The 129,432-nt window shown below is 31.8% G+C and overlaps 8 protein-coding genes and 1 non-coding gene across 16 annotated transcripts; 6 read left to right on the top strand and 3 right to left on the bottom strand.

Annotated features, from left to right (window-relative positions):
- The first annotated feature begins 14,807 nt into the window (after positions 1-14,807).
- Positions 14,808-15,263, top strand: LOC126682051 (protein VACUOLELESS GAMETOPHYTES-like). The gene has a single exon (XM_050377628.1). It carries the CDS (start codon positions 14,808-14,810, stop codon positions 15,261-15,263), a length of 456 nt encoding a protein of 151 aa, XP_050233585.1.
- A 13,781-nt stretch (positions 15,264-29,044) lies between these two features.
- Positions 29,045-35,957, bottom strand: LOC126682206 (uncharacterized). Its single transcript, XM_050377841.1, has 4 exons — positions 35,751-35,957; positions 35,607-35,684; positions 31,513-34,285; positions 29,045-31,038 (listed from the first exon to the last, which is right to left on the bottom strand). Exons 1-4 carry the CDS (start codon positions 35,955-35,957, stop codon positions 29,045-29,047), a joined length of 5,052 nt encoding a protein of 1,683 aa, XP_050233798.1.
- Positions 33,618-33,724, top strand: LOC126666437 (small nucleolar RNA R71). The gene has a single exon (XR_007637937.1). It is a non-coding gene; the product is annotated as a small nucleolar RNA R71 (small nucleolar RNA).
- Positions 35,958-37,539: 1,582 nt separating the features above from the next.
- On the bottom strand, positions 37,540-40,859 carry LOC126665154 (probable 2-oxoglutarate/Fe(II)-dependent dioxygenase). Its single transcript, XM_050357867.1, has 4 exons — positions 40,550-40,859; positions 39,183-39,439; positions 38,151-38,475; positions 37,540-37,904 (listed from the first exon to the last, which is right to left on the bottom strand). Exons 1-4 carry the CDS (start codon positions 40,814-40,816, stop codon positions 37,653-37,655), a joined length of 1,101 nt encoding a protein of 366 aa, XP_050213824.1. The 5' UTR covers positions 40,817-40,859; the 3' UTR covers positions 37,540-37,652.
- Positions 40,860-43,910: 3,051 nt separating this feature from the next.
- LOC126687246 (uncharacterized) lies at positions 43,911-58,652 on the top strand. Of its 3 annotated transcripts, none has more exons than XM_050381750.2 (10): positions 43,911-44,120; positions 44,345-47,199; positions 49,397-49,873; positions 49,956-50,684; positions 52,636-53,460; positions 53,565-54,188; positions 54,302-54,985; positions 55,063-55,794; positions 56,658-57,479; positions 57,641-58,652. In XM_050381750.2, exons 2-10 carry the CDS (start codon positions 44,470-44,472, stop codon positions 57,650-57,652), a joined length of 7,635 nt encoding a protein of 2,544 aa, XP_050237707.1. In that variant the 5' UTR covers positions 43,911-44,120; positions 44,345-44,469; the 3' UTR covers positions 57,653-58,652. The 3 variants fall into 3 exon arrangements, with proteins under 3 accessions (XP_050237707.1, XP_050237689.1, XP_050237713.1); XM_050381732.2 differs by having other exon boundaries at positions 57,890-58,652; XM_050381756.2 differs by having other exon boundaries at positions 58,075-58,652.
- Positions 58,653-64,482: 5,830 nt separating this feature from the next.
- On the top strand, positions 64,483-67,170 carry LOC126687284 (probable disease resistance protein At1g62630). 2 transcript variants are annotated; one of them, XM_050381802.2, is made up of 3 exons: positions 64,483-64,872; positions 64,997-65,116; positions 65,737-67,170. In XM_050381802.2, the coding sequence occupies exon 3, from the start codon at positions 65,797-65,799 to the stop codon at positions 66,829-66,831; it is 1,035 nt and encodes a 344-aa protein (XP_050237759.1). In that variant the 5' UTR covers positions 64,483-64,872; positions 64,997-65,116; positions 65,737-65,796; the 3' UTR covers positions 66,832-67,170. The 2 variants fall into 2 exon arrangements, with proteins under 2 accessions (XP_050237759.1, XP_050237749.1); XM_050381792.2 differs by having other exon boundaries at positions 65,764-67,170.
- A 9-nt stretch (positions 67,171-67,179) lies between these two features.
- On the top strand, positions 67,180-81,236 carry LOC126687270 (uncharacterized). The gene is made up of 9 exons (XM_050381768.2): positions 67,180-68,565; positions 70,603-71,067; positions 71,151-71,873; positions 73,965-74,780; positions 74,885-75,508; positions 75,655-76,335; positions 76,409-77,128; positions 79,106-79,927; positions 80,461-81,236. Exons 1-9 carry the CDS (start codon positions 67,189-67,191, stop codon positions 80,485-80,487), a joined length of 6,255 nt encoding a protein of 2,084 aa, XP_050237725.1. The 5' UTR covers positions 67,180-67,188; the 3' UTR covers positions 80,488-81,236.
- Positions 81,237-84,190: 2,954 nt separating this feature from the next.
- Positions 84,191-85,461, bottom strand: LOC126682300 (uncharacterized). Its single transcript, XM_050377963.1, has 2 exons — positions 84,309-85,461; positions 84,191-84,210 (listed from the first exon to the last, which is right to left on the bottom strand). The coding sequence occupies exons 1-2, from the start codon at positions 85,459-85,461 to the stop codon at positions 84,191-84,193; spliced, it is 1,173 nt and encodes a 390-aa protein (XP_050233920.1).
- A 7,836-nt stretch (positions 85,462-93,297) lies between these two features.
- LOC126687219 (uncharacterized) lies at positions 93,298-103,952 on the top strand. Of its 5 annotated transcripts, none has more exons than XR_007644077.1 (10): positions 93,298-96,241; positions 96,564-97,025; positions 97,112-97,852; positions 98,673-99,440; positions 99,545-100,213; positions 100,346-101,029; positions 101,103-101,831; positions 101,964-102,782; positions 103,282-103,369; positions 103,831-103,952. XR_007644077.1 is itself a non-coding variant. In XM_050381695.1 (9 exons), the coding sequence occupies exons 1-9, from the start codon at positions 93,476-93,478 to the stop codon at positions 103,303-103,305; spliced, it is 7,662 nt and encodes a 2,553-aa protein (XP_050237652.1). In that variant the 5' UTR covers positions 93,298-93,475; the 3' UTR covers positions 103,306-103,655. The 5 variants fall into 5 exon arrangements, 1 of the variants encoding a protein (XP_050237652.1); XR_007644076.1 differs by having other exon boundaries at positions 103,282-103,355; XR_007644079.1 differs by having other exon boundaries at positions 103,282-103,355; positions 103,880-103,952.
- The last annotated feature ends 25,480 nt before the right edge of the window (positions 103,953-129,432 follow it).

The raw sequence follows: 129,432 nt of genomic DNA on the forward strand, positions 1-129,432 counted from the left end.
TATTTTCAAGAGTCCAATCAACAACAATCTTATTTTCAAGAGTTCATTCACTATTTTTAAGGTTATTAAATCATCCAAATTCCAATAGATAAATGATATCGGATAATAAGACTTTTTTTGTTTTATAGATTGAATTTAATAAAATAATGTAAAAATACTTATATAAATTTATTTTATTAAGAATGTAGTACAATAAATTTAAATTAATTTTAAAACGAATTTTTACTTTTTCATTTTTGAATTTCTTGTTTTTATTTTTTTGACCCTTTAAGTTTTTTTTTTTTTATGCCTTTCAAATTATCTAAATTTTTCTTTTATCACCTCCAAAAATAAATCTTGGCTTCGTCCTGCACGGACCCCACTCTATCATATGGGCATCCACTTCTGTATTAAAGAAAGACTTATAGTCATAGGTTAGGTAATGTATTTTAATTAATTTCTTTTATTACTATAGGTTATAAAATGGTTATATACATTAGCAAATACATTTATTCTTCTGTGTCTATGAACATATATATCAGTAAGCAATCAGAAGATGAGTTTGTCCATTTTCTCTTACAAGCACCTACGAGGTTCAGACCACAAGCTAGACATTAAGTTCAGCTCCCCAGTTCCTGGGATCCGCTGCCACGTTTGTCATCAACTAATTATTAGCTGGTATTACAGCTGCCGAGTCAGTGGCTGTGGATTTGTAGCGCACCACCAGTGCGCTCCCCAGTGGCCTCAATTTGCCGGCCACCCCCAGCACCCACTTTGCCGGTTGCAGTTGGTGGAGCCACCGAGCGACACTCATTGTTTTGCTTGTCGGAGCATCTGTTCCACTTGGAGGTATAGGTGCATTCGCTGCCAGGTTGATGTTCACCGTCCTTGTATTTTAGGATCAAATGGTCAGCCACGTCCACCTCCTCCTCAGTTTACGAATAATATTCTACCCAGAATATACCAGTAATTCCGTGATTCAAACCAGTTTAGTTGCAAATGAATTCTCAATATTTTCACTACAAAGAACTAGCAGTGAGTACTTTTGTTGCTAAAGTACTAGAATTTTGTTGTACCATACAACAGTAAAATTAATAATATATGATATATTCTTGCTAATAAAACCAAACTGGTTGTGGGTTCGATTTCTCCCACAAGCGTTCTCCTTCCCCAATTATCAAAAAAAAACATTGTTTTAAGTTGCATGTATTCTTTCCCGTCTTGTTTTTGAGAAATTTTTTTAGTGCCTAATATATATTACATTAAAATATCAAGAAACTATTTATTATTATTTTTTAAAATTTATCTTCATCAATAAATAACTTAGCAAATAATATGGACAATTTAATAAAAATATATATAAATTAAGACATGTTTTTTTTAATTAATATAAAATAGTTGAATACGGTAAATACTATAGACTGAAAAAAAATCACTAACAAAAATTTAAATAAATACAAAAATATAACAATGGTGACAATAAATTCACTACTAAAAAACAGCCATTTAGCGACGGATTTTTCCGTCGCTAAATGGCTAAATTCCGTCGCTAAACGAGTTTAGCGACGGAATAGCGACGGACAACGTCCGTCGCTAAATATCTGGTCGCCAATTTTGCAGCGACCGAATAAAATTTTTTTTGCGACGGATTTAAAAAAATTTGCGACGGATTTTGCGACGGATTTAAATCCGTCGCAAATTTTTAAAAATAAAAAAAAATTATTTTTTAATTAAAATCGTAAAATGAAATATTATTTAAACGGTCAACCACCGTCACACACCCACCGGCTATACAACACACACCCGCACTAACCCGCAAATATCGCAAATTTTTCAACTTCCCAGTAGGTCACCCATCCTTCACATTACTCCCATTCACTCCTCTTTAACTTTGAAGTTCCCCCGCGCGCGACTCCAACTTATCCAGCTCAGATTCTTGTTTTATATCTATGTATATTATATTTAACTATTACACTTTATTCCCACATTCTAATATAATAATTTTGTTATAAATAATTATTTTTAAATAAATAATTATTTTATTAATAAATAATTAATTATTTTTAAATAAATATTTTTAATAAATAAATAATTATTTTTAAATAAATAATTATTTTATTAATAAATAATTTTTTAATAAATTGTTTTATAATTAAATTGTTTTTATTAATAAATATTTGTTTTAATTATAATTTTTTAATAAAAATAATACTTTTAGCGACGGATTTAGTAATCCGTCGCTCAATGTATTACTTTTAGCGACGGATTACAAAATCCGTCGCTAAAAGTGGAAAACAAATTGGCGGGATGAATCCCGCCACTTTTAGCGACGGAATTTCCGTCGCTAAAAGTGGCGGGATTCATCCCGCCAATTTTCTTTAGGATTTAGCGACGGATTCTAAATCCGTCGCTAAATCCGTCGCAAAAATTGATTTTAGCGACGGATTTCAAATCCGTCGCTAAAATCCGTCGCAAATCGATTGTTTTCTAGTAGTGATTGTTGCTAAACTTAAAGCAACACTACAAATAAAATCGATGTTGAAAATATAGGGGCATTTTGCATTTTTTTTATGCGAAAATTACTAATCACTGATGGTGATTGATCTACACGTACACTTTAAAAAAACAGTCTTTTAGCAACATATATGTCTATCGCTAAACGATTAAATTCCGTCGCTAAACTAGTTTTTCGACGGTAAAAGGTTAAAATACGTCGTTAAATTAAGATTTTTCTGTTGGTATTAATTTGCTGTTTTCTACCATTGATTAAATAAAAAATAAATTAATATATGGGCATAGTGAATACAATTTTTTTATGTCGAAAGAAATTTGCTTTAATTCAATTGAGTACAGATTTTTAAGAGACTATGCAAGCAAAAAAAAAGAGAAAATTAAAAAAAATACTCTATTTTTTAAAATAATATGATTTCATAACTCAATAAGAAAAAGATAGAGAAAATACCTCACCCTTTTAATATATTTATTTTTTTCCTCTAAAACATGTTTATATTATAATTATACATATTTTTTATCATTATTTTACTCTAAGTGACACCTGTTATTTTTTTTTCTTTCTCTCTTTCTTCTCTCTTTCTCTCTTTCTTCTCTTTTTTTTCTTCTTTCCTAGTTATTTTTTCTTTGCCATTTTTTTCTTCTTCTTTTTTTTTCTATTTTTATTCTTTTCTTCTTCGTTGTTCCTTTGCCGCTCCGCCGTCGTTCCGCCATCGTTTCGCCGTCCTTTCATATTTAATTTTAGCAATTTTTTTCTTAATTTGTGGTGATAAATACGATTTATTTTAACTTTCATATCTAAATAAATTACTCTTGAATTTTTTCAATTTTAGATCTACAAATCTGCATAAGAAACGATGTTATGATGAAAAAAAATAAGTTTCTGCACAGAAAACGATTTTTTACAAAAAAAAAACAGCATCTGGTTATCATATAATTATCACTGTATTATCATATCATTATCATAAAACTGAAGAGGAAAATAATTTTTTTATAAAAAAAATGGCTGATTATCATATGAGTATCATTATATTATCATGTCCTTATCATAATATTACCATGTCATTATCATATAACATTGCAGTACGATAACCAGATGATAATGAAGTATGATAAGTTTATGATAATTGGATGATAACGTGCGTGAAAATATAATTATAAAAAGATTAATGATACCAATGATAACCAGATGATAATTAATAATACAATTATGATAATAGTATGATAATATGATACCTATATGAAAAAACGTACATAAAAATTATGATAAAAAGATGATAATGTGAAGATAATAGTATGATAAGGTTCTTATTGATAATAAAAAGATAATAGTATGATAATATGATACCTGCATGAAACAAATTACATAAAAGTTATGATAACGAGATGATAATAATCTGCTATATACGATATTCATAATGACATGATAATAAGATGACACTGCAATATGATATATTGATAATTATATGATAAGGTGAAATTGTGATAAGCATATGATAATGTAATACTGTGATAATCATATGATAATATGATACTATGATTTTGGCTAAATTATCCAGCAATATCATCACATTATCATATAATAATCTGCTACATACGATAATGATAATGACATGATAATAAGATGTCAATGCAGTGTGATACACTGATAATTACATGTCAAGGTGAAGCTGTGATAATCATGTGATAAGATGATACAATGATAAGCATATGTGTAATACCCCGTAAGTTCAGGTGCCGTTTAGTACAACGTGTCCGGTAGAGAAGGACCGGAGTTACAGAAATAAAGATATTGGATATTAAAGAAAAGGATAATATGGAGTAAGACGTATATGTTTGAGGATTAGAATAAGAAAATAAGGAAAAATATCAAGAAAAGTCACAAACTTTAGATCAGGGACTAAAGTGGTAATTTAACCAGTTAAGTCCGAAATTGGAATTATTTCGCCAAGGTCCGCGAAATGTTTTATAGTATTGGTGGTAAAAGTTTCAGGTCAATCGGAGACCTTTTAAAATTTGGACGCGGATTCATTTTGGGCTAAATTGTCAATTTTGAAGAATTCAAGGATCAAAGTACAAATTAGCCAATTTAGCCTCGAGAATAGTAATTGGAAAATTATCGACGAGAATAATTATATTTGGAGTAGTATTGTTTATTTGGATATAAATAATACGTAGATAATCGAGTTAAAAGGATAATTTAACCGTTTGGTTAAATTAGAAAGTTTAAAAGAGAAATGGTTTAAGTTAAAGAGATGAAGGATCAAAATGGACAATTAGCCAAGATATATATGATAACTTTCCTTAAGAGTAAGGAAAGGAAGTGATGATCAGAGGAAGCGAAAGTTACAGAAGCTTTCGACGATCGATTACGATCCGTCGCCGTTTCGCCGTTTCTCGTCCAAATCGCGCGTTCTTTATATCGATTTGTTCGGAATTGGAAGCTCTATCAATCATAAGCTTCATTTCAAGGTAAGATTTTGGATTTGAGTGTTAAAATCGGAGGTTACGGGCTGTTTCGACGAAAAATGCTATGTTTGAATCGAAACGCTAAAAACACGTCGTTTTCCACCATTTTCGTATAGATTCTTGATAAGTTTTGAGCCTAGATGATTTAGGTATGCATTGGTATGAATTTTGGGGTATTTGGAGCTTCGGAAATGGTCCAGAAGCATCAAAAAACGCTGCCCCCAAAGTGCGCACGACGTGCTGCACTTCAGCACGTCGTGCTGGTGCGCGACGTGCACCAGAAGGGTGCACGACGTGCACCACAAGGGTGCACGACGTGCACCACAAGGGTGCACGACGTGCACCAGTGAAGGGCACGTCGTGCCCTTCATGAAAAATGAAGGGCACGAGGTGCCAAGCTAGCACGACGTGCCCTACTTCGATCGTGACCTCCGGGGGACTTCCGGGAGCGAAAATTGGCCTCTGATGGCATGATATGGGCGTAGAACTCTGACAAATGTCTTAAAATGAATATTAATAAGACATTATAGCAATGAACATTAACATGATGAGTAATAGAGATATGAATAGAGATCTATAGAGAAAGATACGTTTAGAACACGACGATTATATTTCGTGCTTTTGTCGTGTTAGGTACCTAGTGCAGTTTTTAAGAACAAGATTCTCTAAGTATATATTTTAACGATAGAATCCTGTGATAGATGTGACGGACTATCGATCTACGAGTATGACGAACCAAGAAGCTCGACGAGGATTGACGGACCAGTCTCCTGGAGCTTACGTTTGGATATAAGGAATAGCGATCGTTGTGAGTTAAACTTTACTTTGAGTATTATTACGCAATAGATAGTTTTTATATTATAAATATAATATTAAACTACATCGCATGCTATAGTATTTTATCGATAGAAATGAATTTGTGCATCGTATTATCGAATATATATAGATTGTGAAAACTAGTATATGATCCGGGGGAAACGAGCTACCTATTGGGTGTCAATAGGCTGTGTGATCACCAGCGTCCGGGTAAGTCATAGATAGAGATTTCATGGGTCGTATATCATACTTGTTTGTGCATGCGATACAGAGCCTATCTGGTTGAACTATCCCGGGGCCTGTATCTGCGAGTCGGCTGGTTGAACTATCCCGGACTCATATCGATCGATCGTTAGATGTTGTGATAATGTTCATTATGCATACTAAGGTATTAGGGTTTCGATCGGATCAAATGCTTGAAGTATAATATGTTTGTATATATGTGTTTGTTTTAAATGCGATGTTATTTTCTATAATACCCTAGTAATGTGTTTTCTCACTCAGTATTTCCCCAAATACTGACCCCTCACATTGATGTTTTCAGGTGTTTAGAGTCGGATCAGACAGACCGTCTTTGGTGTGCTGAGTACGAGTCCCCTTGGTGCTGCAGTAGTATACGTATGACGAGTCTTAGCATAGAATAGTCAGGTCTTATAGGTTGTGTACATATTTAATGTTTGTTTGATGTGACGTCTTTTGGTTGTCAGTTTTGTATTGATCGATAGACGGGCTAGTACGTACAAGTTACGGAAGTGAGATGCCCACTATGGTTGTATCGATGATGTGATATATATGATGTACGTTATGATTGTAAACGTGTCTTCTTATTACATGTTTATAGGATAGTTGTGTTTGCGTTTCCGCGAAAAAGTTAGAGTGGTTTTAGGCTTGCTACGGGTTTCGGAGCTACCACTCCCATTCCCTAGCGCCGGTCTCGGCTCAATAATTTGGGTCGTGACAAAGTTGGTATCAGAGCAGTTGGTCCAGTTACCTCTGCTAATATATGATTTGAGTGCAGTTAGTCCATGATACCACTGCGAGTCTGTGATTGATGTTTGTTTGTTCCTAGGTATTAGGTCATTAGACTAAGCTAGGAACTACTGCAGCTATAGAATTGAGCCATGTCTGATCCAAGTCGTTTGTATTATTTGTTTTAAGATCGAGCTGATTGATTGTGAATTTTTGATTGATTGAGAATTCTTGTTTGTTTCATTATGATAAGTATGATCGATGGATTGTGAAACCTTTGTTTGTTTCTTTGCGAAATACGTATACGATGTATAGATGGTATCGAAATCGAATTATCGAAATGTCGAGATGTGCAAGAGGAAGGAGTATGAAGTTACAGAAGTGGAAGAACCTACCGTGTACAGAGTTTAAATGTCTAGAGAACTTACAAAACTCGAAGTTTAAAACTTTTTGAAAGTTGTTTGTTTAAACAATTTGGAAAACATAATTGTGCCTAGACCCGCGACAGTCATCGATAAGTGCCACGACATTGATAGAAGTGCATCACTACATATATCTGTACATACATCGATAGGACATGCATCATATGCATTATGTTCGGACGAAAAGGTGAGATGTGGCAACTCTTTGGGGATGAGAGACGTCATCACCCTAGTGCACAATTTTGTTAAAATGAAAATGAAATTTGATTTAAAGTTCAAGATGAATCGTTTTATCGAAAGAGTTTTGAAAGAGTTTTGTTTTCATGTAAGTATACCTAGACCAGAACTCTGTAACGGAAGTGAAGTGCTCGCGAGCAAGCTGCGATCAAGACCAAGAGGCGAATGAATACGTATAGTTGCGAAAACATAGACGTTATGCTTCTAGGATATGAACTTAGTTTCAAGTTAACGAGCTAGTATATAGTTAAGATCGTGAATACGTTGGACAGTGATATGTACCCGATTAGTGATGTGTTAGAAAGTAAGTATCTCTTTGACGGGATGTCAAGGATCTTAAACAAGGATATAAGAGAAGAAGTGGATATGAAGGATGAAGTTTGTATAAGAGAAGTGAATGATAGATGTACGTGAATAGCGGAATGAAAATGATTGGACGGTGAACTAGGACGTTCATATTGTATGATAGGAGTATGAAAAGAGGATAGTTGAGTATAGGAATCGATTTATAGTTTATACTTTGAAGATAGAAGATTGCCCTTATGATAAGATGAGGTGGATATTGTGTGATATTAGAAAGACGTCGGATTTAATAAGGATATCGACGATGGATGTACAAGGATAGGAGCGACGAGTCAAGAAAGCGTGTGATGGAATACAAAGTATATAGTATTGAATGTTAAACAAGGAACAAATGAAAAGGGTCAAGGGTTTAAGATAAGTAAAAAGGTTGTATGAAAATTCGAGGACGAATTTTTATAAGGGGGGAAGAATGTAATACCCCGTAAGTTCAGGTGCCGTTTAGTACAACGTGTCCGGTAGAGAAGGACCGGAGTTACAGAAATAAAGATATTGGATATTAAAGAAAAGGATAATATGGAGTAAGACGTATATGTTTGAGGATTAGAATAAGAAAATAAGGAAAAATATCAAGAAAAGTCACAAACTTTAGATCAGGGACTAAAGTGGTAATTTAACCAGTTAAGTCCGAAATTGGAATTATTTCGCCAAGGTCCGCGAAATGTTTTATAGTATTGGTGGTAAAAGTTTCAGGTCAATCGGAGACCTTTTAAAATTTGGACGCGGATTCATTTTGGGCTAAATTGTCAATTTTGAAGAATTCAAGGATCAAAGTACAAATTAGCCAATTTAGCCTCGAGAATAGTAATTGGAAAATTATCGACGAGAATAATTATATTTGGAGTAGTATTGTTTATTTGGATATAAATAATACGTAGATAATCGAGTTAAAAGGATAATTTAACCGTTTGGTTAAATTAGAAAGTTTAAAAGAGAAATGGTTTAAGTTAAAGAGATGAAGGATCAAAATGGACAATTAGCCAAGATATATATGATAACTTTCCTTAAGAGTAAGGAAAGGAAGTGATGATCAGAGGAAGCGAAAGTTACAGAAGCTTTCGACGATCGATTACGATCCGTCGCCGTTTCGCCGTTTCTCGTCCAAATCGCGCGTTCTTTATATCGATTTGTTCGGAATTGGAAGCTCTATCAATCATAAGCTTCATTTCAAGGTAAGATTTTGGATTTGAGTGTTAAAATCGGAGGTTACGGGCTGTTTCGACGAAAAATGCTATGTTTGAATCGAAACGCTAAAAACACGTCGTTTTCCACCATTTTCGTATAGATTCTTGATAAGTTTTGAGCCTAGATGATTTAGGTATGCATTGGTATGAATTTTGGGGTATTTGGAGCTTCGGAAATGGTCCAGAAGCATCAAAAAACGCTGCCCCCAAAGTGCGCACGACGTGCTGCACTTCAGCACGTCGTGCTGGTGCGCGACGTGCACCAGAAGGGTGCACGACGTGCACCACAAGGGTGCACGACGTGCACCAGTGAAGGGCACGTCGTGCCCTTCATGAAAAATGAAGGGCACGAGGTGCCAAGCTAGCACGACGTGCCCTACTTCGATCGTGACCTCCGGGGGACTTCCGGGAGCGAAAATTGGCCTCTGATGGCATGATATGGGCGTAGAACTCTGACAAATGTCTTAAAATGAATATTAATAAGACATTATAGCAATGAACATTAACATGATGAGTAATAGAGATATGAATAGAGATCTATAGAGAAAGATACGTTTAGAACACGACGATTATATTTCGTGCTTTTGTCGTGTTAGGTACCTAGTGCAGTTTTTAAGAACAAGATTCTCTAAGTATATATTTTAACGATAGAATCCTGTGATAGATGTGACGGACTATCGATCTACGAGTATGACGAACCAAGAAGCTCGACGAGGATTGACGGACCAGTCTCCTGGAGCTTACGTTTGGATATAAGGAATAGCGATCGTTGTGAGTTAAACTTTACTTTGAGTATTATTACGCAATAGATAGTTTTTATATTATAAATATAATATTAAACTACATCGCATGCTATAGTATTTTATCGATAGAAATGAATTTGTGCATCGTATTATCGAATATATATAGATTGTGAAAACTAGTATATGATCCGGGGGAAACGAGCTACCTATTGGGTGTCAATAGGCTGTGTGATCACCAGCGTCCGGGTAAGTCATAGATAGAGATTTCATGGGTCGTATATCATACTTGTTTGTGCATGCGATACAGAGCCTATCTGGTTGAACTATCCCGGGGCCTGTATCTGCGAGTCGGCTGGTTGAACTATCCCGGACTCATATCGATCGATCGTTAGATGTTGTGATAATGTTCATTATGCATACTAAGGTATTAGGGTTTCGATCGGATCAAATGCTTGAAGTATAATATGTTTGTATATATGTGTTTGTTTTAAATGCGATGTTATTTTCTATAATACCCTAGTAATGTGTTTTCTCACTCAGTATTTCCCCAAATACTGACCCCTCACATTGATGTTTTCAGGTGTTTAGAGTCGGATCAGACAGACCGTCTTTGGTGTGCTGAGTACGAGTCCCCTTGGTGCTGCAGTAGTATACGTATGACGAGTCTTAGCATAGAATAGTCAGGTCTTATAGGTTGTGTACATATTTAATGTTTGTTTGATGTGACGTCTTTTGGTTGTCAGTTTTGTATTGATCGATAGACGGGCTAGTACGTACAAGTTACGGAAGTGAGATGCCCACTATGGTTGTATCGATGATGTGATATATATGATGTACGTTATGATTGTAAACGTGTCTTCTTATTACATGTTTATAGGATAGTTGTGTTTGCGTTTCCGCGAAAAAGTTAGAGTGGTTTTAGGCTTGCTACGGGTTTCGGAGCTACCACTCCCATTCCCTAGCGCCGGTCTCGGCTCAATAATTTGGGTCGTGACAATATGATAAGGTGATAATCTGATTTTGTTTTATATTATTCAGTAGTATCATCACATTATCATCTGTTATATACGATACTGGTAATGACATGATAATAAGATGACAATACGATATGATAAACTGATAATTACATGTTAAGGTGAAGCTGTGATAATTATATGATAAAGTGATAATCATATGATAATGTGATAATATGATTTTTTATTTAGTTCATATAATTTTTGAATATGCTATTAATATAATAAAATATTTAAATAGTAGTATATATTTTTAAATTAAAAAATATTTAATAATACTAAAATAATGAAAAAAAATATGTAATTTATTGGTAATGTGTAATCTACACTTTTGTTAATTTAATTAATAAAGAAAAAAGAAGAAATAAAAAATCTGAAGAACAAAAATGAATAAATAAAAGGAAGTTCAAATCTGGGATAATTTGTAGAATGCGTCAGAGAGAGAGAGAGAGAGAGCATGTACATTGTGTGTTAGGTGTCAGAGTAAAATTCATAAATATTCAAATAAGGAGAGTAAAATCATAAATATGTTAAAAGAGTGATGTATTTATACTGACTTTTCTTTGTTGAGGTATAAAGTCCTATTATTTTTATATTTTAAAAAAATTTATAAATCTCTCAAAAAAAAAAAATTGAAAGTCTATGACCTTTTGGATGGGCAAACTAAATGAATTGAAAAGGCTTAATATATAGTTTGACCTTTTTACTCATCTAACATTTAAACTTAACATTTCATTTATCGATCCTCTGAATTTGTTAAATAATCTAATTAATTTGACCTCTGAACTTGATGAATATATAAACATTGAACCCCTCCGTACATAATTTCTTGCAGAATGTGTCAAGGTGAACAAACTATGTATTCAGTCAATTGAAAAAAAGAAGAAAACAACATAATTTTTATTATCAACTCTTGAGGTTTGGAATTGTTTTTATATCTTGTGATTTTTAATATATTTTTATTTATTAAATAATTTTATTATCATCTCATTAATTGAAGAAATATCAATGTAAAAAGTACATCCATTTCTTTCTCTTTTCCTAACTCCTAAGGAGTAAGTGATGTGATCTTGTATTAGAAAAACAAAGACTTGCAATCATGGGTTAGGTACGTAGAGGCAGTATTAAATAAAAGTTTTATATTCCGCCATCTTTATTTGACGAAGAATAAAAATATTAACTAGTTCTTTTTATGAATGAATTAACTAGTTATAAAACATTTTAACATTTAAGGATTATAAATTAACTTTTTGGGTTTAAATTTTTGGTTATAGCTTTAGGCTGGTGGTGAGGAGCGGTAGGGGGGCAATTGGGGAGCCGGTGGCCGGCGGACAACATCGTTTTTACGCCGGTGCCTGTCGATGGGGTGGTGCTCGGAGGTGAAATGATATCGGATAATTATTATATATCTACAATTTTAATTCTTTAATAGATATATAATTTTTTAAAAAAATTAAACAACTTAACACAATTACTACTTAATGAAATTAATTTGTCAAATTTAAATAATTATATTCAAATTTTAATTTAATTAAAGTCTTAAAATTTCTCGTTCTAACTGGAGTAATCGAATAAAAAAATCAATGTTAGATCAGAGACGTTTTAGACATAGTTATTCTAATTTTCAAATTAACAAAACGGCTAATAATCACCCATGGCACCTCAACTTTAGGGGTACGGGCGCTAAACCCCCTGATGTTTAAAAACGGGCGCTAAACCCCCTAAACTTTGTGTCGGCGCTCACTAAACCCCTTTTGGACGAAATATGACCAAAATACCCCTGGCGCCGTTTTTCCTGGTCAACTGATTTTTTTTCAAAAAAAAAAATAAATAAATAGTGGCGCCACGTCAGCTGCCACGTCACCAAACTACCCTAAAAAATTAAAACACCTAAAATACCCCTAAAACACCCAACCCAATCAAATCAAACCCAATGACATCCAACCAAATCACTTTCACCCGAACCGCCACCACCGCCGCCGCCGGGAAATTTTCCGGTCATCTTCTCCGATTCGAAGATGACCGGAAAATTTCCGGTCATCACCACCTTGACCATATTTCGGTGCCTGATCTTCTCGATGGTTTGAATCTCTCTGACCATGCTTCGACTTCCATCTCTATGCCCTGCAAATTCAAGCTTCTTCACTGCAAACACATTGTCTGGGCCCAATACAAGAAGCAAGCAGAGACCTAAAGAGGATCCCAGGGCAATCATTGTGATTTCCACCCTACTAAGAGCTTTACCGCTGTTGGATTTATTGTCACATTTTCTAAAATAACTGATTCCGGTGCAATTTAAATCACCTGACACTGAACAATTGACACAAAGGCCAGGATTTCCCAAGAATGACGACGGGGATTTATTTAGCATTTCCATCAGTTTTTTTGGATATTGGACCAGTAAAGAGGTTGTGAGAAATATTAACTTCCGACAGTGACTGTATTTCATCAAGAACTTCTAAACTTCCTGTTAAATTGTTGCTAGAGATATCTAGACTAATCAGGTTGGTTAGACCTATAAGCTCCAGAGGAATGTGACCGAGCAGTCCGTTATCTCTGAGACTCAAACCATATCGCAGATTCCTCAGTTCTCCAATGGAAGAGGGTATCTCTCCCACCATCTTGTTTCCTCAGTTGAGGAACAGATCCAGATCTGTTCCTCTGAGGAACAGGTCCGGCGATCTGTTCCTCAGAGGAACAGATAAAGATGACCGGAAAATTTCCGGTCATCTTCAAAATGGAGAAGATGACCGGAAAATTTTCCGGCGGTGGTCGGGTGACGGGTCGGTTGGTGGGGTGGTGGTTGGGTCGGTTTTTGGGTTGATAGATTGGTTTATATTAAATTGGGTTGATTTGATTTTTTTTTAAAATTAAATTAGGGGTATTTTGGGTTTTTCAAATTTTTAAGATATATTTCTGACGTGTCAGATGATATGACAGTGTCAGAATTTTTTTTTTAAAATGTCAGTTGACTGAAAAAACGGCGCCAGGGGTATTTTGGTCATATTTCGTCCAAAAGGGGTTTAGTGAGCGCCGACACAAAGTTTAGGGGGTTTAGCGCCCGTTTTTAAACATCAGGGGGTTTAGCGCCCGTACCCCTAAAGTTGAGGGGCCATGGGTGATTATTAGCCTAACAAAACCAATTGATCAATTTTTTTAGAAAAATATACCTATTAATTATAGATGTATAAGAATACTTTTGCCTTGTTGGACAATCATTGAGAAATAGTTTTAGTCAATAAAACAAGGCCTAATTACTTAAAAAAACCCCACCTTGTAATATTTTTTCGTTTATACCATGACCTAGGAAAAAGTTCATTTGTACCATTTTTTCGATTTTTCGTTTTCAACTCTACCCTAAAGTACTAAATTGAACTGTTTTTATTTAGAAAAAAGCTTAAAATAGTCCTTCATTTTTTAACTTATTTGTGTTTTTTCAAATAGAAAAAAGATAATATAACCCTTCTATTTAATTATTTTTAATGTTTTCATCCTTTAATTAATTAAATTGTCTAAAAATAAAATTTTGGGGTACAATTGAAAACGAAAAATCAAAAAAAGGGTACAAATGAACTTTTTCCTAGATCAGGGTATAAACGAAAAAATATTTCAAGGTGGGAGTTTTTTAAGTAATTAGGCCATAAAACAATGTAAAAAGACTTATAGTCATAGGTTAGGTACTATAGGTTATAAAATCATTTTGGGTAATTGATTTTGGAGGTCACTGTACTTTTCAAAAATTGCAAAATGGTGACCGAACTTCAAAACGTAACATTTTAGTTACTATACTATTTGGTTATGTTAAGATAGAAGAATTTTTGGTCACCGAAGAAAAATATTTCGAGTCGATTTTTTGTTGATTGTGTGTATATAAAAAATATAAGGTATTATTTGTCGTAAATAATCAAAATTTGATTACTACATATGTATAATTTGACCTTAAAACACTTAAAAACCTCCCAAAATCACATATTTAAAAGTTTGGTAACCATTTTGTTACGTTTTGAAGTTCGGTCACCATTTTGCAATTCTTGAAAAGTACAGTTACCCCTAGAATCAATTACCCGATTATATATTAGCAAATACATTCATTCTTCTATGTCTATGAACATATATGATACTATATCAGTAAGCAATCAGAAGATGAGTTCATCCATTTTCTCTTACAAGCATCTACGAGGTCCAGACCACGAGCTAGACCTTAAGTTGAGAGCCCCAGTTCCTGGGACCAGCTGCCACGTATGTCATCAGCAAATTACTAGCGGGTATTACACCTGCCGAGACAGTGGCTGTGGATTTGTAGCGCACCGCCAGTGCGCTCCCTGCTGGCCTAGATATGCCGGCCACCCCCAGCATCCACTTTGCTGGTTGAAGTTGGTGCAGCCACCGGACGACACCCATTGTTTGGCATGTCGGAGCGTCTGTTCCACGTGGAGGTATAGGTGCATGCGCTGCCAGGTTGATGTACACCGTCCTTGTATTTTAAAATCAGATGGTGAGCCACGTCGGCCTCCTCTTCCTCAGCCTGCTAATGATATTCTACCTAGAATATACCAGTAATTCCATGATGCCTTCAAATCAGTTTCATGTTTGCTTTTTTGCCGGTTGTTAAGTTTGTATGATCTTTATAGAAGTACGTAATCACAAATAAATTGGGATTTTTGAAATTTTAGTTCTTACTCTTTCGTTTAAGGTATATAATTTTATCACTGCTTTAAAACTAGACTTCTATCATGCTATCCATAGATTAGCCAATCATATTATAACACTTTGAAATGATGATAATATTATAATATCATCATTAAATATATATAAATATATTTATTATATATTAATTACGATTTTATTATTTTAATAAAAAGTTATAATATAATTAGGTTAATTCACATACGATGTGCTGGATTCAGTCTATTTAAGGATCTCTTGCCAAAATAACTCTGCACCGATATATAAAAAAAAATACTCTCGACGTTTAGAGGGTATGATGCATTAAACCCTATCAAATTTTTTAGGTTAATGGGCTGGAAAAAAACCCTGACCTTTGTTTTAGTTTTTAATTCCACCCCGGCGTAGCAATTTTTTCAATTATATTCTATTTTGTATTTTTAGTTTTTAATTGCACCCTGATGCATTAAATTGAACTCTTTTTATTTGGTTAGTATTCAAAATAGATCCTTCATTTTTATTAAAAAACCTAAAAGTCCTTTAATGTTATAAATTATACTAAAAAACCATCTGCTCCTCCTCCGGAAACTAAATAAAAAATAAAAAAAATTAATTTATTTTCATTTTTAGGATTTATTTGAATTTTATTTAAGTTTAAGGATTTGTTTGAATTTAGCCAAATGGAAAAAAGTATGAACTAATCCTTAAATGTATTTGTTTTATATATTTTAGTTTTTATAATAAAAAATTCGTTTAATATTTTTAATTCAGGGTGCAATTGAAAACTAAAAATACAAAATAGGGTATAACTGAAAAAATTGCTACGTTGGGGTGTAATTGAAAATTTTAAAAAAAATCGGGGTTTTTTTCCTGTCTATTAGCCAAATTTTTAGAATTTTTTTTACAAATACCGAAAAAAATAAAAATATTTACAAATATACATGTATTTTTTTTAACAGAAATATAAAAATAACTACAGCAATACAATTTTTTAAAAAATATTTACAAAAATACAACTTTTTTGTATACACATATAATCAGTATATTATCTATATATAATCCGTATATAATACGAATTATATACGAATATTTACGTTTTTCTTAAAGAAAATTCAGATCTATCAGATCTGAAAATTCAATCTGTATATTATCTGTATATAATCCGTATATAATACGAATTATATACGTTTTTTTAAATCAGATCTAAAATTAAATATTCCAGATCTGAAAAACGAAGGAGATGAGGATGAAAACGAATTGAAAATTCAAATCACGAATCATTTACAATAAATCCTAAATTTATACATACAAAAACACAAAAAATTATAGATCTAGACATATAAATCATAGATCTACACATACAAATCATAGATCTACTCATACAAATCATAGACCTACACGTGAGGGAGGATGGCGGCTAGTGCGAGCAGCGAGGAAGCGAGGGAGGGCGGCGGCGGCGATTGCGAGCTTTCAAAATGTATATTTTTTGTAATTATAAATTACGCATTGTCTATATAGTTCTTTAGAGCTAATGTTATATAAATTTACGAACTATACGTGTTTTTTTTCAATTTATTCATTAATTTTAAAACATATCAAACGTATACAAAAAAATTCAATATTTTCTAAATTGATACATGAAGTTATAATATGTTGAATTGAATGTTAAAAATGATTTTCACCTTAAGAACTTAAATCAAGAAATGAGTATCACGCCAAATTATTAATATATTATTATTGATAACTAGCATAGGTGGTGGACCCCGACAGCCAGAAAACTGAGGCTACCGGAGGGCGTATTGCGGGTGAGTTGCGAATCCAAGAGTTTGGCTTGACAATTGTAAAAATACATGCTGCTAATTGTACGACAAACATGACAGGTGATACTAGAAATTAGGGATCACAAAATTATCTAATGATAGACCTGACAATTTTAGACACGACACAATTAAATAATACGACACGATATAAATTTAAACGGATTTGAATTTGGTGTATATGAGTTTGGGTCATAAAGGTGCAATCCGTTTATGACACGATTAATTTCGTGTATAAATAGATTATACACGTCTTTAACTAATTTTAATTAAATATTATTTATTTTGTATAATTTAAATGCTATTAAATTCTTAATTTTAATTAAATTTTTATATTGTATACAATTAAAATAGTATTTGTCTCAAAATATAATAATAATTCTTTTAGTATTATATTAAATAAATTAAAAAAAGTAGTTAAATAATTAAACGGGTTTAAACGTCACTTGATCCATTAACACGTTTAGATAAACGTATTTATACATGTCGTGTCGTGTAACCCATATAATATCCGTGTCGTGTTTAGATTTTATATATCAAACCTGATTAATAATCGTGTCGTGTTTGTGTTTAAGCTAATTGTATTAGTGTGTAAACATGTTTGACCCATATTTATGATCTGCAAACACGAATTGCCAGGTCTATCTACTGGTTCGGGTCTTGTTTATGAACAGAGGCGAAACTAAAAATATCTTACACTTATAAAGGTGGACAATGATATAATTAATTTTTTTATAGATATATTTAATTTATATTAACTGTTAGATATATGTTATATCAAATCAGCACTTTTAATTTAACTGTACTAAAATTTAAAATGTAAATTTTAAAAATGCATTTGAAAGATCTAGCCATTCGAACTAGGTTTCGCTGGTATATAATTAATCTTAATTATTACTGATATAATTAATAAAGAAAAACAAACGGTGGGCAATTACCACCTATTTGCCTAAGGTGGTTTTGTTTACGCATTTTGTAACCTAACCCATGATTGAAAGTCTTTATTTAATGTTTATTAAGTATTGTTAATATCTTTATTGTCGTCAAATAAAGAAGGCGGAATATTGAACTTTTATTTAATACTGCCTCTACGTACCTGCGTTTTGTCTTTCTGCAGATGTACCATATCGATCATAGAAATTGCCCCTTAAGTGAGGAAAAGAGAAAGAAAATGGATAAAATATTTACTATTTGATATTTCTTCAATTAATTAATGAGCTGATAAAGTTATGCTGATGTTTTTTTTTCAATCATTTTCGCTCAACCCATCCAAAAACTTAATACTTTCAATCTTTTTAACTTATTTTATCTCTCTTAAAAATTTGTTATTAAATTGAATTAATAACAGTCTCTTTTGATTAAAAAAATACTTTATTCAATAAGCTCTTATCCTATTTGTTTTCTATTTAATAGATTTGTTTATGTGAAGAAATTATGAGTGTGTAGTTTGAATCACTAATGAGTACGTCATTTCATAAGTAAATGATAGCGAATTGCAGAACAGTCATTCACAAGCGTTTTTTTAACCACTAATAGATCACCTAAGTATAATCTAATTTCTAAAAATTTAAAACTAGAATGAATATATTAACTAAGACTACTGTAATATCTTTCTCATCAGACGACGATATATTCACATTATTCTTCATTGAAAATTTTTCTTGGTGGTTTTGGTCTTCTATTTTATTAAAGTATAATGTTATTGGGTGGCTTCCTTTTCCTAGAAAGTTTCTTAGTTCATGGAAATTTTATCGTCAAGTCAAAAGTTATGCAAGCTTATCTGGGTTTTGGCCATTTGAGAATTGTGTAAAGTAAGGAATAGACGGATTTTTCAGCATGTGGATTTTCATACTATGGTTTGTGTGTGCTTTTGCAGATCGGTGGATTATTACAAAGCTCAGATCCAAATTTCTTTTTATATGGAAATGACGTTTAACGTTCTATTAATTTTATTCTTTTTGTAAAAAATCTTGCTTGGATGTTCCGTTTGTAACTTTTTTGTGATCATTTATCCAAAAAGGAAGAAGGATTTTTATGGCTCGGAAGAAAATAGTTTCGTGTCGCATTTTGGTTGATTGTGTGTGTACATAAAAGGAAAAAAAAGACAAAAATTATCTATTTAGAATTTAGAATTTTTGCTAAGCATATTATGATATTTAAATCTTACCAGCTATTTGGTCCATTTCTTTTTAATTTTTGTCAAATATATCTATGACTCGTTTTTGGTTGATATGTCACAATATTGTTCGTCGACATGTACAAAATTTATCATACACGGTGTACACAATCTTTGCACCATGTCTGCTTCAAATGAATGGTGGATACATTTGACAAATATATAAAAGATGACATGGATCAGACTTATAAATTTAAAGATCATAATATCTTTGGCAAAACATTAAAATTGTGGTAGATAAATTAATTTTTCTACATAAAATTTAAGGTTTTATTTCTCATAAATACTTAAAAAATAATCATCGCATATGCATAATTTGACCGAAAATCACTTAAAAACCTAACAGTATTGATAACGGGACCAGTAATACAAAGGCGGCAAAATAGCCTTACCTACACCGGACCTCACCAGGTCAAGCGAATATGGGAACCCGACACCAAAAGTTTACTATGACCGAATCATAACATGATCATCTTGGAGCAAGACACCAGAGTCAAAGTCAAATCAGAGCTCGACACACTGTTCCCCAACCGAGCTGAACTTTTCTCGTAACAAACTCTAACAGAATCTGACATATAGATGGTTCTATGCGTTGCATATCTTACTCGATAAGCGAGACGTAACAAGAATGTGCCACATCAGCTAACTGATTCTGTGGGGACCAAAGAAGAGCAATGTAAAACAAACAGAACAAATTCTTAAATTATAGAAGTAGATTTATATCTGAAGAATGAACCAAATATTGTTTTTATTTCAGCTTGTGAATTACAGCAAATTACTCAAGTATTTAAACTCAAGTGATAACAAACTTATCCTAAGATAAAGGAATAAAATATCTCGCCAACCTTGCATAAAAGACTCCAACTATGACACCTCATTATTGACCAAGTCTATTCCAAGAAATAAGGAACAGATAATGACTTTAAAACAGTAAATAAATGACAGTAAAATAGCTTAGTAAGCTGCACTAATTTGTAACACTCCCCCTTAGTGCACACTCTCGGTTGATAACTCCAAGTGCAACTCTGAAATTTTCAAACTTGGGCTTTGCTAAAGCTTTTGTGAAGATATCTGCTACTTGGTCATTTGTAGATATTGCCTGCAACTCTAGTTCATGTTCCAGTACCTTCTCACGAATATAGTGATGACGAACTTCAATATGCTTTGTACTAGCATGAAATATTGGATTTGATGCAAGCTTAACCGCACTTTCATTATCGCATTTGATATTAACAGCATAATCAATTTTGCACAACATGTCTTCTAATAACCTCTTCAACCACATACATTCTTGTGCAGCCATAGTTGCTGCCACATATTCAGCTTCTGTGCCTGATAAAGAAACTATAGATTGCTTCTTGCTACACCACAAAATGGCTGCTGAACTAGTGGTAAAACAATAGCCTGAAGTTGAGTGTCTGTCATTTGCATCTCCTGCCCAATCTGCATCAGTAAAGCCAGTTAATAAGAATTCTTCAGCCTTCTTATACATAAGGCCATAATCAAGAGAGCCTTTTACATATTTCAGAATTCTTTTTGCTGTATCCAAGTGAGAGCTTCTTGGACATTGCATAAATTGAGAAACTATTCCAACTGAATAAGAAATCTCAGGTCTTGTGATAGTTAAATAGATTAAACTACCCACAAGTTGTCTGAACTTTCTAGCATCCTTTAATAGTTCTCCTTCATCTTTCATCAACTTGAGATGTGGCTCCATTGGAGTGGATTTTTCTTTTGACTCCCCCATGCCAAAACGCTGCAACAACTCTTTTGCATAACCCTTTTGAGAGACAAAATACCCTTGGTCAAACTTTTCAACCTCCAACCCAAGAAAACAGCCAACCTCCCCCAAGTTCTTCATGTCAAAACGAACAGATAAATCATTCTTTAACATGGAAATTTCAGCTTCATTGTTTCCAGTTATTATCATGTCATCCACATACAACAAGACTAACAAATGCATATCTAATTCTAATTTAATGAACAAACTAGAATCAGCGTCAGAAAGTTTGAAACCACAAAAGATAAAGTATTGAGCAACTTTACCATACCAAGCACGTGGTGCTTGTTTGAGACCATACAACGCCTTCTTCAAAAGACATACGTAGTGGGGGTATTGCTTGGAAACAAATCCTCTTGGCTGCTCCATGAACACTTCTCGATACAATTCTCCATAAAGAAATGCGTTCTTTACATCCAATTTCCACAACTTCCAACTTTTAAAGGCTGCAAGAGAAACTACAGCTCTAACAGTTACCATTTTTGCAACGGGGCTGAAAGTTTCTTCATAGTCCAGCCCGTAACTTTGGGAGAAACCTCGTGCAACCAATCGAGCTTTGAACCTATCGATACTTCCATCCGATTTCTTCTTCAACTTGTAAATCCATTTACATGAAATGGGTTTACAATTTTCTGATTTTTGCACCAACTCCCATGTCTGATTCTTGTTCAATGCTTTAATCTCTTCTTGCATGGCTGCTTCCCAATCTGGATGATCTTTGGCTTCTTCATAAAATTTTGGTTCCTCATTCAATGCTCTAGTGAAGAAACATGAGGTTATAGTGCAATGATTTAGCTGTACCTCATAGTTTTTAAGATAATCAGCTTGCTTCCTTTCCCTTGAAGATCTTCTGGTTATCTGTTCAGCATCTCTCAAACTTGACACATCATTTGTAATTTGAGGTTCATCATTTCTTTGGGTGGCATTATCAGTAGTGGACTGATCAAAAGTATCTTGATCATCATGACCATCATCACTTTGAAGGGTTGGATTTTGAGTTGAATACAACGTTGACACTTCATCAAAAACTACATCTCTGGATGTGATAAACTTCTTTGTATTTGGATCCATACATCTCCATCCTTTTCTGCATGAATCATAGCCAACAAAAATACACTTCTTTGCTTTGGGGTCAAGTTTGGTTCGATTAGTTTTAGGAACATGAACATAACAAATAGAACCAATTAAAAACTCGAAAATAATTGACATTTGGCTTTAAATTATGCAAAAATTCAAAAGGAGCCTTTTCTTTACCCGGCCATGGAGGTAGACGATTTATCACATGACATGCACACTGAATTGTTTCAGCCCAAAGCTCACGAGGAAGATTCTTATCATGTAACCAAGAAAGGCTTGTTGAAGCAAGATGCGCTAACTTCCTCTCTGCCACCCCATTTTGCTGAGGGGTTTTAGGACATGTCATTTGTCGTTGAATGCCACCTTTCTCACAGTATTGGAAGAAATTATCCGACATGAATTCGCCTCCATTGTCGCTTCTCAAACATTTTACTTTTTGGCCAAACTCAGTGTTCACCATATTATTGAATTCAGCAAACTTGGAGAGTGCTTCACTTTTCTCTTTGAAAAAATACACCCAAGTGTATCTTGAAAAATCATCCACCAACACCATGACATATTGATTTCCGCTGTAGCTTGCTGTTTTTGTTGGTCCCATCAGATCTGTATGCACTAATGCAAAAGGAGTTGATCTTCGGTTTGACGAGCTTTTGAAGGGAAGACGATGTGATTTCCCATATTGGCAGCCTTGACAAATCACATTCTCATGAATATTCTTCATTGGTGGTAAACCATCTAACAACTTCTGTGACGCGATTTGCTGCAGTATTTGATAACCCAAATGCCCCAATCGAGCATGCCATATAGCTGCACTGTCAGTCTGACTAGCTTTCTTTACATATGCCTCTCCAACTGATAGGACAAATAACGAGCCTCTTTTATCACCAGTAAGAACAACGTCACCTTCAATATTTCCCACGTTGTCAAGTACCTTCACATCATTTGGACCAAACAAAACATATTTTCCAGAATTAGTAATTTGAGAAACTGAAACTAAATTTTTCTTCAAACCTGGAACATGATAAACATCTTTCAGTTTGATGTTTGCTTGGTCAGCACCAATCTCCACAACACCTTCTTTCGCTACTGGATAAGCCGAATTGTCAGCTGTGACAATTACACGTTCTCCATTATGTTGTCGCAGCTCCGAAAATAATGAATCATTTCCAGTTACATGGTGTGAGCAACCGGAATCAATAATCCATTCCTGCTTGTAATCGACATGGTTGACTTGAGGATGGTCCGGAAATGATTTTGAAGCAGCAGCGTCTCTTCCTCCAATCTCGTCAACAGTAAAACATTGCTCCCAGTTGAGTTCATCATCTTCTTCATCTGCACAAACAACATTTGCTTTGAAAATTTTAGCGCGACAATACCTTTTGATATGCCCAGTTCTCCCGCATCGGTAGCACTTGAAAGATTTGCTATTTTGTGGACTGTCACTACTAGCCTTTTTCTTGCTAGTATTGTCCTCTGCATCATTCCCATTTGGCTTTCCTTTTGAGAACAGAACAGAATCATGATCAGAAAAATCCTTGGCCATTTGTTTAGCCAAAGCCTCTTGATTAGAGAGAAGATTCTCTAATTCTTCGACTGATGGTTGAATGGCCCACCCTTGAATAGAAAGCGTACTCCATCTTTAAACCACGAATGAGAAACCTCCTTACACGAGCTTCACTGATCTTCTCATTCATATCCAATTCAGAAATTTCAGCACAAATATTTTTCACACGCAAGAAATATTCTGAAATTGACATACCTCCTTGCGTTGTCATTGCTAGTTCATTTTCCAAGAATTGCAACCTTGCTGTATTCTTCTTGAAAAATATCCTCTTAAAAGTTTCCCAGACTTGCTTTGGAGAGTTGATATCACGAACGTGATCGATGAACTCCTTGCTAATTGATGTCCTCAAAGCGAACAGAGCCTTCCCGCATTTGATCTTCCATTTCCTCCGTAGCTCATAATTATGATACACAAAATCGCAAGTGTACGATATCGATAAATCAAGGAATATAATGATAAGTAAAAGTCGAACCCACGAGGAATTGAATCTAGTACCAAAATAGTTAACTAATTATTATTTGAACTAACGAATTTGATTGATTTGATTTTTAATTAATTAAACTAAAACTGAAAATAAAATAAGGAAATACGATGATAAAAAGCAAACCTAGAATATTGTTTTCATATGGGCAATCCTTCAAATCTTTGTTCTAATCTCTATCAATCCTAGCTTTAATTATTCTTTGCAATGGCGGATAGATCTAACTTCGTTAACCCCCTATTTCGTAGACGATGCTAACCTATTGTTTATAACCCGATTACCCCGAATCGTCCTTACTGTCACGGCTTAGAGGATAATAGAAAATAACCCGACAATCATAAACAAAGCATTAAGAAAAGTTATCCACACATGCCACGCAACGCAAACATAGTGGACGGACTCATGTTTTATAACTACGTTCTTATTATCTTTTCCAACCAACTTGCTTTAATGACGTTTACTCACAAATCGATTTTTAATCATGTAATTGGTGATCAAGTAATTACAAGCATTAATCTCAATAATAAGAATTGCAAGAATAAAGAAAGATAGAATATTAAATTTCAGATTTGAATTAAACCCATAATACTCACAATATCCTAGATTTAATAAATTTAGCTAGACATAATTGAAGAATTCAATAACTCAAAAGTAATGAACATAATTAAATAATATGAAAGAAAATACTTGAATTAAAAACCTGAAATTATTCGGAACACAAATCTTCGAATCAAAGCTTCGAAGAATTAAGTCTTGAAAATAAACTAAGGACTAAAACGAAATTAATCTAAGATAAATTGTTTGTATAATAGAAAATAATAAAAAACTAGATAGAATACATGATCTTGAGATGTCTTTATATAGTGGAAGAGTCCTTGATGTGTTGCAAGAGTTGTAGTTGAAATCGGATCCAAATCCGCGTTGAAAAAGGATTTTCACGTTTTTAGGTTCGTAGGTAATCCGGGCCAGTTCCTCAATAGTGCCTGGTTCCTAGGAACTCGGCACTTTTGAGGAATTGGCCACAAATGATTCGCAGAAAGTAATCCGGGCCAGTTCCTCAATAGTGCCTGGTTCCTAGGAACTAGACACTTTTGAGGAATTAGGCACTTTTTCCAGCTTTTTTCCAATTTGCTCCAAATTGCTACGCTTCACTCCATACGCATAAATCTACAAAATAAACACCTTTCCAAGCATAATATCCTCAAAAATATGCAATAATACTATATCAAATACTTGGAAAAACCCTATATAAAATATGCGTATCAAACTCCCCCACACTTAGTTTTTTACTTGTCCTCAAGTAAAGTAGCACATTAATTAAATCAAACTTCACAATCCTAGCATAATAAACTTCCCCGAACAAAATTGACATTAAGCGATCAATAACAAGTTGAAATATATCATGAAATCGAATGACCTTAACTTTGATTAATAAAGTGTATTAACTCAAGCTAAACATTTATTCACAAAAATCAATATTACCCATAACTTAATATCAAACACAAAACTCAAATCTATCATTACCAATTAGTACCTAAGAGTTAAAAAGCATCATAAGAACTTTAAATTTCCAACCACACTCAAACTTTAAAACAAACCTTTTTCCTCACAAGATTTCTCTCAATACGCTCATGTATTTGGGGTATGAATTCACTCCTTGCTATCATGATATAAATTGAACCATAGGCTTGCAATTCAAACAAAATTCTACCACTTGAAAATAAATGACAACATGAATCAATGGGTCTTTAATTTTGGTTGTAATGGGGCTAAGGTTCAAGGTAGGATTTAAGGCTTAAATGAGGTTAAATGAGTTAAAAGTTCAAACAATATTTCTTTATCAATCTCAAGACAATACAATCACTAATTTTTCTCATGAAGCCCAAAACAAGAATTCAATTGCTAATTTTTTTTCAAACCAAATTTTTTTCTTTTTCTTTGCTCTATATATTTTTTTTTCTTTTTAGAAGTTTTTTTTTTCTTTTCAATTTCTCTTTGGTTCTTTTCTCTTTTCGCTCATCTTTGAATTTCTTGTCAACTATGTTTAGTGAAACATATGTCTTTTTCTTTCAATTCTCTTGCTCAAAATTTTAACTCATTGGGTTATCAAAAGAGGAAAATAAAAGAAGGATAAAAGGTGTAAACATGTGTATAATAACAAGAAAAGGCTAGGCTCAAATTTGGTTAATCCTAATGGGAAATTGGTAGTTTTTTTAAGTGGGATGGAAAGGGTTTTCTAAATGCACAAATCACACTCATGTCATCACCTATCTCATATGGCCTCAAATTGATTTAGAATTGCAAGTTCTAGCAAATAAATATCAAGTAGCACACTCAAGAAAAAATATTGGTACTTTAGGCTCAAAAATCTCACATTCTTAAGTTTAGTTTGTAAAAAGCATCATGTGATTAGTTTTTCAAAAATTCTCACAAAACTCAAATAAAACCTAAGCAAAATTAATTTTGATAAGAGTTGAAATTTTGGCTATCTTTAAATCACAAGTAATATAGAATTTTGTGTTTAAATGTTATGCTCAAAAGTTAATAAAAATTATTAAAATAAAACCAAGCTCATGATTTCAATCAAATACTTTCAACAAACTTAATGATATCATAATTTCAACTTGACACGGGGATATCTAAACATGCTTCTCAAGTTCCATTTGATCAATTAATGAACTATCATACTTTTTGACAATCAAAAACTAAGTTCAAAAACTAAAGTTTTCTCAAAATTCTATATTCTACTAAAAACAGAAAATAACTAAACAACACAAATCACCCCCTAAATAAAAATTTTCATTGTCCTCAATGATAGCCACAACCAAATCAAACAATAGAAAAAATATATTGAGAAGTGAAAGAAACACATACCTCACGCCTCCGGAGAATGGGGTGGTGAGTCAATCATAACATTTAGTGCGCGAAAACAAGCCGCCCACTTCCGATTCGCCCTCCTTTGCTCTCTCCTCATTTCATTCACCGATGTATCAACTTGTCGCAAGGTGTTATCCATAGCGGTAAGCCTCGTATCCATAAGTTGGTTAGATGCTTCCAAATCACCAACATGCCTAAGAATCTCCTCCGTTCCCGCACGCCTTTCACGCCTTGGAACCCTACCTATCTCAACATGTTCTTCCGAAATGTTACTAGGCTCACCGTCATCACCTTCTACTTCCTCTTCACTATCATCTTCTTGTCCGCCTCTCGATAACTTCACCGCTTTTCGCTCAACATAAGGCTTGAAATTCCCATTAGCATCTAGTAACTCCGCTCTCCTAAGAAAAAGAGGACTAATATATTCTTCATCATACTTTGTCATTCCGTTTACCCAAGCCTCATCGTTCAACAACCCTAGGGCTTGGGCAATAGCGGTGACAAAGTGACCGTTGCCAATACGGTACTTTCCATGATTCGCAATATTCACAAAAGTATGAAAAATATAATAAGCAAAATTAACTTTAGGAGCGGCTTTTTATGCTAAAGGGGCTATAGCAAGAAGTTCTTCTTTTGAAACCTTGTTTGATTCGCGTTTTCCATAAATTGTGTGGCAAAGGAATTTATGGACTAAGAGAATCGAATGGTTTTTAATAAGTGCATTAGAACCTCTTTGTCCTTTCGGAACGGGTACATCCGAAAGCGAATTCCATACATTAGCGCTATCAAAACCCTTAGGATAATCAACTATCCCCTTTTTAGGCACAAAAAAATTAGAATGCATAAAAGTATAATCAATCTCATAATTTACTCCACGCATTCTAAACGAAAGATTTTTGCCATTTTTAGCCGAAAAACAAACCGAAGTAAAAAATTCTAGAGAGAGCTCTCTATAAACTTTAAACTTAGTCTTACTAAACTCTAGCAATTCTAATTTATTCAGACAAGAGTTCAATTCATTAGCTAAACCTAATCTATCAAGCAAAACATCATCAAAGTACTTAGGCATAGTGAAAATTCTATCTCTAAGGCTTTTAAAGCGCTTACCTTCTTCTTCGGAGAAGATGGGGAAAGAAGCTCCCAAACCCGGTCCAAAGTCATCCACTTCTTCCCCTTCAATGAAATTAGAAGTGTTAGCCTTTCCTTTTCCCTTTCCTTTGGCGGTGCTTTTAACTTTTGGCATGGTTAATAACCTAGAATTGAAGATAGAATGAAGAAATTTGAAGATGGAAAGTGTTAATTTGATGCTTAGAATGTTTAATTCTAGAGAGAGAAAGCTAGGGTTTTCAATTTTAGAAAGAGAAAAAGAGTTTGGAGAAGAAGAAGAGGGGTGGGTAAGTTTTAAAGAAAAGAAAAAAAAAGAAAAAAAAAATTCAAAAAAATCGTACAGCTATGGGGGGAAAAAAAAATGCCTGCCGAGTTGGGCAATAATGCCGCTCGGCAGGGGTGGGAACTCGCCAGGACGAGTTCCCAGATGGGACTGCCGGGCGAGTTCCATGGAACTGCCGGGCGGCAGTTCCTAGGAACTCGTCTGGCTTCTCGTCAGAACTGTTCCTGGGCGAGTTCCCAGGAACTGCCGAACGGCAGTTCCTTGGAACTCGCCAAGGAACAGCTCTGCCTGGGGAACTGCCGAGTTCCCCTAAACTGCCGAACGGCAGTTTTGGGGAACTCGGCAGTTCCTCATGAGCTGCTAATTAAAAAAAAAATTAAAAAAATAAATTTTTTTTTTTGAATAAAATAAAATAACAATCTAGGTAACAAAATAAGAAGAAAATAAGAAGAATACGTGAGTTGCCTCTCACAAAGCGCTCTTTTATAGTCAATAGCTTGACTTTACCTCCCATTTAATCGAAAAGAGCAACGGTTTCGGTGTTATCAACACCTTCATCATGATACACTTTAAGTCTTTGACCATTCACCTTGAATTTGTGATCCGTACCTTCGATTTCTATTGCACCATGTGGAAAGACTTGAGTAATGGTGAATGGACCTGACCAACGTGATGATAACTTACCCGGAAATAGTCTAAGGCGAGACTTAAAAAGAAGCACTTTTTGTCCAACCTTGAATTCACGAGATTGAATATGCTTGTCGTGCCACCTTTTAGTACGTTCCTTGTATATCCGGGCGTTTTCATAAGCATGAAGGCGAATCTCTTCCATCTCACTCAATTGTAAAAGTCTCTTTTTCCCTACGGCCCCCGCTTCAAAATTTAGCAATTTCATCGCCCAATACGCTTTGTGCTCAAGTTCCACCGGAAGGTGACATGCTTTACCAAACACCCCTCGATATGGTGACATACCAAGAGGTGTTTTAAAAGCCGTTCTATAAGCCCAAAGAGCATCATCGAGCTTAGATGCCCAATCTTTCCGTGAAGAGTTGACCGTTGCTTCCAAGATCCGCTTGATTTCTCGATTAGAGACTTCCACTTGTCCACTAGTTTGCGGGTGATAAGGTATACCTACACGATGAGAAACACCATACTTGGAAAGAAGAGTGGTCATATAGCGATTACAAAAATGGGATCCGCCATCACTAATAATTGTGCGAGGGACACCAAAACGAGTAAAAATATTTTTCTTTAAAAAATTTAGCACATGTTTTGACTCGTTTGATGGTAAAGCAATGGCCTCCACCCATTTAGAAACATAATCCACCGCCACAAGAATGTACATGTTTCCATATGATGATGGAAAAGGTCCCATAAAATCAATTCCCCAAACGTCGAACAATTCGACTTCCAAAATGTTGTTTAGTGGCATCTCATTCCTCTTGGATATGTTTCCCATTCGTTGACATCTATCACATGACATCACATACTTATGGGTATCTTTAAACAACGAGGGCCAATAAAAGCCACTTTGAAGTACTTTAGCCGCCGTTCGAGACGGACCAAAGTGACCTCCACATTCTAAAGCATGACAATGATTTAAAATACTTTTTACCTCCTCCCTAGGCACACATCTCCTAATGATTTGGTCGGAACAATACTTGTACAAGTATGGTTCATCCCAATAGTAATGCTTGACATCATGCATAAATTTTTTCTTTTGTTGATAAGTCAAGTCATTAGGAAGAACTTTGCATGCTAGAAAATTTGCAAAATCAGAAAACCAAGGTACCTCACTTGTAGAATGTTGGATGGCGAATAGTTGTTCATCGGGGAATGATTCGTTGATTGGAGGTTCATTGTTTGGATCATCCTCACGCTCAAGTCTAGATAGGTGATCCGCTACAAGATTTTCCGCTCCGCTCTTGTCTTTAATCTCAAGATCGAATTCCTGCAATAAAAGAATCCAACGAATTAGTCGAGGTTTAGCTTCCTTCTTAGTAAGAAGATACCGGATTGCCGCATGATCGGTGAAAACAATTGTCTTTGATCCCATCAAATATGACCGAAATTTGTCAAAAGCAAAGACAATAGCTAATAATTCCTTCTCCGTTGTGGCGTAATTCATTTGAGCATCATTGAGAGTGCGACTTCCATAAGCGATAACATGCAATCGCTTATCCCTTCTTTGGCCTAAAACAGCCCCGACCGCGTAATCGCTAGCATCACACATCAACTCGAATGGAAGATTCCAATCCGGGGCGATGATTATAGGTGCTGAAATTAACTCCTTCTTAATTCGATTAAAGGCACCTAAACATTCTTTGTCAAATTCAAAAGTCACATCTTTATTCAAGAGATGGCAAAGAGGTTTAGTAATCTTGGAAAAATCTTTTATGAATCTTCTATAAAAACCCGCATGTCCAAGAAAACTACGGATGCCTTTTACCGAAATAGGAGGGGGTAAACTTTCAATCACCTCAATCTTTGCCTTGTCCACTTCAATTCCTTTTTCAGAAATTTTATGCCCAAGAACAATTCCTTCTTTCACCATGAAGTGACACTTCTCCCAATTTAAAACAAGGTTCGTTTCCTCACATCGCTGCAATACTTGAGAGAGGTTAGCTAAACAATGATCAAAAGAAGAACCAAAAACAGAAAAATCATCCATAAACACTTCTATAAATTTTTCAATCATATCGGAAAAAATGGACATCATACACCTTTGAAAGGTCGCCTGTGCATTACATAATCCAAAAGGCATTCTCCTATAAGCAAAAGTGCCATATGGACAAACAAAAGTGGTTTTCTCTTGATCTTGAGGTGAAATAGGAATTTGCATATAGCCCGAATATCCATCTAAGAAGCAATAATAGGCGTGCCCCGCGAGTCGTTCTAACATTTGATCAATGAAGGGTAAAGGAAAGTGGTCTTTTCGGGTGGCTTTATTTAACTTACGATAGTCAATACAAACACGCCAACCCGTGACTTTCCTAGTGGGAATCAACTCATGTTTGTCATTCTCAATGACGGTTGTGCCACCCTTTTTAGGTACGACTTGCACGGGGCTCACCCACTTGCTATCCGAGATAGGATAAATAATTCCTGCATCTAAAAGTTTAATAATCTCACTTTTAACCACTTCTTTCATATTAGGATTTAACCTACGTGAGTGCTCAATAGTGGGTGAGTGAGAGTCTTCCATGAGAATTTTATGCATGCAAAGAGAAGGACTAATTCCTTTAATGTCGGATATGCTCCAACCTATGGACTTAATGTGAGTTCTCAAAACATGCAAAAGACTAGTTTCTTCCACTTCGCTTAAAGATGAAGAAATAATGACCGGCAAAGTGGAGTTATCTCCTAGGAAGACATACTTTAAGTGCATGGGCAATTGTTTAAGCTCAAGCTTAGGTGGACATGCAATAGATGGTAAGGCCGGTTGTGATTCCCTATGAAGTATTTCATAAATGTGCTCTTCATTACCATGTTTTTCACAAGGACTCACCTCATGATCATCAAAAATCACATCATGCAAAGGTTCATGTTCTATATCAACATATTCATCTACACAATGGTCAATAATGTCTACACGCAAGCAATCCTCATATTCCATGGGATATTTCAAAGAAGAATACATTTCAAAAATTACCTCTTCTTGACCTACTCTCAAGGTCAACTTACCTCCTTCCACATCTATGATGGCTTTGCTAGTTGCAAGGAAAGGTCTACCCAAGAGGAGTGGAACTTCTTTATCTTCCTCCATGTCAAGGATAATAAAATCAATAGGAAATATGAATTTATCGACTTTGATTAGGATATCTTCAAGTACTCCACTTGGGTAAGTAATTGACTTGTCCGCCAATTGTAGAGAAACGGTAGTGTTCCTCATCTCCTTCACCATACCTAATTTCCTGCAAATAGACAAAGGCATTAAATTAATGCCTGCACCAAGATCACAAAGTACCTTACCAAATTCCGTTTCGCCAATGATGCATGGAATAGTGAAGCTTCCCGGATCTTTCGCCTTTTGAGGAAGCTTGTTTTGAATGAGTGCGCTACATTCTTCGGTTTGCGTGACCGTTCCCACATCATCAAATTTTTGCTTATTTGAGATGATTTCTTTCAAGTATTTAGCATACTTAGGCATTTGGGAAATTGCCTCGGTAAGCGAAATGTTGATGTGAATCTTGCGGAACATGTCAAGAAATTTGGAGAAATTCTTGTCATCTTCTACTTTCTTCACCCTTTGAGGATAAGGAAGTTTAGGAACATATGGCTTCAAAATTACTTCCTCTCCCTTTTCTTCCGACTTGCCGATCTTGTCGCTTTCCTTCTCTATTACCACCTCATTAGGAACTTTTGGTCCCTCTAGTATGGTTCCGCTCCTCAAAGTAATTTCCTTAGCTTGTTCCTTTGGATTGACCTCGGTGTTGCTAGGCAAAGACCCATTGGTGCGAGTAGACATGGAAAGTGCTAGTTGACCAATTTGATTCTCCAATGATTTGATGGAAGCTTGTTGGTTTTGGAGAAGCGAATCGGTCTTTTGCATGTGTTGCATTAACATGTCTTCCAAACTTGGTCTCCTTGGTTCTTGAGGTTGAGTTTGAAATCCGGGTGGAGGCCTCACCACATTTTGAGTGTTGCTCCATGAAAAATTTGGGTGATTTTTCCACCCCGGATTGTAGGTATTAGAGTAGGGATTATTTTGGCCTCTTCCTTGATTAGCCACATAATTGGCTTGCTCCATCCCTTGTACCACGTGAGCATTGTTCATGCTACAATCTTCCATGACGTGATTTCCACCACAAAGGCAACATGTAATTTGCGGAATCGCCAATTTGTCGATTTTCTTGGTTAGAGCTTCCACCTTGGCATCTAAAGCTGAAATAGCTTCGACTTCATGGACTCCAACCGGTTTGCGAATTGAGGACCGCTCATAATTGTTGGCCGCCATGGTTTCAATCAAGGCATTGCATTCCTTGGGCTCCTTTGCTCTAAAACTCCCCCCGGACGCCGCATCAAGCATCATCCTTGTTGCTCCGTTTAGCCCGTTGAAGAAAGTTTCTACCACTAGCCAATCCGGAACTCCATGATGAGGGCACTTCCTTAGGTACTCGTTGAACCGTTCCCAAGCTTCATAGAGGCTCTCCAAGTCTTGTTGAGCAAATGTGGTAATAGCCATGCGAAGCTTCGCCGTTTTTGAAGGAGGATAAAACTTCTCCAAAAACTTTTTAGCTAGATCTTCCCACTTAGTGATGGTACCTCGAGGCAAATTTTGTAACCAATTCTTGGCCTTATCCTTCAAAGAGAATGGAAATAAAATGAGATAAATTGCCTCATCTGGTACCCCATTCATTTTGAAGGTGTTGCATAATTCCAAGAAGCTCATAATATGCTCATAAGGATCATCACTAGGCAACCCATTGAATGAGAGGTTGTGAGTGATCATTTGAATGAACGCCGGCTTGATCTCGAAGTTATTTGCGGCGACATGAGGTCTAGCAATGCCCGTTGTGGCGTCATCAAGAGATGGTAACATGTGATGTTTGAGAGATCTATCTTCCTCCATTGTTCCGAGTTCGAATGTGTCAAAATTCAACTCAAAACTTTCTTGTTCAATAGTAAACTCAATACGCCGAAGTGCCCTTTGTGCGGAGATTCGCTCTTTCCGTTGCTTATTTAGTTTCTTGCAAGTTTTCTCAATCTCGGGATTAAAAGGCAATAATTCCTTATCCTTTGAACTTCGCATAAACTAAAGAGCAACAATAGACCTACACACCAAAAACACAAAAACGCCAAAGCGTGAAAACTGAATATAAAAACAGAAAATAAAAGGTGTCCAAAGCAATAATTAATTAAGTTGTATTGATATAAATATCAATTCCCCGGCAACGGCGCCAAAAACTTGATACACAAAATCGCAAGTGTACGATATCGATAAATCAAGGAATATAATGATAAGTAAAAGTCGAACCCACGAGGAATTGAATCTAGTAACAAAATAGTTAACTAATTATTATTTGAACTAACGAATTTGATTGATTTGATTTTTAATTAATTAAACTAAAACTGAAAATAAAATAAGGAAATACGATGATAAAAAGCAAACCTAGAATATTGTTTTCATATGGGCAATCCTTCAAATCTTTATTCTAATCTCTATCAATCCTAGCTTTAATTATTCTTTGCAATGGCGGATAGATCTAACTTCGTTAACCCCCTATTTCGTAGACGATGCTAACCTATTGTTTATAACCCGATTACCCCGAATCGTCCTTACTGTCACGGCTTAGAGGATAATAGAAAATAACCCGACAATCATAAACAAAGCATTAAGAAAAGTTATCCACACATGCCACGCAACGCAAACATAGTGGACGGACTCATGTTTTATAACTACGTTCTTATTATCTTTTCCAACCAACTTGCTTTAATGACGTTTACTCACAAATCGATTTTTAATCATGTAATTGGTGATCAAGTAATTACAAGCATTAATCCCAATAATAAAAATTGCAAGAATAAAGAAAGATAGAATATTAAATTTTAGATTTGAATTAAACCCATACTACTCACAATATCCTAGATTTAATAAATTTATCTAGACATAATTGAAGAATTCAATAACTCAAAAGTAATGAACATAATTAAATAATATGAAAGAAAATACTTGAATTAAAAACCTGAAATTATTCGGAACACAAATCTTCGAATCAAAGCTTCGAAGAATTAAGTCTTGAAAATAAACTAATAACTAAAACGAAATTAATCTAAGATAAATTGTTTGTAAAATAGAAAATAATAAAAAAACTAGATAGAATACATGATCTTGAGATGTCTTTATATAGTGGAAGAGTCCTTGATGCGTTGCAAGAGTTGTAGTTGAAATCGGATCCAAATCCGCGTTGAAAAAGGATTTTCACGTTTTTAGGTTCGTAGGTAATCCGGGCCAGTTCCTCAATAGTGCCTGGTTCCTAGGAACTCGGCACTTTTGAGGAATTGGCCATAAATGATTCGCAGAAAGTAATCCGGGCCAGTTCCTCAATAGTGCCTGGTTCCTAGGAACTAGACACTTTTGAGGAACTAGGCACTTTTTCCAGCTTTTTTCCAATTTGCTCCAAATTGCTACGCTTCACTCCATACGCATAAATCTACAAAATAAACACCTTTCCAAGCATAATATCCTCAAAAATATGCAATAATACTATATCAAATACTTGGAAAAACCCTATATAAAATATGCGTATCAAATTATCAGGAGTATCAACTGGAATCTCAGCATCGGAACCAGCAACTAGTTCCCACAAGTCTTGCCCTTGAAGATAAGCCTCCATACACATTCTCCAGTACTTGTAGTTTGTTCCCACAAGTTTCTCCACACCATTATGTGTGCTAGCGTTACTTCCTCCGTTAACAAACTCCATAGAGTATAACACGAATTTTCTGTTAAAAAATTAATAAGAACCTAAGTCAAGCTCTGATACCATAAAACAAACAGAACAAATTCTTAAAGTATAGAAGTAGATTTATATCTGAAGAATGAATCAAATATTGTTTTTATTTCAGCTTGTCAATACAGCAAATTACTCAAGTATTTAAATTCAAGTGATAACAAACTTATCCTAAGATAAAGGAATAAAATATCTCGCCAACCTTGCATAAAAGACTCCAACTATGACACCTCATTATTGACCAAGTCTATTCCAAGAAATAAGGAACAGATAATGACTTTAAAACAGTAAATAAATGACAGTAAAATAGCTTAGTAAGTTGCACTAATTTGTAACACAATGATCCACTGGAGAATACGTGTACTAGATAAAACCATATAAATTACCTTATGGACAAACCCTAAAAAGTACTTCTTTTTTGCTCTACACTTTTTCTTTTCTCTCTTTTTCTTCTTTTTCTTCCCCACAAAATACTGACTAGATCGTCGGCGCAAATTGCCGGTGTCCCGCACCGGTATTTCGTTTGACCTTCTGTGCTCATTTTCTTATCTACTCAGGTATCTCTGATCGGACCAAGCGGCAGTGATTTATCAAGTATTATTATAAATATGAAAGTTTAGTGATTATTTTATTATGGTTTAAACTTTAATGTTTGATCATCAGTTTGCTATTTTTGAAAACCGTGTCTCCAAAATAAATTACTTGTTCCATGACCTTCTACATTTGCACAAAGACAAATATGCAGGTACGGAGAAACCAGTATTAATTTGAAGAAAAATATGATAAACAAAAGCAATAATTAGTCAATAAAACATTAAACAAAGACTGATAATGGTGGGTTAGGTTACAGATTGCTTCCCTATAAAAAGTCTAAATAATTTCCCGTTTCAAATTCGCAAATAAAATCAATCATCAATATTCAGTAAGCAATCAGAAGATGAGTTCTGGCATCTTCTCTTACAGGCATGTACGGGGAGCAGACCACAAACTAGATCTTACGTCGCGATCCATAATTCCTAGGTTCAGCTGCGACTGCGATGTGTGTGGTCAGCCAATAACTGGTGGTTCTAAGTATTACAGATGCGGAGCGAGTCAGTGTAAATTCGCAGCTCACCAGCACTGCGCCCCTCAGTGGCCTCAGTTTTCCGGCCACCGCCGACACCCTCATTGCAAGCTGGAGTTGGTGCTGCCGTCGAGCAACACCAATTGTTTTGCATGTGGCGACGTCTGTATTACTTGGAGGTATAGGTGCATTCGCTGCCACGTCGATCTTCACCGTCCTTGTATTTTAGGACAAGATGGTCGGCCACGTCCCCCTCCTGACGTTGTTGTAGGTTCATTAAATCAGTAAATAGTGGGTTCTTGAATAAGACGTGCTCTCTCTCAATTTTAGACAGAAAAAAGAATTAATAAGAGAATGGAGTTTTGATCAGAAAATTTGTTGGGCGGGAAAAGATGATCTCCGATCTTTGACTGAAAATCATCGTCTTTCCGCCCGCTTGTTTATATATTTAGTGATTTTTATAAATAAATTGCTTTGTCGTGGAGAGATATGTGTGAATTTAGTGTGTTATGCAGTTGAAATTTTTATAATTAAATTGCTTTGCCAGTTTCATGATCAAACAAATAACAGAACTTTCCTCAAAAGTTAAGCTGCCTTCTATTACACTATACATCTGCAACTCTCATGGAATCAAGAAATGACTTGCCATTCAATTTTCGACCAAAATATTCCTCGTAGTACTTCTTCGTCGTAACCTGGCGAAAGATTGGCGGATTATGAGCACTGATGAGAGTGGATGCAGGGCCTAAAATAGAGTCTAGATTGGAACTGTAAAACACTGCAACCGAGAGCCTCTCTTTTGTTGAATTCACCGTCACCCTATGCTCAATGCTTTTGTAAACACCATTGCTCACTATCTGCACAGAAAATATGAAATATGAGGCACCACAAATTATATTTTAAAATTGATAAATATAACTAATATTTGAATTTTCTGCCTTAATGTCAATAAAACAATGTATAGGCTAGGTTACATGGAAATGGAATCAAAATATTGCGGGTGACTTTCCTTCTAAGTATATGAAAAGGAAACATGTAAAAACGTAACAATATATAATAGAAATATAGACAGAAATATTTTGGAAATAGGAAAAATTGAGTACCTCCAAGATGTCACCAACGTTGACAACAAAAGCATTTGGAAGTGGTTTGATAAGAGCCCATTTCCCATCTTTTCTTATTTGTAGCCCATCAGTTTGATCGAGTTGAAGCAGAATAGTTAAAGCATCAGCATCAGAATGGGGCGTAAATCCGATAGCTTTTTCCGGTTCCGGGCATGGAGGATAGTAGTTCATTCTCATCGCCTGAAAACCATCATGGAAGAGCTCCTGCATTTCCTCACTATCCATCTTTAATGCTTTTGCCAAGCAACCTAAAAGTTCCATGCTTACTCTTTTTGTTTCAGTGCTGTAAGCTTTCAGAATCTCCCTGCAACAAATACATAAAAACAAAGAAAAAATTACAGGGCTTCACATATGACATGATTAACACTTCGTCTTTTCTATTTGACAACCAAATTATATAGTCTTTTATTTTTGTTTTAGTCAACTATTTAGTTCCTTTTTAGTGTTAGTCAACTGAGTTAAATGATTTAACTAAAATAATTGAAATTTAAATCTAGTTTTTTAACTTATTTTTGGTACAAATATAAATAAAAATTACTTATTAAATTCGATGACATAATAAAACCAATTTATTTAATTTTTACTTCTCTTATTTTTTTAATTTTTTTATTTCATTTAGTTTTTAAAATTAAAAAAAAATTCTTCAAAAAATTGAAACATTGATAAATATAAAAATAAATTAAAGTCATTCATTCACTAAATCTCACAATAATATATATAATTTTTATTTAGACATTAAATTATTAGTTTAAAGATTGAATTCAAATTTATAGAAGATTAAACCATTTAATTTTCAAACATAAAGAATAAACATATCTAATATATATACACAAATAAAAAATGCATTTAAGACTTTGAATGATCCGTATAAAAAATACCGGCACCCCTCATGAGGTCAGGTGAAATTATTCTCCAAAATTGTATAAATTGTTAATTTTTAAATATTATTCGATTACTAATATTAGAGCCCGTTTGCTTAAAAAAAACAAGAGCAAATTAAAAGAGAAGAACCTGAGATTTGGAGGGAGCTTATCATAAAAAGAATTGTTTGTGATATAGAGAGGGAGGGTGAAAATGGCAAACATGTCCGACCAATCAAGTTTCTGATCCTCTGATAATACAAATGCCTGACCAAAACCTTCTGATGGATTATTTGATTCTGGTTGCTGCCACAATTTCTTCTTCTCCTCATAAGGAAGTTTGAATAATTTTTCAGTTTCTAACTTTACTCCATCTACCAATTTATTGCTCACTCCATGATTCACTACCTGCTTCCATCCAAATCTAATTAACTCAAAAATGAATAATATCACCACCTAATAGAATATTATTAACTTAAATTATTAAAAAAAACATCTTAAATATAAGGTTTAATCACTCAAACCCCCTATCTTTAAATTTTTTGTCAATTACATCTTGACGTAGGAATTTTTTCAATTTTATCTTAGTTTAGGTTTTTATATTTCAATTGTACTCCAAATTAAATTGATCGTTTTTCACTTAGAAAAAGTTGAAAATAATCTTTCATTTTTTATATTATTAATAACATTAGGATCTATTTAAAATATAAACTAAAAATGAAGGATTATTTTAAACTATTTTTTAAGTGAAAAGATGTCAATTTAATATTTTGGGATACAATTAAAACACAAAAAGGCAAATTAGAATAAAACTGAAAAAAATTCCTATATCAGAGTGCAATTGTAAAAGGACTAAAGGTGGAGAGATTTTGAGTGATTAGACCTAAATATAAAAAATATATTTTTTTTAAATTTTATTTCAATAAACTCTCTAATTTATAGTTTTTATTTTTATTTTATCAATAATTATTAAAAAGATTATTTATCAGTTCATTTCTATTTTCTCTAATATTTTTATCAGTTCATTTCTATTTTCTCTTATTAAACTATTACTTTGATCCCAAAAAAACTTTTCAAATTACATACTCCCTCCGTTCACAAAAGATAGGTTTGTTTCATTTACACACATATTAAGAAATTTAGTTTATTTAGTTAGAATAATACTAACTTCCTATAATATCCTTATTAAATAGTTAATGCGTTTCTCTTTTGTATGTATTTTTATTGATTAATAATTTAAAATTACTCATAAAGTATATATAATTTTTTTTTTCATATTGAAACTATCAAAAAGCATTAATTATTGTTGTTATCAAAGCCATTTATCACTTAAATTAGTTGACTAAAGCTAATCCAATTAAGAGTATTTTAGACATTTATCTAGTTAACTACTTTCTATAAATGAAAATAAGCCTATAAATTGAGACGAGACGCCTAAAATAAAAGCAAGTCTATCTTTTGTGGACGGAGGGAGTATAATCTTTATCTTTTTTACCCTGTATAAAATTTCCAGAATACCTGGAAGAAACCCCAGTCTTTGCAAGCAGCGTGCAACTTCTCCAACTCCGAGTCGTCCATGAAATCTCCAGAATCCATTAATCTTTGGAGGTCAATCACAGGAACCGATAAAAGAGACGACTCATCATCGTCAACCACAGGATTCTCCTGATCATCAAATCTTTCGTAGCGAGGTGGGATCTTGACGAGGCATTCTTTAGCCAGTTCTTGAACACTGCCTACTATCATCGACTTTCTTATCTTAAGTGTTTCTCTTGATGACTCCATTATTACCACTAAAATAGTTTCTGCTCTGATCCATATGAATATTACATACTCTTTTATATAGGGATATGCACAGTGGCGAAATCAGGATTTCGTTTCGGACCTAATTAACCTCTGGTTTAGTGACGGAGCCAGAATTGTTGTAAATATAATATGGCACAATTATTGCATAGTATAAACACTCAAGTTTATTTGACAGAACTTCTTCTGATATCGAATCTAATCAAAACGAATTTGTTACCTCAGTTTAGTTATTCGATTTTGTTCGACTTTTTTGGGCACTTCTATAAATTCTATCAACTTTTATGCATGTCTTTGTTGTAGGATGAGTTCTGGAAAGAAACAATATAAAAGAACCATATGGCCGTCCTTTTAATATGACAAAACTCTAAGCTTCGAATTTCTGGCACACACAAATACTTACAAAAATTAATATAGATGCTACACTATCTTCATATGTATAAAGAGCAAAATCACTCACTTCACAAATTTAAATTTTCAAATAATAGAATTAATATAACATTTAGAAATACTTATCTATTCTTCTAAAAAATGTCAATCTTAAATTTTTTTCTTTTTTCTTTTTATTTATTTTTATTACATTACAATAAAAATATCATTTATATTCTTGTCCAATGTATAACAAAATTATGAATACGCCACTATCGTTAAATCATTTTAATTAAGGGAAATTTACATATTTATCTAACAAATAATATATATATATATATATATATATATATATATATATATATATATATATATATATATATATATATATATATTTCAACATGAAAAAATTAAAAAAAAATATCTCATGTTTTTTCCAATTTTTTTTTTACCCTCCGAGTCTAAAAGTTAATGATCTTACTCTATTATCATAACATCATCATAACCTTATCATAATATTATTATAATCTTATTTTGTAAAATTATTTTACGTATTTTATCATAATATTATCATATATCATTATCATTTTTAATCATGATTTTATCATATCATTATCATAACCTTATCATAATCTTATCATTGTTTTTGCATAATTTATACAAAATTAGATAGTATTTTCATAAACAGTATTATAATATTATCATAAATTTATTATAACATTATTATATATGCAAAGTTATTTTAAGTACTTTATTATAATTTAATCATAACCTTTTATATATTAATCTTTATTATAATATTATCATAATTGTATCATAATATTATCATAATTGTGTAATGCAAAATTACTTTACGTACTTTATCATAACCTTTATCATAACCATATTATAAAATTATCATAATTGTATTATAATATTATCATAACCGTATAATGCAAACATATTTTACGTACTTTATCATAATATTTATCATAACTATATCATAAATATTACCATAATTGTATAATATAAAATAATTTTTACATATTTTATCATTAACGTTATTATGATAGAGTTATGATAATCAAAGCACCGCTTTTCTACAAAAAAATTATTTTTTTGCATATTTTTTGACTTAATAATTGAAATAATTGTCTGTAATTAATTTCAAACTGAAATAAACATCAACCATCAATATTAAAAACTGATTTACTAATCCTTCTTCAAAATCACGATTTACAAGAAATACTTTAGAGAGAGAAAGAGAGAAACAAAATATACAAATAAATTCTAGAGCAATTTTTTAATCTGAAACTAAAATAAATTGTTATAATCACCACGAGCTAAGAAAAAACTAAAATTGAATTTAGTGGAGCAGCGGAATAGAACGGCGACAATTCGAAAAAGGAGTGATGGAGAGTAAGAGAAAAAAAATGAAGAGAGTGGGAGGGAGGGAAGGAGGGAGAGTATACATACTCCCTCCGTCCCGTTTAAGAAGTCCCATATTCTATTTTGGGATGTCCCATTTAAAAAGTCCCATTATTATTTTTAGAATACTTTTCCATTAAATACCCCATTTTACCCTTATTTTAGTTATCTTAAAAGAGTTTTATGGAAAATTCCACTATCATTAATAGGGGCAACACATGAAAAAACATGAAAAGATAAGAATAATTAATATTTTCTTAATCTGTGTGTAAAGTCAAATGGGACTTCTAAAGTGGGACGGAGGGAGTAGTATTTGTATATATATATATATATATATATATATATATATATATATATATATATATATATATATATATATATATATATATATATATATATATTATAATAAAATTGGATTTTAGAATATAAATTTTAAAATTTTCTATGCATTATGATTGTTTATCTTTTGGTTATTTTTTGTTTATCTTTTTTGTTTTGATTTTTTTTTTCAGTGCATCAACATGTTTAATATAGTTGTTATATTTTTAGATTTGTTATCCATAACTTTTTTTATACAATATAACACTTTGCTTTTTAAAATAAATAAGAGAAACACGCATATTCTTCCAAATTTCATATTTGAAATATGATTTTCTACAATAACCATGACAAACTTCATGTCTTCTGCCAAGACACTATTGTTGATTCAATCGAGCAATCGTTCAACATAGATATTGATACAAGTCGTAATAAGTTAGATTATGTCAAAATACAAATGATAATAATTTTGATAAATCTTTCATACATGGTTGTAGCTATAACAATTGTTTATACTCCTATTTATACTATGTTTTTCTTTGGATAAAGTATATTAGGTTTATATAATATTTAATTTATATTTGTTTAAATTTATTCTTTCCTTGGACTATTTAAAATATAATAAATATATCGATTTGATATAATGTAATTAACTTTATTTTCATTTTAGATAATTTATATTGTCATTTTTTTTTCATTTTTTTTAATTTTTCTTATAAGATTTATATATAATATAATTATAAATTTAACATTAGACTAAGCTATGATTAGATATTTTAAATTTTGCAATCTATTTAATATACAATTTTCCTTTTTTATTAATTTAACAATTCAATTCAATATAATTTAAATTTATTTTAAAAGTTAACATAATCTGGACTCCATATAACTGTGTGAGGTCAAACTTGTAACTTTTCTATATAATAGGAGTACATCATGGAACAGAAAAAGTAGCCATTTAATCCATTTGGGAGCAAACTAGATAAACATATAGTGTAACTTAAAAAATGTTAAACTTTTATCATTTGTCAACTTTTAATCTTCCGATCATCTTTACAAATTGTATTGTGTAAATTTTAGTTAAATTTTGATTGAATACTGTTGGAGTTTTAACATTCTCGTCGATTCCATTGACGGCGGTGAAAGCCTTGTCAATAGCCAGTCGGAGGAGAGTAAGAAAGCTGCTATTAAGGTACTGATACTGATTTTGAAAGGTTCAGTACTCAAATAATCTCTTGAATTTGGATTTCAAGTCATTTGTTGTTGTCGTTGTCTCTAATTCTTCAAATAATCACTTGAATTTGGATTTAGGTTTAATTATTTAAAACCTAAATGGCTTCGATCTCTCCCCTGAATTTTATTCTCAGTTGGAAGTATTTTTTATTTTCAAATCTAATAGTTGACTTTGCAATGCAGTTGGCGTCATTAATGGCAGTGGCACATGATGGGCACTGCTACCATTCTCTTCGTTTTCTCCATCTTTTCTTCATTGAAATTACTGTTTCTCATTTTGCCTTGTATTACTTGCATTCAAAAGAATTATGGCTGCAATACTGGAAACCTTTCTTTCCCCGTTCATTGAAATCTGTAAGGACCCTTTTGTACACTATGTTCTTCTCCCCATCAAACGACGTATCAGTTATCCCTTCACCTTCAAGACCAAGGTTCGGAGCCTTCATGATTTGACTGCCAAATTGAAGGACAAAAGAGACAGGTTGCAGGACTCCGTTGGCGACGCTGAAAGAAATGGGGAAGTTGTCTACGAGAATGTTCGAAACTGGCTGTCCCATTCAGGAACAGCCATTCAAGAGGCCCAGGTGCTCGTTAATGCCGAACATGAAGCAGCCAGGATGAGATGTTTCGCCGGATTGTGTCCCAGTTTGAAGACTCGGTACCAGCTGAGCAAGAAAGCTGAGGAGAAAGCTTCCGCAATTGATCAGCTGGATCAGCAGGAAGCGGGTCTTCATCCAATTTCCCACCGTCCCCGACGTCAGCAGCATGTGGATCCATCTGTTTTTACCCTTGAAGCACTTGAATCAAGGCTGTCCATTCTGAAGCAAGTTATGGAGGCTCTTAAGGATCCTAATCTCAACAGGGTTGGAGTGTGGGGAATGGGCGGTGTGGGGAAATCCACACTAGCAAAGGAGGTCCATGGTCTCGCTTTGACAGAGAAGCTGTTCGATGATGTGGTTTTCGTTGCCGTATCTGAAAAACCTGAACTTGGAGAAATTCAAAAAATAATTGCTGGTGTCTTAGGTGTGAACTTCGACGTGGAGGATAGACTTGTCCGTGCAAGTCATCTGTTTGAGAGGATCAAAGATAAGAAGGTTCTTATAATTCTAGATAATATCTGGAAGAAAATTGATTTACATCAAATAGGATTACCGACCGGAGCTGATGGCAAAGAGTGCAAAATTTTGCTGACTTCAAGAGAGAAACGTGTATTAGTAAATGAGATGGATGCAGAAAAAGAATTCATGCTTCAAGTTCTAACTCATGAAGAGGCTTGCAGTATGTTTGCAAAGGTTGTGACTCATGCTAAGGATCTAGAATTTGTTACTATTGCCATTGAAGTTGTCAAAAAATGTGCAGGAATGCCGCTTCTGATTCAACTTGTTGCGGGGGACTTGCGGAATAGTAAGGAGTTAGGAATCTGGGAGGAGAAGTTGCAGCAACTATCCGACTTTAAGGATGAAGAAATAGACTTGAAAGTGCACCAGTCCTTAAAGTCGAGCTACAAGAAACTGATTGGTGATGAAATCAAATCATTTTTCTTGCTTTGTGCGCTGTGTGGTCAATCCAACATTCAAACAGAGTACTTGTTGAGATGCAGTATGGGTCTCGGTTTATTTAAAGAGAGACCTACTGTCAAGGATGCAAGGAAAAGAGTGTACAAGCTGATCAACGACCTTCAAGATTGTTGCTTGTTAATGAAAGGTGACATGTATGGGTATGTCAAATTGCACGACATCGTTCGAGATGCTGCTCTCTCTATTGCATGCGGAGAGAAACATGCATTTACTTGTCGAAGTGGTGCTACATTGACGGAATTGCCGGATAAGGATTGCGCTAAAATTTCTTTGCCCTTCTGTGATTTCCAAGAATTTTCTGGATCTGATTCGGAAATTTTGAAGTTTGAATGCCCAAATGCAGAGCTGTTGCTGCTCCTTACTGAAGATATTTCTTTGAAAGTCTCTAATTCATTTTTCGAAGGAGTTACGAAACTCAAAGTGTTGGATTTTACAGGAATGCATTTTGATTGCCTTCCTTCATCCATCAATTTCTTAACAAACATGCAAACCTTGTGTTTACACCGTTGCCATTTAGATAATTTATCTATCATTGGAGAGCTTAGGCAACTAAAGATCTTGAGTCTTGTTGACGCCTATATAGTAGAGCTGCCCAAGGAAATAGAACAATTAACTCGGCTCAAGATTCTAGATTTGAGCAATTGCTCGAAACTGAAAGTTATTCATGCTTATGTCTTATCAAAGTTGACCATGTTAGAAGAATTGTATTTGGGCAACGGCTTTAAAGAGTGGGAGGCCGAAGGTAACGCAAGCCTTCAAGAGTTGGAGCATTTGTCTCGCCTGACAGTTCTGGAAATGCAAGTTCTAGATCACAAGATGATACCAAAGTCTCTCTTCTTTAGTTTTAAAGTGTTGGAAAACTACAGAATAGTTATAGGAGATGTACGGAACTCGAGAATGAATGAACAATCCGAAAGAACGCTGGAGCTCAAGTTCAAAACAAACATTCATTTTGAGCCCGGGGTACTAAAGTTGTTGAAGGAAGCTGATGATCTATATTTAGATGAAGTGGGAGGAACTGAGAATGTGTTGTATGACCTTGATGGGGATGGCTTCCGGCAATTGAAGTATCTTCATGTCCGGAATGTTCCTGTGATTCAACATTTTGTCGATTCAACAAAGCTGTCTTCATGTCCGGCATTTCCCAATCTACAGTCATTGTTTCTGAATAATCTGATGAGCTTGGAGAACCTTTGTAATGGTCGGCCAACAGCAGGGTCTTTCAGCAAAATGAAAATTTTAGAAGTTAGAGATTGTAAGAGATTAACAACTCTGTTTTTGTTATCTTGCAGTAAGCAGGAAGAAATTGTTAATTTTGAGTTGACCCAGCTACGCTCCTTGACACTAAACGATCTACCACGGCTCAGAAGCTTTTGCAACAAACAGTTATCAGTTGATGATCCAGCATTTCAGGAAGGTGTATCATCAGAGGCTGAGCCATTGACACTTTTCAACAGACTGGTATGTCTATACACTAAGCTCTTGGCATTTTCAATTGCTAACTTCTTTATGTGTAAATACACAACAACAACTAACTAAAACCGTAACTTCTATTAACTTTTCCTAAACTTCTGCTAAATATTTGCTAAGCCATACATTAAACATTTTAGAGTTTTCTTTACATTATCAGCAATGTCACAGTTTTCTTCATCAGTTCTAAACAAAATGGTAAAACTAAATATTCAAATTCAATGTAATCATGAAAGCAATTTGAGATGATTTTTGTCTCATCATTATATTTGTATCAGAATCTATTTTTCCAGTGCAACATTTCGCAGATTTTCAGGTTTAAAAAAAGGATTTGGACGTGTACACCTACTTGTATGCTTTAAATTGCTATTGGTTATTTTTTCTTTAATTTATTTCTTTTCTTTTCTATATTATATAAAAGAACACCAGTTTCCATTCATCTTTATTACTATAGTTAATTGTGAATAAATATTTTCATTAATTTTGTAAAATCATTTTTATAAATTAACATTTTCTTATTAATTTAAACAAAGTTTATTCTTTGTGTTAAATGGAATTTAGTTAAAATTCTACCCAATTAAACATTTGAAATTAGTAATGGTTAAGCCAATTCAAACAAATTCTAATATCGTAAGAAAAAATTTCATTTTGATAAAAACACCCTAAGTTCATTGTTTTTTGGTTCGGTATGGTTTACATTAGAAGGTAATAAAAAAAATTATAACCAAAAGCGATATGAACCAAAAAACCAAATTTTTATAATATCAAACTAAACTGAATTTATCGATTGATTTGATTTTTTAGTTTTTTTCAATTCGATTTATATTAGAACTTAACAAAATTTATTTTATGTCCAAACTTAACCCAAGAATCGAATTCTTTGGTTCATTTTTTCACAAACCCTAGGAATGAGATTCAATTAATTTTTAAAATTTCTTATCAATACATAATTTTGGATAAAAATTAAAAAATTAATTGAAAAAAATTATTTTTTAATTTATTTGTTTATTAAATTAAAATAAATAAATAATATATATTACATTATGTTTTGAGATATTTTTGTAATTATGTTTTTATTTATTTATAATTTTTATTAAATTTTGATTTGATTCTAGTATGAATGAAAAGTTCATTCCGATAGCCAGGTGATGGAAGGAATGAAAATTCTCATTGAAGATGTTATCACATTCTCATTCCTAAGTAAATTTTGATAAAACACAGTGTCTTAAAAACTGAACCTGTGAGGCCATCGGTTTTCGGTTTAACCACCGGTTGAGTAAAATTTATAATTTTTTTTAAGAATTAGCGACTGATTTATCCGTCACCGGTTCAACCGGCTGTTTAGACTGTTCAATCAACCACCAGTTTGATCTGGTTGCACCAGATTTCTAGTTTTCTGCGTTGCTTAGTCCAGACAACTAGCTGGTCCGATATTTAATCACTAATAAAACAAACATAAACATGAGGTTAGATTGTAATTACTAATTTCTCATTGACTTTAAAAAAGTCAACAAAGGCTATGATTGTCAAAAATAAAATTCAGTTTGATCTTTAAACTAAATTTTCTTTCAAAAAAGTCAACAAATCAATAATTTTTTTTTAAAAAAATATTATATAAATACTTATTAGACCATAACATTTTTTTTGTTTTTGTTATTTTATAATTTTCTTTTAAATAAGTTCAAAATACAATTTCCTAATAAAACCCAAAACAATTTTAAGAAGTCAGTTAAATTTAATATATTTCAGTTCAGTTCGCTTTAGAAATTAAAAAAGTCAATATTTATATATCGGTTTGATTTTGAAATATAATTTATTTTGGTTCCAAACCAACCGAACAGAGTTTTGAGAAATTTAATTTTTTATAACCAAATGTTTGTTTTTCAAGTTTTAGTTTAGTTTTTTTCGGTCAGCTCGATTTTGCACCATTTTTTTTGAATCGAATTTGAATCACATTGAATTTATAAATTTTCAAACTGAAGCGAACCAGAACTTAATAAATTTAATTAATTTTTTTTATGTTTAAACTTGATAAAAGAAAAATATAAGTGATTATATCTATATATATATTATGGTTTAATAAATAATTTTGCCATTTTCTTTACACTGCAACTATACACTCATTTAATTATGTAGCATCAAACTAAGGATTATTAATTTTGTTTCTTACTGAAAATCCTATTTGCAGGTTTCTCTTCCTAACTTGGAGAATCTTACTATAACATCAGTTTGTTGCAAAAAGATATGGCAAGACCACCTCTCCATCACATCTTCAAATTTAACAACCTTGATTGTTCAGAAGTGCCAGAATTTGCAACATTTATTTACAACTTCAATGGTTAAAAGTCTTTCACAGCTCAAACAAATCGACATACGAGATTGTAAGCTCATTGAAGAGATAATTGTCACAGAGGACTCTGTAGATGATGAAGAGGAGACGGCAAAGATATGTTTCCCTAAATTGGAAATCTTGATGCTTGGAGATCTTCGGAAGTTAAGGAGATTCTGCACTGGGCATCCAACTGACTTTCAGTCTCTTAAAGAATTGTATATTTTCAACTGCACTGCTTTCACTACCTTCATTGCCGGTACCCAACAAATCAACTCAGAGGCAGACAAATTCTCAAAAAAGAAGAAGAAGAAGAACTCTCTCTTTAATGGAATGGTGACGCTCTCTTTTTGTCTCTCATGTCTCTGTTTTTCATGTTTGCAGTTATTATTTGTACTAACTGGAATTAGCATTTCAGGTTATGTTTCCTAAGTTAGAGGTATTGCATCTTGAATCCATGGGTAACTTGGCAAACATATGGCACAGTCAGCTCATGCCTAATTCCTTCTCCAAGTTAAAAGCCTTGAAAATTCGTCATTGTCCAAGTCTATTAATGGTTTTTCCACCTGACGACTTGCCCCGATTCCATACACTGGAGGAGTTGAGGATTGGGTATTGTGATTCACTGCAAGAAATATTTAAATTCCAAGAGTCGAATGCTGAAGAAGACACAGACGTTGTGGGAGAATTTAAGCTGAGAGAATTGCAAATTACCGGCCTTGACAAACTGAAGAACATATGGAATAAGGATCCACCAACAGTTTTTACTTTTCAAGAACTACATTCTGTGGCAATTTATGGCTGTGACGCGCTGAAAAATATCTTTCCAACGTCCATAGCCACGTGCCTTTCTCAGCTTCAAAGTTTATCAATAGAAAGATGCGGAGTAGAGGAAATCGCAGCGAAAAGTGAAAGCGCAGGATCAGACCTTTATTTTAAGTTTCCTCAACTCACTTCTTTTATACTTGATCAGCTTCCGGAATTAAAGAGTTTCTATTCGGGGAGGCATAGTGCCGAGTGGCCAAAGTTGAAATATTTGAGGTTAATTGAATGTGACAGCGCAATCATGTTTGGTTCAGAAGAAGAAGCACATAGAGGAGGCAGCCAACGCAATGTCTCTTTTCAACCCTTTTTTATGTTTGAAAAGGTAATTATTTCTTTTCTCCTATCAATTCATCTATGCGGCTAATAAATTTACTAGATATTTAGAAACAAATATCGGAACTTTAATTTTGAATTTAATTGATTAATGAATTTAAATTGATTCAAATTATGGTTCATGGATAAATATTTAAATATAATACACTGCATACATTGCATGCATTCCTTCATTAATTTTACTTTAGTTTTTAGCCACCAGTTTTATGGTTAATTTACTTGACTTTTATATTTATATATTGGCTAATAGGTTGAAAAAACCCTGGCCTTTCGTTTAATTTTCAATTCCACCCTGACGTTGCAATTTTTTCAATTTTATCCTATTTCGCATTTTTGATTTTCAGTTGCACCCTGAGATAAAAAAAAAAAATAATTTTCTTATTATAAGGATTAAAATATATAAAACAAATATATTGATGGATCATTTCATACTTTTTTCATATAGAAAAAATTCAATAAATCCTTAAACTTAAAAAAGTTTCAAATAAATCCATAATAAAATCTTAATTATAATTCATTATTAATTTTTAATACACCTCACTCCGCTTTCATCGGACCTACCATCACCGGACCAATCGACCAAACTCCGCTTATCACCTACCATCAGAAACCACCGGAAAGCCATCTTTTCAATAAAATAAAAATAAATAAATTAAATTTGAATTAATTAATTATAAAATATAGTTTTTTTAAATTTTGGGAGGAGCAGCTGCTCCTCCTCCGGCTGCTCCTTGCTGGAGGAGCATCTGCTCCTCCGGCAAGGAGCAGAAGCTCCTCAGGCGAGGAGCAACCTGCTCCTCAACGGAGGAGCTCCTCCTTGCCGGAGGAGCAGATCTGCTCCTCCGGTGAGGAGCTTCTCTCCTCCCAATTTTATTTTTAAAAAAAATTAATTAATTAATTTAAATTTAATTTATTTATTTTTATTTTATTGAGAAGATGGCTTTTTTGTATAATTTATAACTTTAAAAAGTATTTAGATTTTTTGATAAATATAAAGTATCTATTTTGAATATTAGCCAAATAAAAAGAGTTCAATTGAATGCCTCAGGGTGCAATTGAAAACTAAAAATGCAAAATAGGGTAAAATTGAAAAAATTGCAATATCGGGGTGGAATTGAAAATAAAAAAAAAGGTCAGGGTTTTTTCAGCCTATTAGCCTTATATATTTTGTAATAATTAGATTAACATAAAGATAATTTTAAATTTTAAATTTTAAATTTTAAATTTTGAAATTATAATTATATTTATTTTTTATAATTTATATTGAACCTATAAAGTTGAAATGGAAATTTAACTTGATTCAAGAGCTCCATATCCAAAATCTAGATTCATTTAAAATTAGCACAACAACTATGGACGTTTGTTTATTTAAAAAAAAAAAAACTATGGACATTTGTTGGAAATAATACCAAAATTTTGCTTATATTTATGTTAAGTCAGTGGTTTAGTTATGTTACTTTTACCACTACTTTAAGTGGAGAAAAACCCTTAGACAATTTAGGCATCAAACATGATAGTAAAAAAGCAAACCAGTGTTTGGATCACGTTTGATGATGATTGATGACTGAATAGAGCATAATCGAAGCTTAAATTGCTTGGAGAATCTCTATAAGCATAAAAGGGGTAAATGTCAATCATAGAAGACTGGTTTTCATTTATAACATTTTTTTATAAAAATTAATGTTTCTGTTATTTATTTTTATAAAATATATGAATTATTATTAGTCATTATTAAAAGTTAATGTTAATGTTAATGTAATAATAGAATATTAAAAGAATACATATATTGATGAATCACATTCACGTAGTATAATACCAACTTTTTGTAAATTATTCATTATCAGTAAAATATAAAATAAATCAAATAATAAATTCTGATAGAGGTTTGCTTATTTTTCTTCTATTTATTTTCTAAAATTTTGATCTCTTGCCACATGCAGCTCAATCAGAACTTGGAGCAATTGACACTACACCACAAGGATTTGCTGAGAATACAGATTGGTCAATATCCTGCCAACTGCTTTTCCAAATTACAAGTACTTCGACTGCAATCCTTAAGTCCCGAATCAAGCATCATTCTGTTTGGTTTCCTCAAAACACTACACAGTCTGGAGGAACTTGTTGTTGACAAAGGTTCTTTAGAAGAGCTATTCTCAGATGAGGATGCAGTTTATGTTCCGCTAAAACATTTGTTCATAATTAATGCCCGTAAATTAAAGCATATATGGAAGCAAGACGCCAGATTGAAACCAGTTACTCAATACCTTGAGACTCTCACAATTGAGAGTTGTGTTAGTTTAAGCAAAATAGTGCAATCAGCATCATCCTTCCGAAATTTGGTGACTCTAAAAGTAAGTCTATGTAGGAAGTTGGAAAGCTTGTTTACTATGTCGACAACAAAAACTATGGTAAACCTCACCGAAATGAGCCTAGATAACTGTGGTATGATGACTGAAGTGGTGGAAAACGATGGAGATGAGACACAGGATGAGGTGGTTTTTAGCAAATTGAAAAGTTTGCAATTTCAAAGCTTACCTAGTCTCACCAGCTTTACCCCAGGGAATCAAGCCTTTAGTTTCCCATTGTTAGAAGAAGTATTAGTTTACAAATGCCCTCAGATGGAGATTTTCTCTACCGGAGTCTTGAGCACACCAAAGCTACGATCAGTCAGAAAGTCTAAAAATTCACAGGGTAATCACTATTGGGAGGGAAACCTTAACGCCACCATCTCATATCTGTTTGTGGAGCGTCTCCTACCACAAGGGGTGTGTATTTGTTTCTAATCTCTTTAATTTAAATGTGTTAGTGTTACTTTGTCATCCCTAACTATGTTCTTACGTGAAAAACATCAAATGTCTGGTATTAATAGGTCGAAAAACGTATCAAGGTGTCCGAGTTTCCGGCTCTAAAAGAGCATTGGCATGACAAGCACCTGTGGCGGCGCTTCCTCGATGTAGAATCTCTGACAGTGGATGGGTGTGCATCATTGGCAAAAGCTCTATCAGCCAATCTGCTGCACTCATTGAACAAGCTAACAACATTGGAAGTAAGAGAGTGTGGATCAATAGAAGAAGTATTCGACTTGGAAGGAATGTCTATAGTAAGAGCTGGGTTGCTGCCTCGATTACGTGAATTGCGCTTAAGCGACCTACCTATGTTGAGAAGTTTATGGAACGAGGATCCTACAAAAATTTTGAACTTGAGGAACCTTACAGTGATCAAAGTGGAAAACTGTAACAGCTTGAAGTATGCATTTACTCAGACTGTGTCCTTGTTTCTTGTTAAACTCCAAGAGGTACATCTGAAAAGTTGTCTCATGATGGAAGGAATAATCGAAATGGAGGAACAAGTAGTGTCTGAGATCATTTGTCCTTCATTGACGAAGATTAGCATACATGACTGTCCAAATCTGAAGATAGATTTTGGAAGGAAGATAAGGCTGGGAAAGGAAGAGCTTGATATCGAAAAAAATGCACCTGTTGACCGCCTTAAGGTCAGTTAATTTGTTAAGTCCTTTCTCATTTAAATTATCTAAAACTGGTCATTCTTGCTCATAATTTGACTTTTGAATTCCTATTCTTTTCTGAGTAGTTGTTTGTGTATTAGGTACTTCCCAATTTGGAAGAGTTGTCATTAGACAGCAACTCCACCAGTAATATAGTAGACTGTGAATTTATTTCCAAAGTAAAAATTGTGGAGCTGATTTCTGTTTCAAGAAAATCATGTTTGTGTCTGATTGATTTTCTTCGAAGATTGCCTAATCTGGAAAAGCTTGCTGTCGGTAGTTCATCTCTCGAAGAGTTATTCTTTTTGGAAGGACATGATGGTGCCGTAATTCTCCCACGAATAAGTTACCATCATTATGCTGCTTTCGAAAATCTAACAACTCTAGAAGTACGAGATTTGGATAAATTGATGAGCCTCGTACCGCTACCCGTGGCCAAAAGTATGGTGCAACTTGTGAGATTGAGAGTAGAATCTTGTGATATGATGATGGAAATAGTGGAAAGTGAAGAAGACAAGACAACAGATGAGATTGTTTTCAGTAAATTAAGAAACATAGAACTTGAAGATTTACATAGCCTGAGTAGCTTCTGTCCTGGCAGTTACAACTTTAATTTTCCATCTCTGGAAAAAGTGATTGTATTAGGTTGCCCCAATATGAGGATTTTCTGTCCAGGAGTCTTGAGAACGCCAAAGCTGCATTGTGTCAAATTCCCAAATTGTAAATTCAAATGTGAAAATTATGGCGATCTCAATGCCACAATTCAGGCATCACACTTGCAATTGGTATGGGTTTGGTTAATGTCTTGTTTGAGTATTATTTTTCTCATATCATTTTAACAGTATATTCATTATTTTTTTAGGTTGGATTTCATGGACTCAAGGAGTTGAAACTCTCTAAATTTCCCATCTTAAAAGAGAACTGGCACGGTCCATCTCCGTGCAAGCACTTGAATAAAATAGAAAAGTTGGTGGTAGATGAATGTGCATCCTTCTCAAGTGCTTTATCACTAAATCATATGCGGCATTTGAAATGGTTGCGAGAGCTGGTTGTAGAGAAGTGCACTTCAGTAGAACAAGTATTTGATAATTCTAATGAATGGGGTATTATGGGATGTCTACAGGAACTGCATTTGATTGATTTGCCTAGGTTGAGGCATGTGTGGAACAAGGATAATTTGAGCTTAAAAGAGCTAAGAGTGTTGAAAGTCCAAAACTGCAGCAAATTGACCCATATATTTACAGTGTCCATAGCTCTCTCTCTTGAAAACCTCTGGTATTTGGAAGTAAAGAGAAGTTCTTTGGTGGAACATATCATAACAACAGGAGACGAGGAACTAACTCTGGAAGATAAGATTATATTTCCTTCATTAGAGACCATCTCTCTCGAGTGTTTGCCAAGTTTGTTAAGTTTTTACTCTGCAAATCAAGTTCTCGAGTGCCCATCCTTGACATACATTGATGTAACTGACTGTCCAAATATGAATTTGTTTTCTTCAACATTTTCAACTCAGCAAGAATCAAGCATAGTTGTTGAAGCAGACCGTGGAACACTTGGCATGGATATTCTATTTCCACCTATTTTTGGTGGCAAGGTCAGTTCATTCACTCCTTAGATTTTCTTTCAATATGGTATGAATTTTAATTAGTTGCTCTATTTTTCAAAATTAATTTTATTTTTATATTTTCAGGTTAATTAATTATTAAATCTCTTTATCTACATATACTTGTTCTGCATCTTGGCATTTCATTTTCATTTTAAAAATGCATTTAATTTCTAAATTTCGATTTTTAAAAAATATCCTTGTAAAATAAACGGTTAATGTCATAAAGATTCACCAACTTTACACGTTTTCTCAAATTAATTACGCCTTTAAAAAAGTGTCATATTTGGACACCACAAATCGATACACAGGGTCATAATGAAAAATGACTTCCACCTCAGTAAATTGCACTGGAGAAATTATGACTCTGTGTATCGATTTGGGAAAAACAAAAATTTGGGCCCAAATATGACACTTTTTAAAAGTCGTGATTAAATTGAGAAAAGGTGTAAAGTTTGTGAATTTTTATGACATTAACCTTATAAAATAAATTATGTTGCTTTTTCCATTTGGCCATTTTGTATTTTAGCATTTCCGTTTTCAATCCATATAGCATTTTTGTATTTATAACATATTATATTTATTTATTTCAAATTAAATTTTACTGCCTACTCTTTTTATAGGATACCTTAGTTTAACTTATTTTTAAGTTAAGTCCACTAAAATTTCAAATATAGTAAGTACGTTAAAATAAATAGATTTAACATCACTTTACTTTTATATTTAATAGAACTATAGAAGTAATTGATAAACCATATATTATCCTGAAGTATGAAATATCATGGCAGTTCAGATTATTTTATTGTTTTAATCAGCTTATTTCTTTTGTTGAATACATTGTTTTTTGTCTTTAGGTTGCATTCCCAAACTTAGAAGAACTGAGAGTAGAATGGAACGCAGTGAAAGATATATGGTCTGGAAGATTTGGAATCCCATTCTTGGGCAGACTAAAAGCCATTCAGCTTACTTGTTTTCCTGGCGAACAACCAGTTTTGCTATTTAACTTCCTTCATACTCTCCGAGTTCTGGAGATGCTTATTCTTACAGATGCTTCTTTGGAAGAAATAACCATTGGTGAAGTGGAAGCTGGCCACCAAATTCTTGCACACTTAAGATGGCTAAAGCTGTGGAAGCTGCCAAATCTTAAGCACCTGATAGAGCAAGATTCGCGACTAGCCCTGGTTATTGAACATCTGGAAGTGCTTAAAGTAGTGGAATGTGGTAGATTGGAAGTTTTAATTTCATCCTCGGTATCTTTTCAATATCTAACAGCTCTTGAAGTATCAAAATGTCATGGTTTAATAAATCTGATGACTCCGGCAACTGCAAGAAGTCTTGTGCAACTTGAAAGAATGGTTATAAATGAATGTGAAATGATACAAGAAATAATTTCTAGCGAAGCAGATGGAGTAGAAGATGAGATCCATTTGAGTCGGCTAAAATATTTTGAACTCAACAGTCTGCCACGCCTCACAAGCTTTTGCTCTGGTAGATTTAACTTCAATGTCTCATCTTTAGATGAAGTAATCATTAGAGAATGTCCCAAAATGGAGACATTTGCTCAAGGAGTTGTAACTACATCAAAATTATGGCGAGTTCAAACAGGAGAGTACGAATATGAATGGGAATGGGAGGGCAGCCTAAATGACACCATTCGAGCATTGTCTATGGAAATGGTACGTACTGCTGACAACTTTTTATGAGTAACACATACATGATACATGTACATTATGGTATTTATACCTAGAATTAAAGAATTAGTGCCTAGCTATAAGGATTGTAATAGCAAACACTGGTACAACTATTGTGACTGTGTGACCTTTCTTGTGTCATGTAGTTTATTAGCTGAAAAAAGAAACTGGGAGGAATAAGTTACTTTCAGATGGTGAGGAACTAAGAATAGTGATATCAAACCTCTAAATCTTTCAATATATACTCAACGGTTTTAGCATGTTTATCAATTGAGAGATGAGGCCAAAACACCACTGCTGCGGAGATCTGGAAGATTTTTACAGCTGATCCCATGTACAATTCCTATTGATGCTTTCATTTTGTACATGCCATTTCTGATTATCCTATGTACCAGCCTGATGGAGATGTGGGTGAAACAAAATCAATGTATTAGGAAGTGGTACTCGGCGGTGATGTTTGGGACCTTCTTGATGAATCAATGATATATATGGGCAATCCTATGCAATACTATGAATGAAGGGTGAAATTTGTTCGGGTAATTGTTTACGCCTTTAGTAAATAGATGCATGTTTCATGCAGATTGTTTGATTTGATAATCTGGTAGCTCTTCTTTGGGAACACAAAATACATCGGGGTTTATGCATGACAAGGTGTTCTTCTCTCGAGACCTCCTGGAACGGGAAAGACCCTTTTTGCGTGGACACTTGCAAAGGAAAGTCGATTGCCGTTTGTTTTTGCTTATGGGGCAGAGTTTACGGATAGTGAAAAAAGCAGTGCAGCAAGGATAAATGAAATGTTTTCCATTGCTAGAATTATGTAAGTGATCACCATTTTAATTTGCAAGTGTAATGAGTATCTATGGTTTTTTTTCTAAAATTTCTCAAGGCTAATGGCCATATATCTTTCTTCTTTTGTTATTTTATAATTTATCCTACAAATGCTGTTAAATGATCAGCTGTACTTCTTATCTAGAAAGGTACAGATGTATGGCCATTAGCTTTACTTCTTATGACCGGAATTGTCATGACCGGTTTTGACCGGATTACTAACTAGCTTTGTATTCTTTTTTATGGTTAGCGTATAGGTTGATTCTTTCACCTGTAAGCGTAATTGCTAAATTACGTAAATCTCTTGTGCTATCTGTTTATTTTGCTGTATTGCTGTTTGTTGATCAAATCCATAATTAAATACCTATCGAATGGTTTCGATTCCGCTGCGTACACCATTCCAGTTAAAACCGACCGTGATAATAATTGGTATCAAAACTTTAACAATATGTATCAATGTTACAATAAGTAAACATCACTCTTAATATTAAAAACTGAAAAATAGTCGGTTGGGTCGACCTAACCGAAAAAACCGAAAACCGAAATTGAAAACCGAAAAATGTATTTGTGAAATTAAAAAAAAATAAGTATTTTTTGTAAATAAAAAAAGTCAGAAAAAAATCAAAACTTGATAGGTAAAAGTGTAAATAAGTTACCGAAAAATGTATTTCAAGAAATCAACAGATAATTAAATACATATGGAATGGTTTCGATTTCGCTATGTATACCATTCCGGTTAAAACCGATCTATCAAAACTTTAACAATACGTATCAATGTTACAATAAGTAAACATCACTCATAATATTAAATTTTATTTTCCAATCCTTAATAAAACTAAAAGATAAGTTACCAAATTATATTCAATAGAAAATCTGCTAACATCTATGAACAAAATCTTCTTACAGCATAATATTTTAGTGGTATTCTCCTTGAAGGCTCATTATAATTAATTCCGCCATCTAATTAGTGCGACTTAGCGACGGATTTAAATCCGTCGGTAAGTAACAATTTATCTAGCGGATTTGAAATCCGTTGCTGATTTACTGTTTGCTAGTAGTGTTAAATCTGGGAGAAATGTGTGCTTTAAGTGGATTTTTCATTACCACAATAAACTCTTGTGTCTTAGACAAATCTACGTCATCTCCATCAACAGCAAATTTAAAACCAAATTAGCCACGAAATACTCCGAATGAAGTATTGCCAAACCAGATTCAGGACACAATTACTATGAATGACAGTGTGACCATTCTCTTCTCAGTTCTCATGTAGTATATAATATTAATAAGAAAACAAAATCAAATTGAAAAACAATTAGAGAAGTGTCATTTACTATTAGATAGTGAGCAACTGAGGATATAATATCAACTTGTTTTGCTATCAGAGCTTGAAATCTGAATTTTAAATATCATTTATAAGATTGGCAAGTGGGGGATTTGAACCCAACAGAATAACAAGCTCTAGTAGTAAAAAGAAAAAGGCAAAGTTGTAAAATCGTTAATTTTATTTTATTTTACATTTTCAATTTTCCATTGTATCTTAAATTAAAATTTTGGACGATTTTACTACTTTAAAGATGAAAATATTTAAAACAACTAAATATAAGGGTAATATCATTTTCTTTTGTACTTGAAAAAATCAAACAAGTCTTTTATCTTTAAAAAATAAAATTCAATTAATTTTAAGTGAGAAATTAATTAAATAAAATTAATTAGTTTTTAAAATTGTATTAAAATTTAAATAATTTAAAGCCAACATTTGTCAAAGCCTCTGACTCTGTCGCCCTCAAATCTGCCATCCAGTTCATCTTTTATGGAGGAGACAAACCCGGTCTAATTGAACCAGGTCGGCTTCCATAGAGAAGATGAACCTGTCTTTCTCCATGGAAGACGAGCTATGACTTGTCTTCCTTGAGCCTTCCATGGAGAAAGAGGAAATCGTCTTCCTCCATCGAAGATGGGCTCTGACTCACATTCGCTCGTCTTTGATGGTGGAAGACGAGTCAGATCTAGTTAGTCTTTCCCCATGAAAGATAAATGAAATTCGGTTTGGCAGATACGAGCGACGGGTTGGAAGAAAGCAACGGCGGAATTAGATGCGCTTGTCCAATTAAATATAAAAAAATTAATGAATTAATATTTATTAAATAATTTAAATTAATAATTTTTCGAATTTGTGGAGAAAAAAGATTTTTTGTGTTTATAACATTAAAGATTAATTTGAATATATGCTAAATATGAAGAATTTATCTAATTATTATCCGAGTGAAAAGAGGTCAATTTAATATTTTAAGGTACAATTGAAAGTCGAAAATGCGAAATAGAGTAAAATTGGTCGTCGTCGCCATATTAATTAAATTGTCAATTGTTTTAATTTAGGATAAAGTTGAAACACAAAAATTAAAATAAGGGTACAATGGTTTTTTCCTACGTCAGAGTGCTATTGAGAAAAAGTTTCAAGATGGCTGGTTTTTAGTAGTTTTGCCTTTTTTTTCACTTTTTCTTCTTTTTTGAAACATTGCATTTTTTCATTTTTAAGAGCCTTTTGGAATTAATGCATTCTTTAAAATTAGAGAAAATAACAAGAAAACAAGAAAAAAGACTCCACTTTTCACACAATACAATTTTATTAAGTTTGTTTACTTTGCCACTATATATGAGTGTTTTATTTCATCCAACACCACCTTTTTCTATTAACCTACACGTGTCCTACTATGCACCAAAATTAAACTCAAATTCATGAGGTTTAACCTAACCTATGGACCAATCATGAACGTCAGATTCTGACCATGACAAACAAACCCCTCCATCAAACGGCACAACATTACCAACTCTCCTCTCTTCCCCACTGTGCCATTTCCTCTTAACCTTTTTTGCTGAGGCTAAATTCTTTTTAGAAAATTTAACAGAACCAACTTCTCTCAATGTTGAACCTCAATCAATAGTGGATAAAGTAAAAGATGACCCGTTTGAAACCAAATCTTTCTCTTTGGTATTCCACATCCATCATGAGAAACGGGTCAAAAAAACTACCATTTTTTTTAAGAAAAAAGACTTCAACTTTTAATTGATGTTGCAAAATTTTATGGTGGCGGTGGACAAAATGTTAGATCTGGATGGTTCTCTTGGAATTTTCTTCGTTTTTATCATAAATTAGTTATAAAGATGAGATATTTAGAATTTAGTGGGTATTAGTAGTTCAGTACTAACATTTGGCAAAAGTTTTTAAGCCTAAAAAATGAAAAAAGAAGTGAAATTTAAAGCAGAAAAGAGCACTGAACCTGTAGTTAAGCCAAACTTTTTTGTTGAATTATGTTTATTTAGTTATTAAGCCAATTTTAGTTAAAATTTAATATTTTTATTAAAAATAACTTTTAATTTGCTAGTGAATATGAGAATGGTGATGTTACTTTTTTTATTTTTATTTTTTTACAACTATAGTGAAATTTTCGATACATATTTGGATACATATACGATACATCTCCGATACATAATTGATACATCTCTGATATATAACTTAGATCGTTCAAACATTTTTTTTTAATTTTTTTATCGATTTAATTAAATCTACTGACTAATTCAATCGGTTTGTTATTATATTTTAAAAAATAGATACATCTCTGATACATCTCCGATACATATTTTATTGAATTCTAATCGACTATATTTAATTGTAATTCGAATATATTTTTAATACATCTCCGATATATAATTTATACATGATGGATACATATTTGATACATTGATTGAATGAACTGACTAATTCGATTGGTTCGTTTTTATATTGAGAAAAGCTTATAAACATATATGTAATAATACTAATTAAAATGAAATAATTATTTCATTTTAATTAGTATTATTATATTTATTGTTTTGTTTATATTCGATCGGTTTGATTTCATGGTTTGACCGGAAGCCCAAGGTGGAAGAAAGGAAAAAAATGAGTAGAAATACAAAATATTTGATAAATATTTGGTACATATCGGATACATATGTGATACATATCTGATACATAATTTATATATATTTAAAAACACTATTGTCAAATTACGTTGAAAATTGAAAAATTATCAAACATATAATTTAATATATCGCCGATACATATATAATACATATTTAATACATCGCTGATACATTTCTGATTTGTCAAGTTCTATTTTCAAGGACTGCCATCGTTGAAGTATTATTTATAGCGTGGATACATATCTGATATATTCAAATAAATCATCGACAAATTCTATAAAATATATATATATATATAAACATGATAGACACATTTTTTTTAAATGTATTTAATAGATACATCGCTGATACATAATTTATACACGATATATATATTTTTAAATGTATTTAAATAGATACATGATAGATACATTTTTACTAAATTAATACATTTTTATTAAATTTACACACTATATATTTTTTACATATATTTGTTTGATACTTCATTGATACATAATTATTTATTGTAGTTAATTAAACTAACTTTCTAATTTTTGTAAATATTACTTTGAATAATTTTGTGGATTTTTTTATATTTATAAATATACAGGAATAATAAAATACGATATCTAATCAAAATATATTTTTAAAAGATAAATAAAAAACTGTCAATTTTATTTTTTTGGAGAATGTATCAATGATATCTCGGAGATGTATCAGAGATGTATCGGAGATGTATCAGATGATATTACAAAACTGTGTCTATAATTTGTTGATGCTTGCGTGCTATTGGCTGACGCTCTGACGCGCTCTGACGCGCTCTGACACGCCAATCACATGTGCTAGCTGTTTTTATTCCTTTTTATTGAGATAATATCATGTTTGCCATGTGTCACCTTTTTAATGGAATGGTGTTTGTTGTAAACTTTTGTACTTTTGTGGTAGGAATGATAAATAATGGAGTTAGGTGACAATGTATGAAATGTTGAGCCATTTTTGTGGTATTTTTGTGATATTCTCATAAAATTATGTGGTATTCATTTGTAATTTTGAATTTCTTTGTGTAGAATAAATGAATCTATTAATACAATTCTTGAAATTGAAATATTGGAATTGGATTTGGTTATAATTTGAAGAATTGCAAATTCAATTAAAATAGATGAAATTTGCAAATGAATTTCAAAAAATTTAAGAGAATAATTTTATTTTGTCCTTATTTTAACTATTTTTCATTTTCTTTCATTTTTTATTTTATTGGTATTTTTTTCCTTTTTTTTTCTAATTTTCACCTTTTTTATATAGTATATTTTTATTTTCAACTTTTAAAAGTCACTATAATTTTATTTATACTTTTTAATCATAGTATTAATAACTTTAGTATTATTAATTTTATATATATGTATATATATAATATTCAATAAGTTTATATTATGCCCGCACAGGTTTGGTCTAGTGGTCTAAACCTCAGCCATCTGGGCGCCAAAGGTCGCGGGTTCAAACCCCGGCTACGTCCTTTTCTTAATATGGAGTGGTTGAGGTTGGATTGCTAGCCATTATAGCCCGGAATTATCAGGTATGTGGGCTTGCGGGCAGTCCACATCCCGGGGTTTGACAATGATATTGAGTTTCGGCTCAGTAAAGTGAGTCCTCGTCACAAAAAAAAATAAGTTTATATTATAAAAACTATGATTAATTTTAAATAAAATTATATAAAATCCATTTCATTTTTAAAATTGTAGACCCTTTAGCGTAATTCAATTGTAAATGATTTTCATATAAAATTCATTTATAATTGAAATTGTTTTTTTTGGTCAAAAAATAGTAATATTGATAAAATTTATCCTACCGTCGAAGTGGATCGTATATCAAATTACACAAATATAAAAACATATGAAACCTCTATAATCAACCTACAAAAAGAAATGAAAGAACAATAGAAATTCAAAGATACAAATTTAACATGTGACTAAAAACAGGATGAATTCAAGTGTAAAGAATTCTCTCACACCAATCGTACCCCATAACTTCTATTAACCACTTGTTCCGCTGCTAAGATACTTCGAACGATGAAAAGAAAGCCTTAAATCTTCAAGAACGTGAAGCTGAAACTTGAACAAACGCTGAAAAGTCTTGAATGAGCCAAGGATCTGGACAAACAAAACTGAAACTGAATACAAACACCCAGAAAATCACACAATTCTCCAAAAAACGGAACAATTTATTCGAAAATTAACGCAAACATAGCAAAAAACAAGCTAAGAGACGATGATTTATGGCTAAAAGCCGAAGATCACCGTCTCCTACGCTCAAGATGGAAGAAAAACCGAACCTTGGCTCTCTAGGAAAGTTTCTCTCTCTAACTTAGAGAGATGGCAGAGCTCAAAAAAATTGCATTGACTATTAATTGAAATTGTTCTAAAGGGGAGTTTTTAACCCTTCTGCTCGTTAACAAAAAACGACCCGCTCCTACAGTATCATGGGTTCATTGTTTTCAGTTTCACTGCCATTTCTTCTCCCTTCGTTCCTCTTTACCTTCCCTTGTTCATCGTTTTCATTCATACTTTTGAAATCAATTTTGCGTATTGCTGTGAGTTTAATTGAAAGCATGATGGTAACAACTTCCCTTCCTTTATCAGTTTTTTTCCTCCTCCGCTCAATATTAGGCAATCACTGCACTCATTTCAATTATATTGTGTTATTATTCTCTATACATGGCTTAATTTTAGTATCTGCAGGTACCGATTCTGATTATGCAGCTAACGCTACTCATGTGAAAGGTTCAGTATCAGTACTCATAAATTTCTTGAAGTTTTTTCAAATCAGTTCAAAAATATCCCCAAACTGTATTACTTCAGGTAATTCTCCAGTTTTAATTTTGACATTTGCATCCGTGTTCAGGGAGAATATAACTAATTGCACTTTCAACTTCAATTTGTATTTTTTATTCAGTTAGATAATTCAATAAATTATACTAATACTATTTGTTTAAATTTGTAGAGATAATTTATTTTGTAAAAAACTAAACTTATGGGTTTTTAATTTATTTTTCTATCCACAGTATCAATTGTTTTTAGTTTATAGAAATTTTGCTGGTTATGCCCCCATGAAGCATTAAATAGACATAATTTGCACCAATCAGGCCGTGGATTTTAATATGAGCACTTGTCATATTGTCTAAAACATGACATATTACATAATAAATACTAGTAAATCATATCTGAAACCATCCATTTACTTCAATACATGACGCATGTTACTCTTACATTATGAGGGATGGGATATGCAGGTATGAAATATGATCTGATCGGGTAACTAAAGACACCATACACATGGGATAATTAACAAATATTAGTTGACTTTGATCTACAGTTTGCTTCATTAATGGCACTGCCACATGATTGATGAGCACTATTAATAACATTTTTTTCTTTTATATTTATCTTTTTATTCAGTTCTACTTCTCTATTGCTTTCAGTGGTTCTTATTTTTGCAATTGCCTCAGTTACAAGAACCAATAAGAGCAAAGCAAAGAATTATGGCTACTGCAATTCTGGAAATCTTTCTGTCCCCGTTCATTGAAATCTGCAAGGACCCGTTTGTAGAGTACGTTGTTCTCCCCATCAAACGACGTGTCAGTTATCCGTTCACCTACAAAACCAAGCTTCAGAGACTCCAAGATTTGACTGGCAAGTTGAAGGACAAAAGGGACAGGTTGCAGGACTCCATTGGTGATGCTGAAAGAAATGGGGAAGTTGTTTATGTGAATGTTACAAACTGGCTGTCTGAATCAGAAAAAGCCATTGAAGATGCTATGGTGGCTATTAATGCTGAAGAGGAAGCAGCCAAGATGAGGTGTTTCCTGGGATTGTGTCCCAATCTGAAGACCCGCTACCTGCTTAGCAAGAAAGCAGTGAAGGAAGCTTCAGCAATTGATCAGCTGAATCAGCAGGAATCCGATCTCCACCCTTTTTCTCACCGTCCCCATCTTCAGCAGCATGCTGATCCATCTGTTTTTGCTCTCGAAGAACTTCAATCGAGGTTGTCCATTCTGAAGCAAATTATGGAGGCTCTTAAGGATCCTAATCTTAACAGGGTCGGAGTTTGGGGAATGGGCGGTGTGGGTAAATCAACTCTAGCAAAGGAGGTCCATGGCCTTGCTTCGAAAGAGAAGCTGTTCGACGATGTTATTTTTGTTCCAGTATCTGAAAAACCTGAACTTGGAGAAATTCAAAAAATAATTGCTGCTGTACTGGGTCTGAACTTTGACGTGGAAGATAGGCTTGTCCGAGCAAGTCATCTATTTCAGAGGATCAAAGATAAGAAGACACTTATAATTCTGGATAATATCTGGCAAAAAATTGACTTAAATCAGATAGGAATACCGACTGGAGCTGATGGCAAAGATTGCAAAATATTGCTGACCTCAAGGGAGAAACATATTTTACTAAATGAGATGGGCGCAGAAAAAGAATTCATGCTTCAAATTCTAACTCTTGAAGAGGCTTGCAGTATGTTTGCAAAGACCGTCCCTCATGCTAAAGATCCAGAATTTGATGCTGTTGCGATTTAAGTCGTCAAAAAATGTGCAGGAGTGCCGCTGTTGATTGAACTTGTTGCAGGGGACTTGCGGAATTGTAAGCAGTTAGGAATCTGGGAGGAGAAGCTGCTTCAATTATCCGACTTTAAGGATGAAGAAATAGACTTGAAAGTGCACGAATCTTTAAAGTCAAGCTACAACAAACTTATTGGTGAGGAAATTAAGTCATTTTTCTTACTTTGTGCTCTGTGCGGACAATCCAACATTCAGATTCAATACTTGTTGAGATATTGTATAGGTCTTGGTTTATTTAAGGAGAGACCTACTGTCAATGACGCTAGAAAAAGGGTGTACAAGTTGATCAATGACCTTCAAGATTGTTGCTTGTTAATGAAGGGTGACATTGATGGGTCTGTCAAACTACACGACATTGTTCGAGATGCTGCTCTGTCTATCGCATGCGGAGAGAAACATGCATTTACCTGTCGAAACGGCGCTACATTAATGGAGTTTCCGGAAAAGGATCGCATTAAAATTTCTTTGCCTTTCTGTGATTTCCGAGAACTTAACGGATCTGATTCAGAAACTTTCCAGTTTGAATGTCCAAATGCAGAGCTGTTGCTTCTCCTTACTGAAGATATTTCCTTAAAAGTCTCTGATTCATTTTTTGAGGGAATTACAAAACTCAGAGTGTTGGATTTTACAGGAATGCGTTTTGGATGCCTTCCTTCATCCATCAGTTTCCTAACAACCCTTCAAACCTTGTGTTTACATCGTTGTCATCTGGATAAGTTCTCTATCATTGGAGAGCTTAAGCAACTAAAGGTTCTAAGTTTTGTGGACGCCTATATGGTTGCTTTGCCCCCAGAAATAGGGCAATTGACTCGACTTAAAATACTAGATTTGAGCAATTGTTCCAAATTGAAAGTTATTCCTCCAAATATCTTCTCGAAGCTGATATTGTTAGAAGAGTTGTATATGGGCAATAGCTCTATTGAATGGGGGGATGAAGGTAACACAAGTCTTGTAGAGTTGGAGAATTTGTCTCGATTGACCACTCTAGAAATGCAAGTTATGGATTGTCAGATGATATCAAAGTCCTTGTTCTTTAGTTTCAAAACGTTGCAAAACTATAAAATAATTATAGGAGATATATGGGTCTGGAGAGTGAATAATGAATGCTCAAAAATGCTGAAGCTCGAGTTAAAGACAAGCATTCATTTTGAGCAAGGAATACTAAAGTTGTTGAAGGAAACTGATGATTTATATTTAGACAATGTGAGGGGAATTGAGAATGTGTTGTATGATCTTGACGGGGATGGATTTCGACAATTGAAACATCTTCATGTCCAGAATGATCCTTTACTTCAACATATTGTCAATTCAACAACGTTGTCTTCATGTCCTGCATTTCCCATTTTGCAGTCGTTGTTTTTGGATAATCTATTGAGTTTGGAAAACCTTTGTATTGGTCGGCTGGCAGCAGGGTCCTTCTGTGAACTTAAAGTTTTAGAAGTCAAAAAGTGTAAGAGATTAACAACTCTATTTTTGTTGTCCTGCAATAATCATGAAGAAATTGTTAATGTTGAATTAACCCAGTTATGCTCGTTGACACTGGACGATCTACCACTACTCAAAAGCTTTTGCAATAAAAGAAAGGTGCCACTAGAATCTTATTCGAGGCACAAACAGTTGACAGTTGATGATCCAACATTTCAGAAAAGTGTATCATCAGAGGGTGAGCCAATATCACTTTTCAATGGACTGGTATGTCTATGCACCAAGCTCCTGCTATTTCAATTGATAACTTCCTTATATACTTAGATGGTCTAAACACACAATTAGTAACTAACCCAAACAACGATTTTTTTACTTCTGCTCAATGTTGTTTATTGTCATACATTGTACATTCCAGAGTTTTCTTTACACTATAACAGCTAAATATTAGCACATAATCAACACAAGATTAAGCTAGTGTCACGACTTTTATCAATTTCAAACAAAATTAATATGTTCAAATTTTAATCTACTCATGAAATTATTTTGAGATTCTTTGTCTCATCATTATCATCTGTATCAGAAATCAGAATTCATTTTATTCACTGCAAAATTGGACAGATGGATGTTTAAAGAAAGAGGATTTGAATTTGTACCAATCTTATGCTTTACATAGCTATTGGTTATTAATTTACTTATTTTCTTTTCTATTTTAGTATGTCTTTTCTATTCATCTTAATAACTTTAGTTTATTACTATTTTGCACCTCAGTTAAAATTCTACCCAATTAAACTTTTGAAGTTAGTTATGGTCAAGCCAATTCAAATAAATTCTAATAGTTGTAAAATATCTTTTTTTTTTGGCGGAAGTAAGATATCTTTTCATTATGAGAAAAACACCCGAAGTTCATTTTTTATTTCTTATATTCTCCTTCCACTCTCTGTCTCTCTTGTCTTTTTTTTGTAAAGATCTTTTTTACTGATTAATTAATATTTATGGGATTATGTCATAATTATTAGTTTTCCATTTACTTTAAAGAAATCAACTGTTTTTTCTCTTAGGGGCCGTTTGGTTCAAGGTTGGGAATGAGAATCGGAATGGGAATCGGAATGAGAAGGAATGGGAATGATTGTTTTCATTTTTTGTTTGGTTCAAAGTGTAGGAATGAGAATGGGTAAAGTTTAATAAAAAAATTATTTATTATTTATTAAAAATATTTTTTTTATTTTTTTAAATATTTTTTTATATAAAAAAATTTATATTTCTTAAATCAATTTTTTTAAATTTTTTTTTAAAATAATTTTTTTAAAAAAATAAAATAAAAAATAAAATTTTTTTTAAAAAAAAATATTAAAAAATACATTTTTTAAATTTTAAGTATATTTTTAATATTTTAAAATAATTTTTTTTAATAATTATATATTTATTATTTATCATTAAATTTTTTTGTTAAATTTTGATTCCCATTCCCAAAAGTTCATTCCCATGTGGTAAGGGGGGAATGGGTGATTTCCATTGAAGGGGTAATCACATTCCCATTCCCTAGTGTAATTTGACAAAACAAACACAAACAATGGGAATCATTCCCATTCCCATTCCCCCCTTTTTTTGGCGAACCAAACGGCCCCTTAGATGTTTATTCAGATTCACTATTTTCCCTTTTTTAGTAAACTGTATTGGTTCATTTGGTTAAAAGTTTTGATTATCATAAATAAAATTATTTTGATCTCTGTATTTTAATTTCTCTTTTTCAAAGTCTATAAATCAAAATTTATTTTTGAAAAATAGCTTATTAATATTTATTAAACCATATATATTTATAATTATTAATATTTTCATTTTAAAAAAGCTCAAAAAAATCATCTCAAATAAAACTCAATACATTTGTTATAAATCTATTAAATTTTATATATTTCAGTTCATTATGTTTATAAACTGAAAAATTTATTAAGTTTTGGTTTGATAATTCAATATAAAATTTGTTCGATTCCAAACAAAATTGAATGTTGAACAAGCTTTTAGGGATTTGAAGATCTTTAAATATTGTTGAAGTGGGAAATCCCACATTGGTTGTGTGTGAATGGACATGGGTTTAAATATTAGTTGGGCACCTCCACTTGACACCAATTGATTTTAAGATGGAATCTAACACGGTATCAGAGCCTCGTCCATTCACACACACAACTAATGTGGGATTTCCCACTTGAACAAAAATAATTTTTTGTCATTTTGTCTACATTGCAACTGTTTATTTAATTATGTAGCACGTTACTAATTTTTTTATCTTATTATAATTCCTAATTGTAGGTTTCTCTTCCTAACTTGAAGAATCTTACAATAAGATCAGTTTGTTGCAAAAAGATATGGCACCACCACCTCTCTGTCACATCTTCAAATTTAACAAGCTTGATTGTTTTTAGCTGTCATAATTTGCAACATTTATTTACATCTTCAATGGTTAAAAGTCTTCCACAGCTCAAAGAAATTGAGATACGACTTTGTGATTTCATTGAAGAGATAATTGTCACAGAGGACTCTGCAGATGAAACAGAGAAGACAGAGAAGATATGTTTCCCGAAACTGGAAAGCTTGAAGCTTAAAAATCTTAAGAAGTTGAGTAGTTTCTGCACTGGACATCCAATTGAATTTCAATCTCTTAAAGAATTGGATATTTATGGGTGCTCTGCTTTGACTACCTTCATTACTCGTACCCAACAAGTTAGCTCAGAGGCGAACAACAACACTGAAGCACAATCTTTCTTTAATAGAATGGTGACTCTCTTGTTTTGTTTCTCTCATGTCTTTGTTTTTGTCTTTACAGTTATTTCTTGTACTAACTGGAATTAGCATTTCAGGTTGGGTTTCCTAAGCTAGAGCAATTGCATCTTAACTCCATACGGAACTTGCCAAATATATGGGACAATCAGCTCATGCCTAATTCCTTCTGCAAACTAAAAGCCTTGACGGTTAGTGATTGTCAAAAGCTATTAACGGTTTTTCCACCTGACGACTGGCCCAGATTCCATAGATTGGAAAGGTTGAGCATTTGTAGTTGTGATTCAATGCAAGAAATATTTAAATTCCAAGAGTCGGATGCTGAAGAAGACACAGATGTTGTGGTAGAATTTAAGCTGAGAGAACTGAGAATCTACGACCTTGGCAAACTAAAGAACATATGGCATAAGGATCCGCCAGCTGCTTTTACTTTCCAAGAACTACAGTCAGTGGAAGCTGAGGATTGTAAGGCTCTAAAAACTATCTTTCCAACCTCCATTGCTGCAGGCCTTTCTCAGCTTCAAAGTTTAACAATAGAAAGTTGTGGAGTAGAGGGAATTATAGCGAAAAGTGAAATTGCAGGATCATATCCTCATTTTAAGTTTCCTCAAATAACTTCTCTTACACTTGTGAAGTGTTTGTATTCCGGGAGGCATAGAGCGGCGGAGTGGCCAAAGTTGAAATGTTTGAAGGTGATTGAATGTGACAGCGCAATGATGTTTGGTTCAGAAGAAGCAGCACATGAAGGAGAAGGAGACAACAAAGACAATATCTTATTTCAACCCCTTTTTATGTTTGAAAAGGTAATGATTTCTTTTCCATTAATTCATCTATTTTGCTAAAAGAATTACTAGGTCGTTCAATTAAATCTTTTTTAAAAAATTAACTAATCTTTAAGTTTGAGTTCAACTAAGATTTTAATAAAATTTCAGTGAATTTTTGTGTTGCGACTTTTAGAAAAAATATTTTTATAATATGTTTCACATTAACTGTCTTCATAAAAGTTCCATCTAAAAAAATTTTAATCATAGCCATTTAATTATTTAACGCTATATCAACTTTAAATAAAAATTTGCCCTAGTTTTAATTTAAACATGTAGCATGTGAGGGGTTCAGAATGTATTTTAATAATATATTTTGTAGTAGCCATTAATTAACTGGATTTCTGAATATTAAGGAATTTGACTTGAATAAAAAGTAACTATAGATTTTTATAATGCGTTAAATAATTATCTTATTTAGATTAATCAAAATATTAAATTTAAATGTTAATAATAGATTTCATAATTTAATAGCATGAAAAGTTTGCAGTAAGAATGTTCGAAATAAATTAGTTTACTTTTCGAATATATTTTTTTGGCTTAACCATCCAAAAGTACCTCCTCTTTTCAGTTTATGGCTAAAAAATTTGAAATCTTCAATTTTAGCGTATTTTTTAATTCTCAGTTTTAACTATAGCCATTTGTTCAAATTAGTAAGGAAAAAGGTTCAAAATGCCTTCATATTGTTTCAATTTGTATTTCTAACATCAAGAATTACAAACATGAAGGGTATATGTAAACATTTTTCACTTCAATTTAAACAATGGCTACAATTGAAACAGAAGATTGAAACATGAGCTAAAATTGACGATTTTTAAAGTTTGGGCCATAAACGAATAAAGTCGAGAAGGTAGGATAATTTCTAATGATTCAGCCTAACTTGTTTATATACATTAATTAAGTAAGAAGGTATTTTAGTATTCCATTTAGATCTCGGATTTATTAATTAGCTGTAATCAATGAATAGAAAAATTAGTAATGATACATAAAACTATTGCTTCGTAATAATAAAGCCAAACCCTCTAAAAATACCAAATCTTTTGCTATTTTTGTTATGATCAAACCTTTCAAAATCGGCAAATATAACCCGTTTTAACAAATTGTGTTCATTTTATAGCCAAATTCGAATAAAACCGATTTTCTTGCCAACATGACAACCATGTATATAAGATTAAAAAAGATTTAATCACAATAAAATATCAAACTTTTACGTGTTGAGTCACAATAAAAGTTTTAATCACAATAAAAAAATCAAAGCGGTTCAAAAATGACTATAAAAGAAACAATTTGTTAAAACGGGCTATGTTTGCCGATTTTAAAAGGTTTGATCATAACTGACATAAATCGCAAGGTTTGGTATTTTTGGGGGTTTGGCCTTCAACAAAAAACAAAAATGGACTATCTTTTATTTCTTGACTAATTCGAAAATTAATAAAGAACTAAGATTCATTACTCGACAAAGGAAAGATCAAAAAAGGGTAAAACATACAACAATAGTGGACAAGTCAGCTGACCAGAGTGATTTAAAATTTAAAGGTGTTCGTAAGAAAAAAATGGGGGAATGGGTCTGTGAAATCAGATTACTAAATAGCAGAGAAAGAACATTAAGATTTATCGTGCAATGATAAGAAAAGATGGAATGCGTGAAAGATATTAAATTGTTTCAGTAATTTTGTAACTAAACACTAAAAGTAAGATACAAATATGAAAGTGGTTAAGTAAGAAATGTAATGTTTTTTAAAAGTTTAATGTATTTTTGTAGATAAGTTTTAATAGAAAGTGAATGATGTACTTTCTTCTAGTTTTATTTTACATATATTTTTTAGAAATTAATATTGTTTTGTTATTAATTATTATTCAAATTTAATATAAATAGAATAAATAATACATATTAATGAGTCATATTACGAGTCACGTGCGGAACACTTTAAGTAATTATCAAATTATTCATTTTTAGTAAACTATGAAATAAACAAATTCAATAGAAACTATTATTGTAAATTTAATTTATTTTAATAAAATATTGTAATTTTAATTTTTTTTCCTTGAATTTGAATATCTTGCCACATACAGTTCAATCACAACTTGGAGCAATTGACACTACACCACAAGGATTTGCTGAGAATACAGATTGGTCGATATCCTGCCAACTGCTTTTCCAAAGTAAAAATACTTCGACTGCATTACCTAAGGCCCGAATCTTGCACCGTTCTGCTTGGTTTCCTCAAAACACTATACAGTCTGGAGGAATTTGTTGTTGACCATGGTTCTTTTGAAGAGCTTTTCTCAGACGAGGATGTGATTTATGTGCCACTGAAACATATGACCATATCTGATGCTTCTGATTTAGAGAATATATGGAAGCAAGAGGCCAGATTTACTCAATACCTTGAGACACTGAAAATTAAGAGATGTGATAGTTTAAGCAAAATAGTGCAATCAGCATCATCCTTTCAAAATTTAGCGACTCTAAAAGTGAGTAGATGTGGGAAGTTGAAAAGCTTGTTTACTGTCTCCACAGCAAAAACTATGGCAAACCTCTCCAAAATGACCCTATGCTACTGTGATATGATGACTGAAGTGGTGGAAAATGATGGAGATCGGACAGAGGATGAGGTGGTTTTTAACAAATTGAAAACTTTGCAACTTAGATATTTACCTATTCTCACCAGCTTTACCCCGGGGAATCATGCATTTATTTTCCCATTGTTAGAAGAAGTACTAGTTGATGAATGCCCTCAGATGAAGATTTTCTCTGCCGGAGTCTTGAGCACACCGAAGCTACAGTCAATCAGAAACTCCAAAGATTCACCAGAGAATCAATTTTGGGAGGGAAGCTTTAACGCCACTATTGCATATCTGTTTCTGGAGTATATGCTATCGCAAGGGGTGCGTATTTGTTTCTAATCTCTTTAATTTCAATGTGTTTGTATTTCTTTTTCATCCCTAACTATGTTCTTCCGTGCAAAACATCAAATGACTTGAATTAATAGGTCGAAACAAATTTCGGGGTATCCCAGTTTCCAGCTCTAAAAGACCATTGGAAGGACCAGCACCTGGGGAGGCGCTTCCTCAGTGTACAATATCTGACAGTGGATGGATGTGCATCATTCACAAAAGCTTTATCAGCCAATCTGCTCCACTCATTGAACAAGCTAACAACTTTAAATGTAAGTGACTGTGGATCAATGGAAGAAGTATTCGACTTGGAAGGGATGTCTGCATATGAAGGGCGTGTTGGGTTGCTGCCTCGACTAAGGGCATTGCATTTAAATGATTTACCAATGTTAAGAAATTTATGGAACAAGGATCCTACAAAAGTTTTGGACTTGAGGAACCTTACAATTCTCAAAGTGGAAAACTGTAACAGCTTGAAGTATGCATTTACTCAGACTGTGTCCAGGTTCCTTGTGCAACTCCAAGAGATACATCTGAAAAAGTGTCACATGATGGAAGGAATAATCAAAAAAGAGGAATCAGAGGAACAAGTAACGCCTGAGATAATTTTTCCTTCGTTGAAGAAGATTAGCATACATGAATGTCCAAATGTGAAAACATTGTTTAACGCAGAACAGAGGCCAAGCATAAAAAATAATGCACCTATTGACAGCCTTAAGGTTAGTTAATTTTGTTAAGTCCTTTCGCAAATATTACGAGTTTAATCAAATTATCTAAAACTGGTTATTGTTGCTTGTAAGTTTACTAATATCTCTTTGTTTTGACTTTGGAATTTTGAGTCAATGATCAGTTGTTTATGTATTAGGTACTTCCCAATTTGGAAGAGTTGTCATTAGACCACAACTCCACAAGAAATATATTGGATTCTGAATTCCCGCTGGAATTCTTTTCCAAAGTAAAAGTCGTGGAGCTGATTTCTATTCCAAAAAAATCATGTTTGTTTACCTTCGATATTCTTCGAAAATTAACCAATCTGGAAAAGCTTGCTGTCGGTAGTTCATCTTTCAAAGAGTTATTCTTTTTGGAAGAACATGATAGTGCCATAATTCTGCCACGGAGTTGTCATCATTCTGCTTCTTTCCAAAATCTAACAACTCTAGAAGTACGGGATTGGAATAAATTAATGAGCTTGGTACCGCTGTCAGTGGCCAAAAGTATGGTGCAACTTGTGACATTGAGAGTAGAATCTTGTGAAATGATGATGGAGATAGTAGGAAGTGAACAAGACAAGACAATGGACGAGGTTGTTTTCAGAAAATTGAGTAATATAGTACTTGAAGATTTAAATAGCCTGAGTAGCTTCTGTTCTGGCAGTTACAGATTCAATTTTCCATCTTTGGAAAACGTGACTGTATCAGGTTGCCTTAATATGGGGATTTTCTGTCCCGGAGTCTTAAGGACACCAAAGCTGCACTCTGCGATAATCTCACATACTACATTTTATGGCGATCTCAATGCCATGATTCAAGAATCACACTTGAGTATGGTAGGGGTTTTATTATCTTATTGTTTGATTGTTATTGTTCTCATGTCATTTTAACAACATATTCACTTTTCAGATTGGATTTTGTGGATTGATCGAGTTAAAACTCTCCGGATTTCCCATCTTAGAAGAGAACTGGCACTGTCAATCTCTATGGGAGAATTGGAACTTTATAAAAACATTGGTGGTGGATGGGTGTGCATCCTTCTCAAGTGCTATATCACTGCATCATATGCGGCATTTGACATGGTTGGATGAGCTGGCTGTAGAAAAATGTGATTTATTAGAACAAGTGTTTGGAGGTCATAATTCTAGTGAAGGTGTTACTATGAGAAGGCTAGAAAAACTGGAGTTGATTGATCTGCCTAGGTTGAGGCATGTGTGGAACATGGATAATTTGAGCTTAAAAAATCTAAGAGTGTTGAAAGTCCAAAATTGCAGCAACTTGATCTATATATTTACAGTGTCTATGGCTCTGTGTCTTGAAAACCTTAAGTACTTGGAAGTAAAGAGTTCTTCTTTGGTGAAACATATCATAACAACGGGAGACGACGAAATGACATTGGAAAATAAGACTATTTTTCCTTTATTACAGGCCATAACTCTTGAGTGTTTGCCAAGTTTGTTAAGTTTTTACTCTGCAAATCAAGTTCTCGAATGCCCATCCTTGACATACATTGATGTAACTGACTGTCCAAAGATGAATTTGTTTTCTTCAACTTTTTCAACTCAGCAAGATTCAAGCATAGTTATTGAAGCAGAGGATGTTCTAATTCCACCTATTTTTGGTGGGAAGGTCAGTTTGTTTCTATCCATTCTATTTGATATAATTTTTATTTTTAAATGTTGCATTTTTAGCTTTATTTTATTTTCTTTTATCCTTTTTTAAACATTAACTCTTGAGATAAAATTATTTTGGTAAAATGTGAGTAAGAAATATCTAATGTGTTTAATTTATTATAAAATAAAATTATATTTTTATTTATTGAATTATTATAAAATGGAAGACAAAATTATTAAATGTCGGATTCTCCATCAAATATGATAATTTAACCATTCTAAACAACTTTTTTCTTATTATGAGATTACTGTATAAACGGCTAATAATCACCCACGGACCCTGACTTTAGGGGTACCTTACGTTAAACCCCCTGATAAAAAAAAAACTGCCGTAAACCCCCTAAACTTTACCTAATGATCAGCTAAACCCCTTTTACCCTAAAACCGCCCCAAAAAACCGCCCCAAGCCCTTTATTTTCTCAAAAATACCTAAAATACCCCTAAGGTCAATAACAAAAACCAAACCAACCCAATCTAACCAAATCTAAAGTCATTATCTAATCAAATCAGATATAAACCATCCAAATCATACTTAAACCACCAATCAACTCAACTAAATCAAACCATCCAACCGAAAACTTCCACCCGCCGCCGCCGGTTTTTTCCGGCCACCACCGTCCATTGCCGCAAAAAAAATTATTCAAATAAAAACTCATTTAATTTTAAAAAATAAATAAATAATTATTTTTAATTTAAATAAAAAAAATAATTTTTTTAAATTAATTTTAAACCCACCGCGGTGGGTCTGCTCACCGGAGAGCAGACCCACCACGGTGGGTCTGCAGCAGACCCACCGGCCGGTGGGTCTGCTCTGTGAAGCAGACCCACCGGCGTGGGTCTGCTGCAAAGAGCAGACCCACCGCGGGTCTGCTCTTTGCAGCAGACCCGCGGTGGATCTGCTCTTTGCAGCAGATCCACCGGCGCCGGTGGTTCTGCTGCAATGAGCAGACCCCAGCAGCTGATCCACCGCTCGGCAGCTCCTCTCTCCAACCTGCTGCTCGTCGCCTCTTGGTTCAGCAGCTGAACCGTCTTCTTCGTCAGGTCTGTGCTCGTCCAGCTCCAACACACCAGCAGATCTTCCGGCGTCCTCAACAACTCTAGTGACTTCATCCCGCTGCCATCACCAAGCAGCTCCAACGCCGGCCAGTGAACTCAGCGGCTTCTCCAGCGCGCCAGCTGTGTCCCTCGCAACTAGCAGCGGCGTCGTTCTACAGGAGTAGCTCAGCGACTCCGGCGACCCTAGCGGCGTCGGTGGATCTGCTGCAAAGAGCAGATCCATCGCGGGTCTGCTGCAAAGAGCAGACCCGCGGTGGGTCTGCTTCACAGAGCAGACCCACCGGCCGGTGGGTCTGCTCACCGGATTGGGAAAAAAAATTATTATTTTTTATTTAAATTAAAAATAATTATTTATTTAATTTTTAAATAAATTTAGGTTTGATTAGATTGTTTGGTTTGATTTGATTGGATCGGTTTTAAGTGTGGTTTGATTGAAGCTGTCTGGTTTGTTTGTATTTATTTACAGATTTGAAGGGTATTTTGGTCAATTTATGCGAAAAGGGGTTTAGCTAATTATTGGGTAAAGTTTAGGGGGTTTACGGCAGTTTTTTTTTGATCAGGGGGTTTAGCGTAAGGTACCCCTAAAGTCAGGGTCCGTGGGTGATTATTAGCCTGTATAAACAGAAAAACTAATATATTTGGTTCATATTTATCATGAATTTTTTTATATCAACAAAAATATAAAATTGTGAGTTCATATATATTTCAATTAAGATAAATAAATGAATGATTCAAGAGAAATTAATTTTAATTATTTTACTAAGAAAAAAAAAAGTAGACTCAAAACTGTGTAATATCATATATCAGATTATTTATTTAATATTGTTATTTTGATTAGTCTATTTCTTATATTCACTAATTGTTTTTCGCTCTTTAGGTTGCATTCCTAAACTTAGAAGCACTGGGAGTAGAATGGAACGTAGTGAAAGAAATATGGTCTGGAAGATTTGGAATCCCAATTTTAGGCCGACTAAAAGTCATTGGGGTTACTTGTTTTCCTGGCGAAGAAGCAGTTTTGCTATCTAACTTCCTTCAAACTCTCCGAATTTTGGAGACGCTTGTTCTTAGTGATGCTTCCTTTGAAGAAATTATAATTGATGAAGTGGATGCTAGCGACCAAATTCTTACACAATTAAGAGAACTGAAACTGTGGAAGCTACCAAATCTTAAATACCTGATAAAGCAAGACTCACGACTAACCTTGGTTATTGAACATTTGAAAATACTTGAAGTAGTGGAATGTGGTAGATTGGAAGTTTTAGTTTCACCTTCAGTATCTTTTCAATATCTAACAGCTCTACAAGTATCAAAATGTCATGGTTTAAGAAATTTGATGACTCTGGCAACTGCTAGAAGTCTTGTGCAACTCGAAAGAATGGTTATAGACGATTGTGAATTGATACTAGAAATAGTTTCTAGTGAAGAAGATAAATTTGAAGATGAGATCCATTTGAGTCGGTTAGAATATTTTGAACTTAATGGTCTGCCACGCCTCACAAGCTTCTGCTCAGGTAGATTTACCTTCAATTTCCCATCTTTAGAAGAAGTGATTATCAGAGAATGTCCCAAAATGGAGACTTTTTCTCATGGAGTCGTAAATACATCAAAGTTACGGCGAGTTCAAACAGGAGAGCACGATTATGAATGGGACTGGGAGGGCAGCCTAAATGACACCATTCAGGCATCATATATGGAAATGGTACGTAATACAACATTTTATGAATAGATAACACATATATGTATATTATGTTATTTATACCAATAATGCCTGCCTATAATAGTTATAAGATTGATTTGGTTGCTAGATATTTATATGTTAAAGAACTAAACTCTAGTACTGCATGGGTCTTTTTTACAGCTGGTAGGTCCCATGTACAATTAATATGATCCTGTGATATTTTTCTTCTCGTGTAGCATATTAGTAAAAAAGTTAATTCAAAATGGAAAATAATCAGTTTTCAACACATTCGAAGTTTAATTATGTCCATCAATGGAGAGATCATGTCGAGTTTTTCTTTTTGGAATGCAATCTTTCGAGTACATATAAATAGGAATAGATGATCAAATTATCAAAGAAATGGATTTAAATCCCACATTGTGTATGTCTATTAGTTATCTTAGCTATTTCATTAATGTACAAATTTTGGCTAAGTTTTCCTAATATTCTTTTGATGGTGGTATGTTTCTCAGAGTGTTGAATTAACAAGCTAGATGCCATCTTTTCATATGCAGGACTCCAATATGGTTGGTGTAGAATGAGATTTGTGGAGTTATGATTCAATTATGCTTGAATTTCAGTCTCATTGTCATAACTGCTATGTTTTTCTATAAGGCAGTTTAAAAACTGCTTATTCGTCTTTGGCGGCTAGCACGTGGTCAGAAGATCATATAAATTGGGGTATTATTTGGAGATGGAAAGGCCCGGAAAGAGTTAAGCATACTATTTGGCTTGCTCTCCAAGGAGGCCTTATGTGTAATGCTGAAAGATTCCGTCGTCATTCAACTTCAGACAAGTCTTGCCAAAGATGCGGAGGTCCTGTTGAAGACGAAGAACACGTGCTACGAAGTTGTATTTATGCTCGTCAACTCTGGCTTAGAGTCATTGACAAGGAGACTCGAAATCAGTTCTTCGCAATGAGCTTCAAAGACTGGATTCTTACTAATTTGGCAGGAAAAAATAAATTTAATGCTAGCAATGATTGGAGCTGTTTGTTTGGTGTTAGCATTTGGAAAATTTGGCTTTGGCGTAACCAAACTATTCTGGGGAATAAATATTCTTCAGTGGCTCAAGTGGCTTTAGATATTCATGTTGGAAGATGGTAGGCCCTTTAATTAAAACACTCACAAAACACTCACACAATAAAAGAAGAGAAAGCAAATATATTTAACTATTTGTATTTGTAATTGCTTTTCTTGATTTTGATATCAAAACTTACATGGTATATATAGTAGTTCTAAAATAGAACGTACATGCAACTTATTAACTTAACATTAATAATCTAACTTAAGAGTTTAATTCATTTAACTCCAAGTAACATCTATCCATTAATTAATAAACTATGTAAACTTAAGCTTATTAATTTTATTTAACTTAACTTAACATTTATTCTTTACGTTTTCCTTTGCATCAATTCAAGTTTAATAACTAACACTTCCCCGTAAACTTGAATTTCTTGTAACTCCGAGCATCATCCTCAACTTCTGAAAACTGTCGTACTTCAAAGGCTTCGTGAAAATATCAGCAACCTGATCATCGGTTCTCACATACTCCAATTCAATTTCTTTATTTTCAATACACTCACGGATAAAATGATACCTTGTATCGATATGCTTACTTCGGTCATGAAACACTGGATTTCTTGCTAGTGCTTGAGCAGACTTGTTATCTATCATAATCTTGGTTGCTTCTCCTTGCTCTAAGTGAAGTTCTTTCAATAACCTTCGTAACCAAATTGCATGACACGCACATGAAGTAGCTGCAACATACTCAGATTCACATGATGAAAGTGCCACAATTGGTTGCTTCTTCGAACACCAAGAAATTGCACTATTTCCTATTGAGAACATAAAACCACTAGTGCTTTTTCTATCATCAATGTCTCCAGCAAAATCACTATCACAATAACCCAGCAACTTGAAATCATCAGACACTGAATAAAAAATTCCATAATCAAGTGTACCTTTTAAGTATCGTAAAATTCTCTTGGCTGCTTTCATATGAGAAGTTGTGGGTTTCTCCATGAACCGACTGACAAGTCCAACCACAAACAAGATGTCCGGTCTCGTGCAAGTTAAGTATCTCAAACTTCCAACGAGACTTTTGAACAAAGTTGAATCTATTCTCCCAGCATCTACTTCCACTTTTGAAAGTTTTACTCCAATCTCCATAGGGGTGCTGACAGGCTTGCAGTTTGTCATATTGAACTTCTTGAGTATATCTTTTGCATAGCGCTCCTGTGATATGAAAATACCATCTTCCATTTGCTTCACTTCGATTCCCAAATAATAGGACATGAGTCCCATATCACTCATCTCAAATTCGCGTTCCATCGCCTTCTTAAAGTCATTGAACATATTGGGATTAGTACCTGTAAAAATGAGATCATCTACATAGATACAGACAAACAACAAATCTCCATCTTGCTCTTTCACATAAAGAGCATACTCATGCATGCATCTGCGGAAGCCATTCTCTTGAAAATACTTATCAATTCGACTATTCCACGCTCTCGGTGCTTGTTTGAGCCCATACAGAGCCTTGTTAAGTTTTAGCACTTTGTCTTCATAGCCTTCAACAACATACCCCTCGGGTTGTTCAATATAAACTTCCTCTTCAAGAAATCCATTTAGAAATGCTGACTTGACATCCAACTGGTGAATCTGCCAATGATTTTGTGCTGCAAGTGAAATCAATAGTCTGATAGTCTCCATGCGAGCAACAGGAGCAAAAACCTCTTCATAGTCCATGCCCTGTCTCTGCTTGTACCCTTTTGCCACAAGTCTAGCCTTGTACCTCTCTACTTTACCCTTAGCATTCTTCTTGACTTTGTACACCCATTTGACTCCAATTGGTTGATGAGTACTTGGATTAGAAACAAGTTTCCAAGTATCATTCTTTTGGATGGACTGGATCTCTTCATTCATGGCTTGAATCCACCTCTCATCTTTGCTAGCTTCTTCAAAACTTAAAGGTTCAACATCAGCAAGAAAACATAATAAGTTCATGTCATCTAACCTTTCAGTTTCATTATAAATGTCTTCAAGATTTCGATATCTCCTTGGCCTGTCACTTGAACTTGATGAAGGTGATGTTGATGTCGATGTCTGGGATGAAGGAGCTGGTGAAGCTGGTGGTGTAACTTCAGCTTCATGAACTATTGATTCTTCATCTTCAAAGTAAGGCAGGAAATCATATGATCCTTCCTTTTGTGAACTCCAGTCCCACGATTGTTTTTCATTAAACTCGACATCTCTGCTAGTCACTATCTTTCCATTGTCAGGATTGAACAATCTATAACCTTTTGAGTTCTCATCATAACCGATGAAAACAAACTTCTCACTTCTATCATCCAGCTTGGTCCTGTGTTGCTTTGGAACATGTACATAAGCAACAGATCCAAAAACTCGCAAATGGGACACACTAGGCTTCTGTTTACTCCAGGCTTCTTGAGGGATCACATCTTTCAAACTCTTAGTTGGACACCGATTTGAAAGATACACAGCACATGCAACTGCTTCAGCCCAAAACTCTTCTGGCATATTTTTACTCTTCAGCATTGATCTCGCCATATTCAGAATCGTTCTATTCTTCCTCTCTGCAACTCCATTTTGTTGGGGTGATCCTGGAACAGTCAAGAACCTCCGAATTCCATGCAACTCACAGAAACTTGCAAATTCATTAGAAGTAAACTCTCCTCCTCTATCAGTTCTCAAAGATTTTATCTCATAACCACTCTCTTTCTCAACAAGAGCTTTGAATTTCTTAAAAGAATCAAAAGCATCAGATTTATTCTTTAAGAAATAAATCCAAGTCTTTCGAGTATAATCATCAATGAATAACACAAAATAAGAACTTTTACCAAGCGATTGAGGATTAATTGGACCACAAACATCTGAATGAATAAGCTGGAGTGGCTTGGTAGCTCTGGAGATGGATTGCTTTGGAAAGCTCTTTCTTGAATGCTTTCCAAGTAAACATGCTTCACATAACTGTCCCGGATGATCAATAACCGGAATATCCTTCACCAATTTCTTTCTTCCTAAATCTTTCAGATTTTCAAAATTCAAATGCCCGAATCGCATATGCCAAATCCATGATGTATCTTCCACACAAGCTTTCAAACACATAGCTTCACCTGCTTTCATATCTAGAATGAACATTCTATTCTTTGTCATCGCCACTTTGGCAATAAGATTACCATCACGATCTTTAAGCCATAGAGTACGCCCTTCCATATTAATTTTACAACCATTCTCCAAAAGCTGACCAATACTCAAAATATTGCTTTTCAATTTTGGAATATAATAAACATCTTGGAGAAGTTTATGACTGCTATGTTTTGTCTCAAATAAAACTGTACCTTTGCCATGAATTTCCACCCTTGTGTCATCGCCAAATCGCACATTGCCACTAACTTTAGTATTGAGTTCCACAAACTTGCTTTTATCTCCAGTCATATGATTACTGGCACCATTATCAAGATACCAAGCACTCTTGTGAGTTATGGTTTCTTCCTTATTAGAAAAGAATAAAGCTTGATCTGCTTCATTATCTTGGCGTTCTACAAGCTTTGTCTCCTCTTCTACTGCTTCATTTTGGCATTCCCATGAATAATGGCCATACTTGCTACAAGAGTAACACTGCACTCTAGTTTTATCATTTTTCCTTTCGTATACCCCATAATTGCTTCTTCCGCTTCCTCTGCCACGACCTCTATGAAAATTTTGGTTTCTATTTTCATTGAAAGAGTTTTGTTCGCCTCTTCCTTGACCACGTCCATATCCACGACCACGGCCTCTTCCACGGAGTTGTCCACGACCACCTCTAGTAGAAGAATCACCTCTTGATTTGCTAAAGGATTTTGTTAGCAAGGCCTGATCAACATGTTCTTGTTTTCCACGATTCATTCTTTCTTCATGCGCACACAAAGATCCACACAATTGATCAATTGTCATGGTCTCAGTGTCTTTTGACTCTTCAATGGCAACCACAACATGATTAAATTTCATATTGAGAGATCGCAAAATCTTCTCAACTACACGAACATCTTCTATTCTTTCTCCAAGTCTCTTCATTTGATTAATTACCACCAACACTCTTGTGGTATAATCTGATATGGTTTCACTCTCCTTCATAAAGAGTGATTCAAACTCAGCCCTTAGAGTTTGAAGCCGAACTTTTTTTACTTTCTCAACTCCCATGACAGAGTTTTGAAGAGTCTCCCAAGCCTGCTTCGAGGTAGTATTAATAGCCACCTTTTCGAACATATCATCATCCAAACCCTGGTGAATGATTGTGAGAGCACTTTGATCTTTCTTTCTCTCTTTTTCCAAAGCATCTCTTTGGACTTGATTTAATGCCGCCTCATCTTCGACCGGCTCAAAACCATTTTCAACTATATCCCACACACCTTGTGAACCAAGGATAGCTTTCATTCTATTTGACCAATTCTCATAATTGGTTTTAGTGAGTTGTGGGTATTGAAAAGAAAAAGAATTTCCTCTCGATGACATTTCGTTATTATGGCTCCGATACCACTTTGTTGGAAGATGGTAGGCCCTTTAATTAAAACACTCACAAAACACTCACACAATAAAAGAAGAGAAAGCAAATATATTTAACTATTTGTATTTGTAATTGCTTTTCTTGATTTTGATATCAAAACTTACATGGTATATATAGTAGTTCTAAAATAGAACGTACATGCAACTTATTAACTTAACATTAATAATCTAACTTAAGAGTTTAATTCATTTAACTCCAAGTAACATCTATCCATTAATTAATAAACTATGTAAACTTAAGCTTATTAATTTTATTTAACTTAACTTAACATTTATTCTTTACGTTTTCCTTTGCATCAATTCAAGTTTAATAACTAACAATTCATAACCATGTGCAATACATTGTGATGGCCCATGGTAATTTGCAGCGGCAAGTTGGACAAAGTTCGAGTAGAGGTGAAATATCGGTGAGCTGGCAATGTCCTCCTTATCAGTGGGTTAAGCTAAATACAGATGGTGCTTACAGTTCAGTCACAGGAGTCGCCAAAGCCGGGGGAATTTTCCGTAATGACGCTGGGAACTGGCTTGGTAGTTTTTCTACTACTATTGGTGAGGGCTCGGTTATGGAAGCTGAGTTGCGTGGAGTCCTTCACGGACTTCAAATGGGATGGAATATGGGGTTCAGGAAAATTCTCTTGGAGGTAGATAATAAGTCAGTTGTTGAGATGATTACTGGCTTGTCGATGGCAGCTCAGTTTGCTAATACGGTAGCGGCTATTCGTTCTCTGATGGGGAGAGACTGGATTAATGTTAGAGTTTCTCATATATATCGAGAAGCTAATTTTGCGGCGGATCACTTAGCTTCTCTAAGCGACGACTATTTAGTTGGGTTCTGCTACCACGAGCAACCCCCCAATAGCTTGATCTACTGGATGTTACATGACCTGCATGGTACCTCCTATGATAGAAATATTCCGATGTAATTTTGCTTAGGCTTTGCCTCTTTTTCTTATACCAAAAAAAATTAGCTGACCTGTGTTGTTCATAATCAATATTCAATTTCTGATGCTTGTTGGGTTAATATTATCCATGAATTTCTTTTATCACAGTTGACACGTAAGAATTAATGTGTATAAATTTTTCATCCCTGAAATCTGAAGATTAAATATTATTCACAAGATTGGCAGGCAGGGGTGATATACATCAAAGACATACTGATGGCATTGGTAGCTTGGGTCAGGCGATACCCTTGATTATGTTCTTTCTCGTCTATGAAGCTAACATCAAAAACAGAACATTAGGGTTAACAGGAGTTGGAGATTTTTTTTAATTTATCACCTTTATACATTTAAAAAAAACAAATATTGTTAAATATCACTCTTTTCATCCTTTTTTTCACACTTTTTGATGTTAAAAAGAATGTCACTCTTGTATTATTAAGATAAGATAATTTTTTTATCCTTAATATTAATGAGTTTGCTAGATAAAAAATCAATAATTTAGTTGACTATATCAATTTTTTAAGGAAAATATATATATAAAAAAAATTATCTATCACATTTAATATATTTTTAAAATACGTGAAAGTGAAAAAGTGACAAACAAAACGTGACCGAGGTAGTAGAAGAAATTATTTGATCCATTCTTTTTTGGGGGGAATAAATAACTTCAAAATTGGGTAATTAATTTTGGAGGTCGTTGTACTTTTCAAAAAATTTAAAATGGTGACTGAACTTCAAAACGTAACATTTTAATTACTATACTATTTGCTTATGTTAAGATAGAATGAAGAAAAATATTTCGAGTCGATTTTTTTTTGATTGTGTGTATATATGAAATATAAGGTATTATTTGTCATAAATAATTAAAATTTGATTACTACATATGTATAATTTGACCGTAAAACGCATAAAAATCTCCCAAAATCACATATTTAAAAGTTTAGTAACCATTTTGTTATGTTTTGAAGTTCAGTCACCATTTTGCAATTCTTGAAAAGTACAGTGACCGAATCAATAACCCCTTCAAAATTATTTGGAGAGGAAGTTTACATCAACTATATTGTTGGACAGTGTTAAAAATTGAATTATTTTGACTTGAGTTCTGTTAAGGTTTTATTGAGTTTTTAGGGTTATTATGTTTTAATCTGATCTCTGGCCTTTTCTACCATGAGAACCGGTTGGTAGGTTTGAATTACCTTCTTGTTTTGTTCGAAAGTAAATTGGACCTAAAGCTGGTCCTATTCAGAGGTTCGATCGTTAGCATAATTTTGGTTTTATTCAGAGGTTCGGTTCAGAGGTCTGATGGTTAGCATAATATTTTGGCCAAATGTTGTAAAAAGGCCAAACCTTTCACAAAAGTCTCGACCTTTCAATTTTGTCGATTTTGGCCAAAAACTGATTATTTGGTTTCACAAAAGTCCTGACCTTTCTTGTAATGGATGTCTTCAACAACAACTCTTTGCTTTGTAATATTATCAGTTTAATAGCACATGACTACTTTAGCTTAATTGAGATGCATAAATGTTGTTTTAATAGAAAATCTCATGTGGTAGCATATGACTATTTTAGTTTATCTAATTGGTTGGGGCATGTCCCTCCAATTATCAAATTCTATGTATTGGCTGATCAATCAGCTTTTGATTAATAGAACTTTTTATCTCAAAAAAAAAAAAGTCCCGACCTTTCAATTTTGTCGATTTTGGCCAAAAATGGATTATTTGGTTTCACAAAAATCCTGACCTTTCAATATTTGGCATGTCACATAGGCGCCACATATGCATCACATAGGCAAATTGAAATCAAATTGAGAGTTGGCCACAGTTGAAACCAAATAATTTATTTTTGGATAAAATCGACAAAATTGAAAGGTCAGGACTTTTGTTAAACTTTTATGAAAGGTTTGGCCTTTTTACGACATTTGGCCTAATGTTTTTGATTTATTTTGAGTATGACTTAGGTGGCATTCGATGAAACTGAAAATTAAAGTATTGAAAATTAAATGCTGAATTTTAAATGTTGAAAATAATAATTACTAATTTTTTAAGTACTGAAAATAGGTCTGTTTGATAACTGCAAATCTGCAATTACTGAATATTATTGAAATTATTATATTATATAAAACCTTTAAAAATTAACTATTTTAAAAATAAATTACAAAATATAAATTATATATTATCTAAATTTTTTAAAATATAAAAAAATAATATATATAAAAAAAATTATGAATAGTACATATATCATAAACAAAAATATTAAATTTTTGTTGCACATGTTGATAATTAGTTCTTAAATATTATAGCAATGCTCTCCTTTAATTTGAAAATTAGCTTTTAAAATAAAACACTAGTTTTTAAAATTATGATAATCTTCAAGTTTTGCGAATCTCATTGAATCGGATGTCGATGTCTTCAGTCTTTCGCCTTTTAGGCGAGTGCTAGAATTCTCTTATAAGAATAAATCGTATATGACTTGGTTCCATTATAGTTATGTTTGGAGTTCGGTTTCCATCAATTACAAATAAAAATTCAAATAATATTAAAAAGTGGATTTATTTGATAAATGACATATAGACTATAAAAAGAAAAATAAAGATAGAAAATAAAATATTTTTAATGAATAATATAGTACTTTGCAATTTTAGGTGCTGACCTAAATATAATACACTCATTACGATATTAAATATATATATATATGAGATAAAATATTTTTATTTGTGAATAATAATTAAAAATAATGAGGATATAAAGTTTATTCAATGATAAAATTAATATTTATTAATTTAATATTTTCAGTAAAAATAAATAAATTAAAATTTTTAACTTATTATTTTAAGTGATTTTTGGCTTAACTGAATAAGTTAAGTTGAATTTTTTTTTGAATTATCAAACCAACTTAAAACAATTAAGTACTTAATATTTTAATTTAAGTAATAAGTTAAATTATCAAACACCCCTTAGTTTTTTTTATTATTTTGGTATATTATGGGGACTCTATTTCTATTAAATAAAAGCATGAACACACGTATAAATGCTATAGGCTAGAGTTATAGTTTATACACACTAAGTCTAGTTTTTATGTAAATTTTGATTTCATCTATACTATATATAAAAATACGGAGGGTGGGGGACATGCAAATTTACCGAATGATCCTTCTTAATTAATTAAAATAAAGGTTTTATAATCATTAACTAATTAATTATTTAACTAATCACTAAATATATATTACAGTTAAAATCCTAATTAGGATAGATAGCTAAATTGTCTCCTATTTAGTTTTTGGGCCGAAATATTGCTAATTTAGTATGGAAAAAATAGCTAAATTATCTTCAAATTAGTAGGAATAGAGCTACCATTTAGTTTGATTGAAGTTGAACTTTAAAATTTAATTGGAGTAAGGAATCTAGAGATCTTATCAAATAGTAAACATCCTATTTAGAGTTAAACACTTATTGATCTAAATTGACATTGCTTTTTCGGCACTATCAATATTCTATCAAACTTGCTTTTAATTACTTAATTAGAAAGTTTGAAAATTACTAACGTGGAATACATTAGACAATTAAGGTTTAAGTCATATTATTTTAAAATAAAATAAAATAAAATAAAATTCAAGTTAAACTATGAACATATATAGGTAATTAGCAATCCTTATTTATCTGTTTTAATATACAGTTTTATGTAAATATTAAATTGTTACGTGTTCCGGTAATATCAGAGGCCGAAAGAATAAGGAGTGCGGACAAATTAGTGTAAAGAGTATGTCAGGAACCTGCATTCAAATTTTTTTTTTAAATGTCTGTACGATATAATACCCTAACATAAAAAAAAAGTCAAACAAAAACACATGCTTAAATTATATAACTCTAAAAAATAGGCCAAACCTTTTTGTTTTTTTTATTTATGAACAAACATTTTAATTTTATCAATATTTAAAATAAATTATTAATTAATTTAATACAAAATATTGTTATTACTACTATAATAATGTATTTAGAAATCTACACAACCAACATGTTTATGATTCCATAAATTACACTACAAACTTCCAAAAAAAATGTGTAACAGTAAATCTTTTAGATCGAATTATTATGAGGTCCTATATTTATTATAATTACATTTCCGTCCTTTCTATTTAAACTCAAACAATATAAGTCTTTTTTCTAAATTTATATAAAGTAAGAAATTTTTACTTTATATTTTTGCATGATTTTGTCATATATTTATATTATGACAAAATATATTAAATATAATATAATTTTATAATAAATTTAATTCAACTCATAAAATATTTTTTAATCAAACAAAAAATTCGAACTAATGCATGATTATAAATAAAGCGCATTATTTTTTTAAAAAAAAATTATAAGTTAATGTTATTGACGTCAATTAATTTTAAAAATTAATAAATGAAAACAGAGTATTCTATTTATTTCTAACAAAATCTAATTAATTGAATATTAATTATAAATAAAATATGTTGTTGTAATTATGATAAACGAGTCACTTACGAGCCATGTGCATAGCACGTAATGCGAAACTAGTATATATAAAAGCACGGATGGGGAAACAGACAAATTTACGGAATAACTCTTTTTGACAGGTAAATTTACGGAATAACCCTTTTTAATTTATATTAAATAACGGTTTTACAGTCATTAACAAATTAGTTATTTAATTAATTATTAAAAAATTATTATAATTAGAGTTTTAGTTAAAATAAAATTGTATTGAGAAATACTAATTGAATATAAAAAAATAGCTAATCTTTTTCAAATTAATAGGAATATTAATCTTTTGGTTTGGTTTGACTACATTAGCAACGCAATTCATATTGTCCAAATTTTTGTTAGTTATTGAGTAAAACTACAAAAAAATTAATATGATTTTTTTAATTTTGTTTTAAAATAATAACACATGAATTGACGAGTCACGTTACGAAACACGTGCGTAGCATGCAAAGCGAGACAAGTATTAGTAAAAACTCTCTGCGACTAATTCATGGACTTAAGCAATTATACAACCTCGTTAAATTTTGGACAAATCCTAAAAAAATATCAAAACTTTGCCATTTTTATCAGTTATGACCAAAACTTTTAAAATTTATAAATATAACCGATTTTACAAATTATAATTTTTTATAGCCAAATTCGAATCAAATCGATTTATTTGCCAACATGACAACCATGTATATAACATTTAATCACAATAAAATATCAAATATTTGCGTGTTGTGTCATAATAAAAGGTCTAATCATAATAAAAAAAAAAAACCGATTCAAAAATGACTATAAAAGAAACATAATTTGCATATATGAGTTATATTTACAAATTTTAAAAAATTTGGACATAACTGACAAAAATCGCAAAGATTTGGTATTTTTTGAGGGTTTGACCTTCATTTACTGTCATAAGAAATTAAATAAAAAAATTAAAAAAAACAAAAATTAAAAAATTTACTCATAAAAATTAAATAAAAAATTAAAAAATTAGAAAAATTAAATCTCAAATCTAAGTTAATTGTAATATTTTACACACAATAACACTTAAATATAAAAGAAAATAGTAGTATTATTTTTTAAAAATAATAGTACTATTTTTATAAAAAAATTACCAAATTTTAAAATATTGATTTTTTTTTTTCAGTTTTTCGGTTTTCGGCTCCCTTTTGTACACGGGTTGATAGTTTTCAATTTTGACCGCCATTTTTTCTCATTTCATTCTTCATTACCTTGTCTCCTTCATCGTTTCCATTCTCTCTTTTGCCATTAATTGAAAGCATGACGATACAAACTTCCCTTCCATTATCAGTTTCTGTTCTCCTCCGCTCAAAATTAGGTACTCACACTGCACTCATTTCATTTACTATATATTGTGTTATGATTCTGTATCCATGGCTTAATTAATTTTATGTATATATGTATCTGCAGGTACTCATTCTGATTCTGCAGCTAACACTACTGATTTGAAGGTTCAATATCGGCACTCGAAAATTTCTTGAAGTTGTTGTTGTCGCCTTGAGGTAAATCTCTGGCGACCTTGTCGTCGTCTTTGATAATCTCGTCGTCTTTCAGCTTAATTCTTTAAAGATTTTAAAGTTTACCTATCTCGTTAGTTTATTCAAATTAATCTTAGGGTGCATTTATATATAGTAGTTACTTTGTTTTTTACAAAATAAATTGTTATCATTTTCATCTAGTGATGAAACTAGCAGAGTAGATAAGATATAAAATAACCGTAAAAAAGCCTTAATCTACTATTATTATTTGATTAATTTTAAAATTGTAGAGATAATTATATAATTTTTTTTTTCAGAAGCAGTAGTTAGATAGATAATAAAAGTTGAGTTACAAGAGTATCTAATAAAAAACTACTATTATTTATTTGATTCTATCCACAGCATAAATTGTTTTTAATTATTAAAAATTATAATCATTTTACAGATTTATAAAATCTAAAGAGGTATTTCTATCTGTTGTAGTGTTTCCCATAAATATATTATTATAAATATTATAAAAATATGTATAATACAAAGATAGATATGGACAAACACACATCAGTGAGTGAAGCATCAGACACAATTTACACCAATCAGGCGGTGGATTTTAATATTAGAACTTGGTCAGATTGTCTAAAACATGACATATTACATAATAAATAAATCATATCCATTTATTTCAATATTATCAATTGTTTGACGAATTGTCTATCACATGACGCGTATTATAGCTCTTACATTATGAGGTATGGAATATGCAGATATGAAATATGATACGATCAGCATGGGATAATTAACAAATACTAGTTGACTTTGATCTACAGTTTGCTTCATTAATGGCACTGGCAGTGGCACAGTGACACATGATCAGCACTGGTTCTAGTTTTTGTATCTACTTCGCCATTGCGTTCAATCTTTCTTATTCTTCATTTCCACTTTCCTATTGCATTCAATCTTTCTCTTTTGCTTTCTATTACTTACATCTCATTACATTGGCTTTATTGAAAGAAAAGAAAAGAAAAGAATTATGGCTGCTGCAATACTGGAAATCTTTCTTTCACCGTTCATTGAAATCTGCAAGGACCCGTTTGTAGAGTACGTTGTTCTCCCCATCAAACGGCGTATCACTTATCCTTTCACCTACAAGACCAAGCTTCAGAGACTCCAAGATTTGACCGGCAAGTTGAAGGACAAAAGAGATAGGTTGCAGGACTCCGTTGGTGATGCTGAAAGAAATGGAGAAGTTGTCTATGTGAACGTTACAAACTGGCTGTCCTATTCAGAAACAGCCATTCATGAGGCCCAGGTGCTTGTCAATGCTGAAGATGAAGCTGCCAAGAAGAGGTGTTTCGTGGGATTGTGTCCCAATCTGAAGACACGCTACCGGCTTAGCAAGAAAGCCGTGGAGAATGCTTCCGCAATTGATCAGCTGGATCAGCTGGAAGCGGGTCTCCATCCACTTTCCCACCTGCCGCATCTTCAGCAGCATGTGGATCCATCTGTTTTTGGTTTTGAAGAACTGGAATCAAGGCTGTCCATTCTGAAGCAAGTTATGGAGGCTCTTAAGCATCCTAATATCAACAGGGTCGGCATTTGGGGGATGGGCGGTGTGGGGAAATCCACACTAGCAAAGGAGGTCCATGGCCTCGCTTTGAAAGAGAAGTTGTTCGACAATGTGGTTTTTGTCCCCGTATCAGAAAAACCTGAATTTGGAGAAATTCAAAAAATAATTGCTGCTGTCCTGGGTCTGAACTTTGACGTGGAGGATAGGCTTGTCCGAGCAAGTCATCTAATTAACAGGATCAAAGGGAAGAAGATTCTTATAATTCTTGATAATATCTGGCAAAAAATTGATTTAGATCAAATAGGAGTGCCGATCGGAGCTGCTGGCAAGGATTGCAAAATACTGCTTACCTCAAGGGACAAACGTGTATTACTAAATGAGATGGGCACGGAAAAAGAATTCATGCTTCAAGTTCTCACTCATGAAGAGGCTTGCAGTATGTTTGCAAAGACTGTCTCTCATGCTAAAGATCCAGACTTTAATGTTATTGCAACTGAAGTCGTCAAAAAATGTGGAGGAGTGCCGTTGCTGATTGAACTTGTTGCAGGGGACTTGCGGAATTGTAAGGAGTTAGGAATCTGGGAGGAGAAGCTGCATCAATTATCTGACTTCAAGGATGAGGAAATAGACTTGAAAGTGCACGAGTCGCTAAAGTCAAGCTACAACAAACTAATTGGTGAGGAAATTAAATCATTTTTCTTGCTTTGTGCGCTATATGGACAATCCAATATTCAGATTCAATACTTGTTGAGATATTGTATGGGTCTGGGTTTATTAAACGAGAGACCTACTGTCAACGATTCAAGGAAAAGGGTTTACAAATTGATCAACCACCTTCAAGATTGTTGCTTGTTAATGAAGGGTGACATGGATGGGTCTGTCAAATTGCACGACATCATTCGAGATGCTGCTCTCTCTATCGCATGCAGAGAGAAACATGCATATATATGTCGAAGCAGTGCTATATTGACGGAATTGCCAAACAAGGATTGCACTACAATTTCTTTGCCATTCTGTGATTTTCAGAATTTTACCGGATCTCATTCCGAAACTTTGAAGTTTGAATGTCAAAATGCAGAGCTGTTGTTGCTCCTTACTGAAGATATTTCTTTAAAAGTCTCTGATTCATTTTTTGAAGGAGTTATGAAGCTGAAAGTTTTGGATTTCACAGGAATGGGGTTGGGGTGCCTTCCTTCATCCATCAAATCCCTAACAAATCTGCAAACCTTGTGTTTACATCGTTGTCATTTGGATGAGTTATCTATCATTGGAAAGCTTAAGCAATTGAAGGTCCTGAGTTTTGTTGATGCCTATATGGTTGAGCTTCCCAAAGAAATAGAGCAATTGACTCGGCTCAAGATTCTTGATTTGAGCAATTGCTCCAAATTGAAAGTTATTCCTGCTAATGTCTTCTCAAAGTTGACTATGTTAGAAGAGTTGTATATGAGCAACTTTATACACTGGGAGGCTGAAGGTAATGCAAGTCTTGAAGAGTTGGAGCATTTATCTCACCTAACAACTCTGGAAATGCAAGTTTTAGATCCCGACATGATACCAAAGTCTTTCTTCTTCAATTTCAAAAGGTTGCAAAATTACAGGATAGTCATTGGAAATGTTTGGGACTCGAGACTGAATAATGAATGCTCAAGAATATTCAAGCTCAAGTACAAGACGAGCATTTATTTACAGCAAGGGTTGCTAAAGTTATTGAAGGAAAGTGATGATCTATACTTAGATGAAGTGTGGGGAATTAAGAGTGTGTTGTATGATCTTGATGGGGATGGCTTTCGGCAATTAAAACATCTTCATGTCCAGAATGATCCCGCGATTCAACATATTGTCAATTTAACAAATTCGTCTTCATGTCCGGCATTTCCCATTCTACAGTCGGTGTTTCTGGATAATCTATTGAGCTTGGTGAGCCTTTGTAATGGCCGGCCGACAGCAGGGTCTTTCAGCAAACTGAAAGATTTGGAAATCATAAATTGTGAGAGATTAACAAATCTATTTTTGTTATCCGGCAATAATCATGAAGAAAGTGTTAATGTTGAGTTGACCCAGTTATGCTCTTTGACATTGGACAATCTACCACTACTCGGAAGCTTATGCAAAAAAAAGAAGGTGCCACTAGAATCTTATGCGAAACACAAACCGTTAATAGTTGATGATCCAGCATTTCAGGAAGGTGTGTCATCAGAGGATGAGCCACTATCACTTTTCAACGGACTGGTATGTCTATGCACTAAGCTCTTGGCAGTTTTTCAACTGTTAAATTCCTTATATATTTTTTTATTGCAAACACACAACTACTAACTAACCCAACAACCTATTTTAACTTCTGCTCATTGTATGCTAAGCCTTACATTCTAGATTTTTCTTTACACTATAACAGCAAAATACTAATCAACATAAGATTAAGCCGATGTCATAAAACTTTTAAAATAATATTAATTAAAAATTAATTAATTAAATTTAAAATTAAAATTAAATTTTAAAATATGTTTTGTCTCATGACTAATTGTTTCTTTTTTATTGTAATTCCCATTTGCAGATTTCTCTTCCGAACTTGGAGAATCTTACAATAAGATTAGTATGTTGTAGAAAGATATGGCAAGACCACCTCTCCATTACATCTTCAAATTTAACAAGCTTATTTGTTGAGAGCTGCCATAATGTGCAACATTTATTTACATCTGCAATGGTTAAAAGTCTTCCACAGCTCAAACAATTTGAGATACGAGATTGTGAGCTCATTGAAGAGATAATTCTCACAGAGGACTCTATAGATGAAACAGAGAAGACGGCGAACATATGTTTCCCTAAACTGGAAAGATTGTGGCTTATAAATCTTCCGAAGTTAAGTAGATTTTGCACCGGGCACTCAATTGAATTTGAGTCTCTTAAAGAATTGGTTATTAAAAGTTGCTCTGATTTGACTACCTTCGTTGCCAGTACCCAACAAGTTATCTCAGAGGCAAACAACTCTGAAACACAATTTCTCTTTTATGGAATGGTGATGCTCTTTTTTTGTCTTTCATTCATATCTTTTCTTTTCGTCTTTATAGTTTTTATTTGTATTAACTGGAATTAACGTTTCAGGTTGGGTTTCCTATGTTAGAGAAATTGGATCTTTGCTACATGAATAAGTTGGCAAATATATGGCACAGTGGGCTCATGCCTAACTCCTTCTCCAAACTCAAAACCTTGGATATTAGTTATTGTCATAAGCTATTAATGGTTTTTCCACCTGATGATTTGCCCAGATTCCAAGCACTTGAGAGGTTGCACATTTCGTGCTGTAATTCGCTGCAAGAAATATTTCAATTCCAAGAATCGAATGCTGAAGAAGACACATATGTTGTGGTCGAATTTAAGCTGAGAGAATTAAATATTTTCGTACTTAATAAACTGAAGATGATATGGAGTAAGGATCCACCAACAGTTTTTACTTTTCAAGAACTACAGTTGGTGGAAGTTAAATATTGTGAGGATCTGAAAAGTATATTTCCAACCTCCGTAGCTACAGGCCTTTCTCAACTTCAAAGTTTAAGAATAGAAAGATGTGGTGGAATAGAGGAAATTGTAGCAAAAAGTGAAAGCTTATTAGGATCAGACCCTTATTTTAAATTTCCTCAACTCACTTCTCTTACACTTGATTGTCTACCGAAACTGAAGTGTTTGTATCCGGGGAGGCATAGAGCGGCGGAGTGGCCAAAGTTGAAGTGTTTGAAGTTGATTGAATGTGACAACGCAATCATGTTTGGTTCAGAAGAAGAAGCACACAGAGGAGGAGGCAAGCAAGACAATGTCTCATTTCAACCCTTTTTTATGTTTGAAAAGGTAATCATTCTTTTCAATCAATTACTTTATTTATAAACTAATATTATTTTAATGTTCTATTTAATTATTAATCGAATTATAATATTGACTTATTTAAAATAGGGCACTATTATTTAATAATTTGTTTAGGCCTAATCATCCAATAATACCGCACCTTATCAGTATTTTTCGTTTATATTCAAAACTTTTAAAATCGTCAATTTACCATTTTTTTCAGTTTTCGGTTTCAATTGTATCTATTTTTTCAAATTGGAGTTTTTTCACTCTGAAAAAGTTTCAAATACCCTCCATATTTGACACGTAGTCTAAATAATTCTTTAATATTTTAAAAAGTACCGAAAATTGAGACTATGTGTCAAATATGAAGGACATATTTGCACTTTTTTCAAGCAGAAGAACTCAAATTTGAAAAAATGGATACAATTGAAACTAAAAATTGGGGAATGGGGTAAAAAAATTGACGATTTTGGAAGTTTGGAATGTAAACAAAAAAAGTCGAAAAGGTGGGGTATCTTTGGATGATTAATTAAGCTTCTTATTATTTAAAAAAAAAAACAAAAATTAAGCCTCTTATTTAAGTGTAAAGAACCTTATTACTTTTATCCTAATATTAGTAGCTATTTATTAAGTTCTGTAAAAAAATGTTTCTTCATTTTAAAATAATTTGTTTCTCAATAAAAATAATTAAATAAATAAATTGTAATAGAGATTATTATTGCAAATTTAATTTATTTAAATAGAAATTATTATTGTAATTTTACGTTTGTAAATTTTGATTTATTTTTTTTTTTTAAAAAAATTGATCTCTTGCTACATGCAGCTCAATCACAACTTGGAGCAATTGACACTACACTACAGTTATTTGCGGAGAATACAGATTGATCGATCTCTTTCCAACTGCTTTTCCAAACTAAAAGAACTTACACTGAAAGATTTAATGCCTGAATCAGTCACTGTTCTGTTTGGTTTCCTCAAAACACTATATAGTCTGGAGGAACTTGCTATTGAAAGAGGTTCTTTAGAAGAGCTATTCTCAGATGAGGATGCAGTTTATGTGCCACTGAAACATTTGACCATATCCTATGCTTCTAATTTAAAGCATATATGGAAGCAAGACGCCAGTTTATGCAAAATAGTGCAATCAACATCATCCTTCCGAAATTTAGCGACTCTAATAGTGGTAAAGTGTGAGAAGTTGAAAAGCGTGTTAAATGTCTCGACAGCAAAAACTATGGTAAACCTATCCAATCTGAGCCTTGGTATTTGTGATATGATGACTGAAGTGGTGGAAAACGATGGAGATGGGACAGAGGATGAGGTTGTTTTTAGCAAATTGAAAACTTTGAAACTTCGGGATTTACGTCGTCTCGCTAGCTTTACCCCGGGGAATCATGCCTTTAGTTTCCCATTATTAGAAGAAGTATTTATTGATAGTTGCCCTCAGATGAAGATTTTCTCTGCCGGAGTCTTGAGCACACCAAAGCTACGGTCAATTAGAAATATCAAAGCTACCGATAATCAATTTTGGGAGGGAACCCTTAACGCCACCGTTGCATATCTGTTTGTGGAGAGTCGCTTACCACAAGGGGTGTGTTTTTGTTTCTTATCTCTTTAATTTAAATATGTTTGTGTTACTTTTTCATCCTTAACTATGTTCTTATGTGCAAAACATCAAATATCTGGTATTAATAGGTAGAAAGTATCATCCATATGTCCCAGTTTCCTGCTCTAAAAGAGCGTTGGCATGACCAGCACCTGGGGCGGCGCTTCCTCAGTGTAGAATCTCTGACAGTGGATGGGTGTGCATCATTCCCAAAAGCTCTATCAGCCAATCTGCTACACTCGTTGAACAAGCTAACAACGTTGGAAGTAAGAGAGTGCAGATCAATGGAACAAGTATTCGACTTGGAAGGAATGTCTACAGATGAAGGGCATGTTGGTTTGCTGCCTCGATTACGTGAATTGCGCTTAATTGACCTACCTATGCTGAGAAGTTTATGGAACAAGGATCCTACAATTTTTTTGGAATTGAGGAACCTTACAGTGCTCAAAGTGCAAAACTGCAACAGCTTGAAGTATGCATTTACTCAGTGCGTGTCCTTGTTTCTTGTGAAACTCCAAGAGGTACATCTGAAAAATTGTCAGATGATGGAAGGAATAATCGAAATGGAGGAATCAAAGGAACAAGTACTGTCTGAGATCATTTGTCCTTCATTGAAGAAGATTAGCATACATGACTGTCCAAATCTGAAGACCTTGTTTGGCGCAGAACAAATGTCAGAGATAGATTTTCGAAGGGAGATAAGGCTGGAAAAGGAAAAGCTTGGTATCGAAAATAACGCACCTGTTGACCGCCTTAAGGTTAGTTAATTTAATAATTTGTTAGGTCCTTTCTCATATAGATTTATCTAAAACTGGCCATTCTTGCTTATAATTGGACTTTTGAATTCCTACTCATTTTCTGATAAGTTCTTTCTGCACTACTATTATTAGGTACTTCCCAACTTGGAAGAGCTGTCATTTGACAGCATCTCCACCAGAAATTTACTGGACTTCGAATTTTTTTCCAAAGTAAAATCTGTGGAGTTGATTTCTGTTCCAAAAAAAACTTGTTTGTTTATCGTTGATTTTCTTCGAAGATTGCCCAATCTGGAAAAACTTGTTGTCGGTAGATCATCTCTTAAAGAGCTATTCTTTTTGGAAGGACATGACGGTGCCGTAATTCTCCCACGGATAAGTTGCCATCATTCTCCGTCTTTCCAAAATCTAACTACACTAGAAGTACTACATTGGGATAATCTGATGAGCCTGGTACCGCTGTCGGTGGCCAAATGTATGGTGCAACTTGTGACATTGAGAGTAATATCTTGTGGTATGTTGATGGAAATAGTAGGAAGTGAACAGGACAGGACGACTGAGGAGGTTGTTTTCAGTAAATTGCGAAATATAGAACTTAAACAATTATATAGCCTGAGTAGCTTCTGCCCTGGCAGTTACAGCTTCAATTTTCCATCTTTGGAACGAATAACTGTCTTACGTTGCCCCAATATGAAGATTTTCTGTCATGGAGTCTTAAGAACGCCAAAACTGGATTCCGTGGACGTCTCATATTCGAAATTCAGAATGGAAGAATATGGCGATCTCAATGCCATGATTCTAGGATCACACTTGAAAATGGTATGGGTTTTGTTATCTTACTTTTTGACTATCATTTTTCTCATATCATTTTAACAATATATTCATTTTTTAGGTTGGATTTCATGGACTCCAGGAGTTGAAACTCTCTAAATTTCCCATCTTAAAAGAGAACTGGCACGGTCAATTTCCATGCAAGAACTTGAATTCTATACAAAAGTTGATGGTGGATGATTGTGCATCCTTCTCAAATGCTTTATCACTAAACCATGTGCGGCATTTGAGATGGTTGGAAGAGCTGGTTGTAGAAAAATGTCATTCATTAGAACAAGTGCTTGAAGAGACAGATTCTCATGAAGGTGTCACTATGAGTAGTCTAGAAAAGCTGGAGTTGACTGATCTGCCAAGGTTGAGGCGTGTGTGGAATAATTTGAGCTTAAAAAATCTAAGAGTGTTGAAAGTCCAAAACTGCAGCAACTTGACCCATATATTTACAGTGTCTGCAGCCCTTTTTCTTGAAAACCTCAAGGTTTTGGAAGTAAAGAGAAGTTTGGTGAAACATATTATAACAACAGGAGATGAGGAAATTACATTGGAAGATAAGATTATATTTCCTTCATTACAGACCATGACTCTCGAGTGTTTGCCAAACTTGTTAAGTTTTTACTCTGCAAATCAAGTTCTCGAAGGCCCATCCTTGAAATGCATTGACGTAACCGGCTGTCCAAATATGACTTTGTTATCTTCAACATTTTCAGCTCAGCAAGATTCAAGCATAGCTGTTGAAGCAGACGATCAAACACTTGGCATGGCTATTCTAATTCCACCTATTAATGGTGGAAAGGTCAGTTCATTTACATGTCCTTAAGATTTCTTTATATATGGTGTGAATTTAAATTAGTTTCTCTATTTTTCAAAATTAATTGTTTTAATCAGCTTATTTCTTTTATTAAATACATTGTTTTTCCTTCTTTAGGTTGCATTTCCAAACTTAGAGAAACTGAGAGTTGAATGGAACGTAGTAAAAGAGATATGGTTTGGAAGATATGGAATTCCATTTTTGGGCAGACTAAAAGGCATTGAGCTTACTTGTTTGCCTGGTGAACCACCAGTTTTGCTATCTAATTTCCTTCAAACTCTCCAAGTTCTGGAGAAGCTTGTTCTTAGTGATGCTGCTTTTGAAAAAATAATCATGGATGAAGTGGATGCTGGCGACCAAATTCTTGCACATCTAAGAGAGCTAAAATTGTATAAGCTGCCAAATCTGAAGCACCTGATAGAGCAAGACTTGAGACTAGCCCTGGTTATTGAACATCTGGAAATACTTGAAGTAGCAGAATGTGGTAAATTGGAAGTTTTAGTTTCACCCTCAGTATCTTTCCAATATCTAACAGCTCTTGAAGTATCGAAATGTCATGGTTTAATAAATCTAATGACTCCGGCAACTGCTAGAACTCTTGTGCAACTCAAACGAATGGCTATAAAAGAATGTGAAATGATACAAGAAATAATTTCTAGTGAAGCAGATGGAGTTGAAGATGAGATCCATTTGAGTCAGCTAAAATATTTTGAACTTAACGGTCTGCCATGCCTCACAAGCTTTTGCTCAGGTAGATTTACCTTCAATTTCCCATCTTTAGAAAAAGTGCTCATCAGAGAATGTCCCAAGACAGAGACTTTTGCTCAAGGAGTCATAACATCAAAGTTACGGCGAGTTCAAACAGGAGAGTGCGATTATGAATGGGATTGGGAGGGCAGCCTAAATGACACCGTTCGAGCATCATCTATGGATTTGGTACGTATTCGGTACTAGTAGTAACAACAGTTTATATAAGTAAACAACACATTCATGTACATTTTTTTATCTATACCAAGAATGCCGAGCTATAACAATCTTAAGGTTGTTCATTTTGCTTGATATTTATCTTCTTAAAAAGTAAACATTATTATGTCCAGAGCTGGTATCATACATGATTCTATGGCCATTTTTGACCCTTCAACTTATTATGTAGTATATTTATAAAAAGGATAAATTCAGAATGGAAAACAATCAGAGAGGTGTAATTTACTTTTTTAGATGGTGAGAAACCGAGAATAATAATATCGACGTATAAATCTTTCAATACACACTCGAAGTTTAGGTATGTCAATCAGTGGAGAGGTTAGGTTAAGGTTTTTATTTTTGATTGAATGTCAATCATTGGTATAACTTTAAATTATTTAAGTATTTTCATTATTGTATAGTTCTTCGCTAAATTTCCCTAATATTCATTTGATGTTGGTATGTTTCCCAGAGTGCCAGATGCATGGTCGATTAGATTTGAGACGAAAGATTGGCAGACTGCATATCATATTTCTCCAGTTGTAGGTAAATACATTGGGGTTAGTATTATTCATGAGTTTCTTTTATCACCATCAGAGACAATTATTTATATGCATAAAAATTCTCATCCTGAAATCTGAATATTAAATATTGTTCACAATTGAGAAGTGTATAATAATTAATTGTTACTTTTTTCTCTCTAAAAAAACCCTAGCCGCCAAGAGTTTTCTTCTTATTTCTTCTCCGGCTGCCGTCAATGGTTTGATTTTTGTTGTTGACGGTAGCCATCCCTTTATTTATGTTATTTTAATTTGATAGAATATAATAAATAGCGACTCTTTTTCAGTTTTTGATGGATTAAAATCTATCAACGAAGCGCAATTCATTTACCAAGAAGTGAAGATAGATCGAAGATCTTTCATCAATAAAATGGAATCGTTTATGAGCTATATTAGTTTTATTTGTTTTTCATTGTTTGTTTTTTTTCTGAATGTTTTATGTTGTCCTTTCATTATGAAAGGTTTGTTGTCCTTTCTCTGTGAAAGGTTTGCTGTCTCCTTTTTATGTAGGAGTTTGCTGTCTCTTTTTTATGAAGGAGTTATCAAGTGGTGATTGAATGGAATGCTCTAAGTTTGTGGGTGATTGGATAAGTTTTGATCGACGAGTGATCGAAGACTGCACTTATTTAGCGAAACAGTTAATAATTTATTTTTATTTTCGTAAGTAAGATCTGCGAATCAGGCAGCATGTTGTCTGTTCCATGTCAGGTCATCGGATTTAGTTTTCGAATTATTCCGAATTTCTTACAAATGTAACTGTTTCATATTCGATTTAATGAGATTTGATGATTTCAAAAAAAAAAATATTGTTCACAAGATTGGCAGGTAGAGATATGAACCCAATGGAACAATAGGCACGACGAGCAATTTCGTCTAAGGTAAACTTCTGAACAATGTTTTTAAAACCGGACCGGAGATCGAACCGGCTTCGTCGGGGGTTCACGGTTCGACCGGTTCAACCGGGTTCAACCGGATTTTTTAATTATAATAAATATAAATTATTTAAATTAAAAATATGTATCATAACTATAAAATATGATAAAATATTTAAATAAAATTATCTTTAAATAGAATTTATTATCAAATGTGTGAAATATAATAATAATTGATCAATATTTATCTGTGTATAGAATAATTATATGTATGAGAAAAACTATAATTTTTAAAAAACATAACTTTTAATTTAACTTATCATTATATTTTAATTTTAAAATAATTTATTATGAATATAATTATATAATAATATTCAAGAGATAAATATATAATTTTTAAATTTTAATAATTAATAATATTTAAATAAAAAATATAATATAGTATGTTATAAATAAAAATATGATAATATGTAAAAAAAAACAATTATAATTTTTTTCATGTAATATAATTATAAATAATTAATATTTAAAAATATATTTTCTTGATTTATATTTAAGAGTATATAATAATATTAGAGAGAGTTGGTGTTTTTTTTAGTGAAAATTTTATTTCATAAAAGTTAAAATGACATGTGAGAGAGAAAATAGTAAGAGTAATTAATATGAGAGAGAAAAATCAATGCACATGGGTGAGAGAAAGAAAAGACACACATGGTAGGGGCCACAAATGTACTTTCTAGCCAAAAAAAGTGTTTTTTTGCCTATTTTATTAAAAACCGGATTTGTCCGATTTTTGGGCAAAATCCGGTTTTTCCGGTCAAATCCGGTTTTTGACCGGTTTTGACCGGTTTTTTAATATTCCGATTTTAACAGAAAACCGAACCGGACATCCAGCCGGTTCCCGGTTAATCCGGTCCGACCGGCCGGTCCGGTCCGGTTTTCAAAACATTGCTTCTGAAGGGGCAAAAGAAAGAAGAACGAAATGCAACTATATTATGCAGAAGTTGAAGGAATTAGAGGCAGCTGGTCACTTGTAAATTTTATGTACTTGGCATTTTGGTTTGTATGGAGCAGCAGAGTACATTGACTGCTACTTTTTAAGAGTTATTTGATATTTTGTACGTAGTTGAGTGGTGAGTCTTTGTTCATTTTGGAGTCAACTTAATGAAATTGGGGCCTATGCTCTCTTACTTGTAAATGGTAGATAATTATCCCGAGTACGGCGTTCTTCATCTTGATTTAAGCACTCAAGATTAAGGAGGAACTGCAGTGAAAAAAGCATTGAAACTTTTGTATTTTGTTATAATGAGGAAGATCCCAATCTGGCTTTTGTGATACACAAATAATTTATAGTTTTAAGTAAGCAATTCACATTAGAATAGACATATTCCGGATATAATTATCGTAATTCGCAAAAGTAATGAATCAGACTATCTAACTTTTTTTTTTTTGAAAAAAATATTTATAAAAACGATCAATGTTATGAATATATAAAACTTTTCCTTTTCTTTTTTCTTAATTATTTGCTTATACATCAAACTCGGATGCCCTAACTTTGTGATTTTGGGTGCTAGTATGGCTTCGGGACTCGGGAGCATTAATAATAGTTTAACCGCTTTCTAAATTTTAAAATTTGGCTTTCCTTTTTGGGTTTTATGGAAAATAATTTTGGCTATTCGAATATGTTTTGCAATAATAATAAATGATCGAACCAATGAGCTATAACTCAAATGTTATAAACGGTCGAACCATAAACTCCGATGAAACCGGTTCGATCCGATTTTAAAAACATCGATTATAACTATAAACCCGCATGTATCCGCATGTATTTTTTTCTTCTCACTCTTCTTTTTTTTCTTTTTTCTGAACAATGTTTTGTGGCTAAATCCATAAAGTCCATGTACTATTACCTTTTATTTTAGTTAGTTCTTATTAAAAAAAATTTGCATTTAAATAATCCTTATACTGTTAATTTTACATTTTTATGGTTCTTTTGTTAGAGCGTGTGCACAAACACGTTTAACGATATTAATTTTACGTACGAAACTCAATATTAAGTCCGTACTATTACTTTTTATTTTAGTTAGTCCCTATCAAATTTTTTGAATTTAATTATTCATTGTATCACTATTTAATTTCGAATAATTTTACAAAATAAGTTTAAATAATTTTAAAAACCTCTACTTCAAATTTAAACCTACATCGTGAATCACAAACCTAACTTTAATTGAAAACCTAAACAATGATTTTAGAAACCTCTACTCCCTACTTCGATTACAAATCCCTACTTCGATTACAAAATCTAGTTGCGATTATATAGTTGCACGATTGTAATATGAAAATTAAAACACTGCTATAAATATTTTGTCAAAAACAGATATTTAGAAAATAATCCTCAATAATAAATGGTTGATCCTGAAAAATAAACAAAAAAATAACAAACAATATCATCTAACGAATAAAAACCAATAAGCAGCATTGCATCAAAAAAAAAAAAAAACCAATAAGCAGCAAGTATTATCCATATAATTAACTTGATATATATTATGACAAAATATCATACAAAAACAACAGATCATAGATCAAACATAAAACATACGGAAAAACTGGCCCAAATTACAATCAAAGATATATTATACAAGTTTCATATACATAGGACAACACCAGAACTTTCATCGGTATTAAACTTTGTAGGTCATTGAACTTTCACTTAAGTTTTAAAATACGTATTATACTTTTTCTCTTTTTTTTTATTACCAAAGTTATCATTTCGTTTCACCGATGCCGAAATTTTCGGATATGAATTCAAAAGTCATTGAACTTTAAATTTTATTTCAAAAAGGATACTAAACAATAATTTTATTTCAAAAAGGGAACTAATTTTGGTAAACAAGAAAAACCACATAATTAATAACTTGGCATAAATTTCAGGCAAGTGACGTCCGGTGAAATAAAATGATAACTTAATAATTGAAAAAAAAAAGAAATAAGATATAGGATCCATTTTAAAACTTAGTGAAAGTTCAGTGACCTATAAAGTTTCATATCCGGAATTTCATCGTAACCTGCACCGGGGGCTGACCGGTATAATGAGGCAACTAGCAGCAATGTGGGTGTCCGACGAACCCACAGTTACAGGCGCAACAGCGGTAGTAGGCGCCACAAATCACGTAGCGACACACATAGCAGCAGACCCTACAGCGTGGTGCACACGGCTGATATATCAGCTGGTGGCAGGGGCCTAGGTTATGCCTGCACGAGTAGATACGTCTGCCATACATCTTGCTTGCTTTTTAATCTAAATTTGGTAATGCAAAATGCAGCTATGTGTTTCAGCTTTTTATAGTCTAATTATAATCTATGGTAAGTCTTTGTTTAATGTTTTATTAGCTTCTGTATACGTTCTCTCCGCGTTCTGAGTAAGCAAAAGTTTGCTGACAAGGAAATATAAATTTGACTAATTACAAATTATCTTTAGTTAATCTTTGTTTTTGCGTAACACAATTAAGAAACTGGATAGATTTCTACCCAGCTGCTTTGACTTTTTCTAAATGTGTACAAAGCACAGGTAGTTACGGGTGAGGAGAGAACAAAGTAATAATGCTTCAAATGTAAATTATTCACAAACATATACTCTAGATTGGAATAATTACATGGTTAGAGATTTGATATAAAATTATAAGAAAAATTACAGATTATTAGTAATTTACTTAATTTATTTTTAAAACAAAAAATATGAAATTAATGAATCTAGACTGTATATAAAATATTTTATTTAGGTAGTTTTGTGGATTCTCTTAATATTTACAAGTATACGAAAATAATGGGCCAAAGGTAGAAAAAAACCCCTCAACCTATTCAGAAAGTACAAGACAGCCCTTAAACTTTTTTTTTGGTCCAAAAAGATCCCTCAATTTTTTTTTGAACAAAAAACCCCTTCCGTCCAAAATTTTTGTTAAATGATGACGTGGCACATAAGAAAAAAAATTTAAAAACATCCTTAATTTTTAAAAGACTTACCAATTTTATACTTATGAACTTTTTTAATCATTTTCACCATCTTCTTCACTTAAAAACCTCCAAAAAAACCTAATAAATTTTCATCCTAATTAATTTTAATAAAACACTAATGAAACTTAAATTGAAAAAAAAAAACGAATTAATTTTAAAATCGCCGCCGACTACCGAATCCACAGGCGTAACCCGCCGCAACCGTCCCAATATTCAAACTTTTTTTTTATTTTTTTCAATCCTCGTTGAAAGGATGAACAGATCTTGTTCATCCTCAAATGAGGATGAACGATCTGTTCAAGAGGATGAACAGATCGTTCATCCTCATTTGAGGATGAACAAGATCTGTTCATCCTCAAAAGAGGATGAACAGTGGCCTGTTCATCATCGCTTGACTGTTCGTCCTCTTTGAGAGGATTAAAAAAATTAAAAAAAAATTGATTTTTTTCAGGTATGGTTTTAAATGGATTTCGATGTGTTTAATTAGATTTTTATTTGTTTTAATTGTGTTTTGCAGTGTTTAATTAAGTTTCAATGTATTTAATTAGATTTCTATTTGTTTTAATTGTGTTTCGAAGTGTTTAATTAGTTTTCGATTGGTTTAATTGAGTTTTAAGTGGTTTTAACTTATAATTTAATTTAATTATAGATATTTTAAAAAAAAGATGGTGAAATGTGTTAAAAAAATTATAAGTATAAATTTGGTAAGTTTTTCAAACATTAAGGCTGTTTTTGAAATTTTTCATATGTGCCACGTCATCATTTAACAGAAATTTTGAACGGGAGGGGTTTTTTGCTCCAAAAAAAATTGAGGGGTCGTTTTGGACCAAAAAAAAGTTTATGGCTTTCTTGTCCCTTTTGAATAAGTTGAGGGGTTTTTTTTATACCTTCAGCCAAAATAATGATCAATTCTTAATTATATTTATTTATAGAATATATATATTGATTTTTTTAATTCTCCTTCTTTGGAGTTACTGTTTGTTTGACGCAGTTTATAGTTTAATTTAATCTGAATTTTTTTCTCCCGAAATGCATATATGCGATATATCAGAGATATATATCAAACACACGCACTAACACTAATGAGCTAATCTGTCGTCGTGTTATTTGAAGCATGATGACATGCTATTCTTTCATTACAAAGCGGCCCGATTATGGTACTTCTAGTAGAAATAATAGTAGCAACAAACCTAATTCTTCGACTCAGACTCTCCGTCCGAATGTGCGCTTTCCGAAGGTGCTGAAGGAGGATATTACAAGCGGTCCACTCTCTCATCTACAACAGTGAATTAACCCGTTGTCCAAACTTTAAAGTATTTTATAATATAAAGTGTGCTTGAAAGGCCCTGCCTCGCGGAAGAATATCTAATTTCAAGCGGTTTCGCTCTGGAACCTTCTTAAATGCTCCTTCACCTCGTAAACTTGGTAGCATGCTTTGCTCCTTCACCTATGGGTGATGGCATACTCTACCTTCAAATATAATCTTTTTCTCTTTATATACCTATGTAACACATCATCATGCATCAAATAATTAAACATAAACTAAAATTTAAAACTTAATTCAAGTGAAAAATTCAATAGGATACACATATCAATTATTTACTAATCGTTATTTAATAATTTATCTAAATATATGTATTATGTTTTTTTGTGAATCACGATGAGATATTAATAAAATTATGTGCAATTGACTCTAATAATTTATCCGCTTTCCAAACATCCGACTCAATACATGGATAAATTTATATTCAAAATGATACATTAAAATAATTTATCATATTAATAGTGCACAATTTAAACTTTACATAGCTTTATATTTTGAATATTTAATATGTATATGTGGACTCCATCATATAAAACTTCTTAAAATCCTGCCAATTACATCATTATGTTTCGATCGTTGCCAAAAAAAAAAACAGGAAATTACTGTAATTTCAATCCACAAGATCCGATACGGATGCCGATAAGAAACTGCTGGAACTCTTTCTTCTTTGCAGACTTGTAATTACTTGTACACATTTGCAAAAAAGTCAACATGATATTGATCTTTGCTAAATAAAACAGAAGGAGGAAAGAAGTTGTATAGAAGCTAATAAAGCATTAATCAAAGACTTATTATAGATTAGGGTTTCTTTTTTTGTCTATAAAAGCTGAAACACACGACTTCATTTTTCATTACCAAATATAATTTCATCCATCTAAAGATTAAAAAAGAAAGCAAGATGCATGGCCAGCGCATCTACTCGTGCAGGCATAACCTAGGCCCCTGCCACCAGCTGATCTACCAGCCGTGTGCGCCCCGCTGTAGGATCTGCTGCTATGTGTGTCGCCACGTCATTTGCGGCTCCTACTACCGCTGCTGCGCCTGTGGCTGCGGGTTCGTCGGACACCCACATTGCTGCCGGTAGTTGCCTCATTATACAGTTGAAGCTTACAATGAAATTCATGTTGTTTTGGAACTAATAAAATATCGCTTTTATATTGATCAAGTCAGTTTTTGTATGATATAATTATATGTGTGTGTCGTCAGAGTCGGTTGTTGTTTATGTTTTCATCTACAGTCAGTTGTTTATGTATGATTTTGTTATATAAAAGTTAAGTTATTTATGAATGATGGATATGGGTAAATACTTATTGCTTATTGTTTTTTATTTGTTACTTATGTATTTTAATTTCATACATCTTTGTTATGATAGACTATAGATTTTGTCTTTATTTTTATGAGTGAGGAATTATGTTTTTTTTTTTTTTGAATTCATCAAATCTCATTAAATCGAATATGAAACAGTTACATTTGTAAGAAATTCGGGATAATTCGAAAACGAAACCCGATGACCTGACATGGAACAGACAACATGCTGTCTGATTCGCAGATCTTACTTACGAAAATAAAAATAAATTATTAACTGTTTCGCTAATTAAGTGCAGTTTTCAATCAATCTTCGATCAAACTTCATCCATCACCCATCACCCGCAAACTCACATCATCTGATTCAACCACCACTTGATAACTCCTTCATAAAAAAGAGACAGTAAATCTTCCGCAGAGGAAGGACAACAAACCTTTCACAAAGAAAGGACAAAATAAAACATTCAGAAAAAAACAAAACAATGAAAAATAAATAAACCTAATATAGCTCATAAACGATTTCATTTTGTTGTTGATGATCTTCAATTTATCTCCGCTTCTTGGAAATTGAATTGCGCTTCGTTGATAAATCTTAATCCATCAAGAAAAAATGGAAAAGAATTGGCTATTTATTATATCTATAAAATTAAATTAACATATATAAAGGGATGGCTACCGTCAACAGCAAAATCAAACCATTGACGGCTGCCGGAGAAGAAACAATAAAAAAAGTCTAGACGGCTAGGGTTTAGTGAGGAATTATGTTAAGACCACAAGTTGTGGTTAAGCCAAAATCCGATACAATTGAAGCTTTCGCAAAAATAATTTAACTATGAAAAAAAAAAAAAATATGTATAGCATTACAAGAATACTGGCTTGTTGATGCTAGAAAGAAGAAGCGTATGAGTATAGCGGGTTATGACAAAAACGATACCGAACTTTTAGGTCTTGTATCAAAATGGTACGAAATCTCTAATTTATAATTTTTTATTACCCAACTTTTTATTATTTGTTTCAGATTGTTTTTTTTACAAATTCAATATGGTAACAGGAACAATATTTTTTATTTATTTTTACCACATCAAATGTCATATCACATGACACATAAGATTGTATATCATTTAAAAAAATTAAAATCATCAAGATAAAAATTGAAATGGATTTTAAAATATATTAAAAATATATACTCCAGTTCCACGTCATTAAAAGTGGCCGGTTTTTGTAAAAAAAAGACAATCTGAAATAAATGATATAAAGTTGAATACCAAAAAGATACAAACAAAAAATTTAGTACCATTTTGAGTTCCAAAGATTTGGTATCTTTTTTTACCAATAATCCGAATATAGCACATTTAGATTGATAAGGCCCTATTTATACAATTTCAGAAAATTTATCATCCAACGAAATCTTCCACCCCAAAATTTACTAATATTATATTTTAAATATAATTTTATACTATATATAAAAGTACGGATAGAGAGACATTTTTATATTAATACCCTTAATATTATTTTAACTATTGATATAATTTATCAATCAAATTAATATAATCCTAATCCAACTCATTAAATATTACCTAATCGAACAAAAACTTTAATTAATATACCCTACTTTCATGATTGGTCTAAAATATTAATATAAAAAGAATTTAACATCATCTAAAACACAATCATGCATGATTGTATGAATACTGAAGTTTATGTTTTATCTTTGATAAGACAAATATTGTCCCAGCAACTTAACGATAAATTTTAATAAAAATAAGTTAATTTTAAAACTATAATCAATTTATTAAAAATTTACTTTAAATAGTTTTAGATTTACATTGAGTTGACATTAAATTCGTATTAATTAAATTTTCTTTTAAATTACATTAAATTTACATAGGCTACCGCAAAAACCCTTAGATAGTTTATTTTTAGTTTATTAATAGTTAATTAATAGTTCTTCCGTTTCAATAGAGTTGTCCATTTTGAAAAAAAAAACTGTCCCAAAACTCTTGTCCATTTTTAAAAAGTAACTAACTTTGACATTCAATTTTTCTATATTATCCCTATTTAAATCCACTAATGAGTAAATTGAAAGTAAATTGTAAGTGTTTCCTATATTAAATAAGGGTAATGCCAAGAAAAGTAAGGAAATTTTTTATAAAATCTATAAATAATAATTGCTTTTCTTAAACTGTGTGATAAAGGCAAAATGGACAATTCTATTGAGACGGAGGTAGAATTTAACATATCTACAATCACTTTTCTCTTCATTGATGAAACAGTTTCTTATAGTGCGAGCGCTCATGAGAGAAATTAGACCTGCATCTTAGCAGAATGCTGCCTAACTGTTATAACATATGAGATATAACTAAGTATATCTTTAAAATCCTGCCATTTACATCATTCTGTTTTCGAGCGTTGCCAAACCATGAAAATACAGTATTTTCAACCCAAAGGATCCTATAACAATGCCAATAAGAAACTGCTGGAACTCTTTCTTCTTTGCACACTTCTAACTACCTGTTCTTTTCTACACATTTGCAGTAAGTCAACATGATCTTTGCTTAATAAAATAGAAGGAGGAAAGGACTTGTATAGAAGCTAATTAAACATTAAACAAAAAATCAAAGGAGCTGGCTAGAGTGTATCCCGTAATATGTTACTTGTTTGATGTTTGATATAATTTTGATCCAGAAACAATGATAAATTAAAGAATATTTTTAACTAGTCAAATTTAAATTTACTTGTCAGCATAATCTTTGCTTTATTAAACAGAAGGAGGAAAGAAGTTGTACAGAAGCTAATAAAACATTAAACAAAGACTTGCCATTGATTATAGTAACTAGGGTTTATTTTTTTGTCTATAAAAAGTTGAAACGCATTACTTCATTTTTCATTAGCAAATATAATCTCTTCCATCTAATTAAAGCTTAAAAAGCAAGCAACATGCATGGCCAACGCATCTACTCGTGCAGGCATAACCTAGGCCCCTGCCACCAGCTGATCTACCAGCCGTGTGCGCCCCGCTGTACGATCTGCTGCTATGTGTGTCGCCATGTCATTTGCGGTTCCTACTACCGCTGCTGCGCCTGTGGCTGTGGGTTTGTCGGACACCCACATTGCTGCCGCTAGTTGCCTCATTATTATACCGTTGCAGCTTATAATGAAATTCCTGTTGTTTTATGTGCCCGCGCGTTATTACTACTAAAAAAAACGCCTTAAAAAATTATCCCAATTTAATAATTGTGTTGTAATTCTATTCAATTTTTTTAGTTAATTTAATTGTGTTAATCTTTCATCTCGTTATATTATTCATTTATCTTTTTTAAACTTTACCCGTCGATTCGCTTGATTCAAAGAAAATCTATTTTTGATAGAAGAAAGATCCTCCTTAATTCATAAACTTCAAACTTGCTTCTTAGAATTGAATTTTATTATTATTCTGATTTTTTAATTTGAGAATCAAATTTACAATTATGAAATAATAGATTTTGCTAACTAGGAGTTTTTTTTAATAATTGAAGAGAATATACTTGTAGAAAAAATTAAACTCACGACCTGCCTGTTTGCTGCCAACGCTTATACCATTTGAACAATAACTTATTAGTTACTAACCAATGGCGGAGCAACATAGAAAATAAGAGAGACACTTGCCCCTCTTATTTTTTCAAAAAAAAAAAAACAAATTTCTTAAGTAATTTTTTTAAAAATGTATTATATTATTTAGACAATTACTACATATTGACCCCCTTAATTTTAACAAATTTTCAGATATTGCATATTATATAAGAAAATTCTATTTTACCCCCTTTAATTTTAATTTTTGGATATACCACTGTTACTAACTATAAATTAGTATAAAGATTCAACTAAAATCTAAAATAATTAAATTAATGGTAATTGTTTTTGGATATAATTACAATGATAATATCTAATTACAAGAAATGAGAATACTTAAATTTTTTTGGCACTATTAAGAGCTTATTTAAATATATTACACTATATTACACTTCTTTTTTTTCTCTCCCCTCTCTCTCAAATAGAAACTCTAACCGTCAAGCGTTTCTCCTTTTGTTTTTCGCTTCGGCTACCGTCAATGGTTTATTTTTGCCGTTGGCGGTAGCCATTTCTTTTTTATTGCTTTAAAATAAAATAAATGACCGACTCCTTTTCATCTTTTTCATTTTGGTTGGTAAATCTATCGACGAGGAGCATCAATTTCAATATATATACAAATAAAAATCAGAGATGGATCAAGACTTTTCAAGATTGAAAATGAAATCGTTATAGGTTATATTAGTTTTTTTTATAACTATTTTACAGCGATTGTCTTTCTTTTTTGAAAGTTTGCTGTTATTTCTATATGAAAGATTTGTTGTTTTTTTTATGAAGAGTTTGTGAATGTTCTGTTAGACAGAAAAGGATTGTATCTTATTGTGTTAGAGCAGTTATGTAATTTTGATTTTATTTTGTAAGGCGATCTGTGAATCAAGGTTTATATCTTGTTTCATGTCAGGTCATTAGAAACGGTTATACCCTTTCTGAATTCTTACACCTGTAACTGCTCTTTATTATTAATGAAAGATTTCGATTGTCAAAAAAAAATATTACACTTACAATCTTACGTGCTCTTCATTTCTTCTCAATATTTTATAATCACTATTTTTTATTTTTTATTTTTTTACTTTTAAATAAATTATTAAAATAACGTATTTTCTCATTTAAAAAATAGATAAAAAAAAGTCTTACTTTTTATTTTGAGAAAAAGTAGTTCTTTTTTATGCTATTTTTTCATTAATACTAATAAGGCTTATTAAATGTATCAAAAGTCATCAACTTCTGTGTGTTTTGCATATTTAACATGAATTTTTAGTTTTGTCAAAAAAAGTACACAAACTTTTCAATTTTTGTAATAAAGACCACGTTTGTATTTTCTTTAAAAAATAGTGTTATTTACGTCCAAAACGGTGCCGTTATATATCTGGACCGTTTTACATCCAAAATAGTGCTGATGTCTTAATTGCAAAAACTAAAAAGTTCGCATATTTTTTTGTCAAAATTAAAAATTTATGTTAAATATACAAAACACGCGAAAGTTGGTAATTTTTGGTACATTTAGACATACTGTAATAATTATAAAAGAACTAAGATATTTGCTACTCCTTTCGTCCCTTTTAAAAAGTTTCATATTCCATTTTGGGATGTCCCATTTAAAAAGTTTCATTACTATTTTTGAAATATTTTTCCATTACAAATCCTATTTTACCTCTCTTTTAGTTATTTTAAAAGTGTCTTATGGAAAATTCTACTATCATTAATAGAGGCAAAACATGAAAAGACAAAGATAATTAATATTTTTTTAATCTGTGTGTAAAGTCAAATGAGTCTTCTAAAGTGGGACGGAGGGAATATTTTTTTATCAATACTAATATAATTCTATTAGTTATAAGATGTTCTGCAAATTGAATCATAGAGGCATTTATTAAAAATGGATAAGTTTAAAAAATAATGGTTAAAACAATTTTAAAAATTTAAATAGATAAATTATTATAGATAAATACATTTGACTAAACGAACAAATAAAAAATAAAGAATGAATATTAAAAGTTAGAAAGTAGGCAAAAGGTACAAAAAATCCCTTTAAGTTATTTAAGAAGAACAAAATAAACCCTTTAAATACTTTTGGGTCAATTAAGCTCTTTATGTTTTCAAATTGTACTAATAAATTCTCTATTTTTTTTTTTGGAAAGACAATTTAAATCCTTTAAATTTAGACACTTAATCCATCAAATTTATGGTAAAGATTTTAAACAATAAAATTATTTTTGAATTTTTTTTCTATATGATTATGAGAGATATTTCAGCAATTAACGAGTATTTCTAATGATATTGAACGAAAGAGATTATTTGTTCTATTTTAAAAATAAAAAAAAACTTAATTATGTCCAAAATTAATTTAAAAATTTATGTATATTTGAGGAAACTAAGGATGATTTTTTTTTACGTTTTTGCCAAGAAAGTAATAAGAAGTCACATAATCATTGGTGCATAAACTTCCTAAATCTAATCACAAACAAAACTATCGAACATTTCTAGTGTACATTAATTGAAGAAACTAAGAAATTGTTATCATTGTAAACAAGAAGTTACCTGCGAATAATTTGCTTAACTATGAGAAATTGCTGTTGACTTTTTCGGAAATCTCTTAAACATAGATTAGAGAAGTTAGAGAAGGAACGACTGTTCTTCTTTTCCTTAATCATAAAAAATATTATATTTTTTACTTATATTTTATAATTGTTACTTTTTTCTTATTTTTTAATTTGTAGTTTCAATTGTACTAATTTTTTAAAAAGTGAGTTGCTTTAAAAATTATAAAATTTAACGTGTTTATAATAAATTTTGACAATTCAATAAGTTAGATGTTCTGAACGGAGACTAACCATGAGACAACACCTTTAAATTTTTTATATTTAAGCTAGTTCGCACTCGAATTGGCTAGATCTTTTGCTAAATATATGATCTGAATAATTATAAACTAATTATTATTTTTTCATTCATCAAAAGGAAAATTACTCACTTTTGTTCTTCTTTCCTCCCATGTAACCGGTAACTACTATGCTTTTGTACCCATTTACCCCAAGTCAAATTAAAGATGATTTAATAATTTGGTCAAATCTACTATCTACTATATATATATAAAGCAGGACATTTTCTCCCTTTGATTGACACTTGGCACTGCCACATTCATTCTACAATTTTTTTCTTTTTAATTGTTATAAACTTTATAAAATTGTCAATTTATAATTGCATTCTTTAATTAAATGAAAATCAACCACATTAAATGGTAATCAAATTAGACTTGATTTGATTTTTCTATGGTAAAAATAAAATCACATCAAAACAAAATCTATAAATATAAACGTCTAATATAAGAGATTTGAATAGAGATTTTTATGGTAACTTAACAATTATTTAGGTAATAATATCAATATTAAATTGCTAATAAAGATGTTAAAAATACACATTTTTCCTTGTATTTTTAATCTTCACATTAATTCTCTCATTTTTAATAATGTTTTGCTATAGAAATAGACATTCAATCACATTAAATGGCAATCAAATCAAATTTGATTAATTTTTCTATGGTAATATCAAATTAAAATAGATGCTATAAAAAATGCCTAATAAAAAAAGAGATTTTCATGGTAAGTTAACAGTTATTAAGGTAAAAATACCAATATCAATTTGCTAACAAAAATGTTAAAAAATGGTTTTAATTTTATAAGAGAGATTTAAAAAATTATCTCCATGATTTGTGATTTAAATTAAATAAAATATTACTATTTTAATGTTTTGATTATTTTTGTTCATTGACTTGATTTTCACATTTAACACCTATTTAAAGAAATAAAAAAGTTAACAAACACTATTGAATAAGGTAACAACAATAAAATATGTTATTCCTACTAAAAACGTTAGCTAACTAAAAGAGATTTTGTAATAAATTAACAATATATAAAGTAACAGCCAATAAAATTTAATAGCTAAAACAACGTTAGGAATCTTAAGGTAATAGTAAAAAATAAGAGATTTGAAAAGACTTTTTTGAAGCAACTTAGTAGTAAATAGAGTAACAGTCAAAAATATTGAATAGGTAATAAAAACGTTGGAAATTCATGTAATGGCATAAAATATTTCTATTTAAGCTCATGTTGTAGTTTCAAGTTTGTTCATACACATCTATATTTGCCATTTTTTGTAAGGTCAGTTGCTATTTGACCGAAAATATTTGTTGATATTCTTTAGAAATTATTATGTTTCTTGCTTTGATTGGAAGAATGTAAAAATGATGGAAATGGTCATTTTAAATTGCTTTCGAGTTTCGACCTATGAGTTTAGGAGCTATTTGCGGGAGGATTTCGACAACAATCAACTAAACTTCCTTTCTTTTTTATTTAATCATAACTGAGGTTTTTTTGTGATCAGTTTTAAGAATGTCCCTTGGTGTATTTCATGTATTATATTTTTAATTAATTTTTACATATATTTTATTGATAATATGTTCTATAAATTACAAACTTTTTCAAGGAAGTGCTCCGCACAATTGCATATGCTATCTTACTAAAAGTGGTGCTGCAATGGGAATTTTTTTGCCAAGATTGAAGGAAGAGTTGCAAGAATATATAAGTTGTCGCTTCAAATATAAAATTGGCATTACCTTCCTGCTAGATATGTTAATTGTTCTCGCATTATAAGCTTTTATATTAGAGATGCTAATAATAATTTACTTTTATTTATGTAATTTTAATGGGTTCAATAAAGCGCAAGCTATTTTTTTAGGGTTGATTGAGAGAAGGTTGTTGTAATTGATCGAGCACTGCCAAGTATTATTTTTTCAATGATTTACTTGCCAAATATTGATACCTGATACAAGTCAGGCGATAAGATAATGGTGCTCCGACATATTTCAGTGATAAGCATTTTAATTTTAATTTTTTAATTTTGTACTATTTTTTTATTTGATTGCTTTAAATTTGGAAATATGTACCAAATATGCTACCATAAAATTCTTTAATTTGAAATTTGTTTCCTCCTAAATTTACATTGACAATCAACTTTTTAATTATTAAATGATAGTTCTATTTTTTATTTACATATAATACTATTTTTTAGAGAAGTAATGGCTAAAGAAGTGAAGGACCATGACTTGAAATGTCAAAAACATAGATTTGATTTGTTTTCACTTTGGAAACTTGATTTTACGTCTTGGAATAATCGTTTATTATAACATGTAATATTTTAAAAAATGATTTAAAAAGTTATCATTTTAAAAATAAAAAAATTAACCATCTTATGCTAATTATCATTTTAAATACAAATATATGCCAATTTTGGATATGAATATTGTTAAAAGAATAATCAGGGAGAGTGATTTGGAGGATAATATAGCTAATGATGTTTATTTAATTAAATCTATGTTTTTGACATTTCGAGTCATGGTCCTTCACTTCTTTATCTATTTTTTTTTTGATAATTACTTTATCTATTACTTTTCTTAGAAATAGTATTATAAATATATTATTGTCTTAATTAGTATAGTAAAATTTGGTTGATATTTTTAATTTGGTAACAGTTTGTTTTCAAAATTCCTGTAACATTCTATAAATATTATTTTCTTTTAAATTGCTATAATATTTTTTTGAATTATTATAGTAAAATTGGTAAATTTAATGTGTTAAATTGTTACATCGTTTCTTTTTATTTCATATGAAAAAATTGGTCAAATTTAATGTAGAAATTAATTTGTTAATCTAATTTGATAAAGTTATGAATGTTTTGTTATTATTCGTTTTATTGTGTTATATTAATTGAGTGTTTAGAACAAAAAGGAAAAATTAGTAATAATTCATATTCAAAGATAGGATTAATTAAATTAAACCAATATTATAGTTGATTGATACTTTATAATCTAATTAGTTATTATATATTTTCTAACTGTTGCATTATTTTTTTTATTTAGTATGATAAATTTAGTCCAATGTAATAGATAGATTTGTTTGACTTTGCTTAATAAAAAATATTATTCAATATAACTTATTATATGTTTAAAAAATTAAAAAATTATAGATAATAAATATGGTTTGACATAATTATTGATAATTTGTGACCTTATATTAAATGTTTCACACATTTGGTTACAAATTTACAATTAATTTGATAACTTTACTTATTCTGATTTTTTGATTGATTAAGTTTATTTTTATAAGATTCAAAATACAAAGGAATAAGAAAATTAATTTCAGCTTTATGACAGCCATTACTTAGTTCATTATTTTTAATATGTCATTAATATAAAAAAATTCTTTTGAATTGCCCATAAATCACTATTATAGTAATTACTAATGTCGATCATTTCTTATCAGTTATCACTATCACTTACTATTTTTAATAAAAATATTTTTAGAACTTGAATTTGAATATATTATCTTTCGAACAACAAAAAAAATGATAAAAAAATCATCAAAAGCAAATAGAAAAATATCTAAAAGCAAAAGAAAATAATTTTTTTCTATTCTTTTGTTGGAATTCAAAAAGTGTAATGTGCATTAATGAGGGTAAATTATAAGCATTAGATTTCTTAAGATTTGATAAAAAAAAAATTCTTATCAATCTTTTTAAAATATTAATAATCGGTCAATAAAAAATATTATAAATCTATATATGATTTGACAATTATGCATAACATTTGTTATTATCTAATAAAAAATATAAAAATTGAGGACGATTGGTAAAAAAAAATAATTAAAAAAAATAGTATTTGTTTATATTTAATGTCATATTAAAAAATATATAGTATATTATATAAATTAAAAATAAATTAATAAAATCATGATTTTTTTAGAATATTAATATGCAATTTTTATATTAAATTTTTTTATCTGTTTATATTGTAGAAAATTTGTAATACATAGATATGTTTGTGTCTCTAAATATGTAAAATATGTAGTAATTAAAAATTTATATATTATATATAGTATTTTTATAATTATTAATTAGATTTTTTTAATTAAAATCAATAAAAAATTTAAATAAAAACCGTGCAACGCGCGGGCCTAACGCTAGTATATATATAAAGCAGGACGTTTTTTCCCATGGTTTGAGAAGCTGACACTTGGCACATTTCTATTGGTTCTCACATTTATTTTTCTCTAATTTTACTAATATTATATTAATTGATGATTGATGATTTGTCAATCTTATTTATGCACCAATTAATTTTTACTACTATGAAACTAAAATAAATTCAGAAAAATTATGAACAAAAACGTCCACCATTAAATGCAAAATTTGGAAAAGGAAATAGAAGAAAATTAGGGAAATTATGAACAAAAAACGTCTTTTCCTTGAATGCATAAACAAAGAATTATGAGAATACTAATGATTTAATGACATTGATTCTTATTTTTTTCCTTCTTTGATAATCTTATATAATTTTTTTTTATACTATAATCTTATATAATTACTTTTGAATATATATGACATTTGTTTTTGATATAGGTGTTATAATATATGTTAGTAATTTTGAATTATTGGTTTCTTAATATGTAGTAATATTTTTAAATAATTAGGTTATTCAAACACTGAAAATGGAATTTCGTTTGAAATTATACTAATGTTATATTTATAGAAATAGTAATCAATTTAAAATATTTGACAAACTAAAATTGACTGACACTTTTATTAATTCTCACATTACAACAAATTTTTTCATTTTTGCTTTTTAATTAATTTTTTAATTTAACATCTAACATTGTTTTATTAGCTATATATATTAATTACTAACTTTTGAATAATTAACCAAAAAATTGTCTGTACAATTTGACAATTGCTATTATTTTTGTCTTTTGATATTCTTCTTTTACCAGTTTCTTTTATGGACTTGGAAATTTCACCAAACAATTATTTCTTAATTATTTTATTATAAATGCAATATTTATGATTCTCCTTTTCTATTACTTTCTTCCGTTTTATTCATGATTTTTCTTCTATATATACACATCTTCTTTTATTTTCATTAACAAATTTAAAAAATTAAATTTTTTCTTATTCGTCAGCCATTAGATTTACAAGACAATTTTTCTATTTTCACTATTTTTCATAGAAGAAATAGACAATATTTTACTGTATTCCATAATATATTTTGTTTTCTTACGACTAACTATTTTTTGTTATTTGTATGATCTTTCTATCATTAGTGTTCAACGAATTCAATTACGGCAATGGTTGTGGTTACGAGTTTTTTCTATGAACACCTCCATTTTACGAGGTAAATGAGCATTTTATTTATATTGACAAAACTTAGACAAATAACACTATGAATTAGAATTATGGTCACACTACATTTTTAACATATGCAATCAAAGATGAAAGCAATAATATTTTCCTAATTTGTTTTGCGATGGTGAGTATTATTTTTTGAAATATTTGTATGAAATGGAATGTAACATTTTATTTTTTCCTGCTTCAAAATTAATTGCAGGATATTCTTTCTTACGTTCTTGAACATTTAGGTAAACAATTCTGATTATTCTTGCATAATAGTAAGTTTTTAATTTTATTTTTAGTGCTTAGTGGTTAATTTATGCTATGATTGTTTTGCGTTTTTTTATGAACACCTCCATTTTACGAGGTAAATGAGCATTTATTTTTAGTGTTAAAAGTTAAAACAAACGACACTATGGATTAAAATTATGGTCACGTAACATATTTAATATATACAATCAAAGGTTAAGACAATAATATACTTGCAATTTGTTTTTGCAACAGTATGTATCATTTTTTGTATTATTCTTATGAAATGGGATGTAGGAAAATATTTTTTCTCAAGTTCTTGAAAATTTGGGTAAACAATTCTGATTTTTCTTGCATGATAAGTTGTTAATCTTATTTTTAATGTTTAGTGGTTCTGATAATATTTATATCATAGTAATTGCTATTTATTTACTTTTTTTAAATTAAATTTGGCCATTTAATGACCAAATTACCTTTTTATTATTCATATCTATATTATCATTTTTAGACTTTTCATTATTAATATTATATTTTAAGCTATGATTATATGGTAATAATTGGTATTAAATATTAGTTAAAAATTACTTTTCATGTATAATTTTCTTGTATCTTAATTTATTGTTGTAACGTTACTTTTAAAATTCACAGATATAAAAAGTATCAATGGCTTTGACTTTTCATTTCTTTTAATCTATAGTTACTGTTCATTCATTGTTTGTTTTCATTATATACATATATTAATTAAATTGCTAACTAATATGAATATATTACTCTTTAAAATTAAATTTGTATTTTAAAATTATGATAATATCACAATTGTTATAGAGGGAAAAAAATAAAATTCTTATGTCATGGGACTATTTTTATTTTTTGATGAATAATTGTTTTATTAAGAAGCCATAAACAGACAGGTCGTTGCCAATCTGTAGATAATTTAGCGATGGTCTCGCTACGGTAAGCCATCGTTAAATTGTCCAAGATGAGAAGCAAAAATACTCCGATCAATCTCCAAATCACAATGATGATGAAATTGTTGCAAAACATTGAACATTAAAAAAAGGAATGAGAAAAATCATGAAAAAATGTATTAATTAAAGTTTTATGATAATATTTCATATTGTTTTTTCTTGTGTTTAAGATTTTTTTTTCTTTTTCTTAAAAATCATTTTTTATTCTATTATATTAATTTAATGTCCCTCAATTATTAATTGCCACCTTCTAAAATAAAAATTTAAATTTAAATTCTTGATATATGTTGTTCTATATATTAATATTATTCAACCAAAATTATATTATTAACCATTTAAATACTTATTAATAAAATAAATTTTATGTTTAAATTGATAAAATGTAATGGTTTCAAATTAGTAATTTTTGTTCATAATATATATACTTTTAATTATTGATAAAAATATATTTAGACATTTCATCATAAATATAAATTAAAAAGTGACAATACCATATTGAAGGTTGATGCAAATAAAGACAAGTTTGTTAAAATCTTCTAAAACTATATTCACAATTATTTTCAATCATTATGTAATAAGAAAATATGATAAATATTTAATTAATCTTAAAACATGCACAACAATTATTACTCTAACTATCAAAGATGAAAATATTTTATAAATTAAGGAAAAATGTTCAAAGATTAATAAAATAAAACATTTTCCTTATAATTTCTTGAACAAATATCAAATATCAAAATACTAAATATAGAAATATAAATAGATAGTTATAATTATTAATAAAAAATTATAAACTAATAGCATTTAAAAATTAAGTATAAGTCGTGCAATTGTTTATATAGATTTAATTTAAAATTTGTCATTTTAATAATAATAAAAATTCATATGATATAATATTATTTTAAAAATAAAAATATATGTCTTTTTATTATTGAAAAAGTCATTGGTGAGAGATATATGAACAATAAGAAGCTAATAGTATGTTATGATTGTAGATTTTTAAAATTCAAGGTAATTTTTTTATTTAATTTCATAATTATTCTTTATTTATCACTATATCCAAATAAAAATAAAATAAAAAAGCAAACAAATGCGTTACAATGCAAAATTAAAGCCAATGATAAACAATAAAATTAAATAAATATCGTGCAACGCACGGGTTAAAACTAGTATATATATAAAGCAGGACATTTTCTCCCATGGTTTGACACTTGGCATACTCTCATTCATTTTGAAGAAAAAAAAACATTAATTTACCTACTTTAATGATTATTCTCATAATTTTCTCACATTATTTCACTCTCTAATTAATTTTCATTCTTTTCTCTTTTAATAATTACAAGAATATTAAAAATTAAATAGGTAATATTAGATAATTATTGTACTAACCTTATTTGTACTAACCTTTTTTATATGAATTTTTACTTTTTATTCTCATATTACTTTATCTTAATTGATGTTACTAATAATAGATTTAAATAACTTTGAATTTTAAATAATCTAGAACCCTAAAATCTAATAAGTTTATAAAATTACATGTAGATATAATTTAAAATTAAAATATTTTTCCCTTCGTCATCACATTTTTATATTTTGTACACAAGATTATATTTTATTTTATGTCTAATTAGATGTTGAATAAGGTAACAACAAAGAAATTAGGTTATTAAAAAAAATAAAACAGCTACCAAATAAAAAGAGATGTATAAAGATATTTTTGTGGTAATTTAATTAAAATAATAGCCGAAACTATCGAATAGCTAATAAATTAGAATTAATTGCAAAGTTGACTCCTTAATATGGATGGGCTACGGTGACCTGCATATAGCAATGTTCATATTTTCTTAAAATCTCTTAAAACATGAAACTATGTTATGTTGTGCAATTTTCATGCTTCTTTTTAATTTTGGTACAATTTATTTTCAAAAATAAATAAATCAATCAGTTTTAACACAAATTACGGGTTTAAATTTAATTATTGTCTGATCACCTTCTTATAACATACAAATAAACTATAAATTAGAATTTTACATGAAATAGAATATATATATATTGTATAGTTTAAATATTATTGAATATTTAATAATTACAAACATTCTAATTTTAATCAAATATAGGTCTAACCATGCATCTATTATGCATGAATGATTAAACTCTTCTAAATGTTAATTTATAACATAAATAATGTTGATTTTTTCTATTAATTAGCTTAGGTAAAATGGTAACAGTTTTGTACACTTTAACAAAAATTCTCTAAATTATTTGCTAATTTAATTTGTAAATTACTATTGTTAACACATTAAATGTAACAGTTATCTCTATTTCTCCACACATTATGCTAAATTATTGAATAATTTAAGTCTACAACAATAACTTTTAGTAACCACACAATTATAAAATTAAATGCATTCAATACCTATAACCCAATTATAAAATTTAATACACCCATTAATATTAAAAAAAATTCTTCATATACCCATAAATCACCATTATATATACTCATATTTTTATTCTTCTTCAAGTGAGAGATACAAAATCTCAGGTAGTTCTTTTTTTCTTTTTCTTATTCACTATAAATTTTTTTTATAGTTCCTGAGTTGTTCTTGTTTCTTTTTTTTTTGTTCTATAGTTTCAATATCATGTTCTAACTAATAATTTTTATGTAGATATTGGAAAAACTTGCTCAATCATAAGGTTTTTCTATAACATTTTTTTTATTATTTAAAATTTTAATTTTATTATCATTCATTTTGTTTGATTCACATACGGTGCTCTCATAATTATTCTCATATTTGTTCCTTTGATATTTCTATATAGTTTCTTATATATTAATATGACAGGATCTACTTTTTTTTGTTTTTAATTGATATTGGCATTCTCACAATCATTTTTATTTATATTTTTTTTTAAATTTTAGTTTTAAATTAGTAGGGTAAGACTAAATTGATTTGTTAGTTTGATTTGATAATTTATTCTTTTAAATTGCTATATATTTCTTTCCAATTCATATGGTAATCTTGGAGAAATATGATGTATCAATTGATTTGCTAATCAAATTTTATAATATTGTTTTCTTTAAACTAAACGATTTCTTTTTAATTGGAATGCCAAAATTGGCGAATTTAAAATATTATTATTAATATAATTTGATAATATTAGTTTCTTTTTAATTTTTATATTATTTTTGTTATTCGGTATGATAAGATTGGTCAAATTCAATGCATGCATTAGTTTTTAATCTAATTTGATAAATTTTTTAAATTTTATCTTATTTGATTTTGTTAACATAATTACATTATATAAAATAAGTGGTGGGATTGGAAAGGAAAACTTAGTAATAAAATAAATATTTTTAAATTTGATAACAAATAATAATTTAAAACTCCTAATCTTTTTTCTAATTGATATTAACTCTTTTGGTATAGAGCGAATATAGAAAAAAAAATGGACTAATTATGGTACATACAAAATTTTCTTTTATTTGTATAGGATAAGAATAATGTGATTACAATTGAGAAATAGAAAAATCATCAAATCATAAGAATTGAAATTCTCTCAAGTTCATTTAAATTTGAGGGGGTCATATTCACGATCTATACCGTTTATTGTAAAATGAACGGTGTAAATTAATTTGATTAAAATTCTATTTTTTGATCTATACTGTTCATTTTTCTAATGAATAGATCATTGTCATATTTATTTTTTTTAAATTTTTATAACGTTGCTTTTAAATTAGTATGATAAGATTTAATTGATTTGTTAAATTATTTTCCTAATATTTTTTTCTTTAAATTGCTGTAACATTTTGGTAACATTTTGGTAACATTAAAGAATTGATATATGTTTTTTAATTGGTATGGTAAAATTGGCGAATTTAAAGTTTTAATTATTCTTTTCTAATATGGTAATATTTTCTTTTTAAATTTATTACTATGGCAAAATATGTCAAATTTAGCGTATTTATTAGTTGCTTAATCAATATTAAAAAATTAAGACCATATTTTTATTTGATTTTGTTAACATACTACATTATATCAATTGAGTGGTAAAATTGAAAAGGAAAATTTAAAGTTTTAATTAATTTTTTTGTCTAATATGGTAACATTTTTTTAATTGTTACTGTGACAACATTGGTCAAATCTAATGCATTTATTAGCTGGCTAATTAAAAAAAGTAAAATTACTACCATAGTTTTATTTGGTTTTGTTAACATAATTATATTATATTAATTGAATGGTAAAATTAAGAAGAAAAATTAAATAATAAAATAAATGATTTTTATTTTGGTATTAAATAATAATTTAAGGCTCTTTAATCTTTTTTTTCTAATTAATATTTATTTTTTTAGTTATAGAATAAACATATAAATATTAAATTAACTAATTACAGTTTGTATGTTAAAATTGTCAAATTTAACTGTTAATTTGCTAATCAAATTTGGTGATTTTTTTCTTTAAATTGCTATAATATTTTGGTAAAAAACTTGACAATTATATTTATTTTTAGTTAATATGGTAAAATTGATGAATTTAATGGGGCATTTAAAATAATTAAATAAAATTTGAAATTTTTAATTTAAATAATTTTTCATCTTTTTCAAAATAATTAAAATGACATTTATTTGTCAAAATAAAAAATAACGACCTATTAAAATTAAACAAATATATAAATATATGTTAGCTTATAAATAAATAAGAAAATATCCAAATTCTGATAAAAAGAAAGGAGTATCCAAATAAAAAATATAAACAAAACTCTTCTAATTGTAATATTTTAAAGCGTTAATAATTAAAAAAATCGTGCAACGCACGGGACTAAAGCTAGTGTTTATATAAAACATATCTTTCTTCCATGATCTAACGGTTTTTTTATGAATTCCATGATCTAACGTTAGTAGGTTCACATTAAACAAAAAATAATTGCGGAAGACATTAGAAATGATAATAAAATTACTATTTAAATTTGATATAATAGTTTAATTTTGTGATTCAATAATTTTAATGATTTTATAATCTTTACAATAAAAAATAAAAAATTGGTTTCTGGCCATTTCATGATCAAATTGATTTTTTGGATTGAAATAATATTTATTCAAATATATTTGTACTTGTCATATATATATATATATATATATATATATATATATTAAAAAAAAACTTGGTCGCCTATAGTTTTATTGCTATAAAACACATGGCCTGTTTTGTGCATTAGCAAATAGAATCATCAATAAGCAACCAATTAAGATGGCTCAAAGTAGATGGATCTACTCCTACAAGCATGCACTAAGCTCCGACCACCAGCTAGCTCTTCAGTCGCCCTTGCCAAGGGCCAATAGCAACTGCCACCGGTGTGGCAACCCATTTTACGGTTCCCACTACAGTTGCCGCGCCTCTGGCTGTACATATGTAGCACACCCTCACTGCGCGCCACCGTGGCCTCGTTATGCTGGTCACCCGCAGCATCCATCTTGCGCTATGTGGCTGGTGCAGTCCCCGGGAAACGCCAATTGTTTGGTGT

This window comes from Mercurialis annua, linkage group LG1-X (genome assembly GCF_937616625.2).
Source record: "Mercurialis annua linkage group LG1-X, ddMerAnnu1.2, whole genome shotgun sequence".
Classification (NCBI taxonomy): Eukaryota; Viridiplantae; Streptophyta; class Magnoliopsida; order Malpighiales; family Euphorbiaceae; genus Mercurialis; species Mercurialis annua.

Coding starts and splice junctions, on each gene's coding strand:
- LOC126682206 (XM_050377841.1), bottom strand. CDS start 35,957: ATGGAGTTTGTTAACGGAGGAAGTAACGCTAGCACACATAATGGTGTG. Junction 34,286..35,606: donor AAGTGCCTAGTTCCTCAAAA/GTGTCTAGTTCC, acceptor GTTGCTCTTTAG/TTTATGCGAAGTTCAAAGGA. Junction 31,039..31,512: donor TCCCACTAGGAAAGTCACGG/GTTGGCGTGTTT, acceptor TTTCTGAAAAAG/GAATTGAAGTGGACAAGGCA.
- LOC126682051 (XM_050377628.1), top strand. CDS start 14,808: ATGAACATATATGATACTATATCAGTAAGCAATCAGAAGATGAGTTCA.
- LOC126687284 (XM_050381802.2), top strand. CDS start 65,797: ATGGCTACTGCAATTCTGGAAATCTTTCTGTCCCCGTTCATTGAAATC.
- LOC126687270 (XM_050381768.2), top strand. CDS start 67,189: ATGAAGGGTGACATTGATGGGTCTGTCAAACTACACGACATTGTTCGA. Junction 68,566..70,602: donor TATCACTTTTCAATGGACTG/GTATGTCTATGC, acceptor TCCTAATTGTAG/GTTTCTCTTCCTAACTTGAA. Junction 75,509..75,654: donor CACCTATTGACAGCCTTAAG/GTTAGTTAATTT, acceptor TTTATGTATTAG/GTACTTCCCAATTTGGAAGA.
- LOC126687246 (XM_050381732.2), top strand. CDS start 44,470: ATGGCTGCAATACTGGAAACCTTTCTTTCCCCGTTCATTGAAATCTGT. Junction 50,685..52,635: donor CCTTTTTTATGTTTGAAAAG/GTAATTATTTCT, acceptor TGCCACATGCAG/CTCAATCAGAACTTGGAGCA. Junction 53,461..53,564: donor AGCGTCTCCTACCACAAGGG/GTGTGTATTTGT, acceptor TGGTATTAATAG/GTCGAAAAACGTATCAAGGT.
- LOC126665154 (XM_050357867.1), bottom strand. CDS start 40,816: ATGGAGTCATCAAGAGAAACACTTAAGATAAGAAAGTCGATGATAGTA. Junction 39,440..40,549: donor AAGACTGGGGTTTCTTCCAG/GTATTCTGGAAA, acceptor GGATGGAAGCAG/GTAGTGAATCATGGAGTGAG. Junction 38,476..39,182: donor AAGCTCCCTCCAAATCTCAG/GTTCTTCTCTTT, acceptor TATTTGTTGCAG/GGAGATTCTGAAAGCTTACA.
- LOC126682300 (XM_050377963.1), bottom strand. CDS start 85,461: ATGTCATCGAGAGGAAATTCTTTTTCTTTTCAATACCCACAACTCACT. Junction 84,211..84,308: donor GGTGGAAATTCATGGCAAAG/GTACAGTTTTAT, acceptor AGTATTGGTCAG/CTTTTGGAGAATGGTTGTAA.
- LOC126687219 (XM_050381695.1), top strand. CDS start 93,476: ATGGCTGCTGCAATACTGGAAATCTTTCTTTCACCGTTCATTGAAATC. Junction 97,853..98,672: donor CCTTTTTTATGTTTGAAAAG/GTAATCATTCTT, acceptor TGCTACATGCAG/CTCAATCACAACTTGGAGCA. Junction 100,214..100,345: donor CACCTGTTGACCGCCTTAAG/GTTAGTTAATTT, acceptor TACTATTATTAG/GTACTTCCCAACTTGGAAGA.